Source organism: Glycine max, chromosome 13 (genome assembly GCF_000004515.6).
Source record: "Glycine max cultivar Williams 82 chromosome 13, Glycine_max_v4.0, whole genome shotgun sequence".
Lineage (NCBI taxonomy): Eukaryota > Viridiplantae > Streptophyta > Magnoliopsida > Fabales > Fabaceae > Glycine > Glycine max.
Window position 1 is genome coordinate 37,234,847 of NC_038249.2, and position 125,965 is coordinate 37,360,811.

The window sequence follows — 125,965 nt, forward strand, 5'->3', positions numbered from 1 at the left end:
TATATTTAAGTAAATCAAATAAAGAAAAAAGAAAAACAACAATGAGCAAAGTGTGGATCACGTGCTTAAAGAGGAGCGTCGTAAGATGGTGAAGTGAAAGATAGCTTGGGTCATTCCAAGTCGTTGCCTTTTCCACAGTTTTTTCCTCTGCTCACTTCACATTTGTTGAAGAAAAATACTGCTACATCTCTCACTAACATAGTACATTTTTTAAATAATATTATTAAATAATAATTTTTAAAAAAGTATTTATTTTACTTGTGTATACTACCCTCAAACTTAAGATAATTGATAAAACTAAAACAATTTAACATTAGTTAATTAACATGTTTGAAAGATACACTATTTAGATTAAAATTTATTAAAACTTAAAAAATAAATGATTCTTTTGTTGTATGCTCTTTTGTATCGGACTCAGTTAGTTCCTTATGGAATTGCTATAATTAAAATAAGGGTGTGTTTCTTATCTGTGTAACAAGAAAATAATAAATGTGTTGGAAATTTTGTTGGGTTGACGCAGTTACAACTTAACTTACAGATACAACTACTCGCTCAGTAAAATCCATCGCTTGAGTACAGTTAGAGGGCCCCACCTATTCCTCTTAACACGGTTATCCTTTCGATTGGTCTATCATCGTACGGTGGAGATCCATCTTCCAATCATATTCTCAGATTTTTGTTTTAATTAATTAATAATAAGATAGTAATATAAAACACAAAATATTCTTTGATCGTTTTGGCTTAACAATTCCCTCGAAATGTCATTTTCATTTTTGGGGCATCACGCCCTACCTGTATAACTTGTTTCCCGTTTTTACTATTTCTGGCTTCTTGTTTTCTACTTTTGTTCTTAAAAAAAGGAGTGCACAAACATAGCAATGCATTCTGAAAAACTTACACTACTGTAGAAATATTTTTTTTGTTTGATATTTATAGATGTATAGTATTGTGTTTTGTTTCGTTATACATAAAATTTAGGGGAAATTTTCTGAAATAATGAAATTATTATATTTGACGTAGAAGTTTAAAAAATATTTTTTCTTCAGTTCAATTTAACTGAAATAAATAGAGATTAAATAACATTTTTACAAATCGCATTGATTTTAAGTTACAAGTAGTATACAATTTAGTACAAAAAAATAGTATACAGAGTAGAGTAAATTTCATTCGTATCTCGTGTTTTTTTTTTCAAATTACATTTGATATTCATCTATTTTTTTATATTATTTTTATTTATTTTTATCTTTAACTAACGTTAATCGAAATACGTGAACAGACAATCTCAATATCTCTAGTAACACTTGCACTCATTGTATTTTTTTTTTCTCAAATTACCCTCCTTTTTTACATTATTTTTATCTTATTTTGTTAACGCGGTTAACTAATGTCACTTGAAATATGTGATCAAATAAAATTGTCCTAACATCTTTATTAAATACTCAATAACAAATTAATACTTGATCTTATGAATAAACATTTCTTAAGGCAATAAAAAAATCCTTTAATATTTGACTTTTACTTTATTAAGCTAATACTCAAAGAAGGTGCAGCTCTTGAATGAAATATTATATCAAACACTTAGTCATTAAAAATAAATATTTTGAAAAAATGAGTTAAAAACACAAATGAACGAGCAAAATATTAAAATTTGAAGCAAATAAATGACCCAACACGCACACAAAAAATTAAACTAAAAAAAAAGGAAAGGTGCTAATACGTACATACCAACAAGGTGGGTTCAGGTTTAACAAAAATTTGGATTTACATCCAATTAGATAAAAAAATGTATTTTAAAGTTAAAAATTACGTCATATTTTTTATGAAATTAAAAAAAATAAGGATATTTTAAATATAAATTTCTATTAAAATTTGTATGATTAACATGTCTAATTTTATTAAATTATTAAACAGTGTTTATGAGTGAGGAGGTCAAGTGTAATATGTTGATGAAATTGCCATAATTATTTCCTTCGTGTACAAATGAACAAGTCATGATAAAATCCTAGTTCCAACACCTCAAATATCACCAGCGTGTACAAAAATTAGTTAAATGATCAAATAAGTCATATTATAAGGGTGAAATATCTACTAATTTATTCATTGATTAATATTTCCTGAAAAATTTGAGTGACTATTGAGAATTTCTTTCCTAAATATATTTTTTCAATTCACAACACTCAATATAATGTTGTAATTAAAAAAAACTTTTATATAAAATTTGGAATAATTTTTATAGAAGACAACAATCTAGTCATATATAATTTTTTTTAAAACTATAGTATACAAAACTTTTATATAATCAATGCATTCTAATTAAACTTTAAAAACTATTAGTAATCCTAACCATGATCATTCAAATGTTGGAGATTTGATTGATAAGTTAGAATTTGATATTTGCCAAATCCCCGGATCTGAAAATGGAATAAACTTGATGGTTCAATGGATAGGAATATATCACTGACTAGACAACAAAATCAACAAGAAGTGACTAAACAATATGAAGTCCAACTCGTGAGAACCCAAAGGACAGAAAGGATGTGAACCAAACCAATAATCCTTCCAAGAACACAAGAAAAAGGGAAATGGACATGGTGATTGGTGAATGTGAATTTGTGAGCTTCCCTTTGCCATGATCCCATCTCACAACAGCTGTCTGTGGCCATTTAATAATGAACAGTTATTTTTCCAAATAATCATTCATGGGTGAAATTTATGTCTCTGCCTTGTGCCATTGAGACATGAAACGAGTAGGTGGGTCCCTTTTTTTAAGTTATGGGCACAGCCTCTAATGGGTCCACTGTGCTGGCCTTGTGTATTTTTGTGTCTTCGTGGGGTCTAACATAAGAGAGAGCTTTTAACAATCAAAAACTTCTTGGTTTGTACATTACCTAGTGGACAATCCCAATTTTGCTATAATAATGGCCACACAAACTCAAATAGTCACGCCCCAAAAGGGCATATTGGGACAAACCTGCCTTACTTGTGTTCATCAGATTTTCTATACCTTTAGTGTGTGTGTATCTCATTGTCTTTATCATTGTTCAGTTTATGTTTTCTTTTTTCCATGCTGATGATCATACACACAGTAAATGTAATATTAAAAAGTTTTGTACTCAAATTTTATTTTATTTACATCACATATATCTTTTATCCATATCAATTGATCAACATGTTAGTTGGTATTCAAATATGATTTGAACAATCCTTTCCCAAAAAATATATAAGAAAAAAGAAACTCGGTTTTGATAATTATTTTAAATGGCACTGAATTTTGGGATTTGCATTTTGTGAGATTAATGGCAAACGGTGATTAGTTGAAGTCTATCATACAACCGTATTTTTTAGGATTTAAGCTATTGTCAAGTAAATACTTTTTTCGTTGGAATTATATATCACAATATTATTTTTTAAACTTTATTCATTTTAAATTAATGAGAAATTTTTTTCTAAAAATAAGATATTCTCTTAACCAAAAATCATGATACTATGGGGACATAAGTATAACCTTGTTTATTTCTCCACACAAAGTCTTTTTTATGCACAATAAAAAAAATCAAATTTTTGTCAATATACTTTAAAAATTCAACTATATATCAACTTGAGTAAATGAATCTTGTTGCTATGAAAAAAAAACTAAGGGCATTGATAGCCATGACAACAATGATGATTATGTTAAAAATGATCATAATAGCGATCACAATGATCGATGATTATAGTAATAATCTTAACATACATCAAATATTTAAATCATTTGATTTTTTATTTGATAAATATTTTAAAAAAATTACGATTAATAAAATTTTAATTTTAATTTAAAATAGTTAAATCTTAACCTTTTATTTTAATTTAACAATTAAGATTCACCATTCTCTCATTCTCACATAAAATTATGATTATCATATGATAAGTGATATATACACTCAAGAGTTTTAACGGTATTACCACCCCTCTAGACGTTGGACTGAAATAAAGAAAGACTAAAATAAGTAAGTTTTAGTTTATTTCTACATTGTTTTTATTTTTTCTAAAGTCTAAAACTAATACTTTTACTTTCTACCGTGATATGAGATTAGCTAGCGGTTTATGTGTCTAATTTAATGCCATGCAATCAATTTAGGTGACTCTCAATAATGAATAATTGCGTATCTTAAAATATGGGACTTCCAAATTTCTCTGTATCTTAAAATAAGTACTATTATTTATTTGTTTTAAAATAAATGCTAGAGATTTAAACAAAAAATTTAAATTTTAGAAGAATGAAAACTATTTTTTTTACAAATACTAAAATTAAAAACCAGAACAAAAACTAAAAAATATTTAACCCTAAACAGACTTAATTTATTTAAATCGCAATCAACAAAATGATCAAACACGACGCTTTCCACATCAACTTGCAACTACTCTAATTGTACTAACGCGTTTATACTTGCACCAATTAAGTGGCCAATACTTAGGATAGAAATAAACCATTTGCAATTAAAAAGGAATTTCAATTAGGTGGGTCTTAAAAGAGCATCATTTGGCTTCAAAGACTAGTAGTTCGGCGAGAGATTCTTCTACGTGAAAATTATGATAGTTATGTGAATCTTGTTTGGCATTTATCGTTGAAAATGGTGTAATTGCGGGAAAGGGTGGATAACCATTAGAGTTAGGAAACCATGTTTTCAACTAAGCTTATGATTACCAATTCAGCTCACTTTCTCAAATCCTTGAATTAAAAAAAAAAAAAATTGCCCATTAGTCATGCCCAAATGATTTCCACCAACTAGAAGATTTTTATGAAGTGGCCGAAAAAGTTATCTTTCTTGGCCGGAGATACAAAGTTGTCTCAACTTTTTCTTGCTCAGTTTTTTGCATTGAATACTTCTACTAGCAATTACTTTAGCGTGTCAAATTACAAGTTCCTGTGTACTTTTTGTATAATTATATGAATGCACGGCACTCTTTGAATCTGAGAGTACCTTATGCATGTTTAAGAATTAAGACTAATAAGCAAAGTCGAAATACTTGCAACTTGCAAATAGAGAAGAGAAGAGAAGAAGCTACATTAAGTTAGGTTCACCTTTTGAAAAGCGACAAAGGCTAACTAGTAACCACTATGGTTAGCAGCACTTAAATTTCATTCACATCTGGTAAACTTGAACGCACCTACGCAAAAAAGGTCTACACCATAATTCAAATTCAAATAGGGTTTACTAGAAATACATGGCTTTAAAATAGATTAGTATTCTATTAATCAATTTACACGCAAGGTAAATCAATCATGAAGTTACTATTAATTAAATTTATTAGTATAAGATTGTCTAATAGTCTCATATTATACTTTCTTTCTTGAAATTAAAATTCCCTTAAGATTATGCAAATTTTGGTAGATTATCCTTGATTTTGTAAATTAAAACCCAACCTTTTTCTTTACGCATTATATTATAGTCGCGATCTAAGTTACTTGTCATATGTGTCACACTTGTTGTGATACAATATACTTATTTGGTTCGTAATTATAAATTATTTTAAATAATTCATTTTTCTTAAAAAATATTTACTTTGATTAATCATATTAAATCTGTCAATTAATTATATTATTATTTTAAAATTATTATTTTTTATTTTTATATTCACTTAATTGATTTTCATTAATGTTTAAAAATAAAATAATTAAAAAAGGAGCTCATATAAATAGACAAATAAATTTATGAAAAAATCTTATAATTAAAAGCAAAAATAATAATGCATGACATATAAAAACATTAAATGAGACGCGCATACTCAAAATTGCCAAATTAGCAATCCTAAACTACAAAACACGAAAAAACATGGTATTCATGTCTTCCTAATACCAAAAAAGACATTGATACACATGAAAAAATGAAGCATTTGGACTTTTGTATTTGGAGCCATATCGACTTGGGCCAGAGGGCCCATTGAAAATCTGTGTGCATCTGCATCTCCTTCTCCTTTCTTCTTCTTCTAAAAAGTTGCCATTGTCTCTTCCCTCCATTCACGCTACGCCTCGATCCATCTCCAATCCTCCTCCCTCCCCATTCACATTTTCACTATCTCTCACACTCCCAACCTCCGACATTCCAAAACGCACGCAACCGCGACAAACATCGACGCCGCCGCATAGGCTGTCGTTTCCACCGTTTCCCGCCACCCACATTCCGATCAAGTTGCCGTTTTGATGCCTCCCACGCGCGAAACGAATCGTGGGTTTCGGTTCCCATTTCCCAACGCCAAATGCAGCTATCGAAACGAATCGCGTGCCCTGGAATGGTTGTGAAGCTCGGAGGAGTGGATTCGAAGAGATTAAGGTTGTTGTTGGCGTGTATTATTAATCAATTGAATTGAATTGATAATAATATTTATAGAAAAGAGGAATTAATTGGGGATTTGGATTGTTGGATTGGTGATGATATTATTGAAGGGAGAGCGACGATGACTGGAGTGTCATTGGGTGTGCGCACAGGGAGCTATGGGACGCTGCTGCAGCAGCAAAACGGCACCGTTTCGCCGAAGCCGTTGCTTGTGCGTAGACCTTCAAAGACGCTCCTCTACAACCCCAGAGAGAAAGAGAGGGGTTTCTTTTTCGTTTGCCGGCTACTCGGAAGAGGGAAGGTCGCAATGCTCCTCATGCTCGCCCTTGGCCTCTGTGTTTTCGTTTTTGGTTGCTTTACTGTTTACAGAGGTTAGTCACTTAACTTACTCGCTCTTTTCTTATCACGAGAAGTGTCAAGTTCTACAAAATACTAATTCAGTTGGGACTAGATAGTTGCAGACCATGTAACAATTTCTCGTTAATCCTTGTTTACTCAGTAATCAAAGTGTTTATGATTGATACTCCTCGTTGAGTTGTAGGAATCAATGACATTTGTTTCAAAGGTACTATAATAATATTACTGCATTCCAAGAAATGACATTTCGCGGAATACTATGACTAGGAATGTTATTATTCCTTCGTAAATTCAGGAATACCTTTGGTTAGATTTTATTATTTTAGTATTTCTATGGATATTTTTTAAAAATTCAAAATAAAGAAAATAAGAGTAGATAAGTAAGTTATAATTGAGTTAGATAATAAGTAGCTTTTCCATCTCTCACCATGGGAATAAAAATGAAGTAAAACAACACGTTATTACTTTCTCTGACATGATCAATACTCGAGGAAGTTTGTTTCAAGGTATAATGTTCCATTTTGGGAATCACATTCATAGGAATGTTATTCACGAGAATATTTAAAAATATGTTTGATTAAATTTTATTTTTCCTAGGATAAGTTTTTAAAATTCAAACAAGTTAGACTAAAAAATGGATATAATAATTGATTAGAAAACAAATTCCCATATTCCTGTGGGAATATAACTTTCCATCCCTCATCCTGAGGATAACAAATGAAGCAAAATAAGGAATTGTTACTTTCTCGGACATGAACAATACATGGAAATAAATTTTTAAAACTCATGAGAAACATGGTAATTATATTCTCAAGAACAAACCTTTAAACCGTAAAACAAAATTTTCTTGGGAGTAATGTTTTAAAGCTCATAAAAAACCTTGAAGCACACACTTCATAATCTGTGCCTCTTAAGATATAATATAATGTAGCTTAGAGTTTGGTTTGCTATCATTTCAATGACACCGAGCATCTTACAAATGCGTTCTTAAGATAAATAAGCCATGGTATAATGTGTTTCAGTTTTGGTTTTTCTGGCACTGTTAGTTCTTGTTTGTTCAACTGTTTTGTTTTTCTTTCTAAAGTTGAAGACATATTGGTTTGGTTAAGAGTTAAGACATCATTTGAGATGCCATGTTTTGGTTTAGAACTTTCACTGGTTCTTATGCCTTTGTTTATCTTCATAACCTTTTGATTATCTGCAGCGTAAATTCCTTATGTTTTATGGTGTGTTTTTGGTATTGTGATGAACTAGGTGGAAACATCACTAGTGAAATTGAAGATACGCGATCTTATGCCATTACTAGGTATGAATTTTTAAAACCTCGTGGAGTAATAGAAGATAAGCCACAGGATAGTAATTCTTCTAGGGTGTTCTCATTGACGAGTAGACATAGAAGTACAGCTAGGCCTCCTCCTGCTCCTAATTCACTGTCCTTGTCCAAGTCTAAAAGAAAAATGGGATATTTTCCTACTTGGGGACATCGTTGTGACCATTTTGCATTTCCTCCTCCTCCACCAGCTGATAGAAGACGACCTGGACCACGCCGTAAGTCTTGTTTTTCCATTTGGCCTTGTTTTCAATTCTTAATTCACAAACATCTATCTTGAATCTGGGTAATAGCATCTTTTTTACGTGAGCACACAAACTGCATATTTAGTTATTGTCCTTGTAGATTTCTGTTAATTGGGTTCTTGCCCTCTTCCTTTTCAGCATGCCCTGTGTGTTATATTCCAGTGAAGCAAGCTATAGCTAGTATGCCAGGTTCCCCATCAGAATCTCCTATACTTCGCACTTTGACATATGTGCATGATGAAAATCCAATTGAAGGTGAACCACATGGTGGCTCTGATTTTGGTGGATACCCTTCTCTGGAAGAAAGGGATGCTGCTTTTGATATAAAAGAGACCATGAAAGTGCACTGTGGGTTAGTTAATTTTTGTTTTTTGTATTTAATTTTCTCACAACTTGGAGATTAATTTTCCTGGAAGAATTTTTAAAAGTCACCCACATTAGTGTCCCACAAGTGTCGTCTTTTTACTGAATATATTTTTATTCCTTTTCCTGCATTGGCATAAACTCTTGTCAGATTTGTCAAAGGAAGCAGACCTGGTCGCCAGACAGGATTTGATTTTGATGAGGCGGATCTCTTAGAGTTGGATCAGTACCATGATGTCATTGTTGCATCTGCCATATTTGGTATGGCTCATGACTAATGTATTATAAGAATGCCTTTTGTTGTTTGTTTTCTGCTTCACATAGCTCCCTTTCATCTATACCAGGAAACTATGATGTGATACAGCAGCCCAGGAACATCAGTTTAGAAGCAAAGAAAAACATTCCTTTCTATATGTTTATTGATGAAGAAACAGAAATGTATATGAAGAATGCCAGTATTTTGAGTAGCAGCAGGAGAGTTGGATTATGGAGAATCATCATTGTCCGTAATATTCCTTATGCTGATTCTCGGCGTAACGGAAAGGTTGATTACTTACTTTTTGCTTCCCACTATTCTATTGAAGTTGAATAAAGATTTTTTGTTACATGCCCCCTATTTCTAATATCAGTGCATCTACAGGTTAATGTGTGGAACTTACTTTATATGGTCTCACGATGCCTCTAAACTTATTGCAGGTTCCAAAGCTTCTTTTACACAGGATCTTCCCCAATGTCCGCTATTCAATATGGATTGATGGGAAGCTTGAGCTTGTTGTGGACCCATATAAAGTTATTGAAAGGTAAAAGCCAAATTATTAAAAATTGATTTGGTTTTTATTTCCTTTTGTATTTAGTGAAATAAATTTCTATTCACCATTGTTTATCAACAAGTTTCTATTTACCATCATATAGACTTGAGAATAAACAATGATATTGTTTGATTCTAAGTTATGTTCTGATGAAATTATATGATTTTGTTTGTTCAGTGTGTTATTTATTGACTTTTATCTGGCAAGTTTTGGATATTGTAATAACAACCATATATTTGAAGAATTTTCTTTTATTATTTGCTAAATTATTTTCAGCAAACTTACATGATTGTTAGTTTTATTCATTATTTCCAACTTCAATGATACTTGTGCATATCTTTTACAATTTGATGTGGTGCAGTCAGAAGCCATCAAGCTATTGATATGATCTATAATATAGTAAAGGGAAATTTCAAATAGTTTTCTTTTCTTGGTATTTTCTAAGAGGAATTGTTTTTTCTATTAAATTTTATAATTGCTATCAATTCACATATCCTACTTTCTAAATTGAATCTTCTTATTACATGATACGGGTTATTTAAGTTATGATGATCAAATGACACTTATTCCCTTTACTTGTGGTGTACTACAGGTAACTGCTGCTTATTTAACCAAGAAGACTTTCGTAATGTCACAATAATAACTTGAGCATCGTTAATGACTATCCTTAGGACAATGGCTAAGGAATTAACTCAGATAGTATTAGATGAAAAATGAAAGTATTTAATATCTTGGTCATCCAAAAAGCATTTAATTACTTCCTTTTTGAGTAATTAGAAAGATCTATTCATTAAATAATATTGTTAAATGGAAAATATTATGTACTTTTTAATGAGTTCCCACAAGGAAGTAAGCTGAAATTAACCAATGCTCAATAATTTTGTCACATAACTGTTCTTGAATAACTTATGCCTTTTACAAATTCCGTCACATACGAAGTTGTGGCATTTGTGAATTGTGATGAGAAGTGGTAAACCATTGCTCTCTCCTTGCAATACCTTCACTATTGTGGTTGTTTGGCTTATTTCACTTTTTGAATTGATATTGCATATGATTATTTGACATATGTGCTGCTTGCTTGACAAAACTTGCATATGTTTTTGAAATTTTATTTCATGAGCTAGGGTTTTCCATTGTTTTGAACAATGTTCATTTGTGTGTACATTTTATTCATTTGGCTTTATTTTACAACACAATATATGAAGAGGATATATGTCAACTAATTTCTAATTGTATATTTCTAATCATTCAGGTTCTTGTGGCGCCAAAATGCTACTTTTGCAATTTCAAGACACTATAGACGCTTTGATGTATTTGTTGAGGCCGAGGCTAATAAAGCTGCAGGGAAATATGAAAATGCTTCCATTGATCACCAAATTCAATTTTATAAATACCACGACGGTTTAACTCATTATTCCAGGACTAAGCTTCCTATAACTAGTGGTAGGAACAGTTTTCATATATTCATGCCTGCATATGTAAAATGGATTATGTGTGGAGATCTGTGCCTGTGCTTGCATATAATTGCTGCCTCCATCTTAAAAATCTGAAGTATTGCTTATGGCTGAGTTTCTGCAGATGTTCCTGAAGGTTGTGTTATCATAAGAGAACACATTCCAATTACAAATCTCTTTACTTGCTTATGGTTCAATGAAGTTGATCGCTTCACTTCCAGGGATCAGTTAAGCTTTTCCACAGTAAGAGACAAAATAATGGCAAAAACTGATTGGAGTATTAGCATGTTTTTGGATTGTGAAAGACGTAACTTTGTGATACAGGTTAGTATTTGTGTCTTGCCTTGTGTTGTGTTCAGTTGTTAGAAAAGCTACTAGTTTTTAAATTCAGCATGCACTTCCAAATGTTTGTACTGTTAAACAGGCAATAGATATCTAGAGATGTTTGAGGGGTTTTGTATTTGGCCTCTCATCTTTTCAACATGCACTTGCAAATCTTTGTACTTTTATTTCTTGTGAAAACTAACTAAAGTTCATTTAGCATGTGTATTTTATTTCCTTTTCACCTGTTTGGATTTTTATGTTGGTGGTTTGTGATAAATAATATTAGGCTTACCATAGAGACATATTGGAGCAAATGCCTCCTCCAGCTGCTGTAACCTGGCGTCCTGGTCCACCCACTTATACTAATCGGCCTCAGATGAGGAATCATCCTAGGCGTGGGAGAGGAGACAGGAGATCAGGTTCAAAGCATCATCATAGAGTTGTAGGCACTGTTCATATGAACCACATTTTGATTTAGTGTCATCTTCTTGCTAGAGGTTTTTTTGGTTTCTTTAAGTGTAAATGCATGCATTCTTTGTTGCAAATTATACTTCAAAGAGCCCCCAACAATTTTGAAATTGTTGCTGGATGAATTGTAAATATTTTTATAACCGATAAGATCCTTACCACCTTTTTTCCAAAAGGGAAAGAAAACAAAAGGGGGTTCTCAGCAGTGCATTTTGCACACTTGAATTATCAATTTCTCTTCCTCCTAGTGTTGCTTTATTTGTAGAACGCTTTTGGCTACTGTTAAATTGTGCTTCTGTTGGCTGCTCGTAATCATGCTTGAAAATATTAACAGAAATAACAATTGACATGGTGTGAATAAAAACAGATAATTAAATGCTTGTTTGGTTTGATTTATTTGTGAGAAATAATTATTTAATTAAATTTTTAAGGTAGTTTTTGAAAGATTATTTTCTAGAGAAATTTTTTTTCCAAACATGCCCTAATGTTTGATATTTTTTCCCAAAAATAAGTGTAGTTTTGTAAAAACTAATCAATGTTATAAAGAATCAAACTGTCCGCAATAGCTACAGCCTTTTCTGTTTTCAGATGCTTTAGGCATTCAGTTTGTTAGAGAACATTAGGTTTTCCTGTTCTGTCCGTTCTTTTGTTTTTCCACTGGTAAAAAAGGAGAGAAAAAGTATCTTTACGAAGTTATATTCTAAACCATTTCAGTTAGTGGGGAAGTTATACTCCCACGAACATGTCTTTCAGAACAAACAAATAATTTAATCTATCCATAATTAATGAATGGTGAAGATCTCTTTAGAATGAGAAATTGCAGGAAGGCATTTTCAAATATATTTTTTTGAGTCTCATAATATTTGTCGTCCTATACTTTTTTATGAAAAACTAATAAATAAAAAAGGGATAGTTTACAAAATTAATTTTATCATCATTAATTTATACTAATATTAAAGGGAAGATTTTCATTTATCAGTTTTTAAATAATAATTATTAAGATTTTTTTTACATGACATTTATTATATGATGAAAGAAGTATTTTTTTAGCACATAATCTATTATTAGCTGAAATTTATAAAAAATAAATTTTTTTGGTGGGACTTAGGTACTGTTTGACCCGGTTTACTTTAGATTTTTTACTCTTTAAAAGTAAAAGTTAGGCCGAACACTATTTTCTAAAAATCCTTAAAATTATAAGTAGCTTATTTTTCAATAATAAAAGGTGAAAATAAGAAGTTTATGAAAAAGCTTCTTAGAGTAACTTTTGTATAGCTTGTGCGGGGCTTTTCTCTAAATCCCTCCTTCGAATCCCGTATAACCTTTTTTTTTAAGTATTTCTTTCTCTTTAATTAATATTTTCCTTATTTGTTATTCAATATAGTTATGAAATATTATTAATGTTGTTTTTGTTATTCTTTTTTTTCTTTTTCTTTTCGATATATGCTTTTTGTTCTCTCAGATGTTGGAATTCTTAACAGTATTTTTTTTTATTGTTGAGAAAGTTTTCATAATAATTAGATGTACTTTCATTTCCAAATTATCATCGAAATAAAACTGCATTGATAAAGGTAATTTTTATTTTTAAAAATATTTATATTTAATATTTTTTAATTGTATTGCATAAAAATGGTTAGCACAAAAAACAGTTTAATGTGAATTAAATTAATTTAACATAATATTTTGATTTTAAATAAAATTTAAACTTGAAAAATTACAATAGAACTTTTAACTTAAAAGGAGCTTTTAAGTTAAAAAAAATTAAAGATTCCAAACAACTTTTCCTTTTTCTTTTAAGCCCTTGTTTTTAGTTTTAACTTAAAAGTAACTTTTAAGTAAAAAAAAAAGTTGAACCAAGCATACCCTTAATTTACTTTTAAGTATAAAAAAAAAAGTTAAACCAAATATATTCTTAAGTTATTAAATGAGTCTTTATCTTGATTTTATAACTAATAATAAAATGTATTAGAAATAGTGTGTCTGAAGTGTGTAATTAATTCTATTTAGTCTCCTAATATTCTCAAATATTTTTTTAATTCACCAAAATAAAAAGAAGTATGTAACTAATATTATTCTTTTATTATACATTTATGATTGTTATTTTTTTCCACTCTGATAAAGAGTATTTATTAGTTTTGTTGATGACTAATGTCTGTTAAAAAATGTGTCTAATCATCTCTAGGAGTTTAACCATTTTTTTATCCACACGAGACTCAAACTCAAAATATTACTTAAGAAAATCAATATAGTAACACTTATATTAATAACTTATTCTAAAAATATTCAATGATTAAAAAATATAACGTATATTTTTGTGAACAATTTACATGAATAGAAAATAATTATATTTTTTCTAGTCAGCCCAAAATATTATTCTTGAAGTTAAATGCCAATTTCTTGAAAAGAGTTTTAATATTTTCACTTCTATATTTTATTAATTATTTATCTATCCATGTTACTTATTTTATTTCAGATTCTTTTTTTCTTTATCTCCAAATTATAAAGACAATACAAAATACATGTATAGAAGTAGAATTTCTCTAAAAACAAAAACAAAACAAGATATGTACAATTCGGGTGGCGGTTCACAGATTTTTCTTTCTGCCATACTTATCCATAAGATAAAATAACTACAAAATTATCAATTGGATCTAGAAATGAAAGCTCCGTTAGTATTTTGAAAACAATACAAAGTGGACCAACAAAGTGTGAGATGAGATACTCCAAATGGGGCCTACAAGTTTGAAAAGACAAAATACAACGACAAGATTTTCTGAATAATCTTATATAGACCCATTTCCGTGACCCACACCATGTTTTCAATTAATTGCTTAGTGGAACGAGAAAGGAGGCCACCAGAAAAGCATGGCAATTTTCTGCATCAAGTATGGATGCAACTTATGAGCCTTTAATTTGTGGTAGCATATAACAATCAACTTTGGTTCATCAAGGTCTGTCCAAATTCAATCACCAAATTTAATCCTCTCCCTATTTATGTAAGTCCACCCACTTTATATACCAAATTGAAATTTGGTTTGTTCAAATTTATCAGCAAGTTATGGTCAAGGTGAATTTCTGCACCCTTTTGCTACCATGTTTGAAAGGTTGAGTAGACTAAGCCATGATCTATTGCAGCTTCTGATTTGTTAGTGGTTGAAATCCTTAAGGGTGATGATCAAAAGGGTATCATGCTTCAAACTAGAATCAGGACTGGTCATGCCACAGGTTTGGTTCTATTGTTACTAGTGTTATTATTATATTATTATACTACTGGTGAGTAAATTAAAGTAACTAGAGCTTGAAATTTCAACTGCCTTTACTGGGGAAGAAGCCTAATTGAGTGTTGAAAGTAAGAACTAAAGACTTTTCAAAGTGGTTTTGGAGCAATGGGTGGTTCTTCTTGCTTTTTCATAATATGTGTTCTGCATTCTGCAATAGCTTTGACTTGTGGATCCCTGATGGTGTTTTATTCCAAAGAGTTAAGTGTGTTGGGGCATGGACCAAAGACTGCAAGCAAGCTTCAAGGGTCAACACCCCATGATCAGTTACTGATCCAAACCTCAGATTCCTTCTCTGGCTTGCTGTTGTTCACAATAGGGTTCCTTGTGTTCATGGTTGCTTGTGTTAAGGACTGGGAGTTCCAGAGTTTCTTTGCCAAAGGGTGTGTGCTTCTTCATATCTCTATGGCAGTGTGGAGATTCTACTTTGAGGGGAAGCTTGAGGATCTTGCGCATGACTGGCCTAGGCATGCTGTTGGGGACATTGCATTGGCCACTTCCTGGCTCTTCTTTCTTGTGTACATGTGGAGGGAGAAGTATGATTAGTTAGTTATTGTTGTAAAGTAGTATAAATGTTGGGGTCTCACATCTGAAGAAAATTCTTTGGTTTTGTGTTGTGATATGCTTGTTTGAATCATTTATGTACATTTTGTAGAGTTTTCAATGTAAGTTTACCCATATTTGATCTCAATAAGTTAAGAATAAAGTAAATAATCTCGTATACTTTAAATATTTACATATATTTCAAATAGAGACTATGAGTATGTTTAAAAATTTGTTACAAAATTAAGTTTGATGCAAAAGTAATTTTTTTAACCAATCAAAACTTCTGTTTTTACAATCATTATATTTTTATTTGTTGGATTTCCGTTTAAATATGCGTTACAACATTTTTAACTATAAACCAAACATACACTAAGTTTAGTGGAATAAACAACTAATTTTTCACGACATTATTTAAATTCTTATTAAAAGAGAGATTCATATTTAGTCTGTGATTGTATCTCAAGCAAAATTGTCACAAGAAAAGATACATGTGATAAAAAAGACATTTATGAATAACTAGTATTACTTATTTTATCCTCTAAAATGAGTTTGGTGTAATTTTATTGTTATTGACAATATCTAAGCTGCCAATTATAATCTTTAGATTCTATACAAATAAACTTCTTGGGAGATTAATCCTTACAGGATCAAAGAGCATGATTAGTTGTCTGCTTGATTCTCGACTATGTTAGTGGAAGAATATTTTGCTCTGGACCTACGAGGTAATGCGAGAAGCACATGCTTGTAGAAAATTATCATGGTTTTACAAAGGAATCCAAATAATGGGGAATAGCAAGTGGCAACCTCTCTTCCACTCATGTCAGTTCAATACGCGCGGTTCTTGAGAGACAAATTTAAAGATTTCACAACTTGTTTATGCTCAGTTTTCACTTTTTTTTCTTCTTTTTGAAGGAGTATGATAATAAACTAGTCTTAGTCGATGTTGAACTATTTGTTTTAACGGGTAGGAATATGATGCCTGTCTTTCTTTCCAAAACCCAAGCTTGCCTGCAAACCTTCCTTTTCTTATATTGCATGATGCTTGTCTCTTGAGTTAAAAGTTTATAATTGGCTTAATTGTTTTTTTTAATCCCTTACAATTGTCAAAATTTGATTTCACTATTTTAATAGTTATGCAATTTTAGTTTACTTCTTAATTTAATATTTAACAGAAATGTTAACGTAATTTCGAATGTCTTATGAATTAGAGATATTAAGATATGAATCGAGAAAAGGGATTTACAGTTTGGGGCCTTTACCACTCGGTCATGCCACCGAATAGATTTAGATGGGAAAATACCTAAAAAATGAAAAAAAAAATCAGAAGAAAAATAACACTTATTTTTATTAGTAGAAAAAGAAAATGAAATTTACAATAATTCATTCCTCCTGTTTAATTAATTAAACTAAATTCCCTTAACAAACAACACTTATTAAATATTAATTTCGGAATTATTCTTGATAATTTAAGTCTAGAATGGTTGTCTTTTTAATGAGATAAGAAAATAAAATGAATACATAACTAATCAATTGTTGCACAGTCACGTTAGACATCTACGTTGTAACATTCTTTTGTACTGTCACATTAATATTTTTATTAAATATTAAATGTCAAATTAATGAATAAATTAAAACTGCACAATTAAAAATAGTAAGGAAATTTAATTTAGAAAAACGAAGGGAGATAAAAAAATATAATTAAGCTATTTATAATATGAATACGTAAGAATTTAATGTTAAGATTTATTTTTGTTAGGTGAGTAGCGAGTGTTTTGATAATCATTGTTTCCACTTTTTTTTACGGGAATTATTTCCTTTTTTTTTTGTGAAAGAATTATTTCCAATTAATATGGTCCTTGTGGTGCAATCATTCTCAATATGAATAGGAAAGTCTTTCCATCCTCTTCCATTAAAAAACATTCATGGATAACTTCATGTGGATGGCATTTAAATCTAAAGGGGTGTGCTTAAAACCAACGGTGGAGATTCTCTTGAAGTAAGAATTTGGGGTTTCTCTATAGATACATGAATTGTATTTATATTTTTATTATAATATATACTTTGCCAACATTTTCATGCCAATTTTGCAAAATAATTTGCCTTTATTATATTGGGCTTGGCTTCATGACTCTTGCCATTCATATTCTCCCATATGCCTTTGTTTTGTAGTCTATCATCACATATAACACTTAATTGAGTTGCATCCTCCGTGTTAATAAAAATAAATAAATAATATTTATTGATAAAAATATATATATTTAATTTCAAGTGAAATACCCAAGGCTTTTCTGGCTCACTGCAACATAACTTCTAGGCACCCAAAACTTCATCCAAGGCCCAGCCCTTCCTCTTTGTTTACAACCGTTGGATGACACTAAATTTTTACGGGTGTTGCTAGGTGCACCCAACATTATTGCTGGTGCACCCAACACTTAAGGTGAAATAACAAAAATATCCTTGATCCGTAAGCCATTTAAGTTGATCCATAAAAGGCTTATAGATCAACTTGATCCGTAGAAACCATACGGATCAACTTGATCCGTATCAACCTTACGGATCAACATGATCCATACGATTTATGGACCACCCTCACACACATCCATCACAAATGTGAAAAAAGTATAGGGCATTTTTGGTATTTAAAAAAAATGTTGGGTGCACCTAGCAACACCCAATTTTTACCTGGTTGTGGGCTCAAATTATGGTTGGCCCAGCAAAGGGATGCAACACTTGGTGGACTATATCATCCACAGGCCACAGCCCGTGCACTAGGGGCAAAGATGAGAATTTCTTTTATAAATGCATTAAAGAGGCCGAAAAGTTAAAAAACAAATAAAGTGAAACCCTTTCCCAGATAAAGGAAGCTCAAGTGCTCAACCCAACACAAAAGGTTAAGATAAACTAAATTAAATTTTGATAAAATAATCCAACAAAAACTGTCCTTAAGGATTATAAAATATAAATAATTTAAATCTTCATCAGCATTAAAATAGTTAGTTTAATAATGAAATTATAATTTTAGTCTACTCTGAAAAAGTTCAATTTCAATAACTGATCTTTTCAGCACTATAACTTTTCCCTGAAATTTTATTTAGGTCTAAATAATTTATCCATTTCTATAAAATAAAGTGTTTTTAATCTTTTAAAGTTTTTCATTTTTGGTTTTAATCCTCCAAAATTTATTGATTTTTATTTCAGTCACCACTATCAAATACCAACATTTATTAATAATGTAACAGTAAAGATTAAAACATAAAAAAAATCTTTATAAAACTATAATTAACACAAATATTTAAAGGATGAAAAGAAAAAAAATACTTATGACCAAAAGATTATTAAAGCCTTTTATTTATATCTAGTAATATATTTATTGAAAAATTCTGAATTTTCTTCAAATTTAAAATTGTTATGTTGTCCTTCAAGATTTTGTTTTAGTGAAACTAAAAATTTATTGACAATTGCGAAAGAAACTTATAATAATAACAATATAAAAATAACTTATAATTCATCATGATAAATTTATTATTTTTAAAATAATTATTTTAAAATAATTTAATTAATGATTTGTGATTAGATAACAAATGATAATTATCTTAAAGTATATAGATATTAAATTCTAAAATTATAATGTTTTTTTTATTATAGGAAATTAGGAAAAAGGAAAGAATGTTAAGCTTACTGAATTATTTTCAATAAAAATATTTGCAATGAATAAATTATTAATGTCTTTATATATATATTTTATTAATATCTAAAAATTGTATGGTGTCAGTGTATACTTTTGTTGGTCACGTGCATTGCATGGTCTACACCTAACAATATTTGAATCCTTCACGTATTATTTACTAATTTTATCACATTAGAGAAAAAAATTTCAACGGGTCCCACTCAATGTGAAGATGATCACTTTGAGTAAAGAAACAAAAAAATAAAACTCACCTTCTAGAGTTATTAACGGTGTTTTTGGGCGAGTATTTATAAAATTAATTATAAATGAAACTAATTTTATGAATTTAATTTTAATTAAAATTAAAAATTTGAGTAATATAATTTATGTTATGTTTTATTATAAAATAAAGTTAATAATAAAATTCTGTTTAATTTTTTTTATCAGATATAAAATTATCATAATTTTTTTAATTTAAAATTAATTTTTCAAATAAATTATGTTTAACAAGATATTTTTAATTAAATTTTATTTATTTTATTATTTGATAAATAATTTTTTAAATAATTTATAATGTTTTTTATATTATTTATCTTTTATAAAAAAATTTAATTATCCTTTTTTAAATAAATTATAATTTTATTATTTTTATATTATCTTATATTTTTCATTATTTTAATAATTAATTTCAATAAACACTTTAATTCTGATAAATTAGCTTATAAGTAAGTTTTTTAGTTTTTAGTTAATTTTATCGAATATAATTAAAATTAAACTTGAAAATAGTTGTCTAAAATTGTAATCTTTTAATATGTTTGAATATAAGAGATATAAGATTGGTTTAATTATAAAAGTAGAAAAGAATGACTGTTAGGTTGTGAATTTAAGTAAAAAAAAAAACTAATTATATATTAACAAGTAACATTTCCTCATAAAAAAATGTTTGAATAAATCAAGCTAAAGGAAAAGATCCCGAATCATCATATGAAGTACAATTCAGAAGAAGACAGAAACTGGAAATTGGCGGAACCTGGAAACTAATGGAAAGCATAAGTTGACTAAGAAAACTATGCAAAAAGCACACATGGTTCCATGAATCTTCTTCCTTCATCAAATTCCTGTGTGTTTATGATCTTTGCCCCCACCAAGCCAAGAGTGAGAAATGGAAGCACCATGGGCCACAACAAGTTCAAGCATAGTTTTTGTGATAGTGATACTTGCTCTAACATCATGGGCATGGAGGATGTTGAATTGGCTATGGATAAGGCCAAAGAGGCTAGAGAGGCTCCTAAGGGAACAAGGCCTTCAAGGAAACCCCTACAGGATATTGGTTGGGGACTTAAAGGAGATTGTGAAGTTGCAAATGGAAGCAAGATCCAAACCCATGAATCTCTCCCATGATATTGTGCCACGTGTGTTTGCACATCTGCATCAGAGTGTCCTCAAACATGGTATGCTTTTGTTTCTTAGAGCATCTCCAACCGGAGGTGCTTTGTTTGCAACTATCATCTACTGTTTGCCTCTTTAGTGTTATCTATTTTGTTACTATATAATTCAATCTATCTATGTTTTTTAACTTTGACTTTTTATAATCCATGTAACCTCCACTCTTTTTTTTCCTTGATAGTATCTCTTCTACTGTTCCTTATACAGTTTGTTAAGTTTTTTTTTTTTTTTTTTTTATGCAAATGCGAATATATGTTTTAGAGATTTTATAAAATCAAAGATAAGCTGTCAGCTGTGTATATGGTGTGCAGCTATACCCACCCAATTTGATTTATGAGCCACTTTTTTTTTTTAATTATTGTAAATTATATATATTTGTTTTGCAGTTCCTGTCAAATTCAAATAGAACACAAAGGAAGTTGCTCATTCTCTTCAATTTGCTGTGTTTTCTTTTTTCTTTATTTTCTTATTTATCTTTAAATTTAAGCCTTGATATAAAGTACTATGCTGATGGTATGTAGGCAAGAATTCTTTTATTTGGTTTGGACCAAAACCAAGGGTGACCCTCACAGATCCTGAGCTGATCAAAGATGTACTTAACAAGATCAGTGATTTCCGAAAGCCTGAAGCAAATCCACTTGCCAAATTACTAGCTACTGGTCTTGTAAACTATGATGGAGAAAAATGGAACAAGCACAGAAGATTAATTAATCCTGCATTCAGTTTAGAAAAATTGAAGGTTAGTTTTCCATTACTGGATGAAGATCTTTTGTCGAATACATTGATGTTAGAAAAACATTCGGAAATTGGATTTTTAATGTGTGTTTCGCACCGGAAGAATTCTTCTCCCCACAAATGCATTTGCTTAAGAAATTTATTTGGTCAGCTAAATTCATTGAGTTAATTAGTTTAGCCTGCAAAATATACCTTTGCAAGTAATATTAGTGTCTTAGAATTTAGATTTGGACTTAAGTCAACCCCAAAGCTATCTCATGTGGTGAGAGTTGTCTCCACTTATATACACTATTTTAACTTCAAATTCTAAGATGGTATCATAATCTATTGTTGTTTGGCCTATTTGGCCGCTCGTTATCAGACCACCCATAAATGTCTAATCTTGCAAACTTTATGCTCAAGATATTCGATCCTCGGCTTGAGGGATGTATTGAAGTTCCCGCATTAGTTATTGGAATTGAATTAGGCTCATTGATTCATCTGGTGTCTAATATATACTATGTAGTAATTTGTTTACAAGTTTACTAGATTGAAAATGTTGAAACTCAAATTCTAAAAATTTGGTTTAAATAAGTAACATGAGGAGAAAGTCTGAATATTTATCTGCATAGTTTGACATAGGAATTTTAAATCCTTTTTATTTGATTTTTACACCACAGATTATGTTACCAATATTCTTCAAAAGTTGCAATGATCTAATTATCAAGTGGGAGGGAATGTTGTCTTATGATGGATCATGTGAAATGGATGTTTGGCCTTTCCTTCAAAATTTAGCTAGTGATGTTATTGCGAGAACAGCATTTGGAAGTAGTTTTGAAGAAGGAAAAAGAATATTTCAACTTCAAAAAGAGCTAGCGGAACTTACAATGAAAGTTATCATGAAAGTTTACATCCCTGGATGGAGGTAAGACTAATATGTATATTTGAGTGTTCAATAGACTAACCTTGTTAACTGAGTTTTATTTAACTGAACTAAACTTACCACACATTTCATTAAGTAAATAGTGATTACCAAATAGTATTTATCATTATGAATCATATATATTTGTTTTGTACTACAAATTTACCAAATGTTTCTCGATGGGAATACATGATAGCTCTCAATTGCAACTTAAATAGAAAAAAAGCTTCATCCTAAACAAAAATATTAGCAAGCAACATTTCTCATTAAGAATCTACTCATTATATTTCAAAGCCTATTCATTTATCATTTGTTGTAATTTGAAGATTACTTGTAATGTCTCAATTACAAATTGTTATAAAAAATTTAATGGATAAAAATCAAACTATGTTTCATGTTGACAAATCAACAGTAGAAGGCTAGTTAATTTGGGAAAGAGTGGTTCTGATTCTGCTTACTTGCAGATTTGTACCTACTGCAACCAATCGGAGAATGAAGGAAATTGATAGATATATAAAAGCTTCACTTACAGACATGATTAAGAAGAGAGAGAAAGCACCAAAGACAGGTGAAGCTACTAGGGATGACTTGTTAGGTATACTTCTGGAGTCAAATCACAAGGAAATACAAGAACACAGAAACAATGAGAATGTTGGAATGAATCTCAATGATGTAATCGAGGAATGCAAGTTATTCTACTTTGCAGGGCAAGAGACCACTTCAGTTTTACTTGTTTGGACAATGGTGTTGTTAAGTAGGTACCCTGATTGGCAATCACGTGCAAGGGAGGAAGTCTTACAAGTCTTTGGCAAACAAGCACCAAATTTTGATGGGCTAAGTCACCTTAAGATTGTAAGTGATCTAGATTGGATAAAGTTTACAATAAGTATTTGTAAGAGAAGAAAATAAGAAGATAAAATGGATCAAACTTTTTCATAAGTTAAAATCAACTCATGCACCTTAGTTTATCCAAACTTGAGAGAGAAGTTAAATGAAAAAAACTTCATAAATGTTGATTTTAGTTTATGCGAGAAGTTCAACTCATTTTAACTCATTTTTCTGGTCCTATGAATACTTATGAAGTTTATCCAAACATGACTCATTATTATCTTGATATTGAATAGTTTGGCTTTGATACTCACTGTTAGCATAAAGACCTCGTGGAGAAAGATAAGAATCACTTATTTAAAGGTAAGAACTGAAGGGTATTTCTTTTGTAACAGGTCACCATGATTTTGTATGAGGTTCTTAGATTATACCCACCAGGAATTGGCCTTACTAGAAGTGTTCACAGAGATATGAAACTGGGAAACCTAACATTACCTGCTGGAGTGCAAGTTTCCTTACCAATAATTATGGTTCACCATGACCGTGAACTCTGGGGTGATGATGCAAAAGAGTTCAATCCTGAGAGATTTTCAGAAGGGGTTTCAAAAGCGACAAATGGCAGAGTTTCATTTTTTCCATTTGGATGGGGTCCTAGAATATGCATCGGACAAAACTTTTCCTTGTTGGAGGCAAAGATGGCTTTGTCGATGATCTTACAGCATTTCTCATTTGAACTTTCTCCAGCTTATACTCATGCTCCGTTTACAGTGATTACTCTTCAGCCCCAATATGGCGCTCATGTCATTTTACGTAAAGTTGAAATGTAAAATATAATAATAACCCTTATTTTGATTTGCATTTCGCACTGCAAAGTTTATAATGCAATAATAGTAGAAGACTAATTGTTACTTGTGTTGCGAAATGCTATTGATGTACCATGGCAGCAGGATATATTCTACAATTTAAAAAGTCATTAGTGTTACTGTCACACCACAGCTTGCAGTTGTTTATCATGAGTCATGACATAAGATGCCGCCGGCTTAATGCTTTTGTAATTGTTTCTTTGTTCCTTCTGAAACTCTTCCAAGTTCAACCTAGGTCAGTAATTCCCTAGAAAAATAGACACCCATGACCAATAATTGTTTAGCATGACATAAGATGCCGGCTTAATGCTTTTGTAACTGTTTCATTTTTTCATTGTTTCTTAAGAAACTCTTCCAAATTCAATCTAGGTCAGTTATTCCCTAGAAAAGTAGACGCCCATGACCAATAACTAGTTTATGACATTTAAATTGCATAATTTTTTTTAATTTATTTGTAAGAATTAAACACAACATCATCAGATTTAAAAGATTTACACATTCTCTTCAACTAATTAAGTTAGATTCCTTTAATAAATTGCATAGTCTATAACAATCATATTATTATAACATGAGTGGTTTGCCATATGAAAACTCTAACCCTCTCAAGGACTTTAAATTTCTCCAAATTTTCTTCTCCAATTGTTATTCCCTTCCAAGATATGAAAGTTAGTGATCCTTTGGAAAGCATTGGTCGCCTAAAAGTGACCAAATCTATTCCTAGGTGCGTTTGTCACTATCACCATTATTTCAAGGTAGTTCTTGATTAAGAAGATTTAAGTACCGAATTATTTTTGTAGTAAAAAAAATTAAAATTAAAAAAGAAATAAGATTCTGACCTTCTAGGTGAGAAAGTTATTAAAAAAATATTCTTGATTATTTTTCAAGAATATTTTAAAAAAATTAATAACAAAGATAAGAAATTAAGATTCCTAATCTAAGATTAGTAAAATCCTAGGATTTCCAACCTTAGATTTTATTCTCGGGAAACTAAAGTCTGGCTTGCAATGTGATATTGCAGTATTGGGCTGAAACATAAGTGAGGCCGTGACAAAAAGAGAAGCCCACATGACATGCTTCTGTTGTGTAGTTGTAGCTTGAGGGTTTTTTCGATTGAAGCATTACACCACTCCACTTTAGTCTCTCCTACTTGCCACAACCCCTATTGAGGGTTTTTAGGACGCGTAAAAGTGATGCCACGTGCCCTAATTCAGGACATTAAACCATAGCTAGCGTCTCCTTGCGAAAAATGACCATAAGCTTACAGGTTCTAATCCCTGCCTATTTATTCTTCTTCATCTCTTCTGTTTATTAATTCTGGCTTTTGGTTCAGTTTAAGGGCTTTGTGAGGATATGATCTATGGCACTTGTGTCACAGCTTCCAAGTCACTGTAAGAATTCTTTCTTTCCTTTGCTTTTTACTGTAAAGATGTTTTGTAATTTTTATAAAAAATTTTGCTGATACAATGGTTGTAATATAGGGCTTCTCTCTTTTGGTTATAATATGTTTTGAATTTTACTTGACCCTGAAGAGAGTTTGGTCCAATGGGTGAAAATGTTTTTTTTTTTTTATTAGTGTTAGTAGTTGCACTCGTGTCTATGAGTGATGGATTAAAGGATAGTGGGAAATAGTTTTTTTTTTTTTATATTTCTCCTTTTATTTCTGCTTCTATAGGGACTGTTTTTCCTTTTGCAGGATTTTCAGAGCGTTAGTGTTGCAGAAGCCATTAAATTTTCAAGTAAAATTCTCCTCCAAGTGTTTTCCTACGAAGATAAGAATGGAAAGTAATCTTAATCATAGCATAGAGGGCAACAATAAAGCGTCTAGGGGTGCCTTGGTTGTCCTAGAAGGCTTGGATCGTTCTGGGAAGTCTTCTCAGTGTAGCAGGCTAGTGTCCTTCTTGGAGGGACAAGGGATCTCTGCTGAATTATGGAGATTTCCCGACAGAACTACAAATGTTGGGCAAATGATATCTGCCTATCTAACTAACACATCTCAGTTGGATGATCATACTATTCATCTCCTCTTCAGCGCTAATCGTTGGGAAAAGAGGTTTCTGCACTTCTTTTTCTATTTTGTTTTTTTCCAGAAAATCTGAACTATGGTTATTTGAGTTTTGCTGATAATTTTTTGGAAACTTGTAGCTTGTGGTTGGATGGTTGGGTGCTTAGCAGGTTTGAATGTAGATAATGGGTTGGAAAAGGTTAGCATAAGATAAATATAGCCAATTCTTGATTCATGATATTTTATGTTTGACAAATGGTCATGTCTACCTAGAAAGTGGATAAATTTTCTCAGTAGAGTAGGGGTATAAAGCAGGAAACTAAACCATTCCATGATAAAGGCATTTAAATCCTTTAATGAAAAACTCGAGTTGTCATAATGATTTTAGTAGCAAAACTAGCAACATCTTATATGATAAGAACATGTGCCTTTTGTAATCAGAAGCAAGCTGTGTTGCATCACTTCTAGCTTAACTTTTTGTAATGCATGATGTTGCACATTGTGACATATTCATTCGAGAAAGCTGAGCTTTAGCTTCAAGGGAAGCTAGTACAAACTTGTGAAGTAACTACATGATATATGGCAGTTATGATGTTGGTGATGCAGTGTTGTTAAATGGCGGCCATGGCGGCGCCATGGCGGATTTTCAAAAAAACGCCACCGAATAGCGGTGGCATGGTGGCGGAAATGGCGGATTTTTTTTACTTTTTGTCCGCTGTAGGAGTTGGGCTGACCCGACCCAACCCTACCCGGTATTAGAAAGATGTTTACTTCTAAGGAGCCTAAGGGAAAAGAAACTGCAAAGGTAGTGCTCATGCATTCTTTTTGGAATAGTGTGGTTTACACTCTTAAAGTCATGGTTCCACTTGTGAAAGTGCTTCGTCTTGTGGATGGTGAAAGGAAACCAGCCATGGGCTATATTTATGAAGCAATGGACAAGGCAAAAGAAACAATTATCAAGTCTTTCAACAACAATGAAAGCAAGTACAAAGATGTGTTTGCAATCATTGATAAAAGATGAAATTGTTAGCTTCATAGGCCATTGCATGCAGTTGCCCACTTCTTAAATTCAGAGTTCTTTTATGACAACACTGACTTGGAGTTTGATTTTGAGGTCACCAATGGTTTGTTTGAGTGCATTAAGAAGTTGATTCCACAATTTGATGTGCAACAAAAAATTCTAACCGAGTTACATCTTTACAAGATTGGTGCTGACCACTTTGGTTCCGACTTTGCAATGGCTCAAAGGAAAACCCATTCTCCTAGTAAGAAACTTTTATCATACTATTTTTTTTTATGTATTAGTGTTATAATTCAGAATTCTAAGTTATGCTCTTGGTTGGTAATTGGTATTGCAGCATATTGGTGACGAATGTTTGGGTCACAAACTCCAAATTTGCAGAAGCTAGCTATTAAAATTTTGAGTTTGACTTGCAGTGCTTCAGGATGTGAAAGAAATTGGAGTGTGTTTGAACAAGTAATTGTGACAAAACTCTAACTATACTTTTTAATTTTATTTAATTTTGATGATCAAGTTTTATTTGGAGTATATTTGAGATTGAAATCAACATTTATTTGTTATGTTGTAGATTCATTCCAAAAAAAGAAATAGACTTGAGCACAAGAGGTTGCATGATTTGGTGTTTGACAAATACAACCAACAATAGAAGCAAAGATATAATGCAATAGATGAAATTGATCCAATTTCTCTTAATGATATTGATGTATGCAATGAATGGCTCGTGGGAGAGATGGATCGAGATGATGATAATGATGCTGGAAATGATTTGGTATTTGAAGATGATGATGCTCTAAATTGGGCAACTGTGTATCAGGCTTCGGGGGTTGGAGAGTGTAGGATGTATACTAGGCGGAAAAAGCAAAAAACAAGTGTTGCTGCTGTCCAAACTTCTAAAAAAACAGGCAATGGTTGTTGGATCTTCATCAAGGAAGCAAAAAGCAGTCCAAGAAAATGATGAGGATCTAGATGTTGAGGAGAATATTGATGCTGAATCTGAAGAAGAAGAAATCATGGTCAATTTTGAGGCGTCTGATGGGGAAGAGGGAGAGGGAGATGCTCCATTACCATATGATAACAATGAAGATGATTATGTTGGGATTGGAGAAGATGATTAGAGCCTCAACCTTCACTTTGCACTTTGCATTATGTTTTTATCATTTTCTTATTTTGAACTCTTTAATGAGTTTATTTGGTGTTGGTACTTGATTATTGCATGAACTCATGAAACTTTTTTAGTTTATTTGAATGCAATCCTTTGTTTTTTTCAATTTCAATGAGTTTATATATATATATATATATATATTTTGTCCGCCATAACATCCGTCATTTTCCGCTACGCCATCCGTCATATTTTTATGGCGGATTTTGACTTTCCGCCATGAACCGTCATCTGCCATTAACAATATTGTGGTGATGTCATGACTTTATGTGTTATGTATATATCCTGGAACAGTGCTTATTAGCTGATAAAGCCTGGGGGTTTTGTAGCCCTCAATCCATTTGGATATTTTTTTCCACTACTTTTGATGAGCAGTAAAATTACAAGGTTACAATTGAATATCATCAATCAAGTTTTGTAATTCCTTGCAGGTCATTGATGGAATCAAAACTGAAAACTGGAACAACCCTCATTGTTGACCGTTATTCTTATTCTGGGGTGGCTTTCTCATCTGCCAAGGGACTTGATTTTGAATGGTGTAAGGTAAAAGATTTAGTAAGGTTGAGGACTTTAAGGAGATCTTCCTTGCTAGTATACTTTAGAGTTACTTAATTACTTATGTTCATTCTCTATTTGAGTATTTGTAAATGGTGAATTTTATTTTTTTGCAGGTCCCAGAGATTGGATTGCCAGCACCAGATGTGGTAGTATACCTTGACATATCTCCAGAGGTATGCAACACTTATAGCTGCGTGGCCAGTAAATAGTGACTTGATGTGTGAGTTTTAAGACAGTCTAAAAGCGGTTTTGTTTTTCAGAAATACAATTAAGAAACAAATTTTCGTCTGCATTAGTTTATTTTCTTTCTTGCAGGTGAAGAGTTTGTATTCCATAAAACCATGCTTATTTTCTAAGAAAGTGTTTCTCTGCTTCCTTTTCTATATTCCAATATGCTGTTGGGTTCTAAGATTTTAAAGTAAACAGAGAGAGGAGCGGGGTTAATTTACAAAAAAAGTTTTATGTGTTACTTATAAGGGTGTGGTATATAGATAAGTTGTGCTATCTTGTTTATAAAATTCATGCTCCTGGATTTCTGATCTTTCTCACTGCTAATTGGTTAGCATGTAAGAGCTTGCTTCATGTATATGACCCTTTTTTGCTTATTTACATTTATATTCTCTATAAATTTCATCAGAAAGCTGCAGAAAGAGGAGGGTATGGAGGTGAGAGATATGAAAAGCTGGAGTTTCAGAAGAAAGTTGCTGATTGGTACAAAGTTCTTCATGATGTTTCCTGGAAGGTAATTAACTGCTTTTGTGGTCTTTCCTCCTAAATTAGCATTTATCTTAATGCTTTGTTGTTACTGTCAGTCTAAAGTGGCAATACCTGATTTTTGTTCCTATTAGCTCCATGCTATAGGTTTAACCACATGCTAAACCTTTTCTTTTGGTTGTTTCCTTCTCTTTCCACTGGCTTGATGCAGGATGTTGATGCTTGCCAACCCATAGAAGATGTGGAGAAACAGTTGCAAGAGATTGTTCTTGATTGTGTCACAGAATGCCGGAAGGGGAAGCCCCTTTCCACCTTGTGGTCGAAGTAGACACGCCTTGATACATGAGAACAAATATGTCAGATGTATTATTTTGAACACCAAAACCCATTTTTGTGTAACTCTGGTTGCTCTTTTTTTATATCTTATAATCACAAATTAATTCGTTTGCGAAGCAATTTGAAGAAAGCCTCGAAATTTATAATATGCCCAAGCTCAAGCTGGAAGGATTGAAAATTTTCTGATCCAACAAATGTGATGCAGCAGCTTTCTGTAACCCTGATGAGGTCCAGATTTTATGTGCCCAATTTCACTGAAGTTTAACTATACATCAGGACTGCCTCAAAAGTGTTTAATGCTTGTGAAACTAGTAGGAAAGTATTTTGGGAAAAGCCAAATTGATACGAGTTTATTTATCTATTAATATGTTACCTAGTTATTGGCAATTGGATAGCCTTTAAATGAATTCTATTGCCTCAAGTGTTTGATATTTTATATCTAGTTTTATAACCGGTGGGACAGGCCTGTCAGTTTATTTTAAAGTTTTGAAGTTATCATTTCAATTTATACTTGAAATAAATTTTAAGAATTAAATCTAACATATTTTTTATTAAAATAATTCTAATATTTTTTTAAATTAATTTTAATGAGATAATTTAAAAACTGTAATATAATAAATACATAAATATATTCATTTTCAAATCCATTCTCAAATTATGATTTTTGAAAGAAAACAATAATGCTATTTTAATTTTCAATAATGTTATATTAAAGTTGTAACAAATTTCTGTTTAAAAAAAAGTGTTACTGATCATTTATGTGTCAGTAATAATGTTTTCATTTAAGAATTAAAAATGAATAAATTTTATGGCTGACTTCTAAATATGTTTTTATCGAATGCAAAAAGTATTTTTGAAAATGAAACAAATTCATAAATGTTCATTAGAATGTTCCCATACGTGTCCTTTATTATTTTGGTAATTAACATAAAATTTAACTTTTATCTGTGATTAGTGACTTTTTTTATAGCTTAAATCAGTTTTTAACTGATTGATTCCATGAAAATCAGTTTATATTATGTGTTAATTATTTAAATTTTGAATTGATATTTTAAATGCACTTTCATCAATTGATATGAAGCCAATATACCAACTCAAAATAAAGTTTTTTTAAATAGTTACTACTTTAAAAAATTTATCATTTCACTCATTGATTTATATTTAAGGGCAAAAAACAATTGATTTAATTGATAAAAGTGAAATCAATCATAGTTAATAACGAATATATAAACAAAAATTAAATTTTAATTGGTTGTAATTTTGATTGATTTCACAAATAAAAAATTAAATACACAGCTAATTTGAGGTAAATTCGACATAAAAAAGGTAAAACAACAATGAATAAATATTACTAATTTATTAATATCACATGAATTTTCAACAAAATTATTAAGTTGCTTCAAGTTTCCTTTTTCTTATATTAAAACTCAAATTATCAAATAAAAGTAAGAAGATTGATAAGCTTTTATTTGATAAGCAAAGAAAACACATGCAATCATATGTATTAAACAAAAATTATTGTTCTACAAAAACAAAAATCCATAAGTATATACACACATATATATATATATATATATATATATATATATATATATATATATATATATATATATAATTTTTATTCTCCAAAGAGATGAGAAAAGGACATGATGATTGTAGAGGTGTTCATGGATACCAGTCATCCTATAAATTATTTGGGTTGGATATTTTTGTATTTAAGTCAAATCTAACTCAAGCTATTTAAATTTATTAAGTTTTGAGTTGGGTCATGAATTTTAATATTTGGATCCGTTAATCTGATGATCCGGTCCATTGACCTATTAATTTATATTAAATTATTATTATTATTATATGTAATATATATTTTTTGATTAAAAAAATCAATTACTATTATTATGAAACTTAAAACTAAGAGTGAGACCATCTTTTTTTTTAGTTGTCATGATTTCACTTAGTCACTCATAAAATTAAGATTTTAACTCCCAACTTAATTTATTTTACTTTTTAATTTATTTTAAACTATTTTACATTTAGTTGAAGTTTCAGTGTTCGTTTGACTATTTGAGAAAACATTGAAATTTTCAGGCTATGTTATAATAATTTTAGTTTTTGGATTGTTAGATGTGGGTGTGATGCTTGAACTTGTTTATTATATTTCAATTTTTACATAATATTTAACATATTATGTTAGCCTATATGATGATGATGATAATAATATGATTTTTTCACTGATTTTTTTATACTATTTGACTACACATGACAATTATAAGTAATGTATTTAGTATTTCATTTAATAAAAAATCTAATTTATAAAAAATAACAAAGAAAAAAAAATATTTTGATCTATTGACCCAATTTAATCCAAATCGTTTTCAAACAAGTTGGTTTGTGTTGGATTTTTTTTTTAAAAAAAAAAATCTTGGAAAATCAATCCAAACAAGCCCTTTAAATTTGATTGGGTTTGATTATAGGTTTCATCATACCCAAACCAAGCTAGCGTATATCCCTACATCATTGCCTTGCCCCATTGTCATGTATGTTCACAATCATTACTTATGCAATTTTGTGTGTTAAATAATTACAAATTTGAATAAAATTAAAATACATTTCAATTTTTAAAATTATTTTATTTTAATTTTAATTTGAAATGACATATATGTCCTTGTCCTGCCCCCATTATCATGATTATTCACAATCATTACTTATACATTTTCATTACTTGCTATCCGTCCTGTGTGAAAAAATACGAATAATATATGTAGTTAAGATATTATATATGGATAAGAAATATTGTATTATTTTATTGTATATTATGATGTAATCTTATTGTTGACCAATAAGAAAATCACAAAATAACATAATAATTGTTGGAACTCAAAATTTGGTCACAAAATAACCATTGAACAACTTTGTATCAATCCAAAAGCGTGAATGTCACACTTACATTAAGTATCACCTTGTCCCTTATATTAGAGTATTATATTCCTACATGTGAAATTTATAAATACATATTTATTCTGTGCTAAATTTTGATATTCCCTGTCTCTCTAATTATTTAATAGTAATTTTTCAAAATCCCCAATGTTGATGTGATCATGTTGGACTTCAATTTCAAATTCATAAATGGATGATGTTGTATCTTCAATTTGGCTATTTGGGATTTCTTCTTATTTCGTAAAGAGATATTCCATGAGTTTAAGATGCATCCTTCCTCAAGATATCAGAAATACAATAGTCAAACACATATATAATATAGGAAAAAAAAGTAGGATCACACCGTGACTCAAACTCCCACACACTATCTTCACGGACTTTTTAATTGTCTTTGACCTTCTCTAATACAATGTTGATGAGATCGTATTGGACTTAATTTAAAAAATAGAGAATGTATCTTCAATTTAACTGATTGAGATTACTCCAATAATCTCATTAAAGAGGAACTCCGTCACACCGTGGCTCAACCTCCCAAACACTTCCTCCATCCTCAAATGTCTCCATCCTCAAATGTTTCCATAACTGTCTCTAACCTTTTCTAATAATATTTTAAAAAAATATTCTATGACTAAGAACTATTGACAAAGCGAATAGTTCAATTTTAATTTGTTATTTTTCTGGACATATTTTTAGCTATAATACAACAATTAATAATTATTGACGAAGATAATAAATCAAATTAATTTTTGATGCGCAAACATGAAAAAAAGTTATTAAGATTAAGTGATTTTTTTCTAATAGGACAACACATGGTGACATTATTATAATTGTTTCATTGTCTTATCTTAATTAGATGCATGACAATTGCTTATTTTAGTTACAACAACAATCTTGATCTATTTTCCAATAAGACCAATACTATGCAAAGCGTGGAACTAGTTTTAATTTGATATTTTTCAATATAAAAGATGCTGAAAATAACATTGAACGTGTAATGATTCAAATGAAGGGAGGTCAACTATAAGTATATTTGGATAAAAGATAGTAGTATACTGTGGCGCATGTGTGAATATGTTTATAAAGTAAACAAAACTAGATAAAGATAAAATTGTTAATAAAATTGTGCCCTAGAATTCTAATTAAACCTTGATATTGTAATTATGACATTTTTTTTATTAAAGTCAAAATAGTTCCTTATTCGAGTTTTGAATTGCTGAAAACAAATACCAAGTTATTATGATTTTTCTCGTAAAACTTGGTCAAAATTAAAGGTAAAGGGAAGAAAACCTTTTGTTTTGAATGAGAAATTGAAAGGTATTAAAGGAGCTCTAAAGGAATGGTCTAAACAACACGGTGAGGATTTTGATGGGAGGATTGTGGAAGCAAACAAGGAGGTCGATGATATTGATAAGCTGGGAGAATTACAAGATCTGGTTGATAAGCAGCATAATAGAAGGTAAGACATGTTACAAAGTAAAAACTGAAAATTACAACATAGTCACAATATTCAAGAGACATTGAAGCCTGAGATAACATAATCAAGGTTTGTTTCCACTATGTGCAGTGATGGATCTACATGAAAGGTAATGGAGACAATAATTTCTATAAAGTAAATTTTTTTTATTTGAATATATTGAATAAATATTTTTTTTCATAAAAATAGATGTTTCTCTCATTAGATTTTTTTTAAAATAAATGTAAATAGTTGTAAAAGATTAAAAAGAGAATAAATTAATACTAATTTCATCCACTTTATCCTTTTAAATTTTACTGTTCTTAATTTTTATTATCATTTTTAATAAAACTTATATAATTTTTTGTAACAGTGTGAACAAAAGTCATAACATGTTTTATTCATATTAGGCATATTAAAAAGTTTGAATACAAGCTTCATAACATCAGCATTAGGATGTCATAATCTAGAATGCCAAGTGGCAAAAGAAGTGGCACTACTAGAGACAGTATTTACAACATAAGTATTTTTTTACCATGGAAAAATATATAATCAGCTATGTTATGGAACACTTTTACAGACTTTTATTTCAACTACCCCTAGACTTATGGTCCTTATTAATTATGCATGGTGCAAGGCCCGCACCCTAAAAGTATATATTATTGGCGTAAACTTGAACTCAAAATCATGGACTAAATTGGAACTCAAATTGCATAAAATAAAATAATAGAAGTAGGAATATATGTGAATATATATTTGTGTTGTATTGAATAGTATCAAATGATGACAGAAAATCAACAAAATTGTGTCATGATGGAGAATATCAACCACGAGTGCCTAACCAATGGTACTGGTTAATCAACCCAGCGAGAGTAATAACTTATTTTTGTAATTTTTTTTACTATAAACTAATTTGTAGAAATAATTTTATATCTTTCCAATGGTGACATAAGGTATTTATATTTCGGTTTTCCTTAAAATATTAAACGTCTAAACTTATAAAAACAATATATAATTAAATAATAATGTGCAAATAAAGCACGAGGCATTTAATATTCTAATATTTTTATGAAATACTTCTTTTAAGTTGAATTATAAATTTGATTAATTTAAAATATTTATTTATAGCCTCTGTTTAAAATATAAACTCCAAAGAAAATAAAATTAAATTTAAAAGAACAAATACATTTTATATCTTTACAAATACCATTTAATTTTAGTCCGCGCATTACAATGTTGAAATAAAATGTACAAATTTTAAGTTTTGAATTATCATAAAATTATAATCAATTATGCATATTAGTACATACAGATATATATTTGATAATTTCAAATAATATTGCCAAAAACTGAAGATATCTTTGATTATAAATTGAACAAAAATATAGTTTCAGAATCTTAGTATTGTATTCCATAAACACAAATCTTAGTATTGTATTATGCTTAGATTTCTCACATTTTTTTGGTAAAAAAAAAATAAACATAACCGAAATAAATTTGTACTTTTGAAAAAAAAATATTAAACCCCTGTAAAACGCTTTTTTTATTTTATAAATTTTATTATCCTAAGAGAGAAAACTGGATTGGAACCAAAACTTCCCTTTTTTTCAACATTTATTTTTTCCTTATTAAGTAATTAAAATAAGAGTTTAATTATCATACAGTATAAAAATAAATTTAAAATTATTATTTAATAATAAATTATCATTAAAATAATTTTTAATTAATTATTATAAAAGTTAGCTTTAAACTTCTACACTATCATAATGTATAATCTATTTTTTCTTAAAATAATTGATTGTTTGAGTCATTAAAAAAATTAACATTTTTCAAAAATAAATTTCAAAGTTTGCATAGATTTGGTGTAATAATAACAAATACTACTATTTTTTTATTATTAAACTTGAAGATAATTGAGCTTGAGCCCCAAGTTATAACCAAAAGATTGTAATGAAGGTTAGCTTTGTGACAAAAGCTGTCTCATACACTTTTTATTTGATTGGGGCACACACAAGATAGGATATAGTAAAAGCTAAAAAATATCGAAGCCATGATGGCAAAGTAGTAAATAAATGAGAAATGGTGTCTGTTTCTGAAAGTAGCCGTGTCTGGCTTCGACGTAATCTATAATGATATATCCGACTTGTCTACGTGCGAAGTCATATAAAAGAAATCTCTGTCTCACTTTAAACTACTACAATTTGACTTCTGAAAAAATGAATTTTAAAATTATTATTATAAAAATTAATATCTCTAACTATGAGATAATGTAAAATTAGATAATAATATAATTTTTTTATTTAGTTCAGTAAAAAAACTTATTTAATAAAATATAATTTTTTTATACTATCAACAAATTCTCTTTTCGAATAATCAAAGTATATTCAAACATTTACTAGAACTACTGTCAGAATCCTTTAAAAAAAGAAGTACTGTGAGAAAAATAACAAATTTTAACTGCAGCAGAAAATAAAATAAAATAATAAATATATCAAACAATCATTTTATTTTGTCCATGCATCAAAATGCTATAATAACATGGCTTTAGTTTTCATAAAAAGCAAACATAGTGATATTTTAAATTAAATTTTAATTTCTCCAAATCATATAAAATTATTAATAATAAATTTTAATTAATTATATAATAAATCAATTGTCGAGTAAATTACACAGGCCAAATTACTAGTCAATGTTAAATCTTAGTCTTCAATATATTTTAAAAAATAAAATATAGCACAATATTAATTATTAAAAATAAAAATTTAATTATACTACTATTTAATTACATATTATTACATATCATAAATTTATTAACTATTATAATTATGAAAAATAATTTAAAGATCATATTTCAAATACTTTTTAATTGGTTATGAGTTATGATTATAAAAATCTTTACATTTTTGGTTGGGAAGAAAAACAATTAAAAATATATTTTATCTTGTTTAGTTGGAGAGAAAGTGAAAAAATGACTTCTAAAAATAAAAATTCAAAATCTTATTTCCTTTTCAATGTTCTTCTCAATTTAAATTTTTAGTTTTGTCTTCTCTCTTTTTTTTCTTTGAACCGAACAGACAAAAAGGTACATAAAAGATGAGCTCTTGATATTTTAATAAATTTTTATAATTTATTTTAGGGTGATAATTAAATTAATCCATGATGATAAATTGATCCATAAAAAATAAAAAAATATAAATTTATTTATAAATATGTAAAAAGTATGACAAATTAATTTGTCAAATTTTTTATACATTTATATATTAAATTTATATTTTTAATTTTTCAAACATCAATTTATCATTGCATTTACATACAAAAATTTAATTATTCATCTTTTTTACATCTTTATCAGTGTCATCATAACCTTGACTAATATGCATGATAAAAAAAATAGAGAAGAAAATATACAAATAACAAAAACTTTTTCTTCTATTCAATAGAAAAAAATAAAATAAAAATTTAAAAAATAATAAATTCAAAATTTTGTTTTTTTCCTTCTTTTTTTTTCTTTCATCAATCTAAATTTAAAACTTTTCTTACATCCATCACTTTTCTTTGTAACCAAACCCAACAATGCAAAAGGTTGTTGACACACATTGTCTTCTAAAATATACTGCTATACTATCCAAACATTTCCACACTTGTACGACAGTAGAAGTGCTCAAGTCCTTTGAATTTTCTTTTCAGAAGCCAATCGATTAATGAAGCCGCGCCCCCACTCAGCAACACTAAGGTCTCTCTCTCCTCAATTTTTAACTTAACTTTCACACACTTTCTCTCTCTCTCTTTCTTTCTCATGTTCTGCATAACCATATAACACCCGCGTGAACGTTCACTCTTTTTATTTTTTTCTTTCTTCGTTCTTGTTGTGGAACAAATAACCAAAGGATTGAACCTTCGAAGAGCACCATGGACCCTGACGTCATCGAGATTCCTCCCCCAATTCACCACCCTCCAAGATTCCGCGAGCAGAACAAGGCAAGCTCTTTCCACCGATTCAAAGTTTCGTTTTTGTTTCTTTGGGAATTCATGGGGGGGTTTGTTTGATCGTTTTTTCTCTGATGGGTGTCTCCGATTCGTTCAAAGTTCTGATCTTTCTGAAGATTCTAAATCTGGGTTTTCGCTTTTCAGCCATGATCGTGTGTTGTTTTGGTTTGTGTTTGTGTTTGTGTTGTGTGTTGTTTTCAGTTGTTACAATTTTTTCCCCTTTTCTGGTTCAAAGTAACTGTTTTTGCTGTCGTTGAGACAACCTTTTCGTGTTTGTTGCTGCATGTGAGTTTTGTTATTGGAAATGGAATGGGTTTAGTGTGACGTGTGCGTTCTGACATTGTAAATTTTTTACCATGTTGTGGATTATGGTCATGATCACGTTGTTATTACCAAGGGATTGGAGTTTTGGGGCTTTTGTTGTATTCCTTGGAATGGAAAAGGAACTACTATGCTATAAATAGTCTTTGGACGATACATTGGTTAAAATTTCTGTTTATTTATTTATTTTTTGCAACTTTAGTCTGATCATATCTTTTTTTCTCCCTGGTGTTGTCAGTGTACCTAATAATTGATAATTGATGTCTCATGTGATTGAGAAACTTCCAAATCACATGGTTATTTCTTCTCAGGTTGTTCTATTGTGGCGATATATGCGTGCTATGCATGTGAATTGCTGGTGATATTTTCTTGGTATGATTTAGAGGATAATAAGGTTAAGCGAGCTGTGTTATGAGGGAAACTTGGCAGTGGGTTGGTTTTTATGATTGGATCTATTTCCTACGGCCTTCAAGGATAATTTGTATGCCATTGCAAATTGGGTTTGTGTCTAATGCATTTCCATGAATTATTGTCTCAAACCAAGGAAAAATTAAAATGTATTTTTTTTTGTTCACTCATGGCTAGGTCCGATAGACTATACTAATTTGTGCTGGCTATTAGTTTATTTCTCTTCGTGCTTCTTAGTCTAATAGGCACCTGGGCCATCAGAAAGGTCAATTTGATTGAGTGAGTTACATTGCCTCTCTTGATTGGTTAAGGACTTTTGAATAAAACAGTAATATCTTGCTGTAAAAAGTTAAAATCAAGACAGTAGAGCTTATATATGCATGTGTAATAAGGTTTTGTTATCATCACAATAGTTGTACTGTTTGTCTCACCTGTAGTTAGCCCTGGAATGGCAAATTGGATACTTCTGTACTATTTTTCTTGTCATGCATAAACTGTTTTTCATCATCTGATTGTGAAAGGGCATTACAATGAACTAGTCAAGGCCTACTTTTGTGTCATTTATGTGCAAGTCCGTTGCAGATGAAAATGTTTCTAGCCACTGCTCTTAGGAAATTGTAAAATGAAACAGTTTGTGGGTTGGGTATCAGTCTTGTGTTTCATTCATTTGTTTTTTTCCTTGGAACTTTAGCTTTCTTCATTTTTCTATTATGCTGCCTGTTTCCTATGTGTAAACAACTGTATGTGATTCTGTTCTTTCATTCAAGGTATGAACGTTGTAGTTGTTGGGCCTGTGTGGTTAACCTGTAAATTGTAATACAGTTTGTACTCTTGTTGTAGTTATAGTAGGTACAAGCAAAACATTGTGTTTGTAGGAAAAGTAAAAAGGAAAGTGAGGAATCCCTTTCTGTAATAACATATATTTCTTTTTGTTTTTTTCTCTACTGTATGTGAGGTTTTTAACTTGATCATTTTTTTGATATCTTCTCCAGTGTAATTATATATATTTTTTTTATTAAATCACCCTCACTTGCCTTGGATTTTTTTCCTGACTACTTAGTTGTCCCCTTTATTTTGGAAACCTAGAAAAATCTTTTTACTAAAGAGGAAGTTTTTAACAAAGAAAGAAAAATCAAGGGAGGTTTGTGTAGGTTACTAGGTTTACAAAGGTATGATTTCAGTTTGGGGAGGTTTGTATTGATTTTCAGAATATGGGGGAGATTTTTTCTTGGAGATTCCATGCGTACTCTTTGTTTTTATGAAGCTACCAGTACTTTCAGAAATTAGGGGCCAATATTTAACATTGAGCCCATTTAATTGAATTACAAATACACAAATAACTTGCTGTATTTATATTTCAAGTAAGTGGGACACATGGGCAAATATTAACCACTAATTATTAAGGGGTACTAGTGCTCTCACAAAACAGAAGAATACCATTGAACAACTCTCTAGTATAATTAAATTAAAATTGAAAATACAAGGGAAGATTGTTTTACTATGGTTTGTATTTGCTTTTGTTCAGTTTGAAAACCTCATAAGCATTGCTGTTTTCTTTTATATATTTTCCTCTTATTTTTGTCTATTTTATGAATCTTTCTATGAGTCTACATTGTCTTTATTCACATGTAATAATTGAATTTTACTTTTCTAGGTCATTTTGCATGATGTGATTGACATTGATGACGACTCTGAGGATGTAGTGATAATTGGTGAAAAAGTTAATAATAGTAACAAAGGGAAGACAATTGACGCCGTTCATGATGATCATCAAGTTGTGGTTTGTATAAGATTTATTTTTTGTTGTTTCTTGCGTCAGATGTACAGTATCTTTTCCAACATGAAAATAACTGACATTTTGCTTGAAATCATTTTCAGAAAACGGCTGATTATACTTACTCTCTGCCTGGTGTGGAAAATTTTGGATCAGTTAGTGGGATTGCATCTTCTAACAATTTTCCTTCAGTGTCAAATAATATGATCAACATTGATGGTCATGGGTCTGATCAATCATATGACGATGATGACTACATTGATATTTTGTCGGAAGATTATATGGATGTAGATGAGTATGCTTTATTACAGAAACACTTTGATAATGTGGATATACCTCCTGGAATTGAAGCACCTTTTACTTGGTTGCCACCAGACTATGTTGTAGGTTCAAAGAAGACTGAAAATAGTACATTGTATCCTTGGCATCATATGCAATCTAATGCTAATAAAAGTCCCATGACACCCTCTTCTCAGCCCTCTTTGTCATTAGAGCCAACTAACTCTAAAATTCAAGCATCTTTAGGGAGTGCTATTAACATTCCAATCAAAATGGGTAATGTTGATCACTCTTCCGGAGCAGAGTTGTCTTCTCAATTTTTTTCTGAACCTGCCCCTTCTAAGATGAAATCAGCTACTTCAAAACTCAGAGGGTGTACTTCAAATGCTTCATTAGGAGTGGAGTCATCTAAGTCTCAGTGGTTTTCGAGGCCTTTCCATAGTAAAAAGAAGCCTGCTTCAACATACCATGGTTTTAACTACCATCCAGAGGCCACGAAGCTGCCACATGCAGGTGAGCTGCCATATTGGGGGCAATTTAAAACTGCTAAGAAGGAAGCTGGCAGTAGCATTTCATCCCATTCAACTTTCATTGGACATCATGGATCATTGTATCCTCCAGGAATAGAATCAGGAAAAACTTGGTGGAAGATTTCTCATAATACTAAACCATTTTCTACTCATCTTAATAATATTCCTAATCATATTTATTATCCATTTGATCCTCTTGTTGCCCATCCGGAGCATGTGTTTGATAACAACTGGGTTAACGATTCTGCCAGAGATGGATTTGATGGAAAAACTGTGGATGGCCCTATTGTGACAATATCGGATGAAGCCAAAGAGGAAATTCTGAGGAAACTCCAAAGTTTTAAACAATTTGACACTGTTGAAGACACTTCAGACCATCACTTTTTTCGCAGTAATTCTTCAATGCATCAGGTAAATTTTTCAAATGCTATTTCACTCTTTGATTCAGTTCTGAGCTTAATTATTTGGGTTTACCATGAACCTATTTCTTGAACAGCCTCCCAAGAATTGGGCTAAAAAAATCCAGGAAGAGTGGAGGATTTTGGAGAAGGATTTGCCAGGTGAGTTTGTTTCAGTATTCCTGTTACAAATAGCTGTACTATTTTTCTTGCCATATCCAATTTAGTCTTTAAATACTTTCAAGCATTATTATTTTTTTGATAGAGCTTTGTTGAAAGAACTCCAATCATTGTCTTGGCTGATTTTATGATTTATCCTATAGAATAATGGTTATTGACTTTTTATTCAGAAGAGTTCCGATACTTGTTCTGATATTGGAAGTTACACATAGAAATAACTATACATTTTTTTCTGAATACCATAAAGTGCAACCTGCCACTGGCATCTTGCTCAATCTCTCACTGTTTCTGACTCTTTCTTTTGCCCCTTTCAGCTTCAATATTTGTCAGAGTTTATGAATCAAGGATGGATCTTTTAAGGGCTGTGATTATTGGAGCAGAAGGGACTCCTTATCATGATGGCCTTTTCTTTTTTGATGTTTTCTTTCCCAGTGCCTATCCCAATGTACCGCCGGTATGTGGTTGGGGATACTGTTTCTGACTCGCATTATTTTATTGTTCACACTTCACTCTTTTAAAACGAAGTCTGACACAAGGGGTATCTTTTCATGGCAGAAAGTCCACTACCACTCTGGAGGTCTTCGGCTCAACCCAAATTTGTATGCTTGTGGCAAAGTATGCCTTAGTCTACTTAACACCTGGTCCGGCAGCAAAAATGAGAAGTGGGTTCCAGGCATGTCAACAATTCTCCAGGTTCTGGTATCTATACAAGGTCTAATCCTGAATACTAAGCCTTACTTTAATGAACCTGGATATGCACACATGAGTGGTTCAGCAAATGGTGAAAAGATGTCTTTTCAGTATAATGAGGACACATTCATTCTATCATTGAGGACAATGATGTATATGATACGAAAGCCTCCAAAGGTTTGATTTCTAGTCCTGGTTCGATTTTTTATATCTCTAGCAAGGTTGTTTTGCATTGTTCACTTGGTAGTTCCTTGTTTATTTTTTATTTTTTTGGGGGAGGGAGGAAGGAAGGGGTGGGGGGCAATTAAAGAAGCAATGCCAAGGCATGCTTTTGCCTTTCAGTGGAAGGTAAGAAAAAGAAATATACAGTGTTAGATAATCTAGGAATCAAATGTAAAATTTTAGAATAAACTTAGCATATTACATATAAGAAAATGCTCGATGTCTTCTTTTAGCGAATTAGTGTCTTCTTTACTTTGTTGAAAGGATAAGTTATACACAGGTTTTCATTCGTCAGTAATTGAGATCTCTTGTCTTGGCCATTTTTCCACATAAGGCCCTGTACCAAAATGTACTCTGAGAGATTTCAGTACCGTAAATGGATCTTAGTACTTTGGAAGATTAGTTTCTATCTCTCGGCTATGGGATACCCTAAGTTAAAATAAGGTTCTTTGGGATGGTTTTTGCCCCATCCCTCTAGATTAAAAGTTCCTAAACCTAGGGGCTCAAATGCGGCAGATCCCGAGGGGTGGAGAATTTGCCTATCCCTATGAGGAACTGCTTGTATCTCCTTACCTTGTTCGATTTAGTTAGCTTTTCAACATCTTTGTGCTTTTGTAGTTTCTTGACTTTAACTATTCATTGTAAGTCATCACTAATAACGGATCCTTAGTCTTATCAACATATGCCTACTTCATTGATCTATGGAAAATGGGGATCATGTGAATGAAGAATAAGTGCTGTAATACACAAACACACACACACATGCATATTTTAAATGATTGTTGCCTCAAACTTGTTTCTATTTTCTTTTTGTGGGTTCAAAATTAACCTTTCAATTCTATTTTTGGTTTCAGAATTTCGAGGACCTTGTTAAGGGGCATTTCTGCAACCGAGCTAGCGATATTCTGGTGGCATGTAAGGCATACATGGAAGGTGCTCAAGTTGGGTGTTTGGTCAAAGGAGGGGTTCAGGACGTTGATGAGGGAGACAGAAGCTGCTCACAGCAGTTCAAGGATTCTTTATCCGGATATATGAACATGCTTGTCAAAGAATTTGCTAAAGTTGGAGCAAAGGACATTGATAAATTGCTGCCTCCAGCAACAACTCCAGTAGCGATCAAACCATCAGGTGTAAGTATTGCCTGAGGCTACAAACCCGAACCTAACATTTCTCTTGGATAAACCAAATTTTGAGGCTTGATACACCAAATGACACATTTATGTTTTTCTTACTGCCATATTTATGTTTTGTTTTTCAATAGTTGACTCTTGATATCTGCTCTCTTATTTTCATGAACATATAGAACAATTGCCTGCCCATAATTGTATATAGTTGCAAATAAAAATATAACACCTTGTTAGTTTGACATAAGATCACTGATCATAGTATTCTGCCCTATGTGTGTTTGCTTATTATGTTTTGTTGTCTTCTCTCATATTTAGCAAAAAAAAAAAAGGTAAGCAAATTTATAACATGAGCTCTTTTTTTGTAAATTGGTGCTGCTTTAATTTGATCTAATAAACCTCCATTAAAAAAGAAAACAACTGAAAAAAAGGTTAAATAGCCGGTTTTATTAAGAATAATGATATATATGAATACCCCATTAATAACTATCATTTCTCTCTATAGCCGGTTATATTATACCTATATTTTTTTTCTTCTATATAACTATTTCTTTATCTTATTTGATGTCAAATAACACATAAGGTGTCTAAGAATCATTTTTGGTTTATGCAAAATCGGTTCCCATAGCATATAAGCCTACAATTCATGAGTTGTACCGGTTTTGAAAATTTAGTATCAGATTCGTTTAGATTTCATAAATTTTCTTTTGGTTTTGATCACTTATCAAAATTTGGATTTAAAATTTGATTTGATCTAGGAATCCGTTTGGTTTAACTTTCCATGAAAAACTTTTTTTATTTAAAAAAGTACATTTAAATTCTTTTAACGTTTTAATTGAAGATTTTTAAAAAATCAAAATGGGATATGAATCTCTTGCTCCACACATTCACATTTTATTTTTTATAATTATTAAATTAAAAATACGTATCACATCTACATTTCACTTTTTTTTTTAGTCTGGATATTTTTCTTCTACTTCTTTTTCTCTTTGGGTATCTATAAGCACATGGGTGTCATTAACCATTTCTCTAAAGTTAGAGTCAATGGTATGGAACTTTTTGTCTCCACCATTCATTGCAATCTTGAGATTACTATTGCTATGGAATATCTTTCAAAGCGTAGGCTCGAGAAATTTGAGACTAATACCTTAGCTCCATTTACCCTACTGCAAGTGAGATGAGACAAAGAAAGAATGATATTAGTTCAACTTATATTTGAAAAATAATATTCTTGTTTTACATTTTTCTAACGATAATTTTAAAAATTATTTTTGTTATTTAACACGTTTCTGTAACTTTGATTGAGTAAAAGGAATTTGGTTTTTTTAAGGTGTCCAAAATTGTCAGTTTAAGCTAATTATTTACTATCATTTTGATTTCTAAATATATGTCAATATTATCATTTAAGTTATATTTTTTCTTGAAACTTTGATTAAAGTGATTAACTAACAGATTTCATTTTCAAGTACTTATTTATTTATTTTTAGTTTCAGAAATTAATGTGACAGCAAATCAACAATACACACTTTTTGCTACAATAATTTTTAATTTTTAATCCTATCCCAGTTCTACCGGTCAATACTGTAGGCTCACAAGACTCGTCGCTGCTTCATGGGATGTTAGTTCCTGTATTTCCACTATTGCTTCCAATCCAAAATGCTAAATGTAATGAAGTATTGAGTGTTGTTAGGTGCACCCAGTATTTAATTAAAATATTAAAACTGTCCCTACGCTTTTTTTGTATTTGTGATGGGTGTATGTGAGGATGATCCATAAATTGTACGAATCAAGTTGATCCGTAAGGTTTCTACGGATTAAGTTGATCCGTAAGATTTTTACGGATCAACTTAAATGGCTTACGGATCAAGGATATTTTCATCATTTTTTCTTAAGTGCTGGGTACACCAGTAATAATACTGGGTGCACCTAGCAACACCCTGAAGTATTTCGGATTAAACTTTCTAAAATGGAATGGAGCCTTGGGCTACATTTAGGCCCATTTTCTTTTAACGTCGTGTTGTTGTTTCACAACTCATACTAGTGGACAATGATATATATATATAAAATTTTACTGAACTAGAGAATGATGATCTAATATTGAGATTTGGTGTTTTTTTCTTTCATATTGGTTTAAATTAATTAGGGTCCGTTTGGGGTGGTATGTAGTGTTTTCAAAAATTTTAAAATCAACAACTAATTTTTAATTTTAGTTTCAAAAAATTTATAAACCAGTTTTTAAAATATGATCGGTTTCAAATAAATTAATTTTGAAAGTTTCATATCGTATTAAAATTAGTTTAAAAGTGTTTATGTGTGATGGTAATGATAATGATAACAATGATGATGTCATCATTAGTAGCGATGATAGAGATATTAGTGATGGTTGCGATGACACTAACAATGACAATGATAATGGTGGTGTGGATAATGATGTTAGTGGTGACGATGGTGACAATGACAATGGTGTTGGTGGTGACACCAAGTGGTGGTACTGGTTGTGACAACGTTGTTAGTGAGTGTGGTGGCAGTGACATAGTGATGTTAATGACGATGATAGTGATGGTGATGACAACAATGGTGATGCTGACTATGGTGTGGTGGTGACAACAATAAAAAATATCATTATCAAATGTAAGAAATGTGTATTTTTTGACACTAAAATTCAAATACACAACTTTTTTTTGTTTTAAAAATGAATGTAAAGTTGTTTGGAAAATAATATAAAAATTATTTCAACTCCATTTTTACCAAACAAGTTTTATTTTAAAGATTACATCTAAAACTCAAAAACTAAAACTCGCAACCACTCCAAATGAGTCCTTATTAATTTTGAGGATTACTAATCTATGTTGAAGAACCATATTTGATTATTTTTAGTTGGACTTCTCTTTTTAATTACATTTTTTCATTTAAATTTGGTGTATTTTGATATATATGAATTATATTTTAAATCATTTAAACCTAATTTGGTATTTTGTATTTTTTTAAAATTTATATATTTTTAATTATTATGTATTAGTATACTTTAATTGTAGTTTTGTATTTATTTAATTTTATAAATTTACAATACATAATATAATATTGAGATTGATATATTGTATTTATAAATTATTCTATATATTATGAAGTCTTGATCAAATAAGAAAAGAAAATCTAAGTCACAAAATTATATATAAACAGTCAAAATTAGAAATACCTTAAAAATTATTTAACTTTTAAAATACTGATTTTTATATTTTAATTTAAATTATTTATAATAATAAAATCCAACTATTAATATTTATTTTTTCTGGTTCGCATGCTAAAAAGTTTCATTTTATAGGGCTCCCTCAACTTCTATCCCAATTTAGAAGCTGCACAAAAGCTTCATTGCTTTCACGCGTTCTTTGGCCTCTTCTTCAAGACGACTTGTTAGATTGTATTTGGGGATGAAGAGTGGATTATTTATAAATTTTATATAAGCTTGGTTAAATATAAATTTTATATAAGCTTGGTTAAATACACACCTATTGTGTAATTTTTTCACTCCTTCTGTAGTATATATATATTTTTTCCCTTAACACTATTTGCATGAGGGATAAAACATAGAAGAAAGAAACATGGGAAAAAGAAATAAAAAGGAAAAATATAGAGTAGAAATAAGATGAAAACAATGTATTGTTTTAATGGAAAAACATATGAGAGAAAAAAGTTGTAAAAGTTCTTTCTTCTTATTTGAATGAATGAAAAAGATATTATAAAAGAAAAAAGTAAATTATATAAAATATATTTTTAATTATAACGATAACAATAAATTCAATTTAACCATAAAAATCTAAAATTTGTACTATAATATTTTTATATTAATAGAAAAGACGTTATAGGCTAAAGCTGCCGGATTTGAGCCTGGTTTTTGGATTAAATCAAATAAACAACTATTCGAATTTTGACGTCTTCTTGGGCCTTGACTAAAAACAGTTATCGCAATTAATATGGGAGCATGACTTGTTCCAAGTCTTTGTGGGGGGTTGAACAAGAGCACGCCCTTATATTATATATATACATCGATATAAAATACTCAACATTACAATATGTCGATTTCATTATTATGGATGGCACCTACAGAAATTGCCGGCCACACCTTTGTTCTCTTACTCAACAATAAGTCAAAAAACATCGAAGAAAACGTTCCCAAGTTTGAAGTTTCTATATCCATTTGTTCACTCCATGCCATTCACTCATAATTATCAAATCAAGCCTTATCAACTTATTTGGAAACTGATTTGTTTTTAATATGCATAACAAATCCTTATTAAAGAAAATTAATTATATCATATCTTTATCAGAAGAAATCAAATTAAATATAATAAATAATGATTTTTTTATATATATATATTTTACCAATTGTAAATTTTTAGTTGTTGTGTGTAAAAATGAGGTGTTGGATTTATATCCACTCAAAAATTCCTCACCCATCAATTTCATACTTAATCTGGATTTAATGATTTCCGATTCAGCAAGGCACTGTAAAAAAAATCGATATATATTTTTTTCCTCATAAAGATAAATACGTACGATGGCGGAGAGAAAAATAAGTGACCGTTTGCAAAGGGTAAATATCAATTAATAATCGTTTAAGAGGGCCTTAGAAATGTCAGTGCTTGAGCATGCAAAAAGGCACTTGTGATTGTGAGAGAGACGTAATGGAATGGTGCGGCACCGAGAAAAAAAACTAATGATTCTAAGAAACTTATTTATTTAAGAGTTTCTTCTACAAATCACTTTGAACTTGATCTTATAACAAGAGCTTAAGCAACAAAATATACTCACAAACAAACTATTCCTTGTCAACTCTCTTTTAATAATACTTAGAGCCAAGTGGGAATCTACCCTCTTGAATGAAAGTGAATAATCTAATATCCATTGATCATGAACGTTACTATATCCACCAAGTCATACACAAGACTAGTAAAATGGGTCCATAAGCCATAATGAACATTTAGGTTATTTTCCAAGACTAAAATTAGAAAATTCATCAAAACTTCCTAGAATTTTTGTCAGAAAAAAAAACTTGTATGACTTTGGCATACTATACTAGTCTCATTTGCCATTCACATTCAGTGGAACATAGCAGAAGCATAGAGATATACCATACCATATTATATATAACACCGAATTGAATTCTTGCTTTGTTTCTCTACCTTTGATCATGATCATGGATTCTCTTCTCTCCATCCTCTTCTTTCTTCTCACTCTATCTTCTCTCAACCCTTCCTTTGCTTCACAACCCTCTTACCAAGACCACTGTGGCTCCATAGTTCCAGAGTCAACTCCCAATGAAAACACTCACAATTCTTCCCCTTTTGATGATCATCAAAGAGGTTACTTCACAGGTGGTGATAGCATCATCGATGGTGGAACTTCCTTAAACCAATACTTTGACCTCCAACCAATGTACATACGTGCAACCAAGTTCTCTGACTTGTTCAATGTTGAAGCCACTGTTTCACTCACATCCAGCATATCTTACTACTGGAACTCAAGCCATGGTGACAGCTTAAGATATGAACGGAAACGCCGCTACCGTAGAAACCATGTGTACTTCAAGCTTGAAGGGTTCTGGTCTGAGTCTTCAGGGAAGGCTTGCATGGTAGGGAAAGGAAATGGTTATTCTAAGACAGGTAAGCATCTTAATTTGGATGCTGTGTTTAAGCTTGATAAGGTTTTCAGTGCAAGCAATATCACTAGCTTGGTTAATGGAAGCTTGGAGAGCTTGAGTTCTCCAAAGGATGAGAGCTACTTCGAACCCATTTCTGTGGTGATGTTTCCAAAAGCAAATTACAAATATACCTTGAATTCCACAGAAGTTACCAATGAGTTCTCTTCTGGGAGTGATGCTATGAAGGGTGGTTTGTCATTGAGTTCATTGAGTTTTTGTTCTCGTCCCCTCTCAAGGGCTATTAGAAGGCTCCCATTAGAGTTCTCTCCTGAGTGCAATTCTTCAAAGAACTGCACTCCTTTTAGTGAGAATTCTGGTCCACTGCCATTTCTAGTGTCTTTGAAAGGCATTGAGTGTTCCATTTCTAACAACAAGCATAGGTTGCGGATTCTGGTGAGGTTTTTGAATACTAGTAACTATTGGATTAGCCAGAGTTTCAATCCTAAAACTATGTTGGTAGGAGAGGGATGGTGGGATGAGAAGAAAAACATGTTGTGTGTAGTGGCTTGTCATATCATAGAATCATCCTTGGCTGGCACGCATGTGGGTGATTGCTCAATAAGACTAAGATTGAGATTCCCCTCAACTTGGTCAATCAACAGCACTAGTAGCATAGTTGGCCAAATTTGGAGCAACAAGAGTACTAATGATTCAGGCTACTTCAAGAAGATAACATTTAGAAATGAAGATGATGGTAGTGTGGGAATTCAAGCTACAAAGTATGAGTATAGCCTACTAGACAGAGCTAAGAAGTCATGCCCAGCACCCAAGCCTGTGAAGAACAAGGAGAAAAGATATCCAGATGCCAATTCTTATGACATGAGATTTGACATGGCAGTTAGAGAGTCCAACAAAAGAGTAGCATGGGGTTATTCATCTCCCTTGGCTGTTGGTGGTGAGATCTCTACCATAGATCAGATCTCAAGCTCCATTACAGTGGACTCTACCTTTGATCAGAATGTCTCAAGCTCCATTGTAGAATCTCCTGAGGTAGTACTCCACAGTGGTGGCTTGTTTAACATCAGCTACAAAATCTCACTGTGGCCTAATTCAACCTCAAATGATAAGAATTCCCTGCTTAATCATTCCTCTGGGTCAGTGAGGATTTCTGCTGAAGGAATTTATGATTCTGGAGAAGGAAGCTTGTGTATGATAGGCTGCCGCGATCTTCACTTGAACTCTCTCACACCAACAGCTCATTCTGTGGATTGTGAGATTGTGGTGAAGTTTCAGCTACCACCATTAGATGAAAGAAGTGGAATCTACATCAAGGGAAGCATCGAAAGCACACGCAAAAAGTCAGATTCTCTATACTTCAAACCTTTGGAGTTATCTTCAGCTGCATTTTACACTGAAGCAGCAGAAAAATTAGTTTGGAGAATGGATATGGAGACCATCATGGTTCTGATATCTACCACTCTAGCATCTGTTTTTGTGGGATTGCAGCTTTACCATGTGAAGAGACACCCCAATGTGCTCCCCTTGCTCTCACTTGTTATGATGGCAATGCTTACTTTGGGATACATGATACCCCTTGTTCTGAACTTTGAGGCACTTATTGCTCAAAATCCTAACAACAAAAACTTTGTGTTTGGAAATGTTGTGTGGCTTGAAGTGAATGAAATAGCTGTGAGGCTAATCACCATGGTGGCTTTCTTGTTGCAATTCCGACTCCTTCAGCTAACTTGGTCATCAAGAAAGAGTGATGAAAGCAATAAAGGCCTTTGGATTGCTGAGAGAAAGGCTACTTGTGTCACTTTAGCCTTGTACGCTGCTGGTTTATTGATTGCATTGCTGTTGAAGTTGAAGAAAGATGGAGATGCGGTTCCTGTCATTACTCCATTGAACCAACACCATTCATCTTGGGAGAACATAAAATCTTATGGCGGTTTGGTATTGGATGGTTTTCTCTTGCCACAAATCATTCTAAACCTGTTCTCGAACATGAGGGGCAACGTTCTTTCATGTTCTTTTTACTTTGGAACCACTTTTGTGAGACTGTTGCCACATGCTTATGATCTTTACAGGACTCATAATTATGCTCGCGTAGATAGTGGATCATACTTCTATGCAGATCCAAGTGCAGATTTTTACTCCACTGCTTGGGATATTGTGATTCCATTGGGAGGTGTCCTGCTTGCTATCATTATCTACTTGCAGCAACGTTTTGGCGCTCATTGTATTCTTCCTCAAAGATTCAAAGGGTCTAAGGTATATGAAAAGGTTCCTGTGGTTGCTGAATCAGAAGCTGAAGTAGAGACCGCCAACTTGTAAAATTCACTTTTTGATACCTAAGTTCAAATGGTATAATCATGGTGAATCAAAATTAGGCCATTTCTAATCTCATGCATTCTAGCTATAAAGTTGTGTTGTTGCAATATATGTAGTGTAAGCAAAATAAATTTTGTTGCAGTAAAGAACTGTTCATGTGGCTGATTAAGCGAAGCATTGTCTGCTAAGAAAATTTTAATTCAAAATACAGGCTCAGTATCAGTACTTTGGTAGGTGAGAGACTTGGATCATATAGATTCTCTAGATAATGTTTTTCAAATTACGGAAAGTTTGGTTCCTAAAACTTTATCGAAGTATTTGAGTGATTTTCATTAAAAAAAAGTAAATTGATAAAAATATGAATTTTTTAATTATATTTCTTATCTTAAGGATGTTACTGAAATAAAGACAGGGATCTTATTTTTATAATTTGGAATTAAGGATGCTATCATTTTTTTTTAAGTTTAGAATGTTGTTAAAATTTGAATATTCCGTTACACTTTGAGGCTTTATTTATAGAGTACAACGATAAAAATTTAATTGGTACACTGCATAACATATCTGGTATTCTCTTGAAATTATTTTTCTACCAAAGAACCAAAAATAACTTTTTGAAGCCCACTACGTAACAAAAGTTAAAATCTTTTGAACATATCAAAAAGCCAAGCTTCTCACAAGTTAATGAAACACACAATATGAAATACGACGCTTTACAGCCAAGGGTAGGAAAGAAAAATTCGTATAAAGATTCCTCAAACTTAAAGACAAAATGCTCTTATGTTTAGCTATCATTAGAGTATATCTAAATAATTGTTGAAAACAGTTTGCAAGAGCTGTTAGTTTTTGCTAACAACACTTCACTAGTATTAGGCTATTAGTCTATTAACAGAATTTTCCTCTTATTCTGTTACTTTGTTTTGTATGGTCACATTTTCTTCAAAACTTACATCATCCACTTTGTAACTCATCATGTTTTTAATAAACAATTTCGACAAACCGGGCAAGTGGAATTGTCCTTCAACCAATGCTCTATGCAGTAAGAATGAAATAAGTGATTACAAGCTGGAAGAATTTGGCAAGATTCCCCGGTGATGAAGCTCTCCAAACATATGACACAATCACTACTTCAAAATGATCTCAACTCATAATCTTGATCTTGTCCATAAATTACGAGTTGTGGCAGTTTGATTGATGGCCCTTTATGAATTGATCTCATCTCAGAAGCTTGTATATATGTTTGTAATCTTTCCCTATTATCACTTATTCTTCCCTCTTCAACATCATCCCCAAGTCTTTCAAGAAGAATATCAGATATAGTTTCAAAGATTTTTAATAGAAGAAGAAGAACTATTGTTGAAAATATGGTAGCTATACAAAGACATACGAACAATATTAGAATCACATTAGAAGCATTGGCAATAAAATATGAAAATGTAAGAGGGTCCGGGGGAAATGATTGAGAAGCAGCAGCAGCCATGTTTAATTATTTGAGAAACAAATTTTGGTTACCTTGGCTAACTTTTTTTTTTTTTGGTTTTTTTCGTTAGGGAATTGTAGCTTACGGGTTACATTAATGTCAAGTCTCTTGGATTTTGTTGAGGAAAGAGAATGAATAATTTGAACATGACATAATTACATTTGTTGCAAATACCAAATATAGATGCCTTGGTTTGCATAGTCTTTATCTTTAGAAAAAAAATATAATCCGGTAAAGATGGCAGGGTTTTCAATAATAGACTTTTGTCATACCCTTGAATTGACAACTTTGCAAATGGAATCTTTGACATAATATTTACTGTAGTAGTTGTAAGTGATGAAGCCCAATTCGCAAAAGCTCACAGGAAACCTCATATTCTAAAAACAAGAAAGTATTACATGATGCAAGAATCTTATGCATGTTCTCAATTAATCTTTATGTGATCGTAATTAAGCTTTAATAACTTTTTTTCATAAATTAAAAGTCTCAATTAAATGTCCTGGAAAAAATGTGGGGACTATGTATATGTGGTAATCTAGGATTAGGTAATAATGTTTCCTAAAAATCATTTAACCGTTGGAAGTGGAAACAGATTCCTCTCTTTTTCTTTCTTCATTTTGTATTTTGTTGGTACACAAGAGGGGCAGGAAAGCCAGAACCAGAATCTTTGTGATGGAAATATAGTCGCAAAATAAAAAATAAATAAATAAATAAATAAAAGTGGCAAATTTGACAAAGCTTAACATGGTGAGTAAAATATGGAGAACATTTTTTTCCAGTTAAATTGCTTAAATTTAAATCTCAGTGGCAGAATATAATTATGGAAAAGAAAATGCTGATTTGCAGGAAATGAATTTGGTGAAAGTTGTACACATTGACAAGAATTTGGCGATGATTATTTCAAAATTGCGTTTTCTTTAACTACCCTTTCTGGTCCCGTTTTATGAAAGACATCAATCCTTTTTTTTCTTTTTTTACAAGGAAACCAATAATTCATGCCGATTTTACTGTGGAAGCTAGGACCATTTTTCAAAGGAGCTTACGAGTTTATATATCAGTCTTATAGAAGTAGAACCATTAAATTCGATGGTCATAGTTAAAATTAAAAAAATAAAATAGTAGTCGCATAAGAGTTGTACAACATTTTCATCATATTTCTTTAATTTGTAAATTTGAAACTGTTGTCTCTGAATTTGCTAAATGAGTAATACCCTCTTCAACATCATGGCACAATTTAATCTACAACTAAATTTGTTCAAATTAATTTATAGCGATATACAATTCTATGTACACTTTTCACAATTAAAAATTATCTATATACAACTACGACATATTGGGCAAGTTAGTTTCTTCTGCAACCAGTGGTCTATGCAATCAGAATGAAAAATGTGCTTGCACTCGGGAAAAACTTGACACAATTGACTAACTTTGAATTCTTCCATGCAAATGGCACATTCCTCACCACAACTTCTTGTGACACCATGCTTTCCATAATTCACCAAAGGGGGCAATTTCTTGGAAGCTCTAAGTCTTTGTCCTCTTTTCTCATTAAAAGCTCCTTCAAATGCAGTCACCAATGCCCAAGGATGCACAAGGGCATGAAATATTGTAAAATGGTGAGATGGCTCAGTTTCCCCATAATTGGCTAAATGAGTATTAGTATTACCCTCTTCAATATCATGTTCAATTGGCCTCATTTCCAATAACCAGAAGAACAAACCGTTGAGAATTCGATACAAGATGAAGAACAACACTGTGAGTATGAATAGAACAATGAATAGAGTTGGAAGATCAAATGTGATGACATACACATACACGTGCATCAAACCATCAAATTGTTCGCCCAATGGAAACAATTCTGTGAACTCGGCCATGATGTGTTTTTGTGTATGTTTTAACGGTGAATTGATGAAAACTTAGTGTGTGAAAATGACAATGACAATTGGTGTAATGTTTTTATAGGTGCCAAGAAATTGTTAGGGATCTAGAATGTGAGGTCTGACCTTAATAGTCCCCGATGACAGAATGCATAAATATCCGTTAACCGTTTAGTGAGGGAAAAAAGGCTGGCATCAGGAAGAAATTAAGAAACAAAACAAGATAACTAGAAACAACTAAAGGCTCGTAGGTTTGGTTTGGCAAGACAGGTATTGTAATTTTATTTTTTTTTGATTCAGGTATTGTAATCTTTACCGGTACGGAATCTTTTAATCTTTTTTAAAGTTCTAAAAAGTATATTTCTGAGAATATTATAAATATATTTAGCATGTCTAAAATACTAAAATAATACCGTGTATTCGTTTCGTATGGTTTATTTAAAATTTAAAATTATTTGTGTAAATATAAGTAAAATAATCTATTATTACATTGTTATCTAGGTTTTTAAATGGCATTTTTTAAGTTTAAAATATTTTTATTTAAATTATACTATTTTATACTTTATAAAGAAATAGATTTTTAGTCTCTTGTTAGGAACTAAAATACTTTCCTCTATATATATATATATATTTGGAGTACAAGTATGAAAAGTATAGTATAAGTAAAGAAAAATTTTGTAAACTTAAGTGTTAAAGATTTTAGGTTAAAGTGTGATGTTAAGTTCACTTATGTGATGGCTAATTATTCAAATCTCCCCGACGTTCATCTCCATAATTTCACAAAAATCAACATCAACATCAGAACCAATTGTTTGACTTGGTGAGCAAGTAAGATGACGGTAGTCAATCTTTGTGGATGGGATCACAATGAAAGTATTTACATCATGTGGGTCTAATGATCATCATGGATACTTGATGTGAAAACACCATAAATAAATAAAATACAGTGAGACCCCGTATGATTCACTCGTGTAAATCTTCTTTGTATTTATATTTCTCGTCTCACAATATTATATATACATTTTTTTAGAATAACTATTTTAAATAAGAATATTTTAATGGATTATTTTTTAAATGGAGTTATTTGATATTTTTTTAATATCTTATCTTTTATAATCTATTATTTGACATATTTATTTTTAAATTGAATATTAATAATTTTTTAATATGTAAAATGATATCTTCTGTATTCTGCATGCTAAAATATTAGTTTTTATAATTTTAAATTGCCAACATATAAAACTAATTTTAAAACTTAAATAAAAATTAATTTTATAAATTCTATTTTTCAATAATCCATAAAACATTAAATAATCTATTAAACTAAACCCCCGCCAAAGTATATTAAAGTATAGAATCGGCAAATTGCGTCACATGTAAACCCTAAACAAAACCCTAATTGGAATCCTCAATTCTATCATCGTACTACCATTCTTCTTCACTGTTCCACCTTCTCGTGTTTCAATGGAGGAAGAGCAGGAGCTTAAGATCCCCGAAACCATCATCTACGACACTATCGGTCCCCTCGCTCTCTCAGCCGTCGACGATTCTCCACTTTCCGACCACCTCGAACCCATCGCCGTTTTCCGCAACGAGATTTCCCTCGAAACGCCCCAACGCGCCTCGCCCGCCTCCGCCGCCGTCGATTTCTTCTCCCTTGATGTCGCCGCCGACGCCTCCGCCCGCGACCCCTTCCCTGAGTTGCTCGCCGCTGCCCCCGAACCGATGACGCCAGCTCCCGCGCCCGAGCCAAAGCTCGAGAGTGGCTGGTTCCACGGGAATTGCAAATTCAAGAGTCCCATGCTTCAACTGCATAAGGGTATCCAAACTGATTGCAGTGTTTTTTGGAGAAAACATAGTTATAGTTTCTTAGGTTCTGTTCTCCAATTAAAATTAGAGTTTTATCTCGATAATCTATGTAATGCTTTAATGCGCATCCTTATTACGCAGATTATCAAGCTAAATTTTCGCTACTTTTGTTGGAGAATAACACACATAGCACATACGGAACACAAATTAGATACAGTTTCCTAGGTGATTTGGTACCATTCTCCAATTAGAATTAGAGTTTCAATTTTAGTTGGAGAACAATACAAACAGCAGATAAGGAACTGTATTTAAGTTTTGTCCATTTTGAAGAAATCAGTTAGGGCAAAATAGAGCGAGGTTTTATTGTGATATAGATGGTTTTTGTAATTTGTTTAGTGAATAGTGATGTTTGTTGTGCAGAGATAGTGGACTTTTGTGCGTTTTTGTCGCCAACTGCAGAAGAGAAAGCTGCACGAGACTTGGCTATAGAGTCTGTGTTTGGAGTTGTAAAACATATATGGCCTCACTGCCAGGTATAGATGTTGTTTAGTTATTGCATTACACCCTTTTCTTGTAGAGTTTTATGTTCCAATGAGGGTTTGGTTTTTTGTTGCTCTTAGGTGGAGGTGTTCGGGTCTTTCAGGACAGGGCTGTATCTTCCGACAAGTGATGTTGATGTAAGTACAGTTGATGTGCTGATTGTAATTTTTTCCTGTGAACTAGTGCATCTGGCTGGTTGATGCATTTTGGGCAAATCCTTTGAATGCAGGTTGTCATTTTGAAATCAGGCTTGCAAAATCCGCAAATTGGCTTGAATGCAATTTCTAAAGCATTGTCACAAAGGGGCATGGCAAAAAAGATTCAGGTCTGCTCAGGGTACTTAAATATCTGTGTATTTTTGTTTCCACGAGAAAATAATCAGTGTTGCCAAAATTTTGAGTGTCTGGTGTTTTGCTTGTGAATCTTCTGCAGGTCATTGGAAAGGCTCGTGTGCCAATTATTAAATTTGTTGAAAAGAGGAGTGGTATTGCATTTGATATAAGGTTTCCACTTTTTCCCCTTGAAATTTGGATCCTAAATTTTGTTTTTTTGGGCTAATAGATTTCCCTGTTTTCTCTTTCTTGGTTTTTATGTGCTTACACTTGATTTAATAATTTTCTTGTGTTTGCATGTGTGTTTAGTTTACTAGTTCTACTTTATTGTATATGAGGTTGGATGAGTTGTTTGACTTGCACATCTTTGTGTTTTTCAAATTTTTATGATTTTCCATTGTTGAATACTTGATTGAATCAAATATCTATTAGAACTACTGGAAAAGAATCAAAACATACGATGGTTACCATTGTCTGTGTATTGGGAGTATTTTTTTTATTTTGTATGCCATATATCTATCATTGAAAATTTTCTTTGATATAATATCTGCTCACCACATGAAGTCATTTCGTGCTAATCTGTCTCATGTATCAAGGTTCTGCTTAATTCACTGTATTATTTGCATTTCCATGAGGAGACCCTTTTAGGTTTTTCTTCATGCATCCTTTTCCATTTTTCTTAATAAGATGTAGCTAAATGCGTATAGGACACAGGTATAGCACACAACCATGTTAACATATCATTCTGATACGATTGGCGAATGCTATGCCTATCCTAGATCCATTAAACAGGTCACCCACCATGTTATCCATGCACCAAGCCCAATAGTGTTGGGTGTGAAGGGGTGTGTTGAGAAAAAACTCAAGTCCCACATTGGTTAGAGATAAGGCAGCCCTCTCCCCATGAGCTAGCTTTTGGAATTGAGTTATGCCCAAACTCTCATTCTAAGAGTCATGTTGCTTAATGTTGTGTGCAGAGGAACTAAAACCTATTTCAGTATTAAGGTTTTGTGAATAAAACTAATCCACCAAGTAATATGCTTTGTTTCAGTTTTGATATAGACAATGGACCCAAAGCAGCTGAGTATATCCAGGTATGCTTTTATTATTTCCCACCACTTGGTTTCACAATGCATTTTCTAATTTTGATTTGAGATTTGGTGTTGTATTTAAATTTATAACTGATGTAAAGTGCACCATACATAATTTGACCAGTACACAAATGGAATCATTACAAATGTTGAACATTAGTGGAAATTTGAATATAATTAGGCTCTTGTAAAATTTCCCTATCGGTATGACATGGATGGAAATGATTTTTTTAAATTCTTATATGGATATGTGGTTTAAGCTATATTATGAACTTTATTATATTAACCAAACTGATAATGAGGTAGTCTTTGATAAATAATAAAATATAACATCTAAGAAGCAAATAATAAAACCACTACTAGATCATTCTCCTGTTTATGGAGGTATTTCATGGAAATTGATGAATGCTATGCCTAAAAGTTAAATAATATCTAGTGGTGCAGGATCAAATTAATAACTTGTATGTGTTACTTGGCTTGCAATTCTTCTGCTTTCATTTTAATAACACTGATGTTATATATTGTAGTTGCTTTGCTTGATTAGAGCATTCTAGTTTTGAATCCTTTGGATTCAATATTGTATTTTTTTGGTATTGAAGTATAGTATGTGATCTGTTGTTCTTAATATATCTATTCACTTTTAAAATGACCATAGTACCTTGGAAAGTAAAATTCCAATAAGAAGCTTTGCAAAAGGAGACCCCAAAAGACACATTTCAAAATACAAAACAGAAATACTCTACTAAGTGTCCTGTTTTAGATGGAATGGAACATTATGTGCATTCTTGTTCATGGTTGTACTGTTGAATTTGTAGGAAGCAGTGGTTAAGTGGCCACCACTAAGGCCCTTGTGTTTGATTTTGAAAGTATTTTTGCAGCAAAGAGAACTAAATGAGGTATGAGTTTTCTTAAATATGTATCTTTCTAGTAATGTTCTGATTCCAGTCTGCCTAATTGAGATTCTTGTAACATATGCAGGTATATTCTGGTGGGATTGGTTCTTATGCCCTCCTTACCATGCTGATGGCAATGTTGCGGGTTAGTGGTTCTTGAATCTGTTTTCTAAGTTTAGTGTATTTCACTGGTCTTCACCATAAGGCTTTCCTATTAAGCATATGGTCCACCTCTTCATCAAGAGAAATAAACCAATAAATTCACCTTTTTCATTTTAATGCATTATAATGTTTTGGCACTGCTTAAAAGTTAAAACTCAAAGAACTTTTTGCCAATAACATGGTCTAAGTTTGTGATCGTTATATATTTCAGAATCTTCGCCTGAGCCAAGCTTCTGCTGAGCACAACCTGGGAGTTCTTTTGGTGCGTATCTTGTGAATCTGAAATACAGTTTTGCATCTGTTTCTATTGGTTCAAGGCTGTTATATGGGCTCTCTTCCATGATTGGCAAGTTATTTGTCCAATTTCTAATATTTTAAAAAACAGAAACGTGCAATAATTGTATGCTGCTTACCTTTGTTTGGATAAATGATTCCTTTCTGGTATGTAAAGTAAGAAATATATCTATTCACCATTCTGATAGTGTTCCTTTTTATTTCCTTTTTGAGTATTAGGTTCATTTTTTTGATTTCTATGGACGCAAATTGAACACCTCAGATGTTGGTGTGTCGTGTAATGGGACAGGCACCTTTTTCGTGAAGAGTAGTAAAGGGTAATAAAGAATTGGATATATTTGTGAAATAATGCTTTTTTAATTATGCTGTATAGTTTATCCCCTATAGGTTATTAAACTTTTCCCATCGTCATCTCTCAGGTTTTTAAACAGAGGACGACCAAGTCTTATTGCCATTGAGGATCCACAGGTCTTGTTGGAAGAACTGCCTTTTGTTTTTATAAAATGAATATTTTCTTTCTGTCAAAATAAATAAAGCAAGAAAGTGGACTGTAATTTATTTTGTACACTAATTATTTTGTACATATTAGACAAATTATTATCGTAGATGTAGTTGATTGACTAAAGTTTTATTATTTTTCTGGTTGAATCAGGCACCAGAGAATGACATTGGGAAGAACTCCTTTAATTATTTCCAGGTTTGTTTATTTTTTCTAGTAAATGATATTTATGATAATAGTTTTAGAAAAATGTTCTGTCTTAAAAGTGTTGAGAAACCAATGCAAGAGCATTGTTTTAAAAACGTTTTTCAAATTCCACGAACGACAAATATGTAAGACACCAGAAAACGTTCTGTCTTTAAAATTGCAAATAACCCCATATTGTCTTTAAAATGTATTTGTGTAGCCTATGCATTGAGCATTGTTTTAATTTTTTTCAAATTCCATAAAGGACAATGACACCAGAAAACATGTATGCTTTTTTCTTTATTCATGACACTTAATTGTTCTTTTGAACCCTCTACTATGGTCTTTGTAATGTTGGTCCCCTAATAGTTTTTACTCCAGTCAAGTCTGCCAAAATTTTCTATTTAAGAAAATCAAGTCCTTTTGTCGCTATATCATCCAACTACTAATGAAAATAGCTGACATGCGCGATTTTCAGGTGTTGCATAACATGTTATTTAGGTGGTCCTCTAAAATGACCCATTGTGGTATAAGATCAAAATGTATGATTCATTGAATTCTTTTTGTTAAATTTCTTGATCTTTTTTAATCTTTCACGGCACAGTGACCAAGTGTTTTTACATGACTAACTTACCGACATATGATATCACGTGAATATTGTGTGCCACATTAGTTTGTTTTTTTTTTTCTGGTTGCATTAGATGATAGTAATTAGGACTTGTATTTGGTTCAGCTTATATATAACAGCCATTTTGTCTTTTCCTTAGAGAACTTCTGAAATAAAGCAATTATTTTCTGAAAAATTAAGTTAAGAAAAAATTTTAAAATATTTAACCAACAAATTTGGGGGTAATTAAAGTAAAAGATTATGGGAGAGACAAAAATCGCAAATAGATTATAAATAAAGGATCAAAAGTACAATTAAGTCTATCAATAGGTGTTCACCTGTCACTGACTAAAAGTAATTTCTTACTGTTTTCCCCAGGTTAGGTCAGCTTTTTCAATGGCTTTAAAAAATTTGACAGATGCCAAGATCATCACGAGCCTGGGACCTAACAGGAGCATTCTCGGCACTATAATTAGACCAGATCCTGTCTTGCTGGAGCGTAAAGGCGGGTTGAACGGGGATGTGACTTTTGATAAGTTGCTTCCTGGTGCTGGTGAGCCGTTACAACAACAATATGGAGATGAGGATATGTTATGCAATTGGCAGTTAGATTATGAAGAAGAACCACTACCGCGCGGAGTCAACACCAGTGCAGAGCCTAGCACGCGTTCTTCAACAAAGAAGAGAAAATCTTCGTCAAAGAAGTCCAGTAAGAAGCTAAAGGAAAATGGGGATTTACAGATGGTCAGGAACGAAGAGAATGACTCTAGAAAAGAAAACAGTAAAAAGAAGAGAAGAAAGAAAAAAACACACCAAGGTGACAGCGGTTATTAGGCCATGGGCCAAGTTGCTGAAAGGTTTTCTACAAAATGGAATGCTTTGGGATTGCAATTTGATCAGTGGTTTGAAACTGAAGGAACAGGGCAGCATAAGCGTAAAAGCAAAATTTGAGTCCAATGTTGTCACACGACCCAAGGTAACGTGCCTTTAGTGTTTCTTAGATTAGGAATCATATACAATATTTTTTTAAAGGGTTAATGGTGACTTTAGTCTCTTAAAACACTATTAATCCGTTATTAAATTTTTATGTTGTCGTCTGTCCGATTTTGTTAGAGAAGTGAAGATGCCAACTCTGGTGACCAAAAACCAATGTAAAGAGGAATTGATGAGATTACGAAAGAAAATGAGTAAACGAGGGTATGCTTATGCCATATTATTTTCCCCCATCATGAATGCAATAATTTAGTTGATTTTGATGCTTTCCTGTTTTCTCTATTCCATGTGTAAGATTTGTCTTAGTGCTTGTTTCGTGTACGTTCAAAATAAACATCTCAAGGAATATTTTAATCCAAATTCTATCGTTAATTTTGTTTAAAATTAATTTTACATAATTTTTTGTCTCATGTCAAAGATCACAAGTGTCTCTTTTAATCTATTGAGTTACAGATTAATTTCTCTCTTGATGATGATTGTAACCTAAGAAGTTTCATTTATGCAATTCAAACATGAATTTTCTAGTTAAATTATTTTTACTCATGTGAACATAAATGTGTCTTACATCACTTTGTGTCTTACATCACTTTGTTAACCCTTTAGATTAATTCTACATTTAAGGGTCTAATTATTTAAGAATGCATCATTTTCTATTAGATTGATTATAACCTAAATAAAATTCTATTTATGCAATTCGAATCTGATAAAAATTAATGCAAGTTTCTTAATAGAAAAAAGTTTATATATAAAAATAATTGTCATAATGTTATATAAAATGTGAATGCAAACACCAAAGTATAAGTCAAGTAAAAAAGGTTGGAAATTATTCAATCAATAATGAATCTTGACATAATAGGAAATCAATATAGTATTTGTGAACCATGTGCATTATTTTCCAGAAATGTGTTAATAAACAACACAACTTATTTAGTTCTTAGTCTGGAAGTCGACTTTTATAGTATTTGTGAACCATGTGTATTATTTTCTAAAAATGTGATAATTAACCATACAACTCTTTTATGTCCTGATTGGTAGAGAAAGAAGATAAAAATTGAGTGAAATAAACAATAAAATTTCGTAGGATCTATACTTTTGTTATTTATCTTAATTCAATTTTTTTTCCGCTCTATCAAACGTAGACTTAGTATTTCCGTTTTTATCAACAACGGGAATAAATTTATTTATTTAAAATTTAAAAAGATATGGGAAATGGTATTCAACTACTTTTATCTAACATGCGTGGTGTAGTACAAGAGTTCCTTTATCGGGAAACAAGCAGAATAAAAGGTAAACAAAAGTCAGAAATGCTGGACCCTGAACCAAAACACAGCCTTCTGAATTCATAACAAGGGGTGAAAAATGGAAAAAGTAGAGGAGGGGGCAAGTGAAATGAATGAAACCAAATCTGGCTATCGTTGAACAATATTTTATTTAACCAGGGTAAATAAATTGCAAATTCAATAAGTGAACCAATTAATATTCCTCCGACAACAAAATGGTTTTCTCGTGGTCGGTGTTTTACCTCGACAAAAACACTGTTCATTTGTAGGCATCATCAAATTTTCAATCAAACCAAACCAAACCAAATTAATATGACAAATCTCTATAATCAGACCCTTCATTACCCATCAACTGAATTACATAATCCAATTTGAGCCCAACTTCTTCACATGCACATATATAATTGAAGGCCAGAAGTTTCACATTATCTCATGTTTCACAATGAACTCGTCAACCTTTAGAAGAACATGCTATTAATGACCTATTGCCATTTGTTAGTGCCAAAATTTACAAGGAATCTTCAAAACCGGGTAAGTAGTCAAAGAGTTAACCATTGAGTTCACACGTGGGAAGACAACCAAGGACACAACAAAAGTTGTCATTGGAATCAAAATCAAGAGTACTAGATTATGTATATATACGTTTTAAGGAACATTAATTAAAATAAGAAAAAAATAAAATTTAAGTAGGAGGTGGTTGCGTGACCAAGTGAACCTCGGTTTTGAAGAGAAGAACAGAAAGTGAGTCAATTGAGAAGTAGATGAAGCCTCCACCTGTGTGACTCACAAACGACCCGAAACTATTCCCTATCACGCAGTGCCACGCCAATCCATACTTCGAGTCAAACTCCTGAAAATTGATAACATAATAGCACACACCTTAATTATGTAAAGGTTTATTCAATAAACTTTTATGAATGTTTATTCTTATGTGTACAAAATTTTGATCAAAAAGGTTATATATAAGTGTAAAATAAGGTTCAACTTTTAAATGAAAAAAATGAAATAGGAAGAAGAGATTCAACCCAAGATGGTCAACAAGTTCCTATGAAGATCACTCATAAAAAAGAAACAGTTGATACTAGTAACATAGTAATCAAAACAAAAAATAAGGTTCCAACTAAGGTTTGAATTCTGTCTGGAAGAGGTATTCACATTCCGATAATGCCTCAATCAGAATTGTCTTTTGAAGGAAGATACATGTTAAGGAGCCAAAGAAAAAAAATTGCAAAATAAGAATTTTTTTTTTGTCAAATTACTCTTTTAATCTCCTATAATTTCATGATTTTTACTTTTTTAGTCCCTATAGTCTAAAAGTGTTTTTTTATTCTCTATAGTTTACATTTTAATTTTTTTTTAGTCCATATAATTTTGATAGTTGTCTTTTTAATCCCTATAATTTCATAATTTTTACTTTTTTAGTCCTTATAGTTTTTAAATTATAGGAACTAAAAGAAAATTAAAATGTAAATTATAGGAATAAAAAAACACTTTTAAACTATAGAGACTAAAAGAGAATTAAAATGTAAATTATAAAGACTAAAAAAATCACTTTTAAACTATATGACTAAAAAAGTAAGAATCATAAAATTTTAGGGATAATTTAACCTTTTTTTTTTTTTAAAGTTTAAATTCACTACACCTTTTTGAGAGCTCTAGCAATGAGAGTGTTGGATGGCTTTGGAGAAGGAGGGTGGTGAAGGAGGAAAAGTGATCTAGTGTGGCGCAGAGCATGTTCCTGCATGTGAAGAGGCATGTGGGATGATTTCAACCGCACGTTGAAGCTGATCGCAAGTGAGGCCAATCTCATGATTGTTTGGGAAGGGTTAGGATTGGGAGTAGGAGTGTGCATGCGCATGGCCTTGGAGCCATGGATCAGCTTTGGTTCTTGTTCTTCTTCCATGGTTATGGAAAGCATTTGAGAGAGAAGGAAAGATACTTTTTGCATTAAATTTGAGGTTGGTACTGGGTAGGTAGAGCAAGTCAAAGACAAGAATGAGAACAAGTGGGTTGCGTTTGATATATGGTGTTGGTGTACTAATAGATTTCAACTTTGAACTTTGACTAGATGACTACTGTGTAGGACATGGAAATGAGAATTTCATGCATTTTTGGTACCACAAGAAAATGAACAAACATTAATTGAAAGACATTCTAAATCACCTGTCTCTTTTGAATTATTTTTTCTTTTATCAAGGTGTTATTTTTTTAGTTATGAAAAGGAAAGGAATATTATTATGTTATTATGGGCAGAGTAAATTTTGAAGGATTGTTGGGGTTTAGGTTTGGAATACTGACACAGGACAGGAGCAAGGAAGGGTTAGGTAAGTGACCATATGATACGACTGAGTTGCCTTGTCTCCCTCAAAAAATGTTGGAGTATAATAAAATCACTTAATATGACAAAATTATCATTTTTTTAAGTTATTTATTTTGAAACACAAATATGAACATCATTCATGAGTGTAGTTGGATATATAGGTTTTTAAGTTAAATTTAATCCTTAAATTCATTTTTCATATTATTTTTTTAACATATTTATGGCTCTTTCAATTGAGTTTTATAATTTTCAATAAAATAAATATATTCAAAATCGTGTCTTAAAATTAAAAATAATCATTATTTTGAATTCAACATTTTGACTCAATTAAAAATATAAAAAAGGACCAGTCTAAATATACCAAAAACATAAATAATTATAAGTATATATAAACATCAACTAAATAGGTTAAGATTAAGTAATGTGCAACTTTATTTAAATATAGATCTATTTGCCGGATCTATTTAACTCACTGAGGTGTATAGATTAGGTTCAGGTTCACATGTTACTATGTCCACGAACTAATTATTTTTTAAAATATAACTTTTATTATTATTATTAGAATAATTTATTCATATTTGTTATATTTTTTTATAATCTTAAACATTTTTCAGTTTATCAAATTTGTTTATAATTTTTGAGTTTTTTAGTTGTATTTATAATTTCACTAGATCATTCCAGAAAACATTCTATTTAATTTAACGGGTCAGCCTCTTTAAGTGTGGGCCATTACACATTTCTGACCTTGCAACCAAAGCTTGTACCTCAAAAATATATTTGACCATCTAATCTCAGGTCTCAAACCTACTATAAAAGCATGCTTATAATAAACTCATCCGGTGATACATATGTTAATGTTTCTAAACCATAAATATAAAATATTTCCATCAGTTTGGTTATAATAATTTTCTGGATCGTACTGTCTACAACTTCCTAGTTTGCAAACACCTGCTGGGAAACCCAATTCGATCCTTCACAAATCAAGGGTTAGTAATTAAGAGTTAAAAACTAGTTGTGTAAAAAATTACTAACAGTTTAAAACTTTTTTAAAAATTACTTAATTAATTTAAAAATATTAAAATCATATTAACCAGCCTCATGAATACTAAAAGCTCTTTCAAAATAGTATTTAAATTTATTGAAATATAACATTGCTAAAGTGATAGAATGTTTAGTACTTAAAAATAATTAGTTTAGATATAATTGAGAAAAAAATGATAGTTTATTTGAAGAAAAAAATATTAAGCTGAATAAATTTTAAAATATAAAAAATTCTTTATTTTAGTTCTTAAAATTTATTAAAATACATCAATACTAAATAGATAAGTATTCAATACTTTGATCCTTTTTTTTAGGGGATTCGATACTTTGAAAAATAATTAAATAATTTTATTAATTTCTTTTTTTTGTTGACATAATTTTAGTATTAATTTAAATATGAATTAAAATACCAATAATTTCGAATGATAGTTAACTTGATTTTCTTATTCAAATCTTTGATAAACAAATCTTACTAAAAATAATCACACAAACATAAAATGATTTATCGAAAGAAAACTAGTCTGCTAGTGTAGCATCACCTCATCCACACAATAATAATAGCAATATCCTTCCAAAATTAAACAAAATATAAAAAATTAAATAGAATTTTTGCCGATGGTTAGTTCAACGCAACACAACACTTTCTTTCACTTCCACAATTCTTCTTCTTCCTTTGGAGCTGCGATCCTCTGCTTCGATGGCCACCGTGCAACTCCAATCCCTAACCCTTGTTCGCTCCTCAGCACTTCCTTCCGCCACCTTCTCCCCTCCGATCGCCGTCTCCGGCCGCCGCAACTCCGCCGCGCTGCCGCGCTACTCCGGCCTCCGGCTCCGACCCGCCGCTGAGACCAGTTTCCCGACTCACGCCAGCTCGAGAACCGCTTCTCGCGGCGGAGGTGTCAAGTGCGAGGCAGGAGACACCGCTGTTGAAGGTTAGGTTTCGATTTCGTTGCGGAAAGTCGTCTAGTTTTTGTTACTGTTAGGATTGATTTGTTGTTTCGGTCCTGTGTGAGTTCTGTGAAATTTTTTGTGCACTGTTCTTATGTGGAGATGCTAGAATGATTGCATTAGTCATGTGTAGATGTTGTTGTGATGATGATAATTGTTAGTCATTGAGCATTTTGATGAGTGAAGCTAAGAAAACAGCTTCATGTTATTCTAGTGTGTTTGGATTAGCTTCGTGGTGAGAAATAGTCAATTAATTATTCATGGGGAAGGTAGAGCAACAGATTAGTTGCTTCCACTTTTTCATGGTATCACCATGATTTAGTAAGATAAAATTGATTCTTGTGTTATCCAAACACACTTTTTGTAATCTGGTTTTTGTTTGACACCTATTACTTTGTAGATCTAGACTTCTAGTGGTTTGGTTGTTTCTTACAACTGTGCATTGCTTGAGACATTTCTCCAATAATGATCTGTTTTGTGGTAAAAAGAATGGAATAGCTGAAATTATTTGAAGAATTTTTCATGTTTTGACTGTATATATAAATCTGTGTCTTATAACCTAATTATATCTCTTTTGCAACATGACTAATTTTGCAGTGTTAGTGTATCATGCTTGTAGTCATAAGTTTACCTAACAATCAGAAACTAGTAAAACTACATAATCATTTAAAATCACTCTTGTAGTCTGTTTCATTTTCTTCTGGCATCTGTCCCTTCGTTACATAACCTGTAATGTGGGAGCAAAGTACATGTTTTAAATATCTGCATGAATTTTAAAGTTGCTCATGTGCATTCTAGATCTGCAAATTCCAGATCAATTCCGGCTTTCTATCTCTTGTGTAGTTTTGGCTTTCTTTCCTCTGCACCTTGCTGATGTATCTTGAGCAGAAGCCATGATAAAGATTTCTACCTGGCATACTATGTATGATTAGTTTCCTGTGTATTTAAGTATATGATGAAGTCATTTCAATTGGTTTTTATAGTATATTGGTCTATGAAGAGAGATAGAGGAATAGTGAAGAAGTTTATGTAGACTGCAACTGCATGGATGTATCCTGACCTCATTGGAAGAGAGAAACAAAGAAGCTGTTTTAGAATGTTAGGGTTAGAACTCTTAGAAATGGAGGAGAAATCAAATATCAGATAGGTGGTCTAATTCCAATCTTCAGAGGAGTTCTTCTTCATGTCTTATCAGAGAGAAGATTTTAGCTATCTATTAGGTTCCTTTTTGCCTTTGATATTCTGCTTGTTATAGCAATGATTATGGTGTTAGGTTTGACCATCGTTGAGACAATTGTAATGGAAAGAAATTTTTAGTCAATAAAGCGATAACCTGTACTACTCTAAATTAGTCTAATAATTTTTTAAGCATTCTGGATTAATAATGGACAGATAGAACACCAATACAATAGTTTTTTGTTGGTATGATGCAACTGCGGTGACATTTTACAGGCCTTTGACTGCTACCTTTTTTGTGTTTTTGCTTTGCTTTGTTTCAATGAACTAAGATGGTTTTGTTTCTGGCAAAGCATCAAAACCAGACGGCCATCAGAAGAAAAAGGAAGAAAATATTACACTTTCTTTTTTCTGTCTACATATTATCCAAACCTAAGCATTTTTTTAAAAATTTTAGTAGTATTTTTCATTTTGTTTGTTTGTGCTTCATTTGTCTGGTATATGCATGTTTTACAGTTTAGCATTACTCATCATGTGAAGCACTGAAGCATACAGAACCTAAATCTAATTACCCGTAGCTTTACATTTTCATAAAATTTTTGCATGTCTGAGAGAAATACTTGCTGAAATGAAACACTTTGTATTATTGGATATTGCAGTTGCTCCCGTTACTGATGCAAATTGGCAATCACTTGTGATTGAATCCGAGTCTCCTGTACTGGTTGAATTCTGGGCTCCATGGTGTGGTCCCTGCCGTATGATCCACCCGATAATTGACGAGCTGGCAAAAGAATATACTGGTAAGCTAAAGTGCTACAAACTCAATACTGATGAGAGCCCTTCAACTGCTACTAAGTACGGGATACGAAGTATCCCAACTGTCATTATTTTCAAGAATGGTGAGAAGAAAGATACAGTTATAGGAGCTGTGCCCAAGACAACATTGACCTCAAGCATTGAAAAATTCTTGTGAGGTGGTAAGCAAAGGCTTCAGCTGGAAGTAGAGCTATTTTTCTCGTTAGCTTCCCTCTCATCTAAGCCAAATATCTCAAGTTTGGGTTATTTGTTTCTTAAATAACCATTTATGGTCCTGTATAGTTATGGATGCAACCATATTTTCTGTTCTCTTTATACAATTATTATAGTTAACAATATGTTGCGTAAATTTGGCATTTATTATAGCACGATTTAAAGATCCGTTTGCATCTTTGGCTCCTGTTCCGTCACCTTTCCCTGAACATTATATGGGCATATGGGTATAAAACAATTGGATTAGATTACTCCACTAAAAACTTTTGGGGTCTTACGGATGTAAAAAAAATGGTGTTAGGTTTTGTAATATGCTCAATATTGTCAATTTGGGGGTTTTAAGAATGACCTTCAAAATCTATAAATATTTAGGGGACGTTTGTTTCAAGGTATCATAAAAGATTCCTAAGAATGTGAGTTTAGGAATATCATATTTTTATGTTTGATACAAGTTTTAAAAAAACATTTTGAAATACTTTGATTTTCAGGAATACAAAAATTTTCATATATACCTTGCCTCACATTCTCATGATAAAAGGTAGTTTCTTGATTTCCATGAGAATGAAAGTTATTTTATATTTCTTTTTTCATGTTCATTTTTTAATTTTTTAATTAAATAAGTTTTTTTTTTCTGTAATCACTAATGTCAATCAAACATGCTCATGGAAATAATATTCTTTGGCATGTCATTCTTAGAAATGTGATTTTTGGGAATGTAATGATATACTTTGAAATAAACGTCCTCTTAGTTTCCCAATTCGCATGTGATTTTTGGAAATGTAATGATATGCCTTGAAATAAACATCCTCTCAGTTTTCCAATTCACATATACCTATTATAGATAAGGGGTAGTCATGGCTATCAAAAGATTTTTAAAGGTTAGTTACTTTAAAATTTTAATATCTACTCATTTTTTAAACTTATATTGTTACTATAGTTTGGCTATCCCAATAAATACTTTCTAAGTCCTTCCGAACAAGTATTAAGGTAGTATTTGGTTCAAAAAAATTTGGATGAATTTGAAATGAAAATTTTAATAATTAGTGTGGGTTCACACCTTTGCACTCTAATTTAAATATTTCTTTTTTTTTTTTATCTTTTTCACTTTCATACTTTCATTCCTTTAAACTAAACACAGGGCTAAAGGATGATGACAATTGTAAACAAGTGTGGACAATTGCTTCCTGCACCTAATAAATTGCTACCTGCACTCCATGTGAACTGAAACAAAATTGTATGAAGAAGAGGAGGAAGATGAAGAAAAAAAAGCTTATATTTTGTGTTGATTTTAATTTTCAATGCCTTTATTTTATTAAAGCCATTAAGTTTACATTGACAGAAAGATCATTTTGATCATTTTTTTAAACAGAAAGAACCAAAATATACAAAAAATAAATAAAAGGACCTAATATGTCATTTGACAAAAAAATAAATATGACTTTATATTTAACTCAAAACCTTAGAGTTCAATTGGAGTTGTGAGTTTATGGTATTTGGTTTTTAAATGTAATTTTTAAAACAAAATACATTTGGTAAAAATGAAACTCAAACGGTTTTTAATTTATTTTTAACATATTTTTACATTCATTTTTAAAATCAAGAAAAAATATTGGTTTAAATACTTTTTTATCGATGCAATTTAGCATTTTTTCCATTTCCGTTAGTAGTCTACTCCCCTTCGAATGCAGAATCTTCAAAAATTGATTAATTAACTAAATCAATTAATTAAATAAAAGAGTATCCCAAAATTCATAAGAGATTTACTTGTCTATGTATCATTCCATTAGATCCTTGTAATTTTTTTTCTCATTTTAGCCTTTGCAAAATGTGTTTATTTTGTTTTTTCTCCTTGAAATTTTTTATATAGATAGCATTTGTTCACTATTTAAAGTATTTTTTTACTGTTCAAAACGTTGTTTAAAACATTTTATGACGAAAAATAAAATAAACACATTTTACAAAAACGAAAATGAAAAAAACATTAAATTACAAGGACAAAAAAATATTTATAAATGTATATCATCACCACATACACATACACACACCATATACAATGATCGAAGTTGCGGATCAGAAACGTAAGTAGAAATTAGAAACTAGAAGAAACGAATGTAAGAAGGTTTCGGTCGCGATTTGTTTTTAACTTATTTTAATTAAGTTTTATACTCTTTTTTTTTGGCAGATAACAAGAGACCGACAATTTTTTTTAAGATTAATTATAATTTAATCTAAATATAATTGTTTGTACTTTTGTATACTTTTTTCTTTTGTTTACTGTTATACTCTTTAACAATTAAATGACTTACTAAAATATTAAGAGTCTCTCCTAATGATTACATGTAACTTTTTTTTAAAACAATGTTTTTAATCCCATATGTTGAAACCATACTATTTCATAAATGATTGAAAAAATAATGTATAAAAAAATTACATATGATTATTTTGTTAATATCTAAATGATATGACAAGTTATTAAACTATTAATGTAATTATTATATTGTCAACTAATATTGTTATTTGTTAGCAGAAATTAAAATTATTAATGAAAAAAATATAAAAATCAAAATGCTAAAAATTTTATTTAGACACTAAAAAAAAGTTTAGGGATAAAATGTTTTGAAGGATGCAAACTATGAATAGTAAAAGATTAATTAAGCAGCTAATGAATAATAAATAAGTACCTACATCATAATTCATTTTTTATGATAAAATTAAAGAAAGAAAATCCCACTCTCCTTTCTTATGGAAAAGAGTGGAATATGAACGTAACGTTATTGTTTCAAGCATTCTAGGAATTGATTATGACAAGCTCTTCAGTCGCACAGCGTGGGTACGTTGTTGACTTTTCGCCAAGAAAATACATGTCATGTTCTAGTTTCTAATTACGTGTTTCTTATGCAATTTCGTTATCGGAAATTAACCATGATTTCTCTTATTTTTCAAGTCCCTAAAGGGCCTAAGGGGGTATATACGTATGTCTAACGTACACACCACTAAGATAATATGATTCACCACCACACACATACACATTTAGTATAGCAGATACTCTACATCACTAATATAAGCCATGGAGAAGAAACCAGTAGTCTCAAATTAAGCCATTAATTAAGCCATTAGTCTCAAATTCTTGATGTTAATTCTGCTGCATGCTTTCAAAAAAATAAAAAACCTGCATGCATCTTGCTGTATTTACTTATCAATGTTTAGGAAACATATATACATTTATACATAATGTTACATTTATAACGGATGAGTTACGTACAGTACTATGTTATGGAATATTAATTATGAACTGTGTCGGCGTCCCACAACACGTCATGTTCACTTGTATCATACACTTTAATTAATAGTCAGCTCATCGTTTGACTAACTGAGAATGGACATAATCAATGAACATTAATAATTATAGGAAAATGTTAATTAGTTTTCTAATTAAGAATATAAGTTAAGAAAGTAAAAACATAAATATTTTTATTAGGTTTCATAAAAATACGCTCCTCTATAACTTCTAATTGGGCTTCCATATGAGTTTTACTTTTGCATTCATCTGTTTTTATTTTTCAGATTCAGATTTATAATAGTATTTGTTTTTTTTATAAGATTTAATTTATAATGTTACTTATATTAATTAATTTTAGATTAAAAATATCCCTAATAATTAAAATAAAAAATATTGATAAACTATTAGAAGAGAATAACATTAATTGTTATTTTAATTTTTTAATATAACATCAATTAATTTTTATTTATTTAGACTATTTCTTATCTTCTATATTCTTAATTATAAGATTTTTTTAACTAATTTAAGTTTGTGATAATGATCATAATAATGATAATGAAGACGACAATAATAATAATAAGAAAGGTGGTGACAATCTTGATAATAGTGATTAGTTATAATAATTGAGATAATGTTGTTTATTTGGTGAATCTTTAATAATTTATATTTTAATTTTAATCATCTATTATTTTTAATCATGATCTAATTATTATTATTAATTATTTTCATATAAAAAAATATTCTCATAAAAATCATATTATATATATATATGACATATCATATGAGAGTGAAATATATCTTATATGAAAATGAAATAATTAAATTTGTATTATATAACTAAATATGAATGGTTAAAATTTAATATCATACAACTTTTTTATATTAAATATCAATCATTCATATATAATTATACGATCTAAATTTAATATTATCACACTCATTGGATATTTTATCTCATAACATATTTCATAACACTAATCTTTATCTATAAAAGTTTACAAATTTCAATATGGAAAATCAAGCAGCCACGGACTAAAGTCTCACAGTTGAGTTGTATATTCTAGCTAGTATGTGTAGGTGTCGTCTCTTGTGGGGTTGATGTTTATAATTTTTCTTCTTTATTTTAACTTTTATCCTTTTCATAAGCAAGAGAGAAAATCTACTCTCCTTTTCCAACAAGAAGATAGTAATTAAGAAGGTATAAAACATGAACGAAAAAAAATACTAGTAATTAATTAAAGTATCACTGTCGTGTCACATATTCTAGCTAGCATTTAATTATGTTGGGTAAGTTCTTCAGTCACTCACGCTGCACACTGATGACTTTTCACCATGAAAATATACACAAATCGACAAAAAAAAAAACCTCTTACTCGTTCGTTTCTTGTAGTTTCTACTTACGTCTCTCAGCCGCAACTTAGATGGATCATTGTGTACTTTTCAACTCCAGGAGGGCTATATATATTTGTCTAACTACTATATATATAATTAAATTAATAAGCCTCTAGCATTCTATCTATATGTTTTCCTATCATATGCATATGTCTGTATTATATATGTATCATTGTGTGCATAACGGATGAGTTATGTGCACTATAAATGTTAGGGAATAATATTATGAAACTGTGTTGGCATCGTACACTTTATTATATTGTCAGATAAAAATAAATGTACATCCAATGTGAAAAGACATCTAGAGAGTAATAGAAAGAAGGAAGAGAAAAATATAAATATAATAAATAATATGACTGTGAAAAAAAACATTTTTTTTACGTACGTTGAATCCGTCATTTTTAAATGCTTTGCAAGTAATAGTAAATAACAGAGAAGTGACGTAATTAATGAATATTAATACTAAGTAAGAAAAATGCAAAATTCGAAAAGAAACTTTCGTAGTAGGACTCGCGAAATGGAAAACGTTAAGAGTAGCTCATTACTTTGATTTCTAAAAGTATATAATGACGTCTTGAAATTAAGAAAATTCTGAAATTTTACTTATTTTATCTAAATTTATAAATTTAGCTATTTATTATTATTTTGATTCTTAAACATATGTTAATATTATCACTTAAATTACATATTTTTTATATATTTTAATTTGGACTAATATACGATTAACGAATTCCATGCACTTTCTTAAATTTATTTTAAAATTTGCTGATTCCAAGAACTAATGTAACGGTTTTTTTTCCTTCTGAATTGAACTAATGTAACGGTACTGTACACTTTAATGATAGTAATAATTTACTAAAACGTTAATAAACAGGCTCAAAAACTTTTAAAAATAAAAGTTTCAATCATTTGTACTTTTTTATAAAATAATTAGTGTATAAATTAATTCATAAACTTTTTTATCATAAAAGGTTTAGAAGAATTATTGGTTTCTAAAATTTAATCCCTAAAATTACAATAACTTATTATGTTTTGATCCTTCAATGTTTTCATTTATGCAAATTAACCCTTCTATGAAATATTGTTTCTAGATAAAATAAAAAGTCACCTAAAAATCCAATCTTAGTGTCAGCCTTAATCATATATATCCAACCCCAAGCTCAACATGTTTGAAAAAAGTAAATCAGCAATTTAGTTACCATCAGCTCCAGTCCAGCTTCAGATTATTATAGGAAACCCCGACCAGAAATTAAAATCCAAAACCCATCAAAGGAAATAACTTATGAAAGACGAATTAGAAAAGAAAAGCATGAGAAAAATGTAATAAATGATGTGATGTAAAAAGAAAAAAAATATGAAAAAAAGAGGAGTATGTATCCAGCACTGATTTTTTTTTTTTTAAAAGTGGGAGATAGATACCCATGCACAAACAGATTGTATATGGTTTTAAAAAAAAATTATACAACCATCTCCTCTTTGTATGTGTCCTCTATATGGGAAATTTTTAGTACGGGAGAAAATTCACAAACGAAAAAAAAATGGAAGAGAATTGAAAATGAATATATGATAATATTTGTTGATGTTAATATAAAAAATAAAGCAGCCACTGACTAAAGTATCACCGTTGAGTCAAATATTCTAGCTAGCATGTGTAGGTGTCGTCTATCTCTTGTGGGGTGGATGTTCATAATTTTTCTTCTTTAATTATTTTAACTTTTACGTACTTCCTTTTCATAAGACGAGAGAAAATCTAGCTACTCTAGCTCTTTTCCTTTTCCAACAATAAGAAGGTATAAATTAAACATGAACGGGAGAAAAAATATTAAAGTATATCATCATCTCCGTTGTGTCACTCATATTCTAGCTAATGTATATCACAAAAAATTCTAGCTAGCATTTAATTATCTTGATAAGTTCGATCTTCAGTCGTCACACACGTACACCGCACACTGTTTATGACTTTTCACCATGAAAAAACAAATCGCGACCGAAACCTTCTTACATTCGTTTCTTCTAGTTTCTAATTTCTACTTACGTTTCTGATCCGCAACTTCGATCATTGTATATGGTCAAGTCGCAGAGGGCTATATATACGTGTCTAACACAAACCACTTAATGTACCCTGATATACACACACACAGCTAGCAGATATTACATACACGTGAATCACTAATTAAGCCATGGAGAAGAAATCAATAGCTGGGTTGTGCTTCCTCTTCCTTGTTCTCTTTGTTGCTCGTAAGCTACTACTTTTAATGTTAGTTCTACTCCATGTCTTTCTTAGTATGCATATATAATGTTACATTCTACGTATTACTGTGCATGTCTCTAGCTATATATTTATGTAATCATCTAATGTTTAGGATGCATACGTAGTTGAATATAAACAAAAAAAAAATAAACAAACCATGCTGATTAAAAATGTAACTAACTTTTTAATATTATGAATCTCTTTTTTAAAAAAAAATAATAGTTAACTTCATTTTCTAAAGAAAACCCTTCACGCTAATTAATTATTCATGAATTAAAACCTTTAATTTTATGGGCATGAATGATAATACTCTCTTTTTTAAAGATCACGTAGTTGATAATCAAATGATTATTGAAAATATTATAACATTTTAGAGAAAATATTACTTTATGCGTTTTATTTGCATGCATATAGTCTTTGATTTTGTTTTAATTTTCAATATCTCTTATATATCATTCAATTATTGCATTAATGTGTAGAAGAAGTTGTGGTGCAAACTGAGGCAAAGACTTGCGAGAACCTGGCTGATACATACAGGGGTCCATGCTTCACCACTGGCAGCTGCGATGATCACTGCAAGAACAAAGAGCACTTGCTCAGAGGCAGATGCAGGGACGATTTTCGCTGTTGGTGCACCAAAAACTGTTAAATGGATCCATTCACTCCAACGTGAAGAAGATGCATGCAGCGCTATTTTATAAAAAATAAAACTACTATATACTATATATAATAAGACTGGCGCTGCATCAATGACCTATGTATTATAGTATATATTATTACCGATGTCAGAACTATAGATGCATGTACTGTGCATAACGGCTGAGTTATGTACTTATGTTAAGAATAAAATAAAGTGCTGTTGTTGCAAAGCATGGTCGTATTGTATTGTTCTTAGTACGATCTTTTTAATTAATCTTCATCTCATCTCTTCAGATATATTCATGTTTAATTGTTCTTAACTTGAATATATCAGATGCACAATTAACAATATAATGATGCTAATGTCACTCACTTAATTAATTAATACAGAAAAGCAAATTGATAAATAATTCATAAATCATAATTGAGTTATAGTACTTGATTTCAGTTTAATTACTTTACAAAAAATAATTAATGTTTTTATGTGTAAAACTTAATTTCAAAGTGGCTAAGGATAATCAAGAGAATTAGCTCTATTATAAATTTTTTAATATCATATTTAATTTTTACCGATAAAAAAAGTGATCAAGGATAATAACAAAAAAAAGTAGTCAAAGATAAATAGTTTACAAATAAGGAAATTAATTATATTAATTAAAATTAAAATAATTAACATGCATGAAGTCTGCAGTTTTCTTGATAGTACATGCAAAATATGAAATCGTGAAGAGCATGGAAAAGACAAGTTTCACCACATAGGCTTCATTTACAGCTCCAGAGAGCCGGATTCCCAAGCCTACTACATCTTTAGCCTTGCATATTCTTTCCCAAGACAACAAATGCATTTTCCTAAGTTTTCTCTTTCCTTATTAAATGGATTTTGCGAGTTGAAATTAATATCAGACTCGCAAATAATCTGATACAAAGTATTAGAATAGATCGCAATGACAAGAAACAATAAGCACTTACCTCCAAATCATGGTTTTTGAACATGAAAATGAAATTATTGATATGAGCTTTGTTTAATAAAAATTAAATTATTATATCTTATTAAAAAATAATCATATTAATTAGCAAAGAAAATTAATTTATTTATATCATCAAAGCATAAAATATTAAGATAATACATATTGTATACTGTAGTATAAATCAGAGTATTTATAAGTATATATATTTTCTTACTTAAATGTAAATTTAATCATATTCTTAAAAATTTAGTTTAAATAATTTGATACAAGTCGTCTATGATAGTATCTGCATCACTGCATGCATAAGCTAGCCAAAGTCGTGTATGCATTACGCTTGACGGTATTGTAAAAGACAGAAGAAACTGTGGCATGATTTGACAGTTGTTGTTGCCTTCAGGGCTTATGTTTTAATACGTGCTTCTCTAATCTATGCGCTGTGTCGAATCTTATTCAACTTCGCTTTCACTCTTTGACACCAATCTATCGTTTTCTTCTCCGTCTCTAGCTAACGATAGTGATATGTATTCTATTTGTGATTTATAAATAATAATTAAATAAAAGTTATTATTTAAGAAATATAAAATTTAAGGCATTAAGACTTTGAGTTTTTAATTTTTTATAATCATCTTAAATATATTCATTGACTTTTTTTACGCCTTTCTTAAATTTGGAAGAAGTCTAGCTAGTTATTTAAAGAAGAAAAACATATTTTATGATGGTTTTGAAATTCTTACTAAAAATATATAAGTAGATATTATTTTCTTTTAGAAATCACAAACATTTTTATGGGAGAGAATTTTATTTCAGCCATGTAGAATATGAATGATAATTTTTTCTTTTTAATATTTAATACCTAGTTAAAATTCAAATACAAAATTATTAGTTAAGTTAATTAAATCAACCATATACACTAATTGATTTACATGATCTTATAAAGAGCAAGGATTTATTATTATGAGATAAAATTGTCCATAATTGAAATATGATAATTAAACTAAAAACAACTAAACGCCAATCGGATATATATAATATCTCAATTATTAATTTAAATTTAGTCAAAAAAAGTATATATACATTATGTATAGTTTTTTTCCTCTTAAGTATGATTTTAATTTTTTTTAATTTGCAATAAATTTGGTTTTGGTTCCCCAAATTTTAAAAAATAAATAAATTTTGTATCTATAATTTCAAAAAAATTCTTTTTTAGTCCCTATATATCTTTAAACGACATTAGTTATATTGCTTACGTTACTATAACGGAGGACACATTACCTTATGCAGTGTGAATTTATTAAATAAATTAAAGTGATTTTTTTTTCTTCTCAAATTTGAGTCAAATTTCCTTTGGATCTTCTAAATTCAAAAAGTAATTTGTTTCGTCCATTAAATTTTAAAAAAAGTGATTTTTTAGTGTGAATTTAAAATAATTTTATAGTCTCCCAAGTTTAAAAATGATTTTTTAATCCCTTTAATTTAAAATAACTCATTTTAGTCCTAAAAATTGAGTTGTAAAAAAAAAAAATCTACTAACATGGCTAACAGTGTTGATTTTTTCCTCCCATTCCACCGCACAATCATCCAAGCCTCGTATTGATTGGCCCGATCATTTTGCATAAAAAGTGAAGTCTTATTGAAATTAGGGCATATCAGTCCTATCCTTCTTGGTAAATGGTAAGAATTCTAAAACTCCACCATAATGACGTTCTCTAATGGCTCCTATGCCTGCACATGCACTCTAATTGTCTCCCGTAAACTCCACATTACCGTATTTTTTTATGGCCAATATTTAAAACATATTGCATGTAATCCTTCTTATTCAAAGATTAATGAGAGAGAAACATCTAATGAAGATATGAGCTTCGAATGGATTTCTCTAGGTCCGGTTCAATCTATATTTGCGCAAACTTGCCCCCATAATGTATAGATGTTGAATGCGAACACAAACAATAACTTTTCATGAGACTTCCACATGCATATATATATATATATATATATATATATATAAACGGCTTCCAATGTTGAACAATAAGGTGATGATCTATCACCATCGAGGGACCTCAAACATGACAAATTTGTAATCCTCCTCGCCACTGAAAACCACATGGTAAAAATCATCAAGTAGATCAATAGTTTGGATCTTCCCATTCCTTGTCCAAACTTTTCTATAATTTTGCTTCCAAGATATGACTATTTTTTCCAGCACATCAACAACCAAAATATTTCTCCATTGCTCTTACCAACATAAGGTCTCCTCACCAGAGAGAGGGACTACAGGTCCATCATTCTTTTTCATAACCTTTCCTTCACTCTCCTTTGGCACACCCTCTAGCAAGTCATCTTCCAAAACCACCATTGTAATCCCCAAACCTCCTAAACCTCTTGTTGGCTTCAAAAACTTTAATTTTCTTTGTAAATTATAATTACCCAAACCTTCTTCTATTGACCTCCACCTCCATAGGCAAATCTCTCTCAATCTCTTTAATTTTCTTATTACTTATGTGTAATAGGTCCTCCTCCCGGCTAGAGACAACCCTACTAGCCTCACCTTTTTCAAAAACCTTATCAGAGTTTACCATAATTCCCAACTTAGATATTTAAACCTTTGAAATGAACTACGTTGTTGGTATAATCAAATCAACAAGCCCATGGTAACAAAATAAGTGACAAATAATAAATGTGATTAATATGATTGCAAATAACTAATTGAGCATGCCTTCAGGAATTTGATTTCTAAATTTGTGTATAGAATAATACATGTTGAGAGATGTGAATCCTTTAAATGAATTTTATGTATATCAAAGAATTAATTTTTGACTTTTTACTAAGAACCCCATGTTAAAAAAAGAGTAACCTACAAACATTTATTGGACAAAATAAATTACGTAATGTCTGAACCTTAATTTTTGGGGTGGCATGGAATACTCCACTGTCACATGTCTCAACCTCAGTTTTTCTTCCCCAAAGCGTCACCTCGCACATGGGCCACCCCTAAAATATAATCAGGGCCCATACACCTATTGGGCTCTCATCGAAGTCCATTTGATCAGAATCCACCAAATAGATCTTCGTCTTCAGAGTTTTTCATTCGGTTAACGACTTCACCTGTTTCCGCTACTTAACTCACTGCAAAAGCCAAAGCTCAGCCAAACGTAAATAAAAAATGTCCAGAGATGCAAACAGAAACGGTGCTATGTCGAAAAACGCTGAAAACGACGAAGACGAAGCTCCGTCACGGAGAGATTCCAGGAAGTCGCGAGAAAATTCGGACGTAGACTCAGAATTCGACAGAAAGCACAACAATTCGCGGAGAGGAAGCTCCGATTCCGAAGACGGCGATAGGCGGCGCCGGAGGAATAGGAAATCGAGGCGTCGCTACTGCAGCGAGTCGGAATCTGGTTCCGACTCCGGGAAAGCACGAGAACATTCTGAAACCGATAGAAAGCACAGCAATTCGAGGAGAAAATCGCGGGGAGGAAGTTCGGATTCCGACGAAGGAGATAGAGCGCACCGGAGGAAGAGGAAATCGCGGCGGCGCTACAGCAGCGAGTCGGATTCCGACTCCGGCTCGGAGGAGTCCGAGTCGGAACGGTCCGGTTCGGAATCGGAGAGTGAGGAGGAGCGGAAGCGGAGGGAGAAGAGGAGGAGGAGAGAGAAAGAGGATGAGAGAGAGAGGAAGCGGAGGAGGAGAGAGAAAGAGAAGAAGAGGCGGAGGAGAGAGAAGGAGGAGGAGGAGAGGAGGAAGAAGGAGAAGCTGAAGAAGAAGAAAAAGAAGAAGGAGAAGGAGGAGAGAGGGAAGGGAGCGGTGACGAATTCTTGGGGGAAGTATGGTGTTATTAGAGAAACTGATATGTGGTAAGAGATTAATGCATTTCTATTATTTTATTAATTGTTATGTTCGATTATTGATTGAAATGAAATGTGAGAGAGGATTGTTTGTTGTGATTGATGATTGAATGGTGTGGTCATAGAGGCTGATTGATTGTTTGTGAATTGTGACAAACTACAAAGTTGTGGAGTGTTGTAGGTTTTGAAATTCTCTGGCAGTGTGTTTTGTTACTTTGGTTTTGCATGAGTTGTTGTCTGTGGTTGCTTGAGGATGAGACTGAATGTGGTTAGTAGACTTGCGATTAGACAATGTTGTAGAATTTGATTGAATGATGACGGGATTGAGAATTATAGGTTTTCAAATTGATCCTTGGTAAGATTGGTGAAGGGCAATGCCTAATAACAGGATTTGATGTTTTCTCATGACAAGAAACACAGAAAGAGGAACGAAAAGAAAAAAACAACTCAATAAAAATTCCTGTATGCTCCAAAAAATCTATCTTCCATTGCATTTGCTTACAAGAAAATTAAAACTCAAAAACTGTCCTATTTTAACAGAACTTTACAAGCCATTTCATTGCATGGACAGTAGGTCCTGTATGCTCCAAAAAATCTATCTTCCATTGCATTTGCTTACAAGATAATTAAAACTCAAAAACTGTCCTATTTTAACAGAACTTTACAAGCCATTTCATTGCTTGGACAGTAGGTCCTGTATGCTCCAAAAAATCTATCTTCCATTGCAGTTGCTTACAAGATAATTAAAACTCAAAAACTGTCCTATTTTAACAGAACTTCACAAGTCATTTCATTGCATGGACAGTAGGCTATACTTTACTCTTCTGATTATGATTACTAGTTTTTCAGGTTTACAATTTTTGAAATTTGTTGGCTAATGCCATCATGCGTCAACTTCTGGTATATAGGAAGATGCTAGTTGTTGGCATAAGCAAAGGTGACCGTTTTTTCTTTTATTTTACTTATGTTGTGTTTGATAATGGTGAAATACGTGAGAAATGGGAGGGAGGGTGAAGAAATGGGCTTGAGGTAAGGAAGTTCCCTCGTTTGATACCCCTTAAATAGAGGGAGATTTCTTTAAAAAAAAATTGTGTGGGCCCCACACTGAAACATTCCGCTCTCAGGAGTCAGATGTGATGAAATAGTGAGGGAGTGAAGCTTCGTTCTTCACTTTACTAAAATAACCCTGTCTCTTTCACTCTTGCTGGAGAACCCTGCCTTCTTCACTCTACAGTGTCTCCGCTGCTGCTGTGTTGGTCAGTTTTCCCACTGGTGAGGGTGTGACATGACTTGCACGAGCAACACATGAAAATAATCAAAATATAAAAAATATAATTATACCACGAATTGTAATTTGAAAACACATGCATCTGACCATGGCATAATCAATTATAATTCTCATATCATTATATAATTGATTATATTGAAATTATAATCGATTATATAGCTGGAAGGCTACATAATGAATTATAATTTCACTAATTGATTATGTTTTGCCATATGTTCAGGCAGTGCCATTGGCCCTTGGACATTTTCTAATTAAAAGTTTTAATAAGTCTATTGCTTAATTTATCCAAAGTATTTGATCTCATTGGTTTGCACATTTGAATGGGTTAACTATACATAAAATCATGCTTATTGTTGTGTCACCTAAGACTCTAGCAGAAAGTATTATCAGTTTACTGGTCTTGATATTTTACCATTTAATTAATTAAGAAGCCATGCAATGCATAGCAAGAAAGATGTTTTGTACTGTTATAAAATTATTATGAATTCAGTTCAGTGTTCACAGTTTTGTAAGTGGGATGTTTGACAAATTATTATGGTATAATTGATTATACTGATTGTATATCGATTACATGGGCGGTGTAGGGGATACGGGTAAAAATAATGAATAAATATAATAGGGTAAAACAGTGTGTTTCTTAATACTCTAATTTCTTTCCTTTCCTTTCCTTTCGTTCAAAATTCACACCAGACAATCTCATAATTTTATTTCCACTCTATTCTCTTCTATTTCTCTTAAACCAAATAACTCATACTTCTACTCTATTTTTTTTTCCATCTATTTCTCTCTTCTTCATTCCCCTCCTACCCATTTCCACTCCCTCTATTTCCTTTCTCTCTACCAAGCAAGGTGTTAATGTAGGGGGAACAGCATCAGAAATTTCTTAACTGGGGTTTTTGTTGAAAGGGTTTAAGCATAGCAATTTGTACTTGATACTTATGGTTTGTTCCATCTGTTGTTTCGTGATGGGCACTTTAGCTACACTTTACGTCCAGGAAAGCATGTACTTCTCTGTTTAGACTTTAGTAGATAAAGTAACTGAAAAAAGTTGTAAAATTGGTAATATGTTTACTGGATATTATGATCATACTTTTATTTTTATTTTGGAAACTTCAATTTATCATAAGACTCTCAACTCTAATGTTTGTGGTATCAATTTACCAAAGCTTATCATTAAGTAGTAAAGCTAGAAAGGTCTTGTGTTTAAGTAAAAAGCATCCTGCATTTTTGGTGTGTCTGAATTTAATAACTAGCTAATTTAGCTTTTATATCTTATGAACTAAGGGTCTTGTCATCCCTCTATGAGTGACCTTATGAATATTACAGGACCAAACGACCAGAGTTCACTGCATGGTTGGCAGAAGTAAAGCAGGTGATTATTTTATTCTACTTTCTATATTATGCAGTCTAAACATGTATGATGTTTTCTGTCAAAAAAAAATGTATGATGTTTCTTCTTCCTTGGTGGTCATCTGTCCGTTCTTGTAAAAATTAAGTTTGTGGTTTCTTTACATTATCTGGGGGAATATTTTCTCTGTATTCTTCACACAAACTATTTATCTTGTTTCATCAAGAAACCAAATTTTCATAATAATTAGGTAACATTTATTTCTTGCCTGAAAGCCTGTTGGACTTGGTCAGTTTGATGATATTTTTGTCCTTAAAAAAAACTGCAGAAAAACCTTTTTTCATTCATATATTGGAGTCCTAACTTATATGATTGCCATGATTACATAAAATATATCCTATATTGTAATTGTTGTGGCATTTTAACAGGTGAATCTGGAGAATATGTCCAATTGGGAAGAAAAACAGATGTTCAAAGAGTAAGCACCTAAACTTGCTTCTCAGGTGGGGGGAAATGTTAAAAAAAATTAAGAAAAGAAGAATGGAGGGAGGATAGTATATAAAGTTGCTGTTTGTTAACTGTTAAGTTTACTTTTAATGTAGTACTGTAGGTGAAAAAGATCCCAATATGTTCTTATTGATTTCTCTCACTCTCCCCTTAGTGGACTTGTTGACTAACTGATTGATTATTCACATGTTAATAGTTACATTTAATACTGTGTTGATTTTCTTTTCTTGGGTACATATACTGTGTTGGTTTAAATGTAATCTTGTGTCTAATTTCTGATATGCAGATTCATGGAGGATCACAACACAGCTACCTTTCCTTCCAAAAAGTAAGATCTTGCAGGGTTTTAGTTTAGCTTATTTAAGTCTGTACAGACCTTTGTGCTCATTTTTGTAAATAAGAAATAATTTATGCCCACATACCTGTTATTTGTCATCTGGGAATATTTTTGTCTTTTGATTTATCCGTGCCGTGCTCATGAATGCAAACTCATTGTTTTTGCAATGATGGCATGGATCTAAGATCATGAATGAATCATTTTTGTGTATCTATAAGGTTTTACAAATGGTTTAATGTGGCAGGTACTACAATCTTGATGCTTACTACAGGCGTGAAATGGAAAAGGAGATGAAAAAAGGTTTTAAGAAGGTCCAGGCAACAGAGCGCACTATTTTCAATGATGAAGAACAGCGCAGGTATAATTTTGTACATGCTGCTTTTACTATTTAATCTTAAATTGGTTTGGCAACCTTTATCTTTTAAAATTACCCTACATCTACTGTTATTTGATTTATTTTCTTAAAAAACAACAATGTTGACTATCTTCTAGTTTCTGTCATTGATATGTTAGATTTTCAATAACTACTTGTTTCTTTTCACTCTTTGTTAACAGTTTTTCATTTGCAAAATCATACCTATACTAAATTACTTGAAGCTGTCTTTACGATTGGGTCAGAATATGACCTCTAAAACATTACCCATGCATAGTGTTGACCTGAATTGCTTCACTCTGCCATAATTTTTTATTGCATTTTAGGCAAGAATTGTTGCAAGCTCGTGAAAAGCATAAGGAAGAGCAAGTGATGGCGTTGAAGCACTCTATGCAAACTGGAATGGTTGGTTTTTTACTGGATTTCTTTTACGGAAATTTGATTTCTAGTCATTTTGTTGATGGCAAGGTTCTTTTGTGATGTTGGCATGTAATAATTTACAGGCACAGGCAATGAAAGAGCAAGCTCAACTTAGGGAGGAGATGGCTTACCAGTACAAGCTTGGAAACTTTGAGGTGAGAGTTACATACTAAACTCCTTTTTTGAGATTGGATTTTAGCTTTTGAGCCTCACCTAAAACTAGCGTCTATTTTATCACTATAGGCTGCTGCTGCTATCCAGAGAAGGTTGGATCCTGATGCTGCCATATAGTTGGACATACTTACTGTAAATTGAAGAGTTGGGTGATAGGGTAACAATGTTCCCGTCACCATGAGGATTAATTTTATGCCAACTATGTGTCTTTTGGCTTAGTATTAGCATGCCGTGGATGGGTTATTTTCTGATGGATGAATAAATTTTCACGGTTACTGGCTCCTGTTACGTCCACCATTGCTAATTGAAGAGTGTTGCTTTTTAACATGATGGAGATTTTGGCATTGTAGTTGACTAAGTAACCATTTCAAAACTAAGAGTTTAAGCTACATGCATGGCTTCAAAATTGTCCATCACTCCCACACTGAAATTGACTATTGCATGTGAACAGTCTTTTAAGTGAAAAATTTGTTCGACCGTTCATCTTTTCAAATGATTGTTCTTCTGAAACTATTTTTTACCCCATGTTTGAGTGAAAATATAGAGGGAGGAAATATTGAAATGGAGGAGTGGTGAAGGACAGAAGCTGCAATATGAATGTGCTGTTGCATTCTGTACCCACTGATAGTTGTTAGGGCTTACTGCTTCCATGGAAGATAATTGTCATCGTTAAGTTTGAATGAAATTTAATTGGAGGTTTGCACCAATAAGCATGAAAATAAAGAAGCTAAGTGGCTGTTGGGTATGAGAAAATATTTTCTACTTTTATTTCCTGTTTTTATTTTCTGAAAATAGTTTTTATTTTTAAATTTTCAAGATTTAAAAAATGTATTTGCTTATTCCTGCTTTTATTTTCAAAATAGAAAATATTAAAAATTTGATTGCTATTACTGTTTTTGGGATCCAACTTCACCTTGGATTTAATGTTGTGTTCAATTCTTTAAGTCCCAATGCTGTTATTTCGTTTACATTCCCCCCAACCCTTCACCATATTTTTACCTCTGTTTCTTAGTTGATATATAGGTTTAAGATTGGTATTAAAGAAAAAATGTTGTAGAGTAGAGATTACACCCTCTAATTTGGTTTATTACTTTGAAATCTTATGTCACGGCAATCCTCACCTTGGCTTTTTCTACCTTTTGGAGTAATTTTTTTCTCGAAATTATGTATTTTATAAATAGAAGTAATAAATTTTTATATCACTTTACTCTTAAAAGACCTTGTAACCAGTAGTCGTATAAAGATTTATGATTTTTGTTTACAAAGTTATAATTACTTTTATGACTTATCTTTAAATCAGAATTAATTTAAAAAATGAGCTAATTTGATAATTTTTGAAAAAAAATTATTCCGAATGGTCAAAAAGTTCCTTACCTCACCTCTTTAATTTCTTTCTCCCTCCCCGTCGATAATACATCGGCCATTGCAATATCTTTTCTCAGTGTTACGTCCACACATTCTTTGGATTCCACTGGGATACCAATTTTTAAGTCATGTTTTTTATATTTAGTTTTAAGAGATGTTAGTTACCAACTTCCCAGTGTAAAATATTAAAATTGCTACACGAGAAATTGGCATCAGCGCAACACAGGCATCATCAGTGAAAATTATATTTGAATATTTACATGAAAGAATGACGATCTAACAGAGCTTTCCGCTAGTTTCTACTGGTTGCCTGAGTTAAGAATTCACACACAATTTCTTGAGATATATTGCATAATTATTCATTTGGTTGTTGTTAAGATTTTTATATCCTAGAATCTTATTCATTTTGTTTCATTTCAAAACCATTGTTCAATATATATATATATATATAAGCCAAGAGGCGAAGAAAGTAAGAAGTTCATTTATAATTTTTCATAGCGTATTACGTGACATATGCCTCTGTTATTTTATTGAGAATGTAATTATACTGTTGTATAAGATGAAATTGTAAGAGACTGTTTGGTTTGAGATAACGTTTTCTATTTCCATTTTTTATTTTTCTTTTATTTCTTGTTTTAAAATATAGGGCATATGAAGATATCTTTTTTTAATGTTTTCTGTTTATATTTTTTATTTGAGTTTTTATGTTAAACTTTTAAAAGTAATAAATTAAGCCAACAAAAAATGAAAAATAAAATATTTTCTCAGATTAACTAAAAGATTCTAGTATATATCTTATAATTCCATCTTCTAATTTCCTCTTATTTCTCTCCTACCAGTCAGGGGTTTAAAGTTAAGGGTTAGAAATATGTAGATTGTACATCAGAATGAGATGGTTATGAAATACCTATGGTATGGTCCAGGTCATCTAACTAAATAAATTATGTCAAGTCTATTTAACTGAAAAGGAAGGAAACAATTCCTCGTTAATCTGCATGCTCCAAAAAAAATTCTATATCTTTCCATTGCATTCACTTACAAGTAAACTTAAAACAGTCTTATTTAACTTCACAACTTAATACACTATCATTCAGAGTGCAATCTTAAATATATCATGAAAATATCAATCTTTGGAAAAGGAAATGGTTATTGTTAACTTTTTGTCTTTCATTGCATTGATGGAAAATTATACTTTACTCTCCTGATTATGAATTTTAGTCTTTAGGGTTTTTTACAATTTGAAAATTTGCTGGCTAATGTCATCATGCTATAACTCAGGATTTTTTTTTCCAATGATCATCTATAAATTAAAGTTTTTACCTAATATTACATAGATACCACTACTAACTATCATTGATGTAAAACAAAACACTCTTTTGCCAATTCAAATTGCAACCACACTGTGATCATTGCTTATCACCAACCTGCTTCGCAACTAATTTGATAATTTGTCAAACTACAGTCTTTTGAGGCTGATTGTAATGCATATAATTTTGACCTCGCGCGACTTGCATTCTATTGCTCAAAACACCCCGCCATCTTAATTTCCACTGTCTTCAAGACCTTTGCATTCTTTAGAATATACTGTAAGCTCCAACTTGTTTTTGGAGCCACCATATTCTCTGAATTTAAACATAGTAAGGTGCGAGCTAAGACAGTTATGAACTGGTGTTATTGGCTTTGTCCACTTTCTTTCACTTAGCCCACCACAGGTCAAATAAATCTGTTCACTTTTTTCTAAAAAAAAAATCAAATAGGAGAGAGAGAGAGAGAGAACAAAGAGAGTAAATACCAAGAAAACATGAAAACTGAACCTCAAAATGTCAACAAACCTTGTGAAGTAATTTTAAGCATGGGGCATTTTGCCAGCAATTGTATAAGAAAATAAGAGTCAATGATACTTAAATAAAGTTCTAGATGAACCAAATTGAGAAGTTCTGGAAATAATCCAAAGCCAATGTCAGAAAGAACCAGCATGTGGATGAGAATAACAGAATTATATAGCAATGAAAACCAGGGAAACAGATTGTGCTTTGTGTGATGGGGAAAAAAGGATTTGCAGAAGAAAAAAAATTTATTTTATACAACTAAAATTTACACTTAATAAATACTCGTAAATATATAAATTATATTATAATTAAAATTTATAATAAATGAGTATTTTTGAATATATAAATTATATTTTAAATTTATCCTTATCATATCCTACCATATCTTTATGCAACAATTTGAATTTATTTTTAAACTTTTTTAATGTATTCTAGAATCTTAAGAGATTTTGTTTTATTTTAAAATTAAAACTATTGTTAGGGGCTCCTCTGTCTGTTACTTCTACTATTGCGAATCGAAGAATGCTAACATTTGGCATTGTAGTTGACCAAGTTAATATTTCAAAACTGTAGAGTTAAATGTTTAGCTACATGCATGGCTTTAAAATTGTTCATCACTTATCACTCGGACATACGTACTGATCATGAAATTAACTATTGCACGAAAACAGTATTGTTAATGAAAAATTCGTTTGAGCATTCATCTTAATTTTCTCAAATGATCTTTCATCTGAAACTATAATTTTTTTTACCAAAAGCTTGAGTGAAAATAGAGAGGAAGGAATTCTTGAAATGGAGGAGTGATACAGGATTGGGAACAGAGGCATTATCAGTGAAAATTATATTTGGGATATATTGCATAATTATTCAATTGATTGTCCTTATCAAGCAATATAAAAATACTAGCCTTGAAGCTTATATTGATCAGGTCCAATTGTGATACGTTGAAGGAGCATGCTGAAGGTGAAAGGGTGGAGTTGATAAGCTGAGGCAGGGATGTGAAGGAATAGGGACATCAATGTTGAGGAAATGTGAAGAACACACACGAATTGAGTTTTCTAATGTAATAAGAATGTTCGAGAGCACACCAATTGAGTTTGCTAATTAATGACATCATGCCACAATATTCTGGTATATAGGAAGATGGTAGGTGTTAGTAGAAGCAAGGTGAAGGTGGATTAAATAAAAACTTAATTTAGGATTATTTTTTTCCCAATGCGCACTATTGCAACTTATAGAAGCCAATTTACAACCATACTTTTAATTTTAAGAGGGGAGAGGGGGAATTATTGAAATTTCATCAACTTAGGGATTACATTGCTACAAGAATGCATTTTATTTGTCTTTATTCCAATATGACCTAGATTGTAGATATAAATTTGTTATCTACACATTATATAGATACCACTACGTACTAACTATCATTGATGTAAACCACACTGCGATCATTGCTTGCCACCAACCTGCTTCACAACAAAATCAAAAGGATATACTTTTTAGGTGTAATAAGAACTTAGGTTTCAATTTCAAAGATAATTACTGTATCTTATATACGGAAAGAAATCTCCCTGTAGAGAAATTGTTTTATCATTTTCCTTTTCATGAAGGAACTTTACCTCTCTCTAGCTAGATCCGCAGAAGGACCTTATATTTGTTGTATCACTAGACAGACACAAAAATTTAGTTTGACGAATCGCATTGAAAAACTTAAAACTTTAACAACCCAATACTACAAAACACATCACCAACTCCTTAATAAAAATGAGGAAAAATTTATTTTGATTTAGTCATCCAAGGAGAAAATTGAAACAGTGGAGACTCACCTCTGATTTCCCCGAGTTAGATCTAGAACCTTCAAAATGATGTTGTTGAATGAGAGCTTATGAAATGGAGAAGTTGTTGAATGCTTGGGATGGGAAGGATAAAAAAGAACAACCACTCAATAATGGCTCTACCAAAAAAACATTGAATAATGACACTATTAAAATTTATTATCCTTCCCCAATCTCTAATAATAAAAAATGTAAAATAAATAATATTATAAATTGTGCATTAAAAACCCACTCTCTAATAAATGTTACACTAATTAATATATACAATTTATTAAATAAAAAGTTGACTAAAAAGGAAATGTTTTAAATATCTCTATGTTAAATAATATTATAAATTGTGCATAAAAACTCACTCTCTAATAAATGTTGCACTAATTAATACGATTTATTGAATAAAAAATTAACCAAAAAGAAAATGTTTTAAATATCTCTACGTTAAATAATATTATAAACTGTGCAGAAAAACTCACTCTCTAATAAATGTTGCAATAATTAATACGATTTATTAAATAAAAAATTAACCAAAAAGGAAATGTTTTAAATGTCTATACGTTAAATAATATTATAAATTGTGCAGAAAAACTCACTCTTTAATAAATGTTGCACTAATTCTTGTATTAATTATTTTTATAGTAGAAATACATTTCATTAAAAGAAGAGGAAAAATGTATTAACAAACAATTAAAAAAGAGAGAAATATTAATAAAAAAGATAATTTTAAAAAACATATAAATTTAAGATAAATTTATTACTATAAACTAAATTAATCACTTTTATTAATCTTCATCAATTAAATAATTGAATCATATATACATAAACAGTGGGATGGAGTAAATAAAAAATTAATTAAAAAGGAAATGTCTAAGTGTTTTTAAGTTCAGTAGGAAATCCTAAGTATGGTTTGGATTTGATAAGTTTTCAAATAATCAAATATGAAATCTAATCCGGATTAATAAAAATCATATGAGAAGGAATACGATGTATTTTCTAATGCATTTCTTTTAACATATATTTTATTATTGATTAAAATTTATTGAAAATTCTAAAATCAGAAAAAAGTATTAAATAACAAGTGAGACCTATAAATAAAATATAATTTCCAATAAATTTTAATCAATTATAAAGAATATATTCAAAAGAAAAAAAGTATGTTATTAACATTATTCTCAGCAAGATTCCAAATAATCAGTGATATTTTTGCCAAAACAAAATATAATACACAATTACTAGTGGCGGATAACCACCAGAACATGTTATTTACAATAGTCAAAAAGTAATGAATATTTTCACAAATAGTCAAAAAGTAACGAGTAAGCGTTAAATGTTTTAAATAATATTAATTGGTTTGATTTTATTTTTTACCTCAACTTTTATTTTTTTAGCAAATTAACTTGAGATATTTTACCTTTTACTTTTAAGAAACTTATAAATTTTACCCTTTGTTATTTATCCATTAGTTAACACAAAAGGTGGAGGTAAAATTTGCTTAAAAAATAAAAAGTTAAGGGTAAAATTTGTAAAAAAAAAAATGAGGGTAAAAAGTGAAACTATGATAGGAGTAAATTGATAGAGGATAAAATTTGCAAGTTTCTTAAAGTTAGAGTTAAAATGCATCAAATTAATTTTTTGGGAATAAAATTCACCAAAAATTGAAAAGTTAGAGGTAAAAAATGTAATTAAATCTTATAAAAATAAATATATTTCCTTTCATGTGATATTAATCATCATACTAAATAAATTAGTATTTTGCATTTTTTTTCTGTTTCTTGGCTCGTATAAATTGTATGTTTTGGTATGAAACAAATTTCATAAGATTCTAGGCTATGTAATTCTATACACAACAGTCAATATTAGTAATGACAAATAGAAGTTATGCTTCAATATTATTTTTATGTTTTTAGTTTTCATTCTCCCTCCCTATATCCCAAATGGTCAAAGGAGGTAGAAGCAAATCCCAAAAGTCCGCTTCAATTAAAACAAAGCCAGAACAAGTTGATAGGATTAGCCACCTATTTGATGATATAATTTATCATATCCTTTCCTTCCTCCCAACCAAAGAGGTTGTTACTTCAGTCTACGCAAGTTGAGGCAAACTAAGATTTTTGACGGCTAAAAATGTATTCCGGAGGCTAAAATAGCCACCAATGTCTTTTCCAACGTTTAATAAAGTCAATAGGTCCACATACACTAAAAACCACATTTGGTAGATTTTGAATGACCGTTGTTATTTTCACCATAAAAATAATAAAATACTGGATTGGATTTTACAAGGATAAACTTGATGGTCCACGTATAATTGGATAATTTTCCCACCCTATTAAAGATCTAAGGTCTAGCCTAGGTCATTTTACTAAATAAATTAAGTCAAGTCTTTTATAAAGTTCATTTAACTAATTAAAAGATTGGGCTTTAGGTCATGCAAAAGTCATTAATGTCTAATAGATTAAGGCCAGTAGTATGTTTTAAAATTTAATCACTAAGTAAATTATGTCAAGACCTTTTATAAAGCAACAGTAGTAGTAATAAAGAAATGAAGATTTGATACAATTTTTTAGACCCAAATTAGGAACACTTTAGACATTTCCATTTAAGTTGTCTAATATTTTTGTTAATTAATATATTTTATTAATTAGTGACATTTATTAGAATGTAAATAGTGTAAACTTCAAAAAATAATTTATTTATTAGAATGTAAATATTGATAGATAGATTTGACCCCAGTAATATTTTCTTTTTAACATTCGAACACCATTTCCAAAAGGATAAAAATTGGGCTAACATTAGAAAGTCGCGATGAACACAACATTTATTCGAAGCGGCAATAGAGTTTCCAAGTAGGGATTTCCTATATGAAACCTTTCTCCCAAATCAAGTTGAACATGCAGGGATATCTCTTTCAAGTTGCAATTGTTGCTTACTGCGAAAAGCATTCGCATTAGATCCCTAAATTCATATATTTAAAAAATGGTATTGAACCAGGAAAATGGTTTCTTTGTAGTGGTAAACGCGTGATGTAGTTTAACTTTTATCACTACATTAACTTTACTATCGGGAGCCACGTACCTACGTTATTTTTGCGTTTTGTGCGGTGGTATTTGTCCTGGTTCCTGAATAGCATTCAGGAAAGAGATATCGAAATTTCAATCTACTATTTATTAACCATTCTCTTTTAAAAAAAAAATCAACCAATTCAGAGATAACATTGCTACAGGGGTGCATGTGATTTGTCTTTATTACAATGACATGAATAGTAAATATAAAGTTATAAACTAAACATTAGACAGAAACTACTACTAACATCATTGATGTCAAACACTCTTTTACCATTCAAATTGTCACCGCATAGTGATCATCGCTTGTCATCAACCTGCTTCACAACAAAATCAAAAGCAATATTTATGTTTTAACAATTTATGTACAATATCAAATATAATAATTGTCTGTGTTATAGGGAAAGGCATTTTTCTTAATACAAGCTTAATTTGACACACCAGTTTCTCATTAATACCAAAACGTTAGATTTCATATATACCTGAACGAATTGCATACATCAAGGAAAATCTTGGCACAGAATTTGATAATTTGCCAAACGACAATACTTTGAGGATGATAGTAACGAATCCAATTTTGTCATAGCATGACTTGTTTTATTTGGCTCCAACCACTTCGCCATCTTTACTGTCACTGTCTTGAGGACCTTTGCATTCTTTAGAATATACTTTGTAAGTTCCAACTCGTATTTGGAGCCACCATACTCTCTAAATTTAAACGCCGTAAGATGTGAGCTAATACAACTAGGAACTGGTGCAGTTGGCTGTGTCCACTTTCTTTCACTTTCCCATAAACCTGTTGAATAAAGATACAACTATTATGTTTTTTATTTTTCAAATAGGAGACAGAGGGGGGGGGGGGGGGGTAAGGGCATGTTTGATTCCCTTCTAACTTTTTGGTTTTACAAGTTGTTTTCTAAAAGAATTTAGCATTACTAAAATATCAAATTAATAAAAAAATGTTTTCATAACAAGTGTTTTAAGAAAACAGAAAATTCAAGTGTTCATTCACATGCACTGATGTTATACTTAAACTTTTTGAAAAGATACAAGCATTTTCAAAAGTGCTCAACAGAAAGAAATTTTAAAAAGTATAGGAAACTCATTTAAAAACAGTAAGCAAACATGGCCTAAATATCAAGAAAACAATAAAACTGAACCTCAAAAGTCAACAAACCTTATCAATGTCAAGAATTTCAAGCTTGGGGCATCTAGCAAGTAACAATTGTATTAGAGAACAAGAGTCAATTGTACTTAAACAAAGCTGTAGATGAACCAAATTGTGAAATTCTGGAAATCCAAAGCTAGCATCAGTTAGAGCCTACATGAGGATGAGAATAACAAAGAATCGATTATAATATCACCCATTTCCTTTTAAAAGAATAGCATATAAAACAACGAAAATAAATAAGTTTGCTAGTGTGATGGGGTAAAAAAAATGATTTGCAGAAAGAACCTCACCTCTATTGTATAAGTAGACAGCCCCAAAAATTTAGTTTGACGAATTGCATTGAAAAAGTTAAACACATACTCTTTTTCATGCTGGTCAAAATAGATATCAGCATGTGCTTGTAACAGGTTAGGCAAGTTACCAACCAAAGAGTCACGGACTTTAGTTTCCTGCACTTGAAGGTACTCGAGAGAAGGGGTGACTACCTGCACTCTTTTATCATGACACTTAAGATGTAACTTCTTCAGTGAAGGCACACATATTTTAAACGAGGTTGAATTATTAGACTTCACTTCCTCATAACAAAGTTCTTCAAGAACAGGACACCCAGAAAAAAGCCTCATTATGGATTCATCATCTACAAGGTAAAGCACATCGACATGCAAAACCTTGAGTGAAGGAAGATGAATTGATGAAATGTTATTTAGATTGATTGTCAACCCAAGTGATAACTTCAGAACTGAAATGGTTTTGCAAGTGAAAAGTGTGTTGGGCAAAGTAACCTCAAAATAATAGTTGCAAATGAGGTCCATCTCCTCAAGGTTTTGGGCCACGGCAGTGGAAACCAATGAGCCAATCAAGTCTAAGCTGAAGGGTTTGCTATAGTTATATAGACAAAGCCTTTTGATGCATTTTGCTTTGCGTTGAGCTAAGATACTGCCAAAAACGGAAGCAAAGGTTGTGTTGAAGAAGCAAGGCCAATTGTCATCAAAATCAAGAGTAAGGACCAAAGTCCAAAGTGATCTCCACCTGGTGGACAAAACACTAGTAGTAACAGCCTCTATGGTTGGGAGGAATGAAAGGATATGGCAAATTATTTCATCAGGCAGACTGCTAATCCTATCAAGTTGTGCTGCCTTTGGTTTTGTTGGAGACTTTTGGCCATTGTTTCTGCGTACTTTGGCCTTTTGGGATACAATGAGGGGGGATAAACACAAAGAACGTAAAACAGAACCTCTATTTGGCATTGTGAACTGTTAATTAGGAACCAAAAAATAAAAATAAGAAAGAAAGGTAAGAATATTGTATGTCTTGATTGCAGAAAAACAGTGAATGGAAAGACGTTCTCTAAGGGGAAATCTTCACAAAAGAACCTTTAGCAAAGAGATAAGAGATAACACTCAATTTACTAAAGATACAGATTGATCTGAATCCCTCCTTTCCAGCTTCATCCTCCTATTTATTCAACTTAATAACCCCCTAACTAACTGTCTTAACTAAAGGTTTGCATAAAAGGTTACAAAAGTGAAACTAATTTAATTTAAATAAATAAAAAACCATCAGCTCTTGAGAAACAGCTTCTGAAATATCTTTTTCTAGAAAAAAATAATAAATACATAAAAACAAAGAAATAAAAGAAAAGTACATATGGAATCTAAATTTATTAAATATCATTAATATGGCATGAATGAAATATATTTCTCATTAATGACAAGACCTTTTATTAAAATATTTATTGCATTACATAATGTTTTTTTAACGCGTTGTGATCAAAGTCAACATCAATTAAATGGCCACTGCTTTTCAAAAAAAATTATATGAACGCTGACGGTTTTACAAACTTATGAGATCTATAGGCGAAGGCTACGGTGAACCACATATTAAGTGGTTCCCAGTAGACCATTATTTCTAACCATAGGATGTATCTTGTTACCATAGTATAGTCCACACTAGATCCATGCACCCTCCCAGCAACTCCCTTATCCAATTCCTCTGGCCACCATTTGCCGCCACTGGAAGCAATTTTCAGCGGCAGCATTTGTTTTTTTCTCGTCTTTCTTGTGGCAGCCCCGCCACGGAAGAAAACATGTTGAGGACCACTACATCTCCACCCTCAACAACCACAATGCCCCCACCGCACCAGATCTAGATGTCGTCGAACAGCGACACCAACCCCGTGAAAGAAGGAGCAGTTCCCTCTCCTCCTTTGAAACTCCTCCACTACCTCTACCTCCAGCCGCAGAGGGTCTACAGCCTCCATGACCATCCCTCTCTGTTGCTTCTTCTCTCATACGTGTCTTCATCTCCACTCACACTCACACTCTCTATATCTTGTTTGTGTTCTCAGTACTTTATCTCTATAAAACATTGGCGTAGATTTGGACCAGCCAACGGTGGCCACCTTCTGAAGAAATCTAAGTGCACACATTGCTAACACAACCCCAACACAATTCTGTCTCTCTCTTTAAAAAAAGCAATTGAGCATTATCTCTTATCACTTTGCAATTGATAATTGTGTGCGTGGAAGCAAAGAAGTGATTTTGAATCTGTTTTTGGGTTTTAGTTTTGTGTGGGGGAAGTGGGTGATGCGGTGGTGTTGAGCAATGCAAGATTGAATCTTTTTCTAATGAAACAAATAGGGGTTATGGATTTGAAGAATAAGAAGACTTGTGAGCCCAAGGGTCAGTGATGCACATAGGAGGAAAGTTGTAGCGGTCGTCGGAGGTGCAATCAAAGTCAGTGAGGGATTCGATCTGGTCCATTTGTGCGGTGCAGGCTGGGTTGACAGCAAGGACTAAAAGTTGAGGGATTTAAGACTGATCAAAAACTTGTTTAGAAACTAAGAGTACTGAATTTCACAAAAAGTTTAGGGATCAAAAACATATTTAACACATCATTTTATTACTTACTGACTGATACACTTGCCGAAATAAGGTTGTGATAATTCATTTTCCACACACATTGATAAGTGCAACACCATTAACTACACACTTTTTCATCATCACAACATGACATTTATTAAGCATACGACATTGATTGAGTAAGTTTCTAGCATTGTTGTCAGGGACTAGATTTGACATCATTGGAATGTTGAGATACTAGACTAAGTATTTTACTTGGTTTTTTAATATAATTATCCTTTACTTATCTTTATTTTTAATTGATTTTGCTTGTCTAATTTGATTTTAATAAACTTGATTAGATTAACTTTAGGTAGTATATGCGCAAACACAGTAGTCTTTGGTCGAAAGATTAAGAGGACCACTGGAGCTATTCACAAACTATACAAGTATGGTTCAGATTTGATTCCGCTGGTGCAAAAGAAATCAAATTGTTCTGAAGTCACTACAAGAAAATTGACTTCTAGCTATAGACAAAATTTGATACACATCCAAGAAAACAGCATCATAGTGAAATTAAAACTTGAAAGAAGAGAAAGGAGGGGAGGTAAGTACCTCAGATAGGAATTGCTCCCATTCCTATTGAAAATAATCCTATTTAGACTTAATATCATCAAAAGAAAGATTAATATCTCATGGAGATCATAAGTTCATACTTGATATACATCCAAGAAAACAACATCAAGAAATAATAATTGCCATACCAGAATGCATGTTACGCCAAGTGCCAGGACCACTGCAACACCCACCTCGTGAAGGCTGCTCTAAGTCCTGTAATCACAATCTGCAAAAGAAAAAAAATGATGAATTGGTTTGGGGAAAACAAATATCAGATATTCCAAGACCTAGTGATTAAGTTAAAATTAATAACCTGAAGAGCATGTTATAGACCTGATGGTGGGAGAAAACCCTGACATAAAAATTCACAAATAAAGCTATTGATATCAAACATTTGATGCAAAACACACAAGAAAACTAGACAAACTCCACTGAATCTCATTAAAAAAATGGCAAAGTAGGGTCTGATTCCATAATTCAAAATCAAATGATGCTAATTTTCATCACGATAGTGTTAGATGATAAAATAATGCTCCAGTTTATCAAATTCCATAAAAGCAATAAGCATTCTTCCATAATCAAAATCAATTAGCTATTTTCCAAACTCTAAAAGTTCAAAAAATCAACCCAAGAAAACTTTACTTTCATGACTTGTTTTACAAATTCTACAATTCTTGCTTCTCACAACTGCTTGATATCTCTTGGAACATCTATGATGACTAATATCATCAATTTCACTTCAAATTTCACAGTCAGTTGCATGTGTTGTAAGTGAAATGGCAAACTGAGAGCATCCAGAGTAGAAAGAGACATTCAAGCGTATCATGCAAAGGCAATAGTTAATCAGGTGCTAGAATTAAACTTTGAAATTTAAAAAATAAGTCCAATCACAAGTATATAATAATGCAAGAGTATAGATTAAATTATTAAAACCTTAGCTTCGTCAGGCATATGCTCTCCAATCTCCATGGACTACACTAGATCAAATTGGCCATTAGGAAATGGTTGCTCTAGAGCATCGGGAACCCAAAAGGAAGCATGCAATCACAGAAACATGAAAGCAAATATTATATATTTATAGTATATTCTATTAGCTACATGTGCATAGATTCTATAGAAGTTATTAAGAACATCTGCTGTGGAAAATAACGTACCTTGGGTTTGGATATATCATTCTCTTATAAATTGATATATCTTTGCCAATGTAAATACACCACTTCCCTTCAAAAGAACAGGAACAAAAACGGAAAGAACACATCATCAAAAGTTTAAGATCAAATTAAAAATAACCACATGAGAAGTGAATATTTTAACTAACAAGTAAAACAACCTTCAAAACAATTTATCAAATGTCTTCCACCCTAACCTTTGATTGCACTTTCCATTGACTGAGTGCATGTTGCAGACTTCCCTAACCATCATATGCGGTGCTTACATCCATTCTTCACTACAAGACTATTCAAAGCTTACACCAATTTGTATGAACATGTACAATGAAAAAAATAAGTTTATATGCAATTGAATTATTATGTACTAGATACACTTGTGAATTTTATGGTCTTAGTTAACAGATAAACAATGGAGCATATCATCTTAACTGATTCACTTAAAAAAAAACAAAAACTTAACTGAAACCTAACCAAGAGGCAGATAAAGAAAGGTCAATCAGGAATTTTATATTACATTTGAAATGCACAAAACAAGACAATACATATACAGAATCCTTGGTATGAGAGTGGTTGAGATCTAGAGAGAGAAAGAACTGACAGATAAACAACAGGAGCAGCTTAACTGAAACTAAACCATTAAAGAATGGCCACTCAGGAAATTTATCAAACACTTGAAATGCATAAAACAAGACAACACATACAATATCCAACATTAAAAAAGAAAGCTACAAAAAAACAAACTCAATCAAACTCTTCCTACCATGTTTTGTAAACACAGTTAGTTCATAATTCAACAATGGGATTGACACGCTCCGTGCGCTGGAGATTCAACACCCATGCCGCCTTGCTGACATTCGGTTTCCAATCGCCGGAGTAGGAGGATGTTCGAAAACGAAAACAAAACTCTTCTAACGGCGTTAGTTCGAAAACGAAAGCACCGTGCTTTTTCGCCATCGTTGTCATAACACTCTGCCGGCGCTTGTGTACAGGAGTGCTAATTTCTTCAACCAAGTCACAGTGTACAAAAAGATGATTACTCAAAATCAAATTACTTAAGTTATCGTGCTAATTACTTCAATCAAGTTATGGATAGTGTACAAAACTAAAACAAACAGACAAATGAGACTTTGAGAGCAAAAAGAATACTCAAAACATAAACAAATTTCTATCAAAACAATTGAGTTTAGGCGATTAGAATCTATTCTAATGCAGCTACCTACAAATTCCTAGAAAATTAGGAAAAAGCGAAGAAGAAGAGAAAGACTATCAGAGCTTACCGATGATGACAATCAAATAAGCGAATGTGATGCGATTTCGAAGAAGAGAAAGAAACAAAAATCAAGCTCTCATGCTTGATGTGCCTCGGTTTTGCTTCCAATCAACAATTCTCAAGTAAATTTGCATTGTCGACGGAGTTTAGCATTTTAAAAAATAAAATAAAAAAGAAGCAGTAATTTTTTATATAAAAGAAGTAGGTTTTTAATTTATTACAAAATTATCACTATAATAATAATAATAATAATAATATCTGATCTACATAATTCAGTTATCCTCTACAAATATTTTAATTATTATATTTTCTTGTTTTTCTATTAAATATTGGTTGTCTATTACAAGGGATAAATATTAATTTTAGACGACTATAATTTTTTATTTTTAATAAATAAATATTTTAAATTTATAAATTATATTGTAATTAAAATTTAAAACAAATAAATATTTTTAAATCTGTAAATTATATTTAGAATATTACAAAGGTTTTACCTACACACACAAAAACAATTACAGGTAAAAGTCCTTTGAAATTTCACCTACACTTATCACTAGACCACATAGAAACACACTATTGTAGCTACTTATCTTGATTTGACATGTAAGTCATTGATAATGATCCAGTTTGCATTAAGAAAGTTATCCTTGTCAAACTGCAGTCAACCATGCTGGAGGGGCAAGAACATATTACATATATATATATATATATATATATATATATATATATATATATATATATATATATATATATATGTATGTATGCATGCATCAAACAACCTTAATTTCCAATCTTCCAAAATAGTATAATTGTCTCCACAAAGCTAACACACCCCTTGAAGTACTAAGTGATGGGGCATTGCATTTTTGAACAAAGCCATACCTTGATGCACGTGGAGGTCTTCAGGGACAAGCACAAAAGCACCTTTAACTTGGATGAAAGGGCACCTTGTTGATCAGAGAAGACAAATAAACAGGTCAAGGAACGTGGAAAGAGTAATACATAGGACCCTCCAACTCCAACCTCAACTCAATGTTTTATTTTTTTTAGAAGAACAAATCCACACGGATACTGCTTTATGTTCCAACATGCGCAAGTTTCGTCGTTCTGTTTGCGCGTAAAGGGGTTATTGAAACACGCAAGACTTGTCTCCGCTATATGGTTGTGATGCATGAAATAATATGTTTGATAAAGATTGATGCAAAGTCTCGTTGGTAACTATAAAATAAACATAACCAACAAGTTATTGATCAAGATGGAGCTAAACTTTGTACCTTAAAGCAAGATCTCGGAACATAATTGAAAAAAAAAATCATTAAAAATGATTAACAAAATTTGTAGTAGATTTTAGTTGGTAGATACTCTGACAAAAAAAACTATAAAATAAACATACCACTTAGCTCATAATCAATTAGTGCAAAATTATTTCTAATTCATTAACCATTTCAAATTGACTCAAAATATTTATCACCTGTTTGAATTTGCGTTTTAATGCACTTGATCTGCGTCCAAAAATTATTATGATTATGTTGGGCAAAATATTTTAATTAATTTTTATTTTTTTAATTAAAAAATTTATTTAATTATTTGATAATTAATTTTTTTAATAATCATGTTTTTTAAAATATTACTTGAAATAGTAATTTTTTAAACATTAACTTTTAATTTTTTATATTTTATTTTATTTTATTCTCAATATATTTATTTAATTTTCTAATTACTCTTTTTAAATAAATTATAATTTCATTATTTTTAGTCATTTAATTTTTTTAAATTATTTTAACAGTTAATTTTATCAAATATTTATAATTTAATAAATTAATTTTTTATCTTCTAACTTTCAATTAATTTTTTAATTAATTTTACTGTAAATAGCCTATGCTAAACTCCAGATTTTTCCTGAATTTTAGCGTACGTAAAAATCTTGATTTATGTGAATCTACAATGCGCGTCTAATCAAAAACACTGTCACAGAGTGACAGTAAAAACAACTTTTAATTTTCATCTTAACACCACTATTTAAGATATATTTGGTTTTAGAAAGAAAGTGAAAAAAATAGGAAAAATAAGATGGTTTAGTAAGAAAAATAAAAAATATATATATTATTGTTATATAATCCATCTTTCTCTTTTTTCCATCCAAACTTATATAAATAATAAACATGTATTTCTTTCCTTTCATCATGTCTCATCTCTCTCTTAAAAAGAAATTCAATTATTTTTATTAAAAATTTAATGTCTATTTAATAACAATATAAAAATAATTTTATATCAATATCAAATTATCGTTTAAATTATTTTAAAATAATTATTTTAAAAATTAACAAATTTATCATATCTAATAAATTATAATTAGACAACTCTATGTGATATATATCAATTTTTTTTCTCTTGTATTGAAAGCATATTTTATATTTATAAAAAAAAAAAAGTTGCAAAGAAACTATTATTTTCCTTGTGACTAGCTTTGAAGGAAGAGACAAGATTGAAAGGTTGAGCAGGGCCACCAGCAAGCATTCCATGAAAAATGTTTTTAATATTTAGCAGTGATCATGTTATGGACTCAGACAACTAGGGTCTAGGGGGGGACCACAATTATTTTTTTATTAATATTAATTCTAGCTTAAATTGCGGTCTATCTTGTAAAAAATAAATAAAAAAAATTGTTGATGCAATATTGCAATCCCTTGATTGCAATATCCAAATCTAATAATTTCTTTGTCTTTTAAGTACTTCCCATACTGACTGTATTTTGCGTTCGGCTCTCGGCTCATTCGTATGCAATTTAATTATATTTTATACTCGGATAATAAATGTAGTTAATCATTTCAAATATATTAATTAATTGTTTAATTGTAATATTAAATAAGTTAATGTTATTTAAATTATTAAATATAGCATTCAATTTCTTTTATATAAAAACATGATTGAAAGGCACCCTCAACACTGTTGACTAGAATGTTAATGATATGTGGAGACATTGACAAAGACTCACTCAAAATTCAATTGATTAAATAAAATGTATAAGTGTTATAATTTTTTTTATATCATTTTCAACTCTTTAAAAGAAAACCACTTAAAAGATTATTAAATAAATTTAAACATTAAACTCTAAGTAATTTTTGGAAGTATCAGACAATCCTAAGGAATCTCTTTAAAATATTGTTTGTTAAGTGAAAGTTTAGTGTTGTTATTTATTTTAAAATATTAAAGTATACCAATTAATTAAAATATTATAAATTATGTTAATATATGTTAGATGTTTGAATTAATTAATATATAATATTAAAATAAACACTACTATCAATTTTACATAAAAAAAGCAGTACTATTGACTGCAGATAATGTCACTCAAATTAAATAGAAGTACTTAGTTTAGAAAATAATGGTAGAACAATATTTTATTTCGTAAGATTATAATTTTTTATAAACCACTCATACATGTTTTTGATATTAAAAATATTAATATTACTATTCAGCAATTGAATCTAATTTTCAGTTATGTCACTATCTGCTTCACAGCTCGGATAGGTTCATGAAGTGAGCCACAAGAAGACAAGGACCCTTGTCTTTTATTTTATTTTTTCACTTTAGACTTTAGAGAATATCTTTGTCTTATGATGGAATAAATAATGAAAAATTTAATCATTAATAATCGTTATCAATACTCCACATCTAAATAAAACCCTTTGCTCACTACAGAAGCTTCAACAGTGTCCTACCTTCTACTTCACTTCTGTTTTGTCCCTCCTTATTCTGCTTTTTTTGCATCTCTCTCTATGGAATGTTGAACTGAGCCAGCCAGGCTTGTTACTTTGCAAGTGGCAACAGAGATAGATACATACATACAAGGGCTTCAAAATGAGGGGCCCTTTGGGTGCAGTCATAGGAAGGTACCCTTCAAGTGATGGAACCACTCATTTGGGTGGCATCATAAGGCACAACAGAAAATGCAGAGACATAGCCTTTCTTGTTATCTTTGTAGCATTTTGGATTGCCATGATTGTCAACTCCAGCTTTGCTTTCAACAGAGGAAACCCATTGAGGTGAGGATCTTAAAGTTTGCAGCTTTTTTCTGATTGTGCATTGTGCTAATGGAGTTGCTGTAAATGGCAAGTTGTAGTTTTTAAGTGCAAATTTAAGGCTTTAAATGCTATTTCTCAATGGGAATAATACTTTTATAGTTTCTTTTTTTTTTTTTTGAAATTTTGCCTTGGATGTTAAACTTTCACATTTTGTTCATTTCCTTGTGTGTGTGTTTGATGGAGGGGGGGGGGGGGGGGTCCTACATCTTTACTTTCCTTCTTCTTTCAATTTTCTGGCTCTTTAATCTATGTAGTTGTTCAACTAATCAACCACAATTATCCTATGTTTATTAGGTCTTTTGCTATTATATGTTTTCCTCTGGTGTACTAATCTTGTCTTTTGTTGGTTCCTGAGGAACTGAAAGTAAGATTGAGACTTGATTGCATAGTAATATGAAACCTTAATTTTTTTTTTCTTTCTTTTGTTGTTATGGTTAAGTTGTGGTCACTGATTTTATGGCTTACTAGGCTTACTTATGGGTTGGACTACAAAGGAAATGTGTGTGGGCAAAAGCATGCAGTTCAAGATCTTCGAGAATTGGAGCTCAGATACTGGCTAAGTCCTAATCAGGTTTATCAAAGTGGATTGAAGGATAGCCAATTCAAACTGGTCAATGCCCGCAGTATATGCTTGCTCGACTGCCCCATACCTTCTGAAGATTCACTTACTTGGGTGTGTGATTATCCTGAAGGAGATATTCACGTTTCATTGAATGATTGGATTGATATGAACTACGATTATTTTGAGTTCCTTACGCCAGAAATGAGAAACTCCTCTCTTCAACTTCAGGGCCCTTGTTATCCTGTCATATTTCCTAGTGTAAATGGTGAGAAAACTTCTGTATTTCTAATGTATTCATAAATGTCATGTTTTGTTGTATGCCTGCTAATAGTTGTGTTGTGTGGATACATTACTTTGACATTTTAGGTTTTACCCTGGTTGCAAATTGTGCTCCTTGTAGGAAAGGAATCATTTTTAGGTTTTCTTTTTTCTCTTTCTTTGGGAGCAGGGGGAGTGGATAGTGTGTTAGGGAACTGTATCCTACATATGATGAGTTTTATAAAATACCTGATTTTACTGCATATTTTTTTGTCTAGTTTACTGGAGTTGCCAATTCATTGCTAAAGCATCAAATGTATCTTTAAAGCATTGGCAGCAGATGGGTGGAGTTACCATCAATGAAAACATTGTTATTGACAAGTCCATTCACAAGTATATCAATTCTCATTCAGCTGTCTTAAAGGTTAGCTTTTTTCAACTTTCTACCTTCGTTTTTTTAATTGATGTTGTGACTGTGATTTTTCCCAGGGAAAGCATAACACTTTATCAGCATCTTAGTTTTAAATTGTAACACAAGAAATTAAAAGAAGTTTGTGGGAGCAAGGAAGTATAAAAGAGATATGAGCATTCTGCTGATAAGATATGTTGGTGGGATAGCGAAGAACACACTCATATTAAGTTTTATTTCCTTGGTTTTACCACCTTTCATATCACACCCAGTGCTCTCTGCTGATAAAGTTTAATATATAATTTGTTGAGTGTTCTTGGTAACGGTTAACAATCCAATGAACAGAAGGTAAAAAAGAAAAAATTATGGATGCTTGTTGATATGCATTGTGCTGCGAATATTGTGACATTTTCACTCTACTAAGTACACTTGTTTGAAACTTTGTTTTTCTCTTTCATTCGACCTTCCTGTAAGCATTACTCCCTCCGGACCTAAATATAAGCAAATTTAACTACTAGGCACATAGATTAAGGAATTCAGTTAATAACATTTAATTCAAAAAATCTTCCTAAAATACCCTTCATAGTAGTTCTTGTAAAATAGGAATAAATGATTCATGGGAAACAAGATTTTATTAAATGAAGGACATAATAGGAATACTATCATTAAATGAGATAAAAGTTAGTTAGTATTTGCTTATATTTAGGTCCAAAATTATTATTTTTTGTTGCTTATATTTAGGCCCAGAGTAGTATGTCATTTTGCTTGTGTTGCAGAGATTTGAAGTTTCACAAATACTTTTATATGCAGAGATACATGGCTGACATAGGAAAGGCATGGCTTGTGCTGATTGTTTGTGGAGGGATTTTACCTCTGTTTGTGTCTGTGATTTGGCTGCTGATGATTCGGCATTTTGTTGCTGCCATGCCTTGGGTGACAGTGGTTTTGTTTGATGTTCTAATAATATCAGTTACAATGTTTTTCTACCTCAAAGGTTAGGATCTTTGCTGGGCTACTTCGAGTTGCATATGCCTGTTCTTTTAAGGACAAATGTTGCTAACTTATTTTTAGACACTTACCACAGATTTGCTTGCGCAACAACTTAGACCAGAAGTTGAAAAAGAATTTTTGAGCCAGACACAAACTGGATGTTTTCCTGACATAATTTTGGTAAAATATATGACTTATGGTATGAGGCAGAGGCAGGGGCCATTTGAAAAGAACAGAACAAATTAATTGTAATGTATTTTCTTTTATTGAATATTAGAATTTGGAATGTCAAAATATTAGATGATATGACTTAAACTTTTTGAGTTTGTATTTTGATAGCCTAGTCATTTATCAGGACTTGGGAAATGATGATCCAGATCTTGTCCTTGGTCTTCTGTGCATTTTGGGCATTGGAAACAATGATTTATTTTATTTTATTTGTGTGGTATACAACTCATGAGTCATGAAATATTCAAATATCAGATAAAAGAATGTGTATAACTGATACACTTGTTGTAATAGGTGATTAAATTTGAAGTCTATTGTACTTGCATCTATAACTTTTGAATTATCTAGCCAAAAATTTGTATTTCTCTTTCTCTAGATTTTGAACAAGCACCAATCAAACAATAATGCCTAATGTTGACTTCCTGGCTTTCAGTTGGCTGGATAGGAAATGATGCTATTTCCCCCATCATAGGTGAGCATGATCCTTACATTCATGTATTTGTGAGGGTAAGTATCATTGTGATTGAGACCTTAAATATTTATTCTCTCTCTCTCTCACTCACTACTTTGATGATTTATTGATTTATCATTTAAATTCATTTTCAGGAGCTTACTCATCTACGAGTTGTCACTGTCCTTATGACCTTTATCATGCTTGTTGCCATTCTTACATCAATTGCTGTTGTTCGGCGCATCCTTATGGCAACTTCTGTCCTTAAGGCAAGCATAACTTTATTATATGCAATTATGAAAATATGATTGAGTTTGTTGTTTTTCTTCGTTGATTGATATCTGATGGCAATTATCTGTATTTTTAACCTAAAATATATTTCTAAGGCTGAACTTCTGATCAGGGTCACAATTGTTCTTGTTTACTATTCAATCAATGGATGCTTAACCTTTCATCCTTCACTCTGAAAATGCCATTTGTTGTTTACCATAACATTTTCATTGTTAATATGTGATATATGTTTTGCGTATGGAACATTTATTTCCTAACTTCTATGACCTATAAGTATAAAACCTGCCATGTAATACATCAGTTTTTACATCGCACAAAGTTATGCATAACTTCTCTTTCACAAAATTGTTAGACATACCTAGTTCATAGGCACACAATATGGTACAACATAGCAATCCTAGAATTATAAGTAATTGTGGAATGATGATACTGCATTCTTTCCCTTATGACAGTCAATCAATTAAATTGATTTTAATGCAAATATTGCTCACAGGTTGCTGCAAAAGTGATAGGAGAAGTTCGAGCACTTATTATTTTTCCAATCATACCATATGGTATTCTTGCAGTGTTCTACATGTTATGGATTTCTGCTGCTCTTCATTTGTTTAGCTCTGGTCGGGTTGTTCAGAATAACTGCAACTCTAACTGCTGCACATATGACCTCTTGGAAAAAAGGGTGATCTGTGATCAGTGTTGTGGATATAGCATTCGTTACACACCGCATATTGGAGTTGCCATCCTTTTTCACTTATTTGGCTGTTATTGGGCTACACAATTTTTCATAGCTTGCTCATCAACAGTGATTGCTGGATCTGTTGCCTCTTACTATTGGGCCCATGGTGAAGCATCTGTAAGTCAAAATACCATGTTCATAAATGAAATGAAAATAATGCAATTCAGAGTCAAAGTACTATGTTACTAAATGTAATTCATCTTTCTCAATGCAGCCTGAAATTCCTTTTCTTTCAGTCTTTTCCTCCATGAAGAGGCTTATGCGTTACAGTCTTGGTTCTGTGGCTCTTGGCTCTCTGACTGTATCATTTGTAGAGTCAATCCGCTTTCTGCTTGAATCTATTCGCCGGAAACTAAAAGGCTCTAGTCACATGCCTGATAGCTGGATTGACAAGGCTGCTTACCAATCTTCTCAATGCTTTCGAAGGTGTATTGAGTGGACCATCAAATCAGTGAACCGAAATGCTTACATCATGGTAATTTTTATTAATCTTCCACAAGCCAAATTTGTATGCATCATGTTGATAAATATCTGCATGCTAATGTGCAGTTATTATTTAACAAATAAGGATATATTAAGGACCAATAAAGGGAAAAGCCAATTTTAATGTACTTTTTGCCTTATAATAGTAATCAGCAAGTGTGGGAGCTGCTGAATTGCATATGGATCTTTGATGTATTTAGGTTGAGTATAATAAAAAATAAGGGACAAAATTTATTTTATTTTTAATGTTTACATGTTAAATAGTATATAGACTTGCATGATTTATTGACCTAAACTCAATTTTTCTGTTATTTCTCGGGATTCCTCCAGTAATATCCTTTTTGGCACTTGAACCTCAGATAAAGTTCTTTCCTGATTACTTGTTATCCAGTTCCAGAGGTGTATTCTAGCACAGGTTGCATGATAATGGATAGAGTTCAGGCTTGGTAAAAAAATTGTCTACTAAGTATTAACTTCTATCAACTTTTATACTTGTGGCATTAAAATGTTTACAGTCGATGTCCCCCCTTCCCTAGAACAATGGTTTTCCTTTAAAATTTTGAGGGAGAAGTATTATGTTAGAATTTTGTTTCTTTTTTCTAATAAGTCATTCTATATTTAACTTAGTATATTATTTTCACATACTTTTTTTATTTATTCAATGCGTTAGTTAATTCAATTTATCCTTCAGTATTTAACTTCTCAAGTTTCTGCCTGACACTTGCAGATTGCTATAACGGGTAAAAGTTTCTTTAGAGCTTCTGCTATTGCAACAGAATTGATCATGAATAACATCCTACGGATTGGGCATGTTAACGTGATTGGAGATGTTATTTTGTTCCTTGGAAAACTATGTGTCAGCCTCTCAAGTGCTGTTTTTGCTTTCCTCATGTTAGACACACACAACTACAGTTCTGCACATAACAAGATCTCATCTCCACTATTACCTGTTGTGGTATGTTTTACATACTCTAATTAAAAGAGAAGAGTTTAAAGATCAATTTTGGTTTAACCAAACCATGAAAGATGGTACTTCAGTTTTTAATTGATAAAATGTATAGACTCTCAATTAGATGTATAGTTGGTGAAAATATTTCAGTATGTCCATAGGTTTCAGTTCCAAAATGTTGTTTTTTGTTCATCATGAAGAGTAAAAGATTGACTTTATACAGTCAACATGACAATAATGGATAACATGCTAGCTAAAAGCCTAAAAGGATGAAGGGCTGCAAAATAGTTGCAAAAAATATATCTATGCTAATTCTCCCTTTAATGCTGAATTGTAAACATTTATCAGAATTCAGAATCTCATAATGGATTTTGTGTAATGCAGGTTTGCTGGGCTCTTGGATATATTGTTGCAACTCTTTTCTTTGCAGTTGTAGAGATGTCAATTGACACCATCATTCTCTCATTCTGCCAAGACTCTGAAGAGCATGGAACAGCACATTATGCTCCACCGCTTCTCATTGAAACTCTGGGAGACCAAAATGATATGCAGAGACTTACACAAGGACCCCAATGAAATATCTCCTCATATTATTTTGTCTCTGATGAATTTTAACAGAGCTTCAAGATTTAGAATTTTGTTAAGGTGCTTAATTTTTCCACCTGAGTTCTGTTCTTCCCCTTGTATATATGTCATACACAATGTTCAACAAAGGTTCCCCATGATTAAGGTAGCTTTCTAAGTAGTTTTATTTTTTCACAAATGGAAATGGGTTATGCTAGGATAACATTTGTGCACAAACAAAACAAATTCAATTTTTGTTCGTGTAATTATAATCTTTCTCAAACCTGCTGCATCTTGTGATGAATTATAAGATCTTCGTGTAGAGCTTATTGATGGTCAGTTCTAGAGTTTTTTACGTTTGCTTTTCATATCTTGCAACACAATATTTACAAGAAATAAGTTTATAGACAAGAAAATAGTAGTTAGTAGAAAAGAAGATAACAAACTGCAAAATTTCTCTTTTATAATAGTAAGAATAGACATAGAAAATCCCATACTTGTCTTTAAAATTTAATATCTGATTGATATATCATACATAGCATTATTTCAGAAGACTTAAGATAACACGAAATCTTAAAAGAAATAAGGGATTGTAATGCTACGCTCTTTATTTATTGATTGATTTTCCAACTATTTTGAGGATTGTAACAGCTGATTTTTGTCATCACAGCAAAAATTTGCTACTGTCACTCAAGTGTTGCTCATGATCCATCATAAATTCGTATCGCGGTAACGATAAAACAAACAGATGGTAAGTATTTCTTAAAAAGATTCAGAAAATAAATAAATTTTAAAAGAGCGTTAACAAGACTAGCAGATTCTTTCTAATGCATGCTCTATTATTAGTATTAAAAACTACAAAACTAAAAGAAAAATTATAATATAAAAAATAAAACCCATAAATATTTATGCTTTCCAACAAATTTAACAGTTAATTTTGTGTTAAAAAAAGTATGTTAAAGAATATATTTTTAATATTTTTTTAAATTTTAACATTAATATCATTCGATTTTGCAGCTTTTAACTTTTGTAAACTCTAAAATCATGAGTTGTATAAACACTACTCTGATTTTTTGTTTCAGAACTACTATTATGTCTTGTCAGAATTATGATTTTAGGATTCCAAAAATTAAACCAATAATGCTATAAGCCTATTGCTTGGCACAGCTTGACTCTCAAGTTATTGGTAAGATTGCTAAATAAAAAAAAGTTGTTGAGAATCAATGGCATGTTGTTAATTGTATGATAGGTTGCCAACTGGTTAACGGTAGACAGTGGTTAAACTCTTATGTTTTTTCTCCTTTTTAAATTGAAAATACATTTTTGTTCTCCAAAAATATATATTTAATCAAATTATATCAGTATAATTTAAATCAATTATTACACCATTCAACAATTTTCAATTGGATAATATTTTCTTAAAATTTACTGTTGAATTATATATCACATTTATTCTATTTTCTGGATGATCAATATCATTAGTTTTCTTCCTTAAAGCGCAAAAATTCAACGTAATCCTAAATGAGCACATGAGAAATTGCCATTAATAAAAGTATCCGTACATAATATCCGCAAAGGCCTGCAAATACAAAGGATCGTCTTATTAAGCACATTGTCAAACAAAATATAAGCAATGCATTAATGTGGTAAACATGAAGAGCAAATTTCCCCCTCAAATATAAAAAAACGAAACAGTATAACCATTAGTATTAGTATAATGCATAACAGAACACGGGATTCTGAAAATTAGCATCATAGCTCACACACGAAGCATTAAGAAATGCAACTTGACACTGAAAATCAGAAATGGCTCAGTTAACATGTTACTGCAAAATTATGATGTCATCCATCCTAAGTAAAAAGACATGCCACCTCTTAAAATAAAGTACTGAGATATTATTGCACATGCACATGTTAGGATAGGATAGTATTATAAACAGTATACTTTTGACACACTATATACAAGTGCCATGTGGAAGAAATACGATAGGAAAACACAAAGATACATAGATGAGATGATAATACAGGACAATCAGCATGTAACTTGCCCCTCAACAACCAGAAACAACTCATTATTAAGCAAAAATCAATAAATAAATCAGAATAATAAAAGAACAAATTCCATGCCTTTCATCTACCCATTTTCTAATACAATCACGAGGTTCTAAAAAATGGTTTGGGGTGCAATTTCGGCTGTAACGTCAGGGTTCTAAGAGTCACCGTGACCCCAATTGCAGCCGCATCAGCTGCATTTGTCATAGTAACATCAAGGGTCACGACGAAACAGCAACTGTAATTTAAAACATTGACAATCACTACAGGCCTACTAGCAATTACAATTTCATAAACACTTAACTCTTCAAAGAGGTGCAAGAATTTACCAAGAACATCATGAAAACAAAATCTTAATTAAATAAAAAGATATTTTAGAGATAGTTTCATTGAAGTTGATTTTAAAAAATTTATATTTTAGACTAATATACATAAAATATTTTTTCTTAAATTCAATACCAGTAGTAAAAGTATGATGTGTTGCTCCCTCAATTTCTTTTTATTTAACATTTAAACTCATTTTCATTTATTTAATGAGAAATGGTAGAATGGGAATGTTAGATGCAGAATGCCAAGATAATCTGGTTTTTGAGAAACCAGTGCCTCCAGAGGAAAGGAAGAAAAGAGAAAAGGAGAGATAATTACTAATTTCATTCCTATTCCTGCTATTATTACATAGTAGTGTTTATATAGTGAAATTCTACATAACAGAATTTGTCCTTTTGTGCTATAGAATATCAGAATTAGTTATTTTTGTTTCCTCATTCCTCAGCATCATTCCTTCAATCAAGCGTAATCCTTGAGGTAAGTAGACCTTGCAATTGCTTGCTATCTGCACATCTGTTTTTGCTTGTTTTGCATCTGCTAGTTGCACCCCTGTGTCTGTTGTGCTATCATCAATATCAACTGTATCATTCCTTGGCCCATCAAAAACACCTTGTCCTCAAGGTGTTGGGCTTCAAACTATGGCTTCAAATTCAAACCGGGATCCCAAATTAAAATGGGTGAAGGAATGAGCGAATGAAGATTAGTGTTGTGAAAGTCGAGCCATTTTGCGGTGTCGATAGTGGCGTAAAAGAAGAAGGAGTGGTCAAGCTCCTTGCAGCGGCTGGGGTACTCCTTGCGAACTTGGAAAATGGTGATCCAGCGGCGGTTGGAAGACGGGTGGGGGTTGTTATTAGCAAGGAGGGGAACGATCGCAATGGGAAGCGAAGCCGGCAAGGGTGTGGGATGTGGCTGTATGAGTGCGGGGGGTGGAGGTGGAGTCGACATGGACGGCGGAGTTGGCATGGTTGACGAAGTTGGCGCGGGCAACGGAGTTAGCAAGAGTGATTGGTTGTGTTGCATCGATACGAGGCATGGAGGCACAGTCAGCCTAGAAGGCGAAGGCAATGATGGTGACTGCACGGAGGAAGAAGATGGGTGGTGGTGGCTGGTTCTCGGAGGCGGTTTTAGAAGAAGGGCATCCAGGGTGGATTCGAGGCAGAGTTGAGCTGCAGCAAATTTGGCCATGGTAGTCTTGAGGCGGTCCTCGCAAGTGGCAAGAAAGTTTGGCGTCCGCCATTCGAAGTGTGTGCTGAAATGAAAGGGAAGGTGGTTGCTAATGGAAGGTAGTGTGGAGAGGAAGCAATGAGGAGAGGTGGTTTGGCGGGTAGTGTGGGTTGTGGTAGTTGAAGCTGGTATGACAGCAATGAGAGCTCTGTTTGACGAGTGGTGTGGATTGTGGTAGTTGAAGCTAGTATGACAGTCATGGAAACTTTGTTTGGCGGATGGTGTGGGTTGCGGTAGTTGAAACTGGTATGGCAACCATGGACTCTCAATGAAAGCAGTGAATTGTTAGATGCAGAGTGCCAAGATAATCTGGTTTTCGAGGAACTAGTGTCTCCATAGGGAAGAAAAGAGAAGAGAATGAAAGGTAATTGCTAATTTCATTCCTGTTCCTGTTGTTATTACATAGTAGTGTTTATATACTGAAATTCTACATAACAGAATTTGTCATTTTGTGCTATAGAATATCAAAATTAGTTATTCTTGAGGTAATTAGCTAATTTCAAACATAATCCTTGAGGTAAGCAAGCCTTGCAATCTTCCTCTTAATTATGCTTGCTATTTGCACCTCTGTTTCTGTTTGTTTTGCATCTGCTAGTTGCACCCCTATGTCTGCTATGCTATCATCAATATGATCTGTATCAAGGAAAGGCGAAGAGGAGATGGAGAAAAAGAAGAAAAAAAAATTCTTGAATGATGTAGTTCATATTAATGACAGTCCTTCAAAAAAAGATTCATACTAATGACAGAATTAAATCAATTCATGCATGGACATGATACTAATCAAATTAAGCAATCTGCACAGAAAATTATAAGATTCTAATCAAAAGATTATGCCATCACTGCTCCGGTTGAGTACTGCAACAAAATTGCATTGACAACAGGAGTTCTACAGGCTGCGTTGACATCCATTTTCTTTGATGTATAATCAACTTTAATTTACACTATTTCAAATCCAAAAAGGAAAAAAGAAAGTTACAATATACTTGGTCTACTTCTTGCCATCAAGATACAATAGTCACCCCGTTGATAGTTGTCCCACATAAATTAGTAATGTCCAAAAGCACTATTACCTTGTAAAGCTTTTTTAAAGGGAACTATAAGTAGTCATTTTATACATCTTTGATAATCATACAAAAGCCATCTTTATCAATGTACCATTTGACTAGTTTCATTGGTCTCCAACCATTGTTCACATTTTATCTTCCACTTGGCATAGAGGAGCATCTTGGAATTGCTTCAGCTTTGGAACAGCATTGCACTGAAGATATTGAGGCAGAGGGTCTTAGGAGGGGTGTAACAGCCCTACTTGAAGTTTCATTAGCAATGGGAGAAGGGGTAGCTGTAACAGCTTTTACTTGTTGTAATTCTACTTCAGGAGTATCAATTAATTGATCATCTTCTTCAATGGACAAGACAGTGCTTGTGTCTGTGTGAATGGTGGAGTCATCGGTGAACATGCCATGTCTTCTCTTCCTCCTAGCTGCCTTACCCCATCCATGAATTGTTTCTCTTATTCTCTGTGGGATTAATGCTGCCTTATAGTTTGTTCCCATCTGAAATAAACATTGGAAAGATGTTGCATGGAACATTAATGTTGCATTTGTCATAGTAACATCAAGTAACACAAGACAGATTATTCATTATTTCTTAATCAAAGCCAATTATGATAGCAATCTTGTGCAGTGAACTACTTATTAGAAGTATTGTCTAAATGAAACTCAGGTATGGCATGCCATTTACATAATTTGATACCTCCAAAACTACAAACACGTCATTTAGTGTCAGACTTAAACTTATATTTCCTTTTTCTACATCCAGGGTTTCTTACCTGTGTAACAAGTGCATAGAGTGGCAAGGTGCTGTAGCTGCAAAGAAACTGTCCTGCAAACCTACACAGTTGAATACAAGATATAAGGCGCATGGTTGGTTTATCAATTTGTGTAAACTAAGCCAATAAATATCCAACACTAACATTTTACATTAAATAGTTATTTTATATTTAAAATAATGACAGGGCAATTATTTACGGACTTAGTTTACACAAGTATAACATGGCATAAAATCCTGAATAAGGAAAAAAAAATAAGTAGTGATGATTTTTGCATACCCCAATATTAGCCTTATATAAAGGAGAAGGTGATTCCTAATAAAGCAGGAATAATATCCGAACTGCCACTGTAGTCAAAAAAGACATTTTACTAGTTTAGTCAAATGCAAAAATTCAAAGTTGCAGTGTGTATTATGATTCATTAACACAAATATAAAGTTTATCTTATTTTATTTTATTTTAACTCCCTAAAACTGAATCTTACTCTCATTTTTGGATAATTCATTTCCAAGCAATCAAAATTCAGTTGAAACTTAAACGATATGATTTCTTTTACTCCATGTCCATGGTCTAATTCTAGGATGTAAAATGGATAAGGAAATACCCAGAACCAAAAGAATGAAGCCAGCTCAAATGCATTCTGCCAAAAAGAGCAAGGAATCAGAAATTAATAAGAAAATAACAAGTTTCAGTAAGAAATTATCGCATAAGATGTAGACAAACCATGGCCAACCTGGAAGAGAATGAAATGGATCAACGATAGCAATAGTTCAGGTTTATTAAACCAGAAAAGTTCATCACGAGGCCTCAACTTTGCTTCTGTGAAGAACCCTGTAATTCCAGCATTCTCCAGTGCCAAGGTTGCAATAACATGCTGCAGTTTTGTTCCCACCAAGAGCACAAGCTGTTCATGAAACACATGATTGTATTGTTGAATGACATCAATAATTTATGCAACTAATTTATTTAGCGTATAAAAATCATATAACATTTCAGTAAATAAGGCCATTTTTTATGCATGTTCACCACAAGCATTCTGTTTCATTCACCAATTACTTCGCAAAGAGCCATTCACAACATCTAAATGGTTCTGGAACAAAAGTTAAAAAAGAAATGAAGGAATTTGCAAGGTAACTTACAGATACAGGAATGATAGCTATCCAGAAATATAGATTAGATCCTGCGATAAACCCAAAAAAAAAATTGTAAGTTTCAACAGCATGTAAAACTAAGTATGATCTGATCATAATGTTTCGAGTAATCTTAAGAGAAAAGCAACTGAAAGTAGAAGCAATTTCCAAAAGAAAGATCAATAACAAGGAGATTTTTTGAGAGAAGGGACAGAGATCAAGTATAATGTTAAAATCAAGAGAAAAGATGGTAAACTGTTTTTCACCTAGACTGTTTATAATAGGGTACCTTTAATGTTGAAAAGCATGAAGGCAACAACAAATCCCCAGAGTGGACCACTGCAAGAGATTTAAAAGACATAATCAGCTTTCAACTTCTCCATGAGAATCAGTTTGTGAAAAACTAAAGCAACAAAATGTAACAAGAACAAGTCCAAGATGTTTAAAAGAAGACATTATATTCTTTTCTCCTTTTATTGATTATTTCAAATGAATGTGGAATGGGAAATTTAAACTACCTCTTAAAACACTAAATATAAATGTATGGAATTTTTTTCCAACAATTTAGTAAAACAGGTCATCTTGGAAATTTAAGATCATGGCATGCACAATGCATAAAATTGCACTAGAGATCTTATAATACAGGATGAACTGAAACTGGTACTAAAAGAGAAAATCATGAAACTGACTGCTGAATCTCAACTATTACTAACCTCACACCAACTATCCTTTGGAATTCCTCTTCCATAGATCGAACCATGTAGCTGTGAAAATCGTATTTTAATGAAAGGTTGTGATTCTGCCATGAAAAATGAAAACAAACTGATATAAGAACCACATTAGGCTCGAACAGGATCGCCTCCAATGGAGGTTACTTGTGGTCTAGACCAAAAAAATAAAAATAAAGACCATCTATACCTAAGACAAATATTATAACAATATTGCATACCATGATGAAGCCTTTGCGAAGCGTAAGATAATCCGCACGAACCACAGAACGCCCAAATTGACGGAAAAAGCATGTCTACAACTTAATCAAAATTAAAATTAGATAGATATACAATTATACTGAGTAAATGGTTCAAAATGAAACCTGGATTTGTAAAATCAGGATTTTTTACACATAACATTGAACTAGATGGTTAAAATGATATAAATTGAGTAGGGAGTACAAGGTAACAATTAAGATTCATATAAAGTTTGTTCTCAAAAAGATGCTGATAGTTATAAAAAATTCATGCGATTAGCCCCCATGAACTATTAGCATTTAGTATTTAGAGAACCACAAATTGAATTCTCATATGTTTTACTTTTACCACTTCAAAAAAATAATCATTAAAATTTTGATTTTATTTTACTCCATAAACTTGCTTCCTTGAGAGAAGAACTTTGTATTGATTTAGCTAACTTAATTGACCATTGCAACAAACTCCTCTTGCACAACTTGTTTGAGAAAGCAAATTGATCAAAAGGTAAGAAGTCTAGCCAAGTTAATCATGCAAAGATGGTAAAATCTTTTGTGTATATTCTGATTGCAAACATTATTTATATCTTCTTTCATCAAATAAATTTAAGAAACTAATGAAGACAGGCATATTAAAAGGAAAAAAACATAAATGAAATGAAACCAAATGGAAACAAGAAAACAAGTGGAGATATGTAATTACCACCCAAATGAGGGAACTGTTTTTGATCAATGGATTTGATGCATGAGACTTGACAAAGGTTGATTGCCTTCGCATGGTCAACTCTTTTGTAATTTCTGTTGCAACAAAAGAATTGACAAATCAACTACTAAATATGTTTTAAATATGCACTACATGACCGTATTTTTTTTGTCAATGACCAACTCTCCTAAAGGCCTAAACTGTTGGGCACAGAGGTAAATGAGCATGTCTAACAATAACATGCTCCCTTATACAAGCTCTTGAGCATAGAGCGTGGACAATAATTAAGAACTAAATTTAAATTAAATATTAAGGCAAGGATCAAACTCCTGACCACATGATCAATTGATCATAAATGTAATACGACATCAAGGACCAACTACCATAAAAGCTTGAGCTGACAGGTAAAGATACATTTATATATTAGAATTTCCATCTATCATAAATCACTGAATGATTCAATCTGGGAGATTTTGGTCATCCAAAATGCTTGTTTATTTGTCTGAACTTGAGTGGCTACCAAGCCAAAAATCAACATAATTGCTCAACCGGATCATTAAAATGATTTAGGGGAGGGGGAAAGAGAGAGAGATGAAACACAGAAATTGCTTTTGCATGTTAATTATATAACATGGATTATATTACCTACACAAACCTGATTGAGATGATTCATAAGTTTGTATAGTCAATCATAGAAGAGGAAACAACATTTCAAAGGACTAAACAGAATAATACAAAACAAATAGAAAATAGTTTTCGTTCAAAGGCACATTGAGAAGTATTGTGCTTACCAGTTAATGAATTATGCCGATCCATATGAGCCTCATCCTCCCACACTCTCCAACTGTGAATCTGGTTTAAACTACTAGTGTTATTATTCAAACAAAATCCAAAATGATAACACCTGAATGCTTTACCACAGAGCCAACTAAATAAAACTTAAAAATATTTTAATGATAATGTTTCATACTATTATTCTTGATGCAATATAAATTTAAATTAATTTAAAATATTGAACAGAAAGGAATTCACTCATTGACTCATTCTAAAATTAAAATATAACTGAAAAACAGATTTATTATTTATTTATAAAAAGCATGCATGAATAATTTTCATAGATTACGTACTTTTCATAGGTGTAATCTCCGCACTTTTACTTTGAATAATATATTCTCTATACTTCTTTTTTGGTATTGCATATACCTTTCTAATACATTACCTATATACTCTTTTCGATGACAATTCCGGTCCCATATTTCTCCCTAATTTTGCTCAGTTCGATACAGTGTAATGCACTTGATCCTGGCCAGGGTAGATAAAAGAATAAATAACTGCCCGGTTAGCAGTAGTGAGAAGAGGGGTGTGTGTGAGTTTGTTGGAGGAGGAGAGAATAATCCCAAGGACTGTGATTGGGGGAACAGGAATTTGGTTTGGATTTGGGAGAGACTATGCACCTCTTGAATTGTCTAGAGACCCTTACATTTTCTTTCTGCATTTGTACACAAAAACTATAATCGGAACCTGAATTCCTTTGCTTCGGGCTTGATACTTGAATTTCAATACAGATTACTTTTTCTTTCCTTCTCTCTCTCTCTCTCTCTCTCTCTCTCTGCTTCTTGACTATATTTTTTGCAGGTACCTGTCAGACACTCTGCTCATATGGTTAAGTATCAAAGTGATAGTTTGATTGTTGAACCCTTTTTCATAAGAAAAAGCTACAATAAGCTGCATGACACTGATGGAGTATGTTCAAATTTTTGGGTTTAAAGTAGATAGCGAGGAAGGGATATAAAAGATAATGAAACGCTGAATGATATTAACTGGGATGTATTATAATGTATTGATGTATTGTTGTGTTTGATATATTGTATTATTCACAAGGAAATATACTAATATAGTATCAAATCCAATGTGAAAACCCAAGCACATTTTGAAACAGAAAACTAATACTTGGCTCATTTTTTTGCAACAATGATAAATGTGTGGCAGACTGCAGGCCTCATCTATGAATAAAAAACAATAACTCACCTTCACAATGGCCAACAACATAGTTAGGCAACTGTAAGATATATGCGTTACCGCCATGACAAAAATGAATCGGTGCAACTGCTCTAGGCCTTCATACGAAACAAATGGTTCATAACCCTAAGCAAGATAAACCAAATGCAAATTAACCTACATTAATTAAAAGCAGTAAAAGCTAGTGATAGTCAAATTTTATACAGGTAAGGTATATTGCCCATACCTCTTTGCAGGTGCTGCTATTTATTCCATTCAACATCCTTCTAACTAAGTGTGGATAAGAAGAAGCCATCAATAATTTACGCTCTTCAGAGCCATTATCTTCCATTTCTTCGTCAATCTCAGATCTAGTGCATGGAGCAAAAGCACTGTTGTAGAACTTTGATGGAATGCAAATATTGGCTATCATGCGTGAGGTAGCTGTTAATAAGAGTGATATAAATCCGAGTAACATCAACTCTGAAGATAAAATTGCAAAATAAAGAGAATTGATCAGAAAAATGAGACATGTTACTTTACAACATAGTAAAATCAGTAAAGATCAATAAATAAAAAAGAATCCTTGTGTATATGTAAAAGGATTTCTATTATAATTTAATGCATAACACCTTCTTTCATCTTCTCTAGAGCTGCAAGCAATGGCTTTCGATTAGTTTTACGCAGCCACTGCAGGCACAGAAAAATAGAATCACACATCAGAATTCATGCCAAAGGCAACCACAAAGAACGTCTTATTCACTAACACTTGCTAATAAATGGATTGTTCTACTCTACACCAAGTAAAACAAATATATGATTAATTAAGACAGAATCAAGCCTTAAAGTTTAAACAAAAAAGGAAAATTTTAAATCTATACATGCCAGTGTAATTATTTTTTTATTGGAAATAATGCATATTCAAATAAAGTTTGTTAGAGATACATTAAAACCACAAATGAAGGTTCTAACCACATCTAAGCAGTAGTTAGGGAAAATACTAATTTTTTCTCTTTTTATTTTTTCATCGCTGCCTTTCTATTACTCAATTCATTAACAAGTCTGATAGCAGCTGAAGTCTTAATCACAAGTTTCCAAAATACCTTAAAAATTGAACAACATTCCAATTCCTACATGCAATGGTTTGCTACACTACAGAGATTAACATCAAGAACCAACAAAGCTCAATAAAGATTTTAGTGTGGCAATACTTACATTGCTTAAACGGTGAATGGAACGCTCCACAAGCAGAGAGACAGCAACAAAGACAGTCAACACAGTGGCAACAGACCATGTAGGAGTCAAAGCCAGAGACCGTGTTTCTTGTGAATTTTCTTCCATTTTGAAATACCCAAATCACAGACCAAACCTTAAATATGGCTATGCCCTAAAAATCCAAGGACTTAATATATGGTCTCATTGAAGATCTACTTCAAAAATTATACAAACAAAACTCATAGAACACCGCTTAATCAGCCTATAAATCAGTGAGATAATACTGAATCCTACAAATAGAAATCCTAATGGCAGTGTCACCAATCAACAAACAATAACAGTTAATAATCTTTATTCCTAATTGACATACAAAGTTACAACAAAACAAAGGATTAGGATCCAAATGAAAGCACTAATTTCTAATCTCTCCACCATTGACTTCCAGGTTTGAGCATAAGGCACAAACCAATATCACTTGCTAACAAAGAGAACTTTGGCAAACTCTTCACAGCATATCAAAATCTTCCATAACTATCAAAGACTCTTCCAGAAGAAAAGGAAAAAAAAAAACTATTTCCCGTATAAAAAAAGATGGTGAAAAGAAATTTCCTTGACCTTTTTTCACTCTCACTTTCTCCAAAAAAAAAAAAACAAGGCCTTTTTTTTCCTTCCTGAGAGGCTGAGAGCTCTTGTGAAACTATTCAGAGCAACCCCATTTGCAAATCATGCTCACATTCCCAAAGGCACATTACTGCCTCTTATAGTAGCTAATTTTTTCATGGTTCAACTTCAACGACAGTGCCAAGCAGATTCAGACATTCTCCAATGAGAGTAAAGGCCACACCTTTTTTCCCAACATCAAGTACCCACAACCTTAAAACCCTGTCAGGAATCTAGGAAACTCAGAATGGAACTTGTCACGCTGTAACAAGTGAACCCAGAAAAGTTAAATCTGAAGATCCCTCTCTTTCTCTCTTTCTCTCTCAGTCACAAGCTGTAACTAACAAACTAGTACTAGTTGTTTTGTTTGTTCCTAATACATTGAATGAGTTCACCAAAAACTACATGCATTTTTATGATTCCCATATAAACTGCGAGGGGCAAAGCGCGTCTTTTCCAGCTGCAATATTATTATGTCAATGCCAATGCAATGCACACTGTTCGGTATCTCTTCACTGGGCCACAGGTGCTTGCCAACTCTTACTCACAGATTATATAATAAAGTATTTTTTTGGGTCAAACCTCTCTTATTATATGCTTTTCATATAATGAGATATTGAATTATATAACAGAAAGATTAACTTTCAATTATGTTACTTTATGTTAGTCGTTATTTCTTCGAGTAAAATTGGATGTGAATCTTTTGACTATAGTCTTGAGTTGATTGTTATAGATAAAAGAAAATATAATTAAAAGAAAATATCTTTCTAAAAGATAATCAATTAAACTTGATGAAGTCGGTATATACTTTTCCCTATAATATATTAATAATATATGATTAAAAAACATAAAGTACTATTATCCCATAATGATGATAAGCTAGCAATGTAATGTTCATGCAGCATGCACGTGTTTCCCTTACTATCTTTTTTCGCGCTGCATTATATGTCTACCGCACTTGTCGTTGCTGCATCAACGAAACATTTTTTACACTTTATTATTATTGTTATTGTTATTGTGATTATTTTATAATAACTTGTTTGGGTCAAAATGAATTTTATTTTCTAATCTATAAATGGTGAGTAACGGTTGGCAGTTCTTCAAATATTTTATTATATACTCTGAGAAGTTATTTGCTAATGTTAGAGAGTACAAACTTGGAAAGAATTCAGTAATAAATAAATGTGATAGAAATTATTGTTCATTTAAAAGAAAATAATAATACTATTTTTTAAAAAACTTTAATAAAAAATTCGATTATGTAGCATTTTCGGATATAAACACTGTTAAGACAATACACATGAATGAAGTTCTAGATGTTTGCGATTTGTTAGAGATGTCAAGTCAGTGATAACG

At 31.5% G+C, this 125,965-nt stretch overlaps 15 protein-coding genes and 1 long non-coding RNA gene across 44 annotated transcripts; 11 read left to right on the top strand and 5 right to left on the bottom strand.

The window, feature by feature from the left end:
- The first annotated feature begins 5,914 nt into the window (after positions 1-5,914).
- On the top strand, positions 5,915-11,922 carry LOC100810247 (probable hexosyltransferase MUCI70). The gene is made up of 9 exons (XM_041008384.1): positions 5,915-6,685; positions 7,926-8,219; positions 8,385-8,598; positions 8,761-8,870; positions 8,954-9,153; positions 9,306-9,409; positions 10,671-10,861; positions 10,997-11,196; positions 11,483-11,922. Exons 1-9 carry the CDS (start codon positions 6,436-6,438, stop codon positions 11,672-11,674), a joined length of 1,755 nt encoding a protein of 584 aa, XP_040864318.1. The 5' UTR covers positions 5,915-6,435; the 3' UTR covers positions 11,675-11,922.
- A 2,555-nt stretch (positions 11,923-14,477) lies between these two features.
- LOC100777109 (uncharacterized) lies at positions 14,478-15,653 on the top strand. Its single transcript, NM_001254113.3, has one exon. The coding sequence runs from the start codon at positions 15,051-15,053 to the stop codon at positions 15,486-15,488; it is 438 nt and encodes a 145-aa protein (NP_001241042.1). The 5' UTR covers positions 14,478-15,050; the 3' UTR covers positions 15,489-15,653.
- A 4,418-nt stretch (positions 15,654-20,071) lies between these two features.
- On the top strand, positions 20,072-24,053 carry LOC100777623 (cytochrome P450 72A68). The gene is made up of 5 exons (XM_006594705.4): positions 20,072-20,606; positions 21,123-21,340; positions 21,996-22,240; positions 22,702-23,089; positions 23,461-24,053. Exons 1-5 carry the CDS (start codon positions 20,318-20,320, stop codon positions 23,890-23,892), a joined length of 1,572 nt encoding a protein of 523 aa, XP_006594768.1. The 5' UTR covers positions 20,072-20,317; the 3' UTR covers positions 23,893-24,053.
- Positions 24,054-25,059: 1,006 nt separating this feature from the next.
- On the top strand, positions 25,060-30,137 carry LOC100778161 (thymidylate kinase-like protein). Its single transcript, NM_001289323.2, has 7 exons — positions 25,060-25,192; positions 25,259-25,316; positions 25,622-25,978; positions 28,542-28,653; positions 28,782-28,841; positions 29,306-29,410; positions 29,594-30,137. The coding sequence occupies exons 2-7, from the start codon at positions 25,279-25,281 to the stop codon at positions 29,708-29,710; spliced, it is 789 nt and encodes a 262-aa protein (NP_001276252.2). The 5' UTR covers positions 25,060-25,192; positions 25,259-25,278; the 3' UTR covers positions 29,711-30,137.
- A 7,554-nt stretch (positions 30,138-37,691) lies between these two features.
- Positions 37,692-44,265, top strand: LOC100810772 (uncharacterized). 2 transcript variants are annotated; one of them, XM_006594708.4, is made up of 8 exons: positions 37,692-37,838; positions 37,993-38,083; positions 40,476-40,595; positions 40,700-41,815; positions 41,901-41,964; positions 42,297-42,436; positions 42,538-42,849; positions 43,749-44,265. In XM_006594708.4, exons 1-8 carry the CDS (start codon positions 37,807-37,809, stop codon positions 44,037-44,039), a joined length of 2,166 nt encoding a protein of 721 aa, XP_006594771.1. In that variant the 5' UTR covers positions 37,692-37,806; the 3' UTR covers positions 44,040-44,265. The 2 variants fall into 2 exon arrangements, with proteins under 2 accessions (XP_006594771.1, XP_006594770.1); XM_006594707.4 differs by having other exon boundaries at positions 37,693-37,838; positions 40,476-40,601.
- A 4,947-nt stretch (positions 44,266-49,212) lies between these two features.
- Positions 49,213-51,990, top strand: LOC102664055 (uncharacterized). Its single transcript, XM_006595375.1, has one exon. The coding sequence runs from the start codon at positions 49,213-49,215 to the stop codon at positions 51,988-51,990; it is 2,778 nt and encodes a 925-aa protein (XP_006595438.1).
- Positions 51,991-54,777: 2,787 nt separating this feature from the next.
- On the bottom strand, positions 54,778-55,338 carry LOC102664186 (putative RING-H2 finger protein ATL19). Its single transcript, XM_006595376.1, has one exon. It carries the CDS (start codon positions 55,336-55,338, stop codon positions 54,778-54,780), a length of 561 nt encoding a protein of 186 aa, XP_006595439.1.
- Positions 55,339-56,698: 1,360 nt separating this feature from the next.
- On the top strand, positions 56,699-62,965 carry LOC100811320 (terminal nucleotidyltransferase 4A). 2 transcript variants are annotated; one of them, XR_005887980.1, is made up of 14 exons: positions 56,699-57,160; positions 57,571-57,683; positions 57,771-57,827; positions 57,920-58,015; positions 58,123-58,193; positions 59,074-59,116; positions 59,929-60,009; positions 60,092-60,151; positions 60,380-60,430; positions 60,682-60,779; positions 60,882-60,930; positions 61,115-61,159; positions 62,133-62,730; positions 62,868-62,965. XR_005887980.1 is itself a non-coding variant. In XM_014765904.3 (13 exons), exons 1-13 carry the CDS (start codon positions 56,806-56,808, stop codon positions 62,586-62,588), a joined length of 1,575 nt encoding a protein of 524 aa, XP_014621390.2. In that variant the 5' UTR covers positions 56,699-56,805; the 3' UTR covers positions 62,589-62,965. The 2 variants fall into 2 exon arrangements, 1 of the variants encoding a protein (XP_014621390.2); XM_014765904.3 differs by having other exon boundaries at positions 62,133-62,965.
- Positions 62,966-64,155: 1,190 nt separating this feature from the next.
- Positions 64,156-66,037, bottom strand: LOC102660848 (dynein light chain, cytoplasmic). Its single transcript, XM_006594709.4, has 2 exons — positions 65,670-66,037; positions 64,156-64,877 (listed from the first exon to the last, which is right to left on the bottom strand). Exons 1-2 carry the CDS (start codon positions 65,973-65,975, stop codon positions 64,710-64,712), a joined length of 474 nt encoding a protein of 157 aa, XP_006594772.1. The 5' UTR covers positions 65,976-66,037; the 3' UTR covers positions 64,156-64,709.
- Positions 66,038-67,972: 1,935 nt separating this feature from the next.
- Positions 67,973-70,664, top strand: LOC100811845 (thioredoxin). The gene is made up of 2 exons (XM_006594710.4): positions 67,973-68,320; positions 70,172-70,664. The coding sequence occupies exons 1-2, from the start codon at positions 68,086-68,088 to the stop codon at positions 70,483-70,485; spliced, it is 549 nt and encodes a 182-aa protein (XP_006594773.1). The 5' UTR covers positions 67,973-68,085; the 3' UTR covers positions 70,486-70,664.
- Positions 70,665-77,238: 6,574 nt separating this feature from the next.
- Positions 77,239-78,333, top strand: LOC100779239 (defensin-like protein). Its single transcript, XM_003543198.5, has 2 exons — positions 77,239-77,451; positions 77,944-78,333. Exons 1-2 carry the CDS (start codon positions 77,394-77,396, stop codon positions 78,111-78,113), a joined length of 228 nt encoding a protein of 75 aa, XP_003543246.1. The 5' UTR covers positions 77,239-77,393; the 3' UTR covers positions 78,114-78,333.
- Positions 78,334-81,993: 3,660 nt separating this feature from the next.
- On the top strand, positions 81,994-87,644 carry LOC100778706 (DEAD-box ATP-dependent RNA helicase 42). Its single transcript, XM_003543197.5, has 8 exons — positions 81,994-82,923; positions 85,529-85,574; positions 85,979-86,028; positions 86,344-86,385; positions 86,639-86,752; positions 87,094-87,172; positions 87,271-87,342; positions 87,431-87,644. Exons 1-8 carry the CDS (start codon positions 82,232-82,234, stop codon positions 87,476-87,478), a joined length of 1,143 nt encoding a protein of 380 aa, XP_003543245.1. The 5' UTR covers positions 81,994-82,231; the 3' UTR covers positions 87,479-87,644.
- A 2,855-nt stretch (positions 87,645-90,499) lies between these two features.
- On the bottom strand, positions 90,500-92,519 carry LOC106795527 (uncharacterized). Its single transcript, XR_001384233.3, has 2 exons — positions 92,379-92,519; positions 90,500-92,018 (listed from the first exon to the last, which is right to left on the bottom strand). It is a non-coding gene; the product is annotated as an uncharacterized lncRNA (long non-coding RNA).
- A 3,082-nt stretch (positions 92,520-95,601) lies between these two features.
- On the bottom strand, positions 95,602-102,648 carry LOC102661462 (FBD-associated F-box protein At3g52670). 27 transcript variants are annotated; one of them, XM_014765921.3, is made up of 9 exons: positions 102,513-102,648; positions 101,433-101,513; positions 101,221-101,282; positions 101,000-101,076; positions 100,380-100,418; positions 96,899-100,292; positions 96,615-96,758; positions 95,920-96,233; positions 95,602-95,757 (listed from the first exon to the last, which is right to left on the bottom strand). In XM_014765921.3, exons 6-8 carry the CDS (start codon positions 97,853-97,855, stop codon positions 96,096-96,098), a joined length of 1,239 nt encoding a protein of 412 aa, XP_014621407.1. In that variant the 5' UTR covers positions 97,856-100,292; positions 100,380-100,418; positions 101,000-101,076; positions 101,221-101,282; positions 101,433-101,513; positions 102,513-102,648; the 3' UTR covers positions 95,602-95,757; positions 95,920-96,095. The 27 variants fall into 27 exon arrangements, with proteins under 27 accessions (XP_014621407.1, XP_014621398.1, XP_014621402.1 ...); XM_014765912.3 differs by having other exon boundaries at positions 101,221-101,287; XM_014765916.3 differs by having other exon boundaries at positions 101,221-101,287; positions 101,397-101,513.
- Positions 102,649-106,187: 3,539 nt separating this feature from the next.
- Positions 106,188-112,791, top strand: LOC100779959 (choline transporter protein 1). Its single transcript, XM_006594717.4, has 10 exons — positions 106,188-106,551; positions 107,059-107,417; positions 107,689-107,834; positions 108,630-108,813; positions 109,471-109,544; positions 109,644-109,757; positions 110,273-110,629; positions 110,727-110,987; positions 111,723-111,950; positions 112,329-112,791. Exons 1-10 carry the CDS (start codon positions 106,367-106,369, stop codon positions 112,518-112,520), a joined length of 2,100 nt encoding a protein of 699 aa, XP_006594780.1. The 5' UTR covers positions 106,188-106,366; the 3' UTR covers positions 112,521-112,791.
- A 4,168-nt stretch (positions 112,792-116,959) lies between these two features.
- On the bottom strand, positions 116,960-125,047 carry LOC100780486 (MLO-like protein 11). Its single transcript, XM_006594718.4, has 15 exons — positions 123,950-125,047; positions 123,367-123,424; positions 122,982-123,217; positions 122,765-122,881; positions 121,528-121,588; positions 120,737-120,831; positions 120,019-120,093; positions 119,783-119,868; positions 119,359-119,408; positions 119,079-119,119; positions 118,673-118,843; positions 118,544-118,579; positions 118,219-118,286; positions 117,940-118,000; positions 116,960-117,664 (listed from the first exon to the last, which is right to left on the bottom strand). The coding sequence occupies exons 1-15, from the start codon at positions 124,073-124,075 to the stop codon at positions 117,308-117,310; spliced, it is 1,638 nt and encodes a 545-aa protein (XP_006594781.1). The 5' UTR covers positions 124,076-125,047; the 3' UTR covers positions 116,960-117,307.
- Between the last annotated feature and the right edge of the window lie 918 nt (positions 125,048-125,965).

Coding starts and splice junctions, on each gene's coding strand:
- LOC100779239 (XM_003543198.5), top strand. CDS start 77,394: ATGGAGAAGAAATCAATAGCTGGGTTGTGCTTCCTCTTCCTTGTTCTC. Junction 77,452..77,943: donor CCTTGTTCTCTTTGTTGCTC/GTAAGCTACTAC, acceptor ATTAATGTGTAG/AAGAAGTTGTGGTGCAAACT.
- LOC100811320 (XM_014765904.3), top strand. CDS start 56,806: ATGGAGGAAGAGCAGGAGCTTAAGATCCCCGAAACCATCATCTACGAC. Junction 57,684..57,770: donor ATATATGGCCTCACTGCCAG/GTATAGATGTTG, acceptor TGTTGCTCTTAG/GTGGAGGTGTTCGGGTCTTT. Junction 59,117..59,928: donor AAGCAGCTGAGTATATCCAG/GTATGCTTTTAT, acceptor TTGAATTTGTAG/GAAGCAGTGGTTAAGTGGCC.
- LOC102661462 (XM_014765921.3), bottom strand. CDS start 97,855: ATGCCAAATAGAGGTTCTGTTTTACGTTCTTTGTGTTTATCCCCCCTC. Junction 96,759..96,898: donor TGTCTACTTATACAATAGAG/GTGAGGTTCTTT, acceptor ATCCTCATGTAG/GCTCTAACTGATGCTAGCTT. Junction 96,234..96,614: donor AAATTCTTGACATTGATAAG/GTTTGTTGACTT, acceptor TTTATTCAACAG/GTTTATGGGAAAGTGAAAGA.
- LOC100778161 (NM_001289323.2), top strand. CDS start 25,279: ATGATCTATGGCACTTGTGTCACAGCTTCCAAGTCACT. Junction 28,842..29,305: donor ACCTTGACATATCTCCAGAG/GTATGCAACACT, acceptor AAATTTCATCAG/AAAGCTGCAGAAAGAGGAGG. Junction 29,411..29,593: donor TTCATGATGTTTCCTGGAAG/GTAATTAACTGC, acceptor GGCTTGATGCAG/GATGTTGATGCTTGCCAACC.
- LOC100810247 (XM_041008384.1), top strand. CDS start 6,436: ATGACTGGAGTGTCATTGGGTGTGCGCACAGGGAGCTATGGGACGCTG. Junction 8,599..8,760: donor ACCATGAAAGTGCACTGTGG/GTTAGTTAATTT, acceptor AACTCTTGTCAG/ATTTGTCAAAGGAAGCAGAC. Junction 9,154..9,305: donor ATTCTCGGCGTAACGGAAAG/GTTGATTACTTA, acceptor AACTTATTGCAG/GTTCCAAAGCTTCTTTTACA.
- LOC102664055 (XM_006595375.1), top strand. CDS start 49,213: ATGGATTCTCTTCTCTCCATCCTCTTCTTTCTTCTCACTCTATCTTCT.
- LOC100779959 (XM_006594717.4), top strand. CDS start 106,367: ATGAGGGGCCCTTTGGGTGCAGTCATAGGAAGGTACCCTTCAAGTGAT. Junction 109,758..110,272: donor TGGCAACTTCTGTCCTTAAG/GCAAGCATAACT, acceptor TATTGCTCACAG/GTTGCTGCAAAAGTGATAGG. Junction 110,630..110,726: donor GGGCCCATGGTGAAGCATCT/GTAAGTCAAAAT, acceptor TTCTCAATGCAG/CCTGAAATTCCTTTTCTTTC.
- LOC100811845 (XM_006594710.4), top strand. CDS start 68,086: ATGGCCACCGTGCAACTCCAATCCCTAACCCTTGTTCGCTCCTCAGCA. Junction 68,321..70,171: donor AGGAGACACCGCTGTTGAAG/GTTAGGTTTCGA, acceptor TGGATATTGCAG/TTGCTCCCGTTACTGATGCA.
- LOC102660848 (XM_006594709.4), bottom strand. CDS start 65,975: ATGCAAAAAGTATCTTTCCTTCTCTCTCAAATGCTTTCCATAACCATG. Junction 64,878..65,669: donor TTGCTAGAGCTCTCAAAAAG/GTGTAGTGAATT, acceptor ATCAATTTTCAG/GAGTTTGACTCGAAGTATGG.
- LOC100777109 (NM_001254113.3), top strand. CDS start 15,051: ATGGGTGGTTCTTCTTGCTTTTTCATAATATGTGTTCTGCATTCTGCA.
- LOC100780486 (XM_006594718.4), bottom strand. CDS start 124,075: ATGGAAGAAAATTCACAAGAAACACGGTCTCTGGCTTTGACTCCTACA. Junction 122,882..122,981: donor ATAGCAGCACCTGCAAAGAG/GTATGGGCAATA, acceptor TATCTTGCTTAG/GGTTATGAACCATTTGTTTC. Junction 118,580..118,672: donor TCCATTTCATTCTCTTCCAG/GTTGGCCATGGT, acceptor TCTTTTTGGCAG/AATGCATTTGAGCTGGCTTC.
- LOC100778706 (XM_003543197.5), top strand. CDS start 82,232: ATGTCCAGAGATGCAAACAGAAACGGTGCTATGTCGAAAAACGCTGAA. Junction 82,924..85,528: donor ATTAGAGAAACTGATATGTG/GTAAGAGATTAA, acceptor TGAATATTACAG/GACCAAACGACCAGAGTTCA. Junction 87,173..87,270: donor ACTCTATGCAAACTGGAATG/GTTGGTTTTTTA, acceptor AATAATTTACAG/GCACAGGCAATGAAAGAGCA.
- LOC100777623 (XM_006594705.4), top strand. CDS start 20,318: ATGGAAGCACCATGGGCCACAACAAGTTCAAGCATAGTTTTTGTGATA. Junction 20,607..21,122: donor TCAGAGTGTCCTCAAACATG/GTATGCTTTTGT, acceptor GATGGTATGTAG/GCAAGAATTCTTTTATTTGG. Junction 23,090..23,460: donor GGCTAAGTCACCTTAAGATT/GTAAGTGATCTA, acceptor CTTTTGTAACAG/GTCACCATGATTTTGTATGA.
- LOC100810772 (XM_006594707.4), top strand. CDS start 37,807: ATGAAGCCGCGCCCCCACTCAGCAACACTAAG. Junction 41,816..41,900: donor GTAATTCTTCAATGCATCAG/GTAAATTTTTCA, acceptor TTTCTTGAACAG/CCTCCCAAGAATTGGGCTAA. Junction 42,437..42,537: donor CCTATCCCAATGTACCGCCG/GTATGTGGTTGG, acceptor TTTTCATGGCAG/AAAGTCCACTACCACTCTGG.
- LOC102664186 (XM_006595376.1), bottom strand. CDS start 55,338: ATGGCCGAGTTCACAGAATTGTTTCCATTGGGCGAACAATTTGATGGT.